The sequence below is a fragment of the Ruditapes philippinarum genome, unplaced genomic scaffold (genome assembly GCF_026571515.1).
Source record: "Ruditapes philippinarum isolate M1 unplaced genomic scaffold, ASM2657151v2 ctg4938_1_1_1_1, whole genome shotgun sequence".
Classification (NCBI taxonomy): Eukaryota; Metazoa; Mollusca; class Bivalvia; order Venerida; family Veneridae; genus Ruditapes; species Ruditapes philippinarum.
In genome coordinates, this window is record NW_026853881.1 from 1 (window position 1) to 108323 (window position 108323).

At 32.3% G+C, this 108323-nt stretch overlaps 4 protein-coding genes and 2 long non-coding RNA genes across 7 annotated transcripts; 2 read left to right on the forward strand and 4 right to left on the reverse strand.

Annotated features, from left to right (window-relative positions):
• The first annotated feature begins 10081 nt into the window (after nucleotides 1-10081).
• On the forward strand, nucleotides 10082-15322 carry LOC132738225 (uncharacterized). The gene is made up of 4 exons (XR_009626839.1): nucleotides 10082-10146; nucleotides 10934-11091; nucleotides 13228-13438; nucleotides 15258-15322. It is a non-coding gene; the product is annotated as an uncharacterized LOC132738225 (long non-coding RNA).
• Nucleotides 15323-19440: 4118 nt separating this feature from the next.
• Nucleotides 19441-53655, reverse strand: LOC132738228 (putative per-hexamer repeat protein 5). The gene is made up of 16 exons (XM_060725689.1): nucleotides 53500-53655; nucleotides 52186-52344; nucleotides 50691-50846; nucleotides 49456-49614; nucleotides 48011-48166; nucleotides 47072-47596; nucleotides 45021-45173; nucleotides 43756-43797; nucleotides 42555-42671; nucleotides 41613-41768; nucleotides 38241-38390; nucleotides 37574-37609; nucleotides 34509-34622; nucleotides 29352-31250; nucleotides 21693-21828; nucleotides 19441-19518 (listed from the first exon to the last, which is right to left on the reverse strand). Exons 6-16 carry the CDS (start codon nucleotides 47502-47504, stop codon nucleotides 19476-19478), a joined length of 3279 nt encoding a protein of 1092 aa, XP_060581672.1. The 5' UTR covers nucleotides 47505-47596; nucleotides 48011-48166; nucleotides 49456-49614; nucleotides 50691-50846; nucleotides 52186-52344; nucleotides 53500-53655; the 3' UTR covers nucleotides 19441-19475.
• A 1394-nt stretch (nucleotides 53656-55049) lies between these two features.
• On the reverse strand, nucleotides 55050-74017 carry LOC132738226 (A disintegrin and metalloproteinase with thrombospondin motifs adt-2-like). The gene is made up of 7 exons (XM_060725687.1): nucleotides 73754-74017; nucleotides 71638-71769; nucleotides 70462-70611; nucleotides 59163-59318; nucleotides 57857-58015; nucleotides 56360-56515; nucleotides 55050-55177 (listed from the first exon to the last, which is right to left on the reverse strand). Exons 1-7 carry the CDS (start codon nucleotides 73806-73808, stop codon nucleotides 55128-55130), a joined length of 858 nt encoding a protein of 285 aa, XP_060581670.1. The 5' UTR covers nucleotides 73809-74017; the 3' UTR covers nucleotides 55050-55127.
• Nucleotides 74018-77680: 3663 nt separating this feature from the next.
• Nucleotides 77681-80853, reverse strand: LOC132738229 (uncharacterized). Its single transcript, XR_009626840.1, has 2 exons — nucleotides 80621-80853; nucleotides 77681-80118 (listed from the first exon to the last, which is right to left on the reverse strand). It is a non-coding gene; the product is annotated as an uncharacterized LOC132738229 (long non-coding RNA).
• A 978-nt stretch (nucleotides 80854-81831) lies between these two features.
• On the reverse strand, nucleotides 81832-84803 carry LOC132738227 (cell death abnormality protein 1-like). The gene is made up of 3 exons (XM_060725688.1): nucleotides 84697-84803; nucleotides 84160-84231; nucleotides 81832-83337 (listed from the first exon to the last, which is right to left on the reverse strand). Exons 2-3 carry the CDS (start codon nucleotides 84209-84211, stop codon nucleotides 82124-82126), a joined length of 1266 nt encoding a protein of 421 aa, XP_060581671.1. The 5' UTR covers nucleotides 84212-84231; nucleotides 84697-84803; the 3' UTR covers nucleotides 81832-82123.
• A 2833-nt stretch (nucleotides 84804-87636) lies between these two features.
• Nucleotides 87637-105025, forward strand: LOC132738230 (multiple epidermal growth factor-like domains protein 10). Of its 2 annotated transcripts, none has more exons than XM_060725691.1 (6): nucleotides 87637-87811; nucleotides 98537-98596; nucleotides 98993-99949; nucleotides 101082-101214; nucleotides 101895-101962; nucleotides 102785-105025. In XM_060725691.1, exons 2-6 carry the CDS (start codon nucleotides 98545-98547, stop codon nucleotides 102910-102912), a joined length of 1338 nt encoding a protein of 445 aa, XP_060581674.1. In that variant the 5' UTR covers nucleotides 87637-87811; nucleotides 98537-98544; the 3' UTR covers nucleotides 102913-105025. The 2 variants fall into 2 exon arrangements, with proteins under 2 accessions (XP_060581674.1, XP_060581675.1); XM_060725692.1 differs by lacking the exon at nucleotides 87637-87811 and adding an exon at nucleotides 96829-97416.
• Nucleotides 105026-108323: the final 3298 nt, after the last annotated feature.

Consider the following 108323-nt stretch of genomic DNA (forward strand, 5'->3'; position numbering starts at 1 on the left):
ATTGGCAAAATTTCAATCCCTTTTCATTTTTTTAATATTTCCCCCCAAAACTGAATATTTTCATCAATTGGCTTGTAAATTTTTTAAATTTTTGGCAAATGGGGCTTGATCTGTTTGAAGTCGGAAGAAAATAAAACAGTGTACAGGGATTAAGCGCCCAGAAAATTTTTTTTTAAAAAAAAAAATTTGGGTTTACCGGTAGCTTTCCCTGTCAAACCACAAAAAAATTTTGGGCCTTTTTTAAAATTTATTGAATTTAAAACCCCAAAAAAAATTTTTAACCCAGTTATGGGGTCACTTACACAGATCAAAAATTTGGGATTTTAAAAACCGAAAAAATCTTAAAAATCGGATTTGCAAGCGACTTATTTTAAAACACTTATCTGATGACTTTAAACATCTGAAATCGTTCCTTTTCTTTTTAGATAAATGCATCATTTAAAAGTCTTCCTCAAGAAGTTAAAATGAATATTCTTATAAAACAGATGTTATATAGATGTTATATGTTTTATACAGATCCCCTTTCAAAATTCCATTTTGTGTTCTGCCCATTGTTTTCTCGTTCACGGCACACGCTTTCTATTACTTGGGGACCACACGCCGCTTTTCATGGAAGTGTCACATTGCAGGTTCCATAATAACCACCGTATAAACACACCTGCGGATGTTTCTTAATTCTAAATGTTGCCATGTCATGTTTAAATGTTGAATTCTGCTTAAGCCGTTGCTGGGGGTAATTTGCACTTGACAGTACCGTACATGAAAACAGGCTCAATCAGACCGAGTCCTGCAACATTTTTCAATTATGCCGGTTTTGGGGACTTTCCTTAGGGATTCTTTTTTCTCTATTCTATTGTGTTCGTTCGATGTAAAAGCAACCGAAAAGTACAACTTCATAAACAAGCATTATTACATTTTGTATTTCCAAATTCAAAAGAAATCGCCGTTCAGCCTGGCTAATGAATCTTGTTTTTCGTTGAAAAGACTCATTACTGAACAATATAGCTAATGTTTCTTCTTTTAAGATAAATATTCTGAATAGTGTTTACCCCACATAATTCAACACAATGGCTTGACGTGAGCTTCGTACATGAAGATATTTAATAAATTCTATATATAAAGGTAACTTGAGTTATTTTGTCGTTCATTTTGTTATTATGTGATCTTAAATTCTCCATTTTGATTGGCTATGGGCAGGCGGTGTACGGGTATAAAGTGTCATATTGTGTTGATTGTATTTATCGCTGTCTAGACGACAATTAAGGCCTGACAGCATAAATATACAGACTTTTTAACGAAAATATTTGTGGAATTTAAGAAAATAACATCTAATTACTTAAATTCGTTATAAAAGTGTTATCCGACATTGAAATTGTTTCATTCACACACACAAATAACCATACTTTAGTAATACATATAGTCCTTAACAAAAGCTCGTGTTGCACGTTTTTGCAAGATCAAAGTCACACTGACACGTACAGTATTGGTGCGAATGATAGGACCACCCAATCTAAGAACCAACAATCCTTGATTATGCATTTAGAAAAAAGGTTAAATTAAACAAGGAATATATGCCTTTACTATGTGTAAACATTTGTCACTTCAGCGAGAACAAAATGAATTTTTTATAAATTGTTACCATCTGCTGTATATGTACCGTCTTATATTTCTTGATATTTATTTAAAACTAGGAAGACAAATCTGCTATTATTTTGAGTGAAACGATTTTTTAAAAAGAACACGTGAATTATCTAACTGTATTTTTTTCTGTTATTTTGCATGCAACTGTGAATGAAAATAAAAAAAATCTACTTTCTACTCAAGTTCTATTGTAAAAATATCACGAAGAAGAATTGGCTAGTTATCTTTTAAATATTCTTTGTAGTGAGTTACCGTTTTAAGAAAGTCAATCGGAGAACCCAATGTCCTCAAAATGTTAGACAAAGTCAAAAAGCTACGTGGACATTTTAAACTTTTTTATCATTAACTATATTGTTATGTTGTTGTTTTTATGAATATTATTTTTACAAGCTGTTTGGTGACGGTAAATATTTCTCTCTTTTTTTACATATAATTCATATGAGAGTACAATTTTCGTACCTAATGGTGCGATTTTATCAATTTCAATAAAAAAATCCTATTACTACAATAAATCTTAGAACCGCTCCTGTATACATAAATATGCTAAGCATTAGCTTTTAACCACTGTAATTTAAACAGATCGTTGATGAAAATAAAACACGTCGATTTCTTTTTTAATAGCTCCCTTGAGTTTTAAAAAGGAATTTAAAGAACGTGTTTATAATTAACACTGTCTAAAAACGGCATTTTTTCAAACGATAATGTTAAAGTTGGTGAGAATACAATTGACGATAAAGAAATGTGGCATACATTTTTACAATTTTAGTTACATGTATTTATTTAGATTTTCTGATCGAAGAAAGATGTTTTTTTTGTATTTCATTTATTTGGGGAATTGTTCATTCAAGACACTAGCAAATTCATTCCATAGCCAAAAAAACAAACAGTTAAGTACAATAGAATTACTTTTTTAAGGGAATACAAGGTACCGATCTCTTAGCATTGGCTTGGCAACCCATCGGTCTCTGGTTTGACGCTAAGCTGAGGCGAACTTTTCGGTTACGTTTGATCTCGGACATTATATGTTATTGTTAATAGATATTTAATAATTTCTCAGCGTAACATTTGTGCTATCTCTATGTGTTATTCTTTTAAAAACCTAATATTGAGAAAGCATGATACGTGTGGTACACATTGATGCAAAAATTTTCTTTTAATAAAACCTTTTTATAGAATGAGCAGAAATTAACCAGTAATTGTCTATGGAATCAAACAAGGCAACAACCAATTATCTTAAAGTAAAAATACTAAAATAACTACATGCATTATCGCAGCTTCATTTCGTGAAATATTGGTATTCGTAAGTGCTTCAATACACGGTTGAAGTTACTTAAGAAAATTTTCTACTATCGTAAGGTTCTAATAGCAACCAGCAACCTTAAAATAGAGAGAAATAAGAATCCCTAAAGAAAGCCCAACACGGCAAAATTGAAAATGTTGCAGGCTCGGTTTGATTGAGCCTGTTCATTGACGGTAATCACGAATGTCACAAATCAGCCATCATAAAACATACGTTTTTCTAGTCCATTGTCCTGGTCATTTTTTATGAGTTTTCTTTATAGATATAGTCGCATGTTATAACTTATGTAAATCTACTATGTTCTAATGGAATGTCTGGGTTTGTATAGAGGTGGTCACGACAAATACACGTTTTTTTTGTTACGAATGTGGATGTCTAGCCGTGACAGATAAGTAGAACTGACATGTTTCGGTGATGTCGTAATGCAAATAAACAACATACAATAATTATTTATAATAATACAATGCCTTACATACTATTGCGTGTTACGTTGTAAGTGATTTTGTTTGTCAAAATGTTGCTCATGGTTAGACTATTACTTCTGAATAACCAATCATTTTCTGTTGGTATAACAAAGTCAAATCAATACTTTTTTAAAAGTAGTATGGCGAAACTCAAGCTTTTACTGGTGGCTGAAGCATTTTCGGTGCCCCTCTGTACATCCATAGGATATTTCAGACACAATAATTCACCTGAGGGTTAACCTTGGAACCTACGACGTTCCGTAAAAACTAGCTTGATCATTGATTGATAAAACCGTTTTTAGTTTTCTTTTTATTGTTTTTGTGTGTTTTTGTTTGTTTTGAAGAAAGCATCGTTTTCTCTTTACTGCTAACCTGGGTAAGGTATTTTTCGCACAAGTTAGCTATTGAAGAGGATAAACATAGAAATATTGAAATGAACCAATTTTTCAGCACAACATACAATATGAAACAAATTAAAACTGAGTATCATATTATAATGACTTAAGGAAAGCATGTGCACCTATATATTGTTGCCCATGGTCTTATTTAAATAAATTCATATCAATAATGGAATGTACAAACAAAACTGTTATTGTTAATCTAGCACAATTTGTTTATTTAACGAAGCAACGAAGAACTGAATCGACTTAATACATTTGTTTAATTTATTTACACTGAAACATATGTATATGTATAATCTACAATGTATGATTTATAATGTATCATACTTTTCCGTAGTTTGTATTGTATCGCCAAAATATTACTTGGAGATGAACATGTATATGTTTTTGCAAAACAATTATTTGACTTGACTTTTTATTTCATCATTGTTAGCAGTACTATAATGCATGCACACTGTTTTGTTATTATGAAGCAATTCAGATTAATACTTGTGGTCTTTAAAGAACGTTAATTTGCAAATTGCACATTATCTGCAAAACCGCATCGAAGTTGCATTTTTCCCGTCTTTCCAACTCATTATATTGAGTAAAAAGGCTTTAAAGAATTTAATATTTCCTCCCTTTTTCAATTAGAGAATAAAGACAGGAATCAAATTTGTATTAATGTAAAAATGCCCCTTTTTCTGATATGCACTTTATAGTGTTGTTATTGGAAACGAAAAAATTATAATATGTGATATATTTATGGCATACCGGCATTTATAATGTTTAAAACACGTCATCAAGTAATCAAGATTACATTGCATGTAAAACAGTTCTTCGAAAAAACAGTTAAACGTAATCTAAATATGTTTAAAAAAAGAATAAAAAAACAATACAAAAACCGAACAAACACGACAGAAAATTAATCACTTCAATTCTATAACATGGCAAAGGATGCAAAAGATAATTCTGCATCCTTTTTTGGAACAGTATGAGGACACAAAAGATAAAATCGTTTTAGAAATAAAAATCATTACAGTAATTTCTTGGCTGCGACCAAGTTTATGCTGTACTCTTATTTTTCGTAATTGTTCTATCTTTGAGAGTTGGTTGCAAAGATCGTAAACATTTCTTTTATTAAAACCTGAACTAAAAATTATAATAGCTGTCTTATTTTGCGGTTCGGATCAGAATCTATCCCGAGGAGACCCGCACATGTAAAAGGACTTGCCGAGTTACCGCCAACGGGGGTGGGGGTACCGAGGGACAGATATTCCGATATTTTAGATAATTTGTTACTTGTCTTGCTTATTCTACCTTTTTCCATAATATATAAAATTCGTAACCTTAATAAAACATTTTCTATGGATATTCTTGTCATTTAACCCGTTACTATTTTTTTACAACAACATATGAAATTGCTTCTTTCATAACGTCAAAAATTAGGCACACCCAATACCAGATGAAAATTTCGGGTAAAAACTATCGGAAACACCAGGCTGATATGCAAGAAAATATTGAAGCATGAAATTAATGAAATGCCGTTTCTGAACTAAATAAACATAAATTTATGATTTGTTTGTTTACTTCATTTCCTTTGTTCATTGTTATATCTTGTAATGTCTAATCCTTTGTAAACCTAAAGTTTTGCAATAATTTAAATTGTTCTGAACAAATATGAAGACCTCAATGTAACTGTCAATTTTAGGTGGCATTTATACTTTTAAATCAGCCAATGTGAAAAAAAAACTACGACTCATTATAAAAAAAGATTGGATAGCTTCATTAGAAAAAGATCGTATTTCAATAAATGATTTATTGTTATTATTTTAGTTTTTATGGAACAAGAAGTAACCTTTACCTTGTGTCTGAATAAAACCTTGGAAATCATGACTTTAAATTTGCGATTTTCAAGAAACGGTTGATAAATAACTTTGACATAAACCTAATGACCCTTACTGTATAGAAATGAATCAAGTTATAAAATAAAATATTTGCATCACATTTCAGTGATTTAATTCAGTGATACGGTTTTCTTATGTGTTGTTTTATCATTTTTTTCTTTATTTCTTATTATATATCAGACAGGATTACCTACCGTTTACACCGGTGCTAGAAAACTCTATCTTACACCCCCCATGTAAGACAAGTCGCGTGCTTTAAATGACGTCATTGACGCGCGCCTTTTATGAATGAATCGCGTTATTAGGATGACGTCATTTTTCCGTTATGAATGAAGTTGTAAGTTCATACGCTACTATAAGAAAAAAGTGCGTAATGAGAATATCAGTTTTCATAATTTCTGTTCCGAAAATAATTGACATGTAATATGCAAGAAAAAGAATCAAACACCGGCTGTTGGTACAGACGGGAATATCTAGCTCTCGGGTAACTGTTAAGCGGAAACTCGGCAGAGCCTCGTAACCGGCGTAAACAGTTACCCTCGAGCTAGATATTCCGGTCTGTACCGTCAGCCGGTGTAAGATTCTTATAATATTTCTCTCTATATTTTAAAATAAAAAAACTTAGATTTTGATTCTTCACGAAACATTTAACGAGCATGTCACGAGCGCTGATCGCATACTGTTTCCAAGTAATATGTAACGAATATTGCAAGTGAATTTTTATCACGTGACATGTATCGTGTGTAAATCGAAAACTGTTTTCAAGTAATATGTAACGAATATTGAACGCTATTTCTTATCACGACATGTAACGAGTGTAGATCTAAAATTATTTTCACGTTATATGTAACGAATATTGAACGCGAGTTCTTATCACGTGACATGTAACGAACGTAGATCGCAAACTGTTATCAAGTAATAGGTAACGAATATTGAACGCTATTTCTTGTCATGTTATATTTAACGAGTGTAGATCACAAACTGTTTTCACGTAATATGTAACGAATATTGAAAGCCAGTTTTTATCACGTGACCAATCACACCTTCTCGGCCTTTTCGGTCAAATGTCGATATTATTGATAATAAGCGAGATGATCCGATTGATCACTTGACATGTAGAACGCCCACTATGACCACGTGACATTGCACGAAATTGAAATCTATTGATATATTCCAAGTGTTATTTCAGTGATATTATTGATAGCACTCATAGGTACTAAAATTTGTCCCATTGATTTCATTTGTATTGTTATTTGCGCATGTAAATGGCCAATAAAACTTACATTAATACTAATGAACGTATGGTGATTCCACAATAAATTGAAAATTTTGCAGTTGACTGGCAAATTTTAGACTGTTTATAGATTGACATTAGGCCAGTAGGGCACAATGTTTTAAACGTATACTTACTTATTGTCGAAAGTAAGACATTACGCAAAACAGCCGCCATTATGAACACTTTTCGCAGATTGCAAAACAATTTCGTTTCTGTCAGATAATTTTCTCTTCCAGATAAGTTGAATCAAATGTATAATACTTACAATAATCGTTTGAATTCATAGCGAGAACAATATCTCACTTACACAATGTGATAACACTTGACTATATTATATCTGATGTGACGATCTTGGCGACACATTGAAGTGCAAAGCAATTTGCAAAAGGATGTGTTCTTAAGCTCATGAGCGGAGACGTTTATTGTTTATCTATTTACTTATTTATGTATTTATTTATCTTTTTATTTATTTATTTATTTATTTATTTATTTATTTATTTATTTATTTATTTATTTATTTATTCATTCATTCATTCGTTCATTCATCTATTTATTTATTAATTTATTTATTTTGTCAAAATCTATCATCTTCGTCAGATGTCAAAATTGGCAGGCAATGGACATAGAAGTTAAGATAGCGGCCTCTTGACCCTAAAGGTCGTGAGTCCGAACTTTACTTTGGCCACGCCATTACTCATAATTTTACTTTTAAACTTAATATTGAAAAAAAAAAATAGTTCTGATAAATTAAATATCTTGATTAAAAATATAATTCTTTCAAGCATCTCAAAAATGTTTGCAGAAAATTTAAAGGAGTATAGGCTGGGGGTGGGGAATGTTGCCTTTTATCATTGCCTTCAAACCTTTAACAAACACTGAATTAAACGTATTCATTGCTTAGATGCTGTAGCTTTTCGTTCTATATTGTAAACATGATAGCGAAAGCACTTATACCCTGTACTTCAATCAATATTGTTTCGTATTTAATAAAGTGGCTTTAAATTTTAATATCTTAGTTTTACATTTAACAGTTTTAGTTGGCTAATCAAGTAAACTATTCTCCTTTTCGTAAATCATTTCGTTAAAATGTCAATCCTTTTATAAAAACCTCACACTTCAATCAATGTTGTTTAATATTAAATAAAATGACCTTAAATTTTAATATATATACCAGTTTCAAATGGGTAATCAAGTAAACTATTTTCTTTTTCTTAAATCTTTTCGTTAAAATGCCAATCCTTTAGGTAATTTCCTTTTACTACAATGCAATATTGATGCTCCACGTGCCTCTGTCGTAAATATACCTTTAATAACTTTTCATTAAATGCAATATTCTCATATGAGAATCTCATAAGCAGCGTGTAACAATGTCATCAGCATCATAATTTACAATGTTGATGTTTTATTTGATTTATATACCATATAATTATACAGTATATGAAATCGGATGCTCTTGTTATTGACATTTGCAACTAAGCAACTATATTACAGTTAATTACCTCACAGAATAAGCTTTATTACATGAGTCATTTCTCTTAAAGGCTAACAGAAACGTTAAGATAAATATACATTTTTGTTTTTGTTTTACCACAGTGGCATTTCTATATAATATTAGAAAAAAGAAAGGAACCCTCAAAACATTGCTTAGTAACAATTTCCTTTGGTGACTGATATGTGCTATTTCGTATTTTCGCTCGGCAGTGAGCCAGGCAAAACAAATTTTGGTGTTGATTTTGGTACATGAAAACCACGTTTTTTAACGTCGTGATGTAAATAAAAGATACTGCTATGAAATTGTCATATACACTGTCATAAAACTTGCTCTGTAAATCTGTAACACAGTTATGCTTAATTAAAAATATGCTTAGTTAAAAGTGACTTCCTTCAAAGTCAATCTCACTATTCTCTAAACAACTTATCAAGGGGTCTTCTACGGAATTGCAAACTTAGAACTGATGGCTTTTTATCTAAGTTTAAACTGTACTGGAGAAATGTTAGTATCTATGAAGACATAAAATTCAAGTATATTGACATCAAGCACATATATAAGTTTTTTTAAAGAGAATTTTTAAAGGACCCTTAAACGGGCATTTGGAAATAGCTTTTAAAGTAGCTTTTCCGATACGTTGACCTACATTTGAAACATAAAATATTAAAAACAGAAGATGAACCTCCTGTGCATAGCGTTTCTTTTTTAATCATCTAAGAAGCAAATATACCTTTAATGTCCTTCAATAAATTTCTGTTTTTTTTTCAATATCTGAGACTTGCACTTTAAGACTTTTTATTGTCGTTAAAACGTGAAACCGGAGAAGTTCCATTCTCAAGAATTCCATTTAAATTGCGGAAACATTGTTCAAACCAAACGGTAACGTTTGATTTATTATTGAAACGTTATATACTTCTCGCGTATCATGAATAAGCATTTGTCGCAAAACATTGTATGAATGTAATATACCGGTATCATTGTGCGCTAGGCAACAAAAACTATATTAAAGCTCGCAAATCGGTAAACGTTTATTATGAAACGCAAACAATAACTTATATTTATAAGGATCTTTTTGCTGCATGCAATTGCTTTTCTCTCTTGCAAATAATTATTACATTGTATATGTTATGCAATAATTATCGTGAATGTAAAGGGAAACTAATATATTTGAATCGTTGTATAATTTGCACTGATTCACCATGGCGATATTGCAATACTTTGGAGAACATAAATTATCTCAGATTGGTTTCACTTTGACAGATTTTCTCACAAAATGGTTGTGTCACTTGCCCGATTTTTCTATTGTATAAGATATCAAAAACTTCATTTTTATGGGTGATTTATAGAAGCTGAATGCATGTAATTGCCATATAAAACGGGTCTTGCAAAATGTTATATGCCGATGCCATGGATTTGTCCTGTTGGGTTAATGCATAATACAAATTAGCTTGGTCCAAATTATACGATAACATATTGAATATGAAATTACGTCATAGATAATAATAATTGTAAGATCTTATAACATCTGGTTCTTTTCTAAATAAGCAAACACCACTTATCAAATCGTCATATATAGAACTACTATATACTAACCTTTGAAGTTTTTGTTTCTTCTATTTTTCCAGAACACGGATTTCAAGGATTTGAATGTATTGCGGCGGCAAACAAGATCCGCAGATGGAAATATAGGTACGCATACTAAACATGTTTTTCAGTCTTAGATCTGATGCAACGATTTTATCAAGTAAATTCATAGCCAGAGATATATTTGTGTATGTGTTTAAATAAAAGATAAATGTATATATATAAAAAGCTGTAACAAAGTATAGCAGTGGCAATCATTTTACTATTGCATAACTCTTCTGTTATATGTTTTTAATGTTTCAATTTTGTTGTTGTAGACATTTTGGCATAAAACACAATCCAACATATTATGCGACATATTAACCCATTTATTATTACACCATAACCTCTAAATAATTATGTACAACTTCCACTTTAAAAAAGTCTGCAAGCCTACCAATGGCAATTTGAAATACGGAAAGTGTCGAAAAATAAGCCGGAATATACCTAAATATATCTAAATGTATCGAAGAATGCCGAATGTTTAAGTGATTATTATTAGCCTATAAAGTTAATGGTAATAATGATTATATTATATGCAGTATGTATAGATATAATAAAAGTGTATAAAGGGAGTTATAATATTGCATGACCGAGTGTTCATCAGATGACAGTGATTATACGGACTTATGGCGAAATATACCAAAATTCCCTTAATATGCAATGAACCGTTTTATTAATCATTTTAGGATGTATACATATGGAAATGTAAAAGGAGGGTTAAGATACGCTCCCAACTGGTCAATAGAAGTATATGGCTTGTACCGAAATATGTCGAAATTTTGTCGAATTATTCCGAAATATGCCGAATGTTTACGAGATTATAATAACCCTTATTATTACTTTATTTCAGGATGTATACATATGGAAAGTGTTAAAGGGTAATTACAATATGTATCCGACGGTTCAACAGAAGTATGTGGCCTGTATCTTATAGGTCAACCAAACGAGGTTGTTGTTGTAGCATTTCTAGAATTCAACGTTAATTGTGAAACTGGAGGTGTTTTGGCGGTGAGTCGTCCTTTTTTATGTCATAATACTCATCAATTATTTCTCTTTTTGAGCTATAGTAACCTATTTATCTTATTTGATTATGTCAGTTTACTTTTATTCTGTCACCGCTCTCGTGGGACGTCCATTTGTTCTCAGCTTTGTTTAGTGCTGTATGGAAGCTGTCATTTTTGCCCTATTTTGGTAACTCAGTAAGATTTGAACTCAAAAGATTTACATAGTCATAACCTGCAACTTTAATATTCCCAACCCTTTCTTCTTAATACAAAAAAGTAACACACAGCTCATTGCAAAAGCTTATTTAAACTACGGTGGCATTTTAAAAATCAAGAGCAAGGGTGATCCCGCTTCCAATGCTTCTATGACCGGATAAATCCCGTGACAGTACGGTTTTTAAAACCATAAGCAAATTAAGGTTTTTGAGGCGTATTGCATCACAATCTTGGTTTAAGAGGATTAAAATTTGTCTGAAATACGGTCCGTGATTTTCAGCGAAATTGTTCAATTACTCAGTCAATACATCTCCGCAGACTAACAACACCCTGTCAAATAAAAGCTTTTGGTTTGGTTTTTAAATAGCAATCATGGCTTCATACTTGCTCGGGTTTTTATTTCTTGCTCGATTTAGGAGGCTGCAATACAAAATTATTCAGCATTTCAATTTGAGAACTATAGTTGTTAAATATAGCAATGTATGGAGTGTAATTAATAATTATTATTCTCGTTTATATATTTTATATATGTCTTTCGTATAAAGTGTCACAGTTGATTAAAATTAAATTTTTTATTTTTTTATTTTTATTGTTAGAGATTTATGGTTTAGGGTTTAAGATTTATGGTTCATGGTTTAAGGTTTAAAGTTCATGGTTAATTGTTCAATGCTTAAGAATTATTGTTCAAGGTCCAATGATTATGGTTAATGGTTTATTGTTTATGGTTTAAAGTTTAAGGTTTACGATTTCAGGTTTATGTTTAAGCGTTCATGGTTTAAGATTTCTTGTTTATGGTTTTAGGTTTATGGTTGAGGGTATATGGCTCAACGCAAAAGGTTTAAGGTTGAAGGTTTATGGTTAAAGGTTTTTTGCAAAAGGTTTTTGGTTTAAGGTTTTTAGTTTATTGTTTCAGGATCATGGTCTATTGGTTTAGGTTGATGGTTTAATGTTTAAGGTTCAAGTTTTATGGTTAATGTTTTTTTGTTTAAGGTATTTAGTTTATTATTTTAGGTTCAAGATCTTATGGTTAAGGTTTATGGTTTAATGTTGATGGTTTAAGGTTTTTGGTTTAAGGTCTTTGGTTTATTATTTAAGGTTTTTGGTTTATGGTTTAAGGTTTCTGGTTTATTTCTTAAGGTTTATGGTTTACTGTTTAAAGTTTAAGTTTAAGGTTCATATTTAATGTTTATGTTTTAAGGCGTTTTATGTCGAAGAGTTCCGATAAATTTAACTTTGTAAGTGAAGACGTATGTTTCATTTTTTTAGATTTTGTTTGTTAATTTGTAATAATTTGTATTTTGTCTATTTTGCACACTTTCTTAGTTTAAAAAAAACAACAGCATACATCAGCAGGCATGCTACTTTTAGAAACGGTGAAATGAATTTTCAAAGCAGGATTAAATTGAAATTTGACTTAATAACAGATTGAAGAGAGAAAATAATTTTCATTGTAGTTATGTTATTTATTTGAAATTTGTTTTACGGCAATCAATTTAGAAAAGAAACTCATTCTGTCGCTTGAAAGTTAAAAAAAGTTTTAATAAAGTTGTCAGCCGCAATAAGCTTTTATTTTATGTTAGAAAATCCATTCCGTTTTGTTTCAAACAAAGTATTTCAGTAATTTTATGTAAAGTTTCTTACTCAAGGTAACAATGGGTTATCCCTGACTGGATCCGAACCCACGTGTCCAGCAATGCATAGATTACTGTGTCAATGAATGAATGAATGAATGAAAGAATGAATGAATGAATAAATGAATGAATGAATTTATGAACGAATGAATGAACATAAAGCGTATAAAATCCCTCAATGCACCATTGATCAGACACCTTGACCGCGTGATGACACATCTTTTCTTTACTATTTTTCGTTCTTTATAATATTGTTGCTCAGTAATTATTATTAATATCATTTATTTTTCCAGACATTAGACGGCTGGGAGCTCCAGGGTGACTTGTTCCCCAGTGAAAATGACCACACCCTCAGTCTGGCAGAGAGGTATCACATGTACTGTGGAGAAACTAGGCCAAAGAAAATATTTATATCATCACAAAACGTTGCCTTGATACAGTTTAGACACCCCAATCCAGGCGAGGGATTTAAAGTGTTCGTGAATTTCAAAAAGAATCCCCAACGTAAGTATTCCTTCACTTATATATAATACTTCACGTTTGTAACGCCGTTTTTTATTAGTTAATCGTGTCGTTTACATAGTTTTATATATACGACTGCTGTCAATTTATGAAGAAATCTCAGTTTTTTTTCTCTCTCTAAAAAACTAAGTTTGCTGCATTATAAATTCGTTATAAAGATTCTTGAGTCTTGGCGGCTCGGGCTATATATGAAAACAACCGTTTATATCGGGCCAAATAACCTGCAAAAATCTTTATAAATAATGATATAAATATTCGATTAAATACACTGCCAAGAAAGAACAAACAAAAGATAATTAGATTAAAAAAGTAATACTAATAAGAAAAAAGTAATAATAAAAAACAGCACACAAAACACCGCCAACTGTTTAATGTCATAACAAAAATAATTTTATCTCACTTTTTCTCTTGGAAATTTTATTGTAAAAACTGTAACCCAGCCCTTCTTCTGAATATTGTATAAAATGCCTTCTTTGACAACAAATGAACAAAAGGGGCTTTCTTTTCACATTAAGAAAAAATAGTAATGTTGTCTTATTCTCTTCCAAAACAACATAATTAAAAACTGAATATTTGTAATCTTGTCATTTGTTTTCGAACAAGAAAAATACGCATTTGTGGAAAACATGAATTTTTGTTCATTTATTGACTGTACTAGTATAAGAAATGGTATTATACAATTACTAATTTTCACCATGCTATAATTGCAAACCTATGAAGCCCATCCTCGGTAACCCAGGCTCTTTACCGTATACAAGTAAATATTAAGTGCAGTATATACGGAATGTGTACCGTGAGTGCCGCTTTATATTAGCAATGTGTAACGTACTTTCTTAATTTCTTTTGGATAAGAATAAAAAAATTATCAATTATATTAATATTTTACATGTTATTATTGTGTAATAGATTTGACAGCATCGCAATAAGTACATTTAAAGGTTGAATATCAAACAAAAATATCAAAACGTCAACAGAGTATAACATGGTAAATGTAAGCTGCGGATTTGCAAGCTGGCCTGGTTCTATACTAGTACTGTTTGCAACGGCTAATCAAGTTCGGAATCAGTCCGTGAATGACATCATCATTTTAGTGATTATCCTTTTCTTGCTCTGCCTTTCGCACTGTCCTCTTTTTGTTCAAGGGTCCTCCTGGGTTCCTTGCCACTGGTTCTTAGTGTTGGGTCGTGTTGAGGCCGCCTTGTCTTGATAATCCTGTTTATCATATTTCATATATGACCATAATTCACAATCTGACATCAGAGAAATCTTTAATCCGCTTGTTTTACCTCAATAATTTGTGATTATTTATTTTTATGAGCATATAAGAATGGAAATAGACTTTTTTACTTTTTATTGCATTTTTATTTGATGTTGTAAAACTGCTTACCTGGTGGTGGTGTTCGTAGTTTTCACTCCGGATCACGCCAATAAGCCACATTGAATTTACACCACGCCGTTCCTGGGTAGGGTGTCGAGCAATTTACGAGTTCTAGCTGAATTCACTTTCGCAAGGAACAGAAACTTCTGTACCTACCAGAACAGATGTACAGTGCGAATGACCGTAGATAAGATTTCGTGATCAATCACAACGAAAGTGACCTACGCCGTCCGGGAATCGATCCCGAAGCGTCTGATTCGTGAAGTTGATATTATACATTCGCGGTGTAGAATTCGGGAAGTTGAAATCGTGAATACATGAAGTTGAAATCTTTAATTCGTGAAGTTGAAACAGTTTTGTATAAATGCATCGAATATTGTTTGGTTTAACTGTTATTATTGGATAAAAATATTATATTTCCAGCCTGTAACGCAGTGGCCATGTTTGACATGGGAACACTTACTATGAAGAATTACGGCTAACGTCGTCCATAATCTTTAATGTTAGATGTTTGTTGCCTGAGGAAAAGAGCGACAGATGTAAAATAAATTTGTCAAAACGTAGTAAAATGTAAGCAAAGTAGTATTTTGACTTCCATACAAAACACTTATTCACTATAACTTTACTTATTGCCGAAAAAAAAGCAACAGATGAAAAGATGGTCCAGTAAATTGGCCAATAAATATTTTATGGATACTATAAAGTACACCAACATTAAAAGCTTTTGAGAAATAAAAGTAAAAACATTTATGAGGGATAATGGGCCTTTAAGTTATAATCAAATTTGTTTTGTTGTTCAACAACTTTAATATTTGACTTTCAGACGCTCCAGAAAAGTTTGTATTAGGCTGCCAACATTATGTAGTAAGAATGGTGTCCAGTGGCATTTTCCACAACACTGTCACATTCCAGTACTCACCTCCGAAGAAGAGGAGATTAATTGCCGACCGATATGTGCTAAACGTAAGTGGTTAAAGTGACACACTTCCAGATATGACTGTGCATAAAATGCATTTTTAAACAGAAACAAAACAAAAAATAAATTTAAAAAAAAAAATATAACGCCAAAAAAATAATAAAAAATTCTCGAGTGATATGTTTTTAAAATTAAGATGAAACTTCGAATGCATTCCCTAAATAAGGCAAAATTTACCGTTCTTACATGCAATTAAATGAAATTCAGGACTTATAAAAACTTCCATATTTTCTGACAAATTATGGGTCGCTTCTGTAATAATAACAACAACAACATATTAACAATAATGGTAAAATCATACAACAAAGCTGGAGAAGCGCCGCTTTAAAGAAGCTGATATACATGTATAGTTTACAAGTCTAATTATATTCGGTAATGTCATGATAATTTGTGTTTTTGTTTGATCTGTAATATTTGCAAAACTGTGACCGGTGACATAAAGTAGCTTAAAATATAGAATAAATATAGAATGACCGAAAGTAATGGTCAATGTATTACAGAGATATGTATACTGAAACGGAAACCCAGACATATTGCGCTCGGCCGTTTCACTCCTATATTTAAGGTATTAGCACCCTAATGCATTACCTCCGCTTTGAAGAGTATTCAAATAGGCTAGAACTACTGTTAACTACATTGAAAATGAGGGCCATGGGTTCAATCCCCAGAAGGGTCAACTTTTTTTTTCTTCTTTTTTCTTTAACATTATTTATGTATCTCTCATGTCCCATTTGGAAAGAAAAAAGTGTTTAATTTTGATTTTTTAAATCTATATTGGTATTTATTTGCTAAATTATGCTAACTCTAGTAATAAATATGGTACTGATATTTTCCAAAGTGTAAATAAAATCAAAACTAGACGGTAAAAGTATTTCATATATTTTACAAGATCAATCAATATACTTTTTTAAAAATTTAGGAAAAAATTTGAAAACAGGCACTCATTTGGGTAAATTTTAAGAATTATTTAAATTAGGCTCACTAAGTTAGAAAAATGGTCTGAGACACGTTGGTAAAAATGGGTGGGGTAAAGCGGGTAACATTTTTATACAGATTTCATAAATTTTAAGTAGAAACCATAATTTTGCTTATTTGGATTGTTAGCTGAATGGTACTATTTGGAAAAAAAATTAATAGGAAAACATTTTCTATTTGAATGTTATTGCAGGAATTATTTAAAGGTTCCTACTTCTTAAAAAAGGGCCCTCATAAACATCCTAGCTGGAGTTCAGAAAAGTGGCCATAACTTGATTTTCTGTACGGTAAATTTGTTTAAATTTTGCATACAAGGTGTACTTTAAGGTATACATCTGACTTATGATGTCAATTTTTTAGTTCCTGATAGTGCCCATTAGGGTCCTAATACCTTAACAATCGAAATAGTAGAGGAAAAACAACAACAACAAAAAACAACAATAACAACAACAAATAAGTTTTCAATCTGTATGAACATAAATGATGTTTAAGTATGGGTTAAAGTTTATTAGTACGTATTTACAAAAATAAATTTTTTACCGGCTAAGTGTGTTAAAATATTTTTATAAACAGTCGATTTACTAGTCTGATTAACAGTTTGCCGATTTACCAAAGTAAATGTGTTACGATTCATTTGAAATACTGCGATCCTATTGGACAAAAATAATTTCAAACACTAAATAATTTAACAGTATTTCCCATTTCAAAAACGTTAAATATGATTGAAAATAAAAATGTAATATTTCACGTTCAAATATAGAATCGAGAGAAGGTTTTCATTTTTTGCATAAATTATTTTACAACAATACCTTATGCATTTTTTTTTTTTCGTTTTCAGAGCAGGGCGACACAAGATATCAAACAACAGCTACAAGTATGCCCTTGTTAGAGCACCAATTTCGTTACTTATATGTTTAATATCAAAGACAAATACTTACAGTGAAAGCTATTTTTTTGCAAAAATATGCCAACCCAAAAATTTTCCAAATAACAATTGCCCTTGAACCATTACTGTCACAATTTGATAATAATCAAATAAAAGAGGAAATATACTCTATAAAGTGGCGTGATTTTCGTAATTATTATTATTATTAATATTTTATCATCATAATTATTACTATTTATATTATTTTTAATTTGACAAAGTCAATTATAATGAAATAGTATGTAACCTAACACTCGACAGAAGAATTGGATGTTACCAATCAAAGATAAAAACGGACAGTCAAATACAATACAATGCAATACATATACAATACCACTTAAAAATGACCACGCCCCATGTTCATAAGAACATGAACAGCATTAAGATCTTTCTAATCTTTTCCAGATAAGTCCATTTTGAATTTTAATTCTTTTAATATTGCTTCACTTGATCCAAGTAAAAAAAATATGCTTAGGCTAAAATGAGCTCCTCTAACATGTGTCGTTTCAGCACCAATTTTAGATAAATATTGAACATCAAATCTGTGTCTTGATCTGATCATGATACTGATACCTTAATCTTAAGCTTAGTTCACACGGATCCATAAGATAAATTGGTTGTTTGTGAGAATAATTATTACAATGAACTGGATCGAGGTATCGAAGCGATTTTCAGAACTATGTCCAGATCGTTGAAGGCGCAATTGAAAACAACAACAACAACAAACAGAAAAAAAACACAAAAAAACCACTTACTTCGGACTAGTAGCGACACCTTTTTTTTTGAAAAGAGGACACATCTTAAGGTTTATTAGCAGAACTGTGAGCCCACAAGCGTTTACCGAACTAAAACCGGAAGTCAGAAGCTGAGGTGTTTGCCGAACTTAAACGGAAGCCAGAAGCTGAGACATTTACCGAACTAAAACCGGAAACCAGAAGTTGAGGCATTTACCGAACTAAAACCGGAAGCTAGAAGCTGAAATCCGTTTGCAATTCGTTTGTTGTTTAGGACTGACCAGGTGGAGGACAGATTTTTATGTTGTTAAGATAACATTTCATTATAAACATTTACGTAACTCTGTGCGACTTAATGATACCTTGTTGGTCTAAACGTCTTAAAAACAAGAGAAACAAATAAGAAACTTCTCGCAACAGGAGGCCGTTTAAAACTTCCGTTACTGATAAGACTTCCGTAGTGTTCAAAACATCTTATCAATAGATAAAATCAGTCGTCAACACCCATCGATCGCACTTAAATGGGCAGGGGCACTTTTAACGTTTCTGTAAACATCTACTAAAGTTCATCTCATACGTAGTAGCTTAGATTTTAATTTTTTGCAAAGGGTTGACCGTAACTAAAGTATTTTCGTGGTGCTTGTCCGAATTGGTTTACGTATCGAACTAAAATATAAGATTCAAACTTTTCGCCAGGGGCAAGCTGTCGTTCCGCTTGAGCAACAAATTCTTACACTCATTGTTTGGTACTTGTTGGTTCAAGAACGGATTCGAGAGTGTGTGAATAATCATTAAGCTTCCTGCACAATCGGCTAAAATAAATTCTGTATAAAATAGTCTGAAGTTTTAATATAACAACAAACAATGCAAATTTGTACATTTGTTATAAGTCCTTGTTACAGGTCTTTTGTCCAAGGGCTTAATCGGTTTATTGCAGTTGTCTGAAGTACAGCAATATGTACAATCAAAGTCCAAGGTGATAATGTTGTTTGTCCTCCTCAAAGTTACGGCATTGTCGCTGTCAGAGCTTCCTAAGAACCACTCACGGGGTAGCAGGTGTCAAAGTTGCCGCAACTGAAAATATATGTGTTTATTTCATTGATTATTCAATATTTGAGCGTTTGCATCACGTGATGTTCTATTGTAAAAAATGACATATTTTTATATTTTTATTGAGTGTTTTCAACGCGTCGTATATATAATTCAATAGTGCTACAGTTCTCGCGGAGTCTTTGGTCCTCTTGGACATTTAGTTAAAACATACTTATTTATAATATATGCATTTGCGCAATAAGGTTCATAAAATAAAATTTGCGGATGGAGTAAGAAGCTTGAACAGCTTTTTTGAACTCAGGATTTAACAAATTTTAAGTAAGTGTTAACAAAATATTCAATACATAAACTAAACTATACATATCATATCGACCTGTGCTTGTTTTTTTTTTACATATACATACTGTCTTTATAATAAGTATTCTTGATCTAAATACAAGATAAATTAATGTTGATTTGAGGTATAAGCATGAATAAGAGGTTTTTACGGTAAGCTCAGACTTCTAAGCGTATAAAGCAAAATGTTATGTGTACACTGCAATCTCAGCATACCATATATCTTTACCAATTTTACTCAAGTAAGACTTTGGACCAAATTAAACCTTTCCAGAATGACGCCTCAGGACAACAGCCAAAACAATCATCTCTCAACAATAAAACAAAAATAGAATCTAACGTCTCGATATCATTTCTTAAAATGAATCTCAGGGATATTTTGTCGAAAAACCATTCTGTCGTCTGCCTTTGATCGTGGTTGTCACCATTGTCACTACATTAGGATTTAATAACCAAAATATCATAAAGGGACTTGCAAACCTAAGAGTTTTGGACAAGTCTATTCATCAATTTTAGGGAAGTACTGGCTAAATAGCAAACAAGTACAGGCCGTGGTCAGAGAGTGATGATGTAATTGCGGTTTTTGGTCTGAACTGACACACTTAGTACATTACTATATAAACACAGTATTTTTTATGTTTGATAATAAAGTTATAACAACTTTAGTATGTTATCAAAACAGTTAAGAAGTAGGACGACAATGACTTGTAAAACGTTCATTATCGCCAACACACTTTGGAAATCTGGAGACATATTGCTGTACATACTCTTCTTATCGACTAAAGAGACCGCCACTTGGCTTACATTTAACATGATTGACTGTTATATCAGATTGTCTGTGCTATTTGACCTCAACGGCCTGTTGCAAATATAATTGTTCCCAAAGATAAGTAAGATACCACTCAATGAGAATACGATATAACTGATAGATTTAACGATAAGCATATACATGTATTAGTTAAATCTTTGTCGGAAATATGCCAACACATTTTCAAGTGTGTTTGATTGCTTTTGTCGATTTTTGCTCCGATTTTAACGCATGTTTTAGTGAAATCTCGGCTGTCAATTCACTTTACCGGCTTACTTGGATAAAGTAATTATCAATTTCTCTGCAGTCCTTTTCCCACGTGTTTTATGAATTGGAAATGATAGACAAGTAACCAACAGACTCGATTTCCGAGATAAACTGTCCGTAAATAGTACACCGCTCCCTAGAATAAAACCAGCGATCACTGGATGATCCGGTGCTCTCCCTAAAGAGCTTAGTGGACGGACTTTTCTGATATTTTTTCAGACCTTATAAAATGTGAAATAAAAAAGCCATTTCTCACTGTTGACAGCAATACTAAATATATTGGATTCGTAGAAAACTGCACAACATATATCGGACTAGGTTAGCACCTCGGCCAAATATAGATTTGGCCTCAGCCTCTTATTTATTTGAACGCTGTGTACTCAACAATTGAACTCAACAATTCATAATAAACCACTGTTATTCAAATATCATTAAATATAACCAATAAACTTTCAGCGCGTTTACGTCACGTAATCCAATACGTCTATGTATATCATATCAAATAAATATTGTACCCCATTTAGCCTTGTCTTTATGTTCAAGAGGCCAAAATCAATATCAATATGTACTGTCTTAATGTAAAAATTTAATGGTCTGAAATGAAGAGGTCGTTACACATTGTTGAGCACAATACGGTTTCTGTTGGACTTCACAGTTGCAAACCAGGTTACCTATATCAGACTCGGCTACCGCCTCGACCAATATAGTGTTGACAGCTGTGTACTGCTCCAATGTAATTAAGTATTGTACTCTTTAACAATCTATGTGTACATGCATAACTTACTGTCTTGTAACCATCCTTGTTCCATCTATATGGTTGGTAAGCTTGTTTATGCAGTAGTTATTTGGAGGACTGCATGTCTGCGGCGCAAACAATTTTTCACATAGGAACTCGGGACCAGCGCATACATTGCACGTAACTGAAATAAAAGGAAGTATGCGAAACTGTATTAGAGGTCTGACTAAACATCATAATTTGACCTTAAAAGAATTAAAAAAAAAACTTCAAATAACTGGTATATAAACAATAATTCAGACCTAATAGAAGGTTGTAACAAATTAATTCCGAGTATTTGTATATATGATCTTTATATATTAATTACAGGATACAATCTTATCAATTTAGTCTTGTTTTCACATTCTGAGTCTTAAATTCTATATAATAAAAGCTCTAGTGTACTCCGTCATGTCCTTGTAGCCTCTTTTTTTAAGTCTGCAAACTATCCATATCAAATCTTCATTATTGAACTCTAAGTAACAGATTATGTCAAAAGGTGAATGAATGGTGGTTTGAAAGAAGAAGTAAGTGCACATTGTTCAATAAATATATATTTTATTGGATATATGCGCAGCTGTAAACCTATATTGTACTGAGCTACAGCAAAGTCCAATGTGTCATTGTCTGATATAATTTAGTATTAAACTCATCATTACATCATTATATTACAAAACAAGAAAATATGAAAAGGACAATAAAAAGCAAATTAAATCAAAATCAAAATCTGCTCCTACGCATTAGGATCTGACGGGCACCAATAAAAAGGCACCATCTCGTTATCGTTCAAACAGCCAATCTTCGGCGAGCTTTCACAATTTTAAAACCAATGCGGTTTCATTTTTACCGATACTGGAAAACCAATACCAAGGGGCAGGACGTGAAGTGGTTGCACACTTGGTTCAAGCGAGCGAATTAGTTGCAAACTTGACAAAATGGCGAACACGGCGTGATTTTTTGAAACGGGTGAACGAATTTTTGCCAGGCAAGTGGGTTTCTTTGTTATTTTGAAGTTCATTAGTATGTCTATTCCATAATGCAATATATATGCCACACTCGGTTAAAGGTTTCAGCATTCTAGATTCTGTTTTGAGAAAGTTATTGAAGATATAAACTGATCATGTAGATATTTTGAAATTAGACATGTGACTGTTCTGGTAGGTTTTTCTCCTAATTTATTCGAATTTGTACTTTTTGACATGCTTTTAACAATAACAAAATATGTTTCTGTCAATGCTGTACAAATGGTTTAGTTCTCAAGTCCGAAGATAACGTTCAATACACAAAAATATCTTGTTCAAGCACATTTTGGTTGCAGACTTATACTTCAAGCATTTTTGGTTGCAAACTTTTGTGTCAATAATGTGGCATGCATATTTTTAGCGAGGAATAACTAATCTTTTTTTTTTTAATAATTAGCTATACCCGTTCATCTAGTAAGAAATATATGTACAAATTGTGCATGCGTGCAGATATATCCTAACACAGGGTTTTTTTCAAAAAGATATAAAACACAATATGCTAAATTGAAGTTCAGCTGTGTTTATCTTCATCATTTTTTTCTCCTCGATATACTTCTTTTCTTTTTTACAAAGTTTTTCGACTTTTTTTATATCTTGGCATGACTAACTGTAAAGGAAAAGAAGAAAAAATAGTAACAAACAGCTTTCATTATTGTTCTTCTTTGAAATTAGAAATAAATTTTGATTATATAGTAGATAAAAACTATATTAACATTGACACAATTGCGTTATTCACATGTTTCTTTAAATTGTTCCTTATTATTGACCAATCGAAACATCTTCCAAATTCCCTAACTCAAACAATGACTTTAAGTAGTTTTGTCACGTATTAGTCAATGTAAATAACCAATCGTATATCATTTATATTATGATCTAATAACCAAAATCATTTTTAGAATACCAATTGACATATGATGTACATAAAATCCGAAATATTGTAAACAAGCATGTCATTTTAACTTTTGGTTTGTAAAATATTTACATTTACATACTTTATGTCTAAAGCAACTCCTGATCTTTACATACGAAACAAACAAATTAGCATTTCTTGTGGTTTTGATAAATTTTGGAAATTTTGCCGAGTAACACCGTATGTGAGCACATGTCCTTATGTTTATGATGAAAATAATTCACTTACATACAACAGTACTCTCACATACGTTTGTTTTGTATGTAGTTTTCATTTGCATTTTACATCTGATTACATATTGTAGAATTGAAGTATCAATAAATATTTTTCTATATGCTTTTATTTTGTTTGCAGGCTTTTACTGGTGATTATAGTATTGAATTGAGAACCATGTAATTTGAAACATAAAGTGCATAATTGTTGTAAAAGAAGAATGTATAAATAACATTTATAACAAAAACAAGTAACAGAACATAAATGTTGAAAATAGGTTAATAAATACAACCTTCTTTTTTGCAAAGTTTTACTATGGATTTCAATAGAATAATAATAAGTTTGCAACCAAAAATGCTTGAAGTATAAGTCTGCAACCAAAATGTGCTTGAACAAGATATTTTTGTGTATTGAACGTTATCTTCGGACTTGCGAACTAAACCATTTGTACAGCATTGACAGAAACATATTTTGTTATTGTTATATGCAGTTCAAAACTTACAAATTCGAATAAATTAGGAGAAAAACCTACCAGAACAGTCACATGTCAAATTTCAAAATATCTACATGATCAGTTTATATCTTCAATAACTTTCTAAAACAGAATCTAGAATGCTGAAACCTTTAACTGAGTGTGTCATATATATTGCATTATGGAATAGACATACTAATGAACTTCAAAATATCAAAGAAACCCACTTGCCTGGCAAAAATTAGTTCACCCGTTTAAAAAAACCACGCCGTGTTCACCATTTTGTCAAGTTTGCAACCAATTCGCTCGCTTGAACCAAGTGTGCAACCACTTCACGTCCTGCCCCTTGAATACTACATAGTAACTTTTCACGGTTTTTAAACAAACATGGCGCTGTTCAAATAATAGTAGATGAACAGGCAAACAGATGTTACCATTATATCTTTAGTTTATAATATCCAGTTCATTTGAGTCAAGTAATTTGACATTCTTTATCTAGCTCAAAAGAGAGAAAATAAGAATCCTTAAAGAAAACCTAAGACGAAAAAATTGAAAATGTTGCAGGCTCGGTTTGATTGAGCCTGTTCAGGGACGGCATCGGCTTTCAACAGAATTCAACATTTAAACATAAAATGGTAATATTTTAAATTTAGAAACATTCGCAGATGTGTTCATATGGCGGTTATTATGGAACCCTTAATGTGACTACCGTGTCATTCGTGGAAAGCGACGTATGGTCCTCAAGTAAACAAAAATGCGAACAACTAAAACAAAGCAACAATTTGCTTTATTTCCACGTGTCACTTCGTCTTATGTCTATCTGTATGGCTAAACATTGTTTTCTCGGAAGGTGAAACAAATAAGGTTGCATTCAAACATGCATGCCAAACTTTTTAAAGTAAATCTAATCTTTAGTCAGATTCGCATAAAATATGATAAACAAGATCAACAAGGAAAGGCGGCGTTCAAAGAACGCAACCCCCATACGACCCAGCAACAAGAACCAGTGGCAAGGAGCCCAGACAGACCCCAAACAAAAACAGGACAGGGCACAAGACAGAGCTCGGACAGGTTATTCACTAAATGATAAATAAATTGAAACTGATTAGGAATTCGAAGAAACCAAATAAATGATTGAATAATAGGCCCATAAAGTCAAAGGGCACAGGGGAAGGGGACAGGAGACCGGGGGAAGGGGGGAGGTTAATCAAAGAAATAAAAACTAGGGGTAAAGGGGGAAGATACTTACCGTAGACGAGAAAAACAACAAGGGACACAAGCAAAGTTGTCACCAAATCAGTATGAAACAACATAGACATACATCTGAGGAACACAGAGGGGCGCCGGCTTGGAACGGTCAACAGCATAATAATGACTGCTGGGGAGTTTAAACCGCTTAATGGTGCATCAAACCTCGCTCTTAGCCCCACCATGTTCCTATAAACGAGACAGTGTAAATAAAAAGAATCCCCGTCAAGTGAAATTCTAACAGTTGTCATGGTTACAATAGATTGAATAAGTAAAACACCAAAATGATCATGTAGAAACATAGAAAAATAAACCCAATAACCATAACAAAAGTACCCAATGTCCTAAAGGAAGACAGAGCAACAAGAAAATCACCTACAAGGGCGCGACGAAGCAAGGCAGAAGACGAACAATAAGACAATTCAGTCCCAAAGGGCTTTTAGAACTGTCCATCATAGAATAGATAAATACGGGATCCCTAACGAAAGCCCAACACGGCAAAATTGAAAATGTTGCAGGCTCGGTTTGATTGTGCCTTTTTATGGACGGTACAGGAAAGTGCAAGTTACCGTCCACGCCCCCTAGCACCGGCTTAAGCAGAATTCAACATTTAAACACTAAAATGGTGAAATTTTGAATTTAAAAACATCCACATATGTGTTCATACGGCGGTTTTCATGGAACCTTCAATGTGACACAGTAGTGTCATTCCATGAAAATCGGCGTATGGTCCCCAAGTAATAAAAAGCGTGTGCCCTAAACGAGAAAACAATGGGCGGAACTAAATAAAATTGAATTTTGAAAGGGGATCAGAGGTTATGAAGCCTGCGTATCACAGATAAGACGTCAAAAGATAAATTTAAAAAGCAGGCAACATATCCTAAGGGTGATTCAACATTATTCAAGTAGGAATATTGGAACCACCCAACTAGAAAATGCCGAAAAGTTGAAACTAAAAATACCACAAGCACAACAATAATGTCGTGCTGAACGATCTTCAAGGATAGAAAATATAACATCATTGATTAAATGTACGGGGAGACTTTTTACAGCCACCACACGGCACAAATAACACGGATGTGATCAAAAAATAGATAAATATGGAATCCCTAAAGAAAACCTAACACGGCAAAATTGAAAAAGTTGCAAACTCGGTTTGATTGAGCCTGTTCATGGACGGCACAAGTTACCGTCCACGCCCCCTAGCACCGGCTTAAGCAGAATTTAACATTTAAACACTAAAATGGTGAAATTTTGATGTGTTCATACGGCGGTTTTCATGGAACCTTCAATGTGACACAGTAGTGTCATTCCGTGAAAAGCGGCGTATGGTCCCCAAGTAATAAAAAGCGTGTGCCCTAAACGAGAAAACAATGAGACTCCCACTTGGTCCGTCAGATGTAATCAAGAGGAAAGCGTAGTGTCCAACTGTAAAAGGGGTGAACACTTATTATGCAGTATGTCTTCAAATAGTAGGGTCATAACCTATTTTAATAAAACGTATAATGATTTTAGTAAAAACAGCAGAAAAGTTACCATGACCCAAAATCTTACGAAGTTTGTAAATCACATCGCCATAATAACCAGGCTAGCTAATCCCTTGTCGCAGAAGAGTTTTTAAATCACTATTGAATTAAGAAATTAAATCAAAGTTACGATTGTAAACTTTAGTAAAATATTTGTAAAACATTGAAATATGTACAGCTAATTATGCTGAAGATATTGTACGTTTGACTGTTCGACTGGATTTCACGTCACATCAACACATTATAGATCATATAACGACTTTTTAGCTTTATTGATGGAGAAAGACCTCACATGGAAAAAGTCACTGTCGGGCTTCGAACCCACATCGGTGAGAGGCATGTATTTTGAAGTCAACGATCTTCACCTCTCTCCAACGGACGCCCAATAGATATTGTAAGAATTTTTAAATATTTCATAAAGAAGATCGTTGAAAACAAAATGTATAAACAAGAGCTGTCACGAAAAAGTGACGAATGTCCCCGAAAAGATTTCTTAAGCATTGCAGAAAGGTATGATGAAAAGAAAAGAAAATGAAGGTAACCAATTGCCTAATATTGTTCCTGTGAAATGAAGTGCTATTTATAGCAAACTTACCATGGATATAGAATACAACACATTTTCTTGATGTGGTAGTCATTTGTGCCAAGTTATTTTGAAATCTTTCAATGCATGACAATGTTACAGTTTGGAAACTTATACCTTATGTACCTTCTACCATTTTTATGGACATAAGTACCTTCAAGCTATGAGAGTGACCTTGACATTGGAGGTAGGAACATGGGTCTTGCACACAGTTACAGTGCGGACACGAATGTGTATTTCAAACCTTTCTTGAAAATGAGTACCTTCTAACTGAAAGAGTGACCTTAGAGTGAGCCTGCAACATTTTCAATTTTGCCGTGTTGGGCTTTCTTTAGGGATTCTGTATTTATCTATCTTAGAGGTAGGGACATGGGATTTGAACGCTACATGTCGTCTTCATGTGGAAGACATTATATGCTACGTTATTTAAAGATCCTTTCGTGCATAAAAAGTAACAGTCCAGACACAAATGTGAATACCTTTAAACTCTACTTGTGAAAATGTGAAACCTTTAAAACTGTAAGCGCGACCTTTACCTTTGACTAACGGACATGGGTCTTTCACCATGACATGTTTGTGCCAAGTAATTCTAAAATCCTTCCATGCATGACAAAACTACAGTTTGGACATAAATGTGTAACTTCAACCTCAAAGTGTGACTTGGATGTTGCACGTATTCATTATCCCTCATGTACAGACTAAATCAAACCGAGTTTGCAGTTCCCTTGTTACTTTGCTGTGATTCATGCTTCCAAGGGATCACATTGTCTCCAGATTTTTGACCTATTAGGTAGTGATATGGGCCTTAAGACGACACATTGTCTGGATTGGTGGACAACTGTACCAAGATTTTTAAATTCCTTCAATGAACAACAATGTCACAGTCTGGACAGAAATATGTAAACCCTTCAAATTATAAGTGTGGCCTTGACCTTGGTGGTAGGGAAATGGGTCTTGGACTAGACAAGTCGTTTTGATGTAGTAAATGTTCTTGATACGTTATTTTAAATCCTTTCACGTATGACAAAGTTACAATCCGGACACCAATGTGTGTGTCTATAATCTCTTATTGCGATAGCGAGAACCTTCAACATGAAGGTGCGACCTTGACCTTTGAAGAAGGGACGTGGTTCTTAGACGCCACATAAGGTAGTGATGTAGTTGACATTTGTGCAAAATTATTTTAAAATACATGATGAAGTTACGGTCTGCACACGGTTTAAGTGGGGAAGCACGGACGGACGGGTGTGAAGACAAATGTGCCAAATTATTTTAAAATCCTTAAATGCATGACAAAGTTACAGTCCTGATATGAATATGTGTACCTATAATCACTAATTGTGATCAAGTGAAACATTAAAATGTTAGTGTGTCATTGAAGTAGGACCGTGAATTATAGAAGCGACACATTGTATTGACGTGGTTTACATTTATGCCAAGTTATTTTAAAAACATCGATACATTACAAAGTTACAGTCCGTACACGAACGTGTGTACATATAAACTCTAATTATGAAAAGGGGAAAAAGGGAAACTTCAAAATGTTAGTGCGACCTTAAACTTTTGGGTTTGACGTGATTCGTTTTTACCGCTTCTTACAGTTACGTTATAAGATGTGATATCATTTTTTATGACCCTACACTTTTATACTGGTCCTGCAGCACCTTTGAGAACTAAATAAAATTTGAACTAACCTGCTGCAGGTGTTGGTGTGTGAGGCTGTTTTTGTGTAGTTGTTGTTGTTTTGATCGTTGACGGAGACGTTATGATGGGTAGAGGAGTTGATGCCACTGAGGCATTGTTTGTTACATTTCCGCCGGGTCCAGATGGATTTTGTGTAGTCATGCCATTTGTTTTGTTTGTTGTAACTCCGGAGCCTAATCCATTTGAACCATTTGCGCCGGATCCAGATGGAGTTTGTGTAGTTATGCCGATTGTATTGTTTGTTGTAACCCCGGAGCCTGTTCCATTTGAACCATTTCCGCCGGATCCAGATGGATTTTGTGAAGTCACGCCATTTGTGTTGATTGTTGTAACTCCGGAACCTGTTCCATTTGAACCATTTACACCTGATCCAGACGGATTTTGTGTAGTTATGCCAATTGGGTTGTTTGATGTAACTCCGGAGCCTGTCCCATTCGAAACATTTCCGCCGGATCCAGATTGAATCTGTGTAGTCACGCTAGGAGGGTTATTTGTTGTAACTCCAGAGCCTGTTCCATTCGAACCATTTCCGCCGGATCCAGATGGATTTTGTGTAGTAATACCAATTGTGTTGTTTGTTGTAACCCCGGAGCCTGTTCCATTTGAACCATTTCCGCCGGATTCAGATGGATTCTGGGTAGTTACACCAGGAGGTGTATTTGTTGTTTCTCCAGGGCTTGTTCCATTCGAACCATTAACGCCGGTTCCAGATGGATTTTGTGTAGTTATGCCAATTTGGCTATTTGTTGTCACTCCAGAGCCAGTTCCATTCGAACCATTTTCGCCGGATCCAGATGGATTTCGTGTAGTAATGCCAATTGTGTTGTTTGTTGTTACTCCGGAGCCTGTTCCATTTGAACCATTTCCGCCGGATCCTGATGTATTCTGTGTAGTCGCACCAATTGGGCTATTTGTTGTCACTCCAGAGCCAGGTACATTCGAACCATTACCGCCGGATCCAGATGGATTTTGTGTAGTAATGCCAATTGTTTTGTTTGTTGTTACTCCGGAGCCTGTTCCATTTGAACCATTTCCGCCGGATCCTGATGTATTCTGTGTACTCGCACCAATTGGGCTATTTGTTGTAACTCCAGAGCCAGTTCCATTCGAACCATTTCCGCCGGATCCAGATGGATTTTGTGTAGTAATGCCAATTGTGATGTTTGTTGTAACTCCGGAGCCAGTTCCATTTGAACCATTTCCGCCGGATCCTGATGTATTTTGTGTAGTCGCACCATTTGGGCTATTTGTTGTGACTCCAGAGCAAGTTCCATTCGAACCATTTCCGCCGGATCCAGATGGATTTTGTGTAGTAATGCCAATTGTGTTGTTTGTTGTTACTACGGAGCCTGTTCCATTCGAACCATTTCCGCCGGATCCAGAAGGATTTTGTGTAGTAATGCCAATTGGGTTGTTTGTTGTTACTTCGGTGCCTGTCCCATTCGAACCATTTACAATTGATCCAGATGGGTTCTGTGTATTAACGCCAGTTTGGTTATTTGTTGTTACTCCGGAGCCTGTTCCATTCGAACTATTTCCGCTGGATACAGATTGATTTTGTGTAGAAACGCCGATTGGCTTGCTTGTTGTAACTCCGGAGCCTGTTCCATTCGAACCATTTCCATCGGATCCAGGTGGATTTTGTGTAGATATGCCAATTGTGTTGTTTGTTGTTGCTCCAGAGCCTGTTCCATTTGAACCATTTCCGCCGGGTCCAGTTGGGGTTAGTGTAGTAACGCCAGTTTGGTTATTTGTTGTAACTTCAGAGCCTGTTCCATTCGAACCATTTCCGCTTGATGCAGATGGATTCTGTGTAGTCACACCAATTGAGTTATTCGTTGTAACACCAATTGAGTTATTCGTTGTAACTCCAGGGGATGTGGAAGGTACTACAAATTATAAATAAAATTGACTGCCAACATCACTGTGAATGCATTTTCCAGTTGTATTGAGAATCATACTTTTAAAGAAATTTATTTAATCATTTCTATACGCCCGTTTCAAAATGGGCCATTAATCTGTATCTGCTACTAAAGTTAAAGTCAAATAGATAGGTCAAAGTTAAGATTAAAACAAAAGATGTAAGCAGGGACCATTAGTTATAATTTATCGTACCTATCACTACAAGTGTGACACATGTAATAAAGGTTAATATATGCAAGGTTAAGGTCACAAGATATGATAAAATGTTCAGAAGTTACATGGATATTGCCTAGAACATATCTCTTATATGCATAACATAACGGCGACATCTCAAGTCAAAAGTTTTTGTGACGTGAATGCTGCTCTTGTTATGTTCACGGGGGAGGGACTGTTACACGAAGAATGGAGTTCTTATGATAACTGCCGCGGAGATCCTGGAAAACGTTACGGACTTCTGTGGAAATTTTTTTATATATATATTTGGAGGACTCACAAGAAAAAAGATAATTTTTACCTTTAAATGGAGAGTTTGAAATGCTAAATTAAGCTTTAATAATCAAACTTGCACTACATGTTTTATTGTGTTTCAGAAAACCTTTAAGTCCATTTTCGTCGCCTTTTTGAAAATATCTGGTTGTTTTGAGAAGATTTCCAAATTACTTGCTCAATCGAACATATTGACCTTTTCATTTCTTTGTTGCTATACTTAATTTCTTAATTATAATGGAGAGTTGCAAACATAAAGCCCAGGCTAATACATGTGAATCTATACACGTTTTTTAATGTCTCGGAGTTCTTGTGATAACTCAAGAGATGTCCTTGAGTTTTTATGATAATTTTCGTTACTGTCAGTGTGTTTCTTGTGCTTAATTACGGCACTTTTAAGCGTATTTTATTATTTAATAAGTATTTAAATCATCATGAAACGTAATACGTTCATCTGTCATAAAATGTTGGTTTTAAGCGTGTTTTAGTTCAAACAATAGTTTTCTAATCCAATGAGTGCGAATTCTTTTTGACATTATAAAACCTAACGGGTGCATCATATATTTCTGTGGATACTGTTCGTCGATAATAGTTTTATGTCATAAGTTTCCGTTGAAATGAATTTACAGCAACGACATCGTTCTTGTGAAGAGAAATATATTTCTTCGCATAATAGACATGACAACGTTAAGTTACTATGGGATATATAGCTTGGTGTGTACAAAATTATTTTGTCACTTTAATTTTTAAGTTACTGTCATTTTTTCAAGATTCGGCTGTAAGAAAACCCCAAATCGCTTTAAGAATCGATTGAACATGAATCTGATTCGGTGAACAGTCTTAAAAGGATTAACAGGCGATAGGCCATCCTCTGGAAAACCCGACCCAGCAGTCACTTTCAGCAGAAACATGGCTTTAACCGCCAAGCAAAAGTTGTAAAAAACACTTTTTTCTCAGTTACAAGTTGTAAGCAACCGCCTTTCTTAAGCAGACAATATATAGTTGGGCTTCAAGAAGCGGCATAGTAATTTGTATAATTTAAAACCATAAACAACAAGCATATGAACGGGATACCCTTCACACCCATGCACCCGAAATATATGATCTTCTTACTTATAAAATGTCAACCGATCACTACCGATCTCTGACATTTGCACATGCACGTGCATGTGGGTTCGAGCGAAAAACGTTTGACCATATATTTTTGTTATCAATTACAGCAAAAGTTGTTGCAGAGTTTCCACAACTAGGATTATATAGTGGGAATGCCCGCAGGACTCCAAGTTTGATAAAAAATATTGTATGCAATAGTTTTCCGATATATGGAGATTTCTTTACGTCTCGTGATGCTACATAGGATTTAATAGAGCATGGAATAAGTTCGATAAACGGCATGAACCTTACTATTATCAAATACTTACTTTTTATTGTAATATCATTGTCATAGAACTTTATACGTTTCTATGACAAAAATTGATAGCTTTTAGAAATTAAGATATCCATTGAATACATAAAGATACCCACCTAAGGAAGTGCATATCACTTCCTTTTTAGTTTCAAACCATTTACATGTAGGCAGACCGATAGCATCATTACTTTAATGTTCTCTTAAACTGCCAGGAACAATGTATACATGAAGACACAATGCTTGAATGTTAAATTCAAAGCGTATTTTATCCTGTAAGTCAATGTTCTACATCAAGTATGTTTTCAGTCATTCCAATAAATGAAACATACACACACACGCACGCACGCACGCACACACACACACACGCACACACACACACACACACACACACACACGCACACACACACAAAAGAAACACAAAAAACACAAGAAACGGAATGTAGGAAAAATTTCTCTTGAACTGAAATATTCTCTTAACTAACGTTATGCAACCAAAGTTGTGTGCATATGATAAGCGTATTATGCTTCAAAATAATTTATACACTTATTGACTAATAAATACGCTTAAACATGCCGTAACATGAAACACACTGTCAGTAACAAAAGTTATCATACGAACTCCAGGACAATTTTAAGTTATAACAAGAACTCGGTAATATTTGAAATATCGGGTATAAATCTATCAGCCTGGGATTTATGTTTGTAACTCTCCATTATAATTAGGTAATTATATAAAGAAACGGAGAAGATCACAAATGAAAAGATCAATATCTACGAATGAGCAAGTGATTTGGAAATTTTACCAAAAACTACCAGATTTTTTTAAAGGCGATGAAAAATGGACTTAAAAGTTTTCTGAAACATAATTCAACATGTAGGGCAAGCTTGATTATTAAAGTTTAATTAAGCACCACAAACTCCCCATTTAAAGGTAAAAATTACAATATTTCACGTGAGTCCTCCAAGAAAATAGAAAAGTTTCCATAGAAAAAACTCCAAACAAATTATCCATCCCTCTTGTAACAGTTCTTCCCCCCATGATGTTTAAGTTTCAAATAACACTGTTGGCTGTGTTTGTCATATGGCGAGATCTCAGGTTTCATGGAGAAGATAACCATCAGTTGCTCTTCGGGGCTGGCACCTGATGTTGTCTTTTAAAAATCGTTTGAATACATTTATAAATATTTCGAATCAGTTTATTTTAGAATTGTCAGGTATGATAATGTTATAGACTATAATTCTGTATAGAATTGCCTTCGTAAACCATCATTTTGACATCCCTCGGAAAATGTAAAATTATTACGTAAACGATGGAAATATCTCAACTTACAACAACAGCCACACGTTACAGGACATGCCACTGCGTCATCAAGACATAAGCTTTTCGGGGTGTTTTTAAATAAGTGACAGCCGACTCCATCTACGCATTCGTCAGATTTAGTATCTAAATGAAAGAAATCTATAAAATACATTGCATTTTGAATATGATATTTTATAATCATTCATAATCATGTCTTTTTTCTTTCGTGAATTCCCGAAGTCGTAGTGATAAGAGAAAAATATTACCCCGAATTCAAAAATCTACTCAATATCATAAACTATTACATAGAGACTATATTAGAATTATAAGACATAAAAAAAGAAACTCTGACTTTTATACAAGAAATCATCATTATTAAAATAAGAAAACAAGTAATATACATATGTGATAAAATGTATGCAATATAAACCACTTTTCAAGAGTCCTTAAAACTAAAGCAGCTCACCTCCAGATCATGCTAATGCTAATGAAAGTGATGTCAACAAATAAAGAATTTTTCCCTAAGCAAACGGCACTTACAATCCACTTAAACTACCAAATAGAGGTTAAATATACAAAACAAAAACCGGTTGAACCTGATAATGCTCCCCGAGAAGGTTTGAGACACAGGAACGTATAAAAATGAACAAAGGGTAAAAACTCTAAAATTAGGCAAGTTATGATTTTTTGCACTGCACTTCTGTTTCGTGAAGGTATCTATTATTATAGTTTCAGAGTTATGTCCAGGGTAAAATTCAAAGTGTAAAAATGAACTTAGGGCAATAACTCTTAAATTAGACAAGGCTGTCTTAAGGTTCTTTAACATTTCAGTTCTATAAAATGAGATCTATATACCTACACAGTATATCATGTATATATATATATCTAATAGTTTCAGAGTTATGTCCCGAACAAAAGTCAAAAAGTAAAAATAAACAAAGGGCAATAACTTCAAAATAAGGCATGGCAGGGTTATGGTTCTTAAGCGATGCACTACTACCCCCCCCCCCCCCCCAATGAGACCTATCTACCTACAAATTTTCATGTTGACATCTATTATAATTTCAGAGTTTATGTCCCGGACAAAGTTCAAAGTGTCAAAAATGAACGAAGGGCAATTACTCAAAAATAAGGCATGATAAAGTTATGGTTCTCAAACAATGCATTTCTACCCGATGAGAATCTCTCTACCTACAAAGTTTCATGTTGATACAAAGTTCAAAGTGTGTAAAAATAAACAAAGGACAATGATTCAAGTATGAGGCAAGGCAAAGTTACGGTTCTTGTGCACTGCACACCTACTCAATGAGATTTATCTACCTACAAAGTTTAATGTTGATATCTCTTGTTAATTCCAAGTTGATGTCCCGGACAAGAAAAGCGGACAGACGGACGGAAAATCTAAACAGTAATAATGTGGCTACTCTATTGTTCTCTCTATTCTTTTTATATAGCCACCCAAAAGAAAATAACCACAAAAAGCATTACGGAATGAATGACATCAAAGAGAAAGAACAGTTACTTATTGTCCGTCTAGCCACATTATTACTGTCCCATGAGAGCGGATATACGGACGGACAGACGGACGGACGGACAAAGGGGCGACTATATGCTCACTCTTCGGAGAGCAAAAAAAAACCTTACTGCGTTAGTAACTCAGTTCTGAAAAATACTGCAAAATCTGTCATAAATCGCCATAATAGCATGACAATTATTATTTTGATCTTGAATCGTGTTTCTTTTCTTAAAATCTCATTTTTACACAAGTTCGATTTTTGTTGAATGTTAAGTCTCACCTTAAGGTATAGTAACAGCTTTAAAACTGCACCAAAGTACAACAGAATTAGCACAGTGTTTGGTTTGTATTTGATATCTCATCTCTAGACCCTGACCGTCTTAAATAAGCTGTTGATTTTTTTATAGACGACTTTCATTGCTGTTTTGTTTACAATTAATCTGAGTATTTCGTAATTTTGACTAATGGTAAAAATATAAATTCAGATATGACTAATGACATGTTTCTGTTTCATGTTAAAGCTGCATACCTCCAGATTAGCAAAAATATTTCAAGGAATCAAACTTGAAAAAAAAATGTAATATGACTTTAATAAAGGTAAAACTGATTCAAGCGTAAAGCAATAATTCATATGTTATATATGCGATCAATGACTGATTATACAGCATAAATCACCATATTTTTACTGCGTGACCGACGCAGTTATGGCTATTTTTGTATATTTTGACTTATTTTAGGGTAATTAACGTGGATTGTAAGTGTGTAAATTACTTGCTTTGCTGACTTATCAATAATTTACTCTTAAACGCATTTTCAAAAATTCATGAACATAAACAAAATGAAATTGTGAGACTTGCTACTTCAGGAAATTGTCATAATATATTCAGCGCCGATCTTAACATCCTCTCACGTAGTACAGTTAAATGCAATATTTCCACGTATATACAATTTCTATAATACGCCTTAATGACACCACAGGGCACAACTTGGAATCAGATGACTTTATATTGCATGACTCGGAATAACATATCACACAACATTACATAATTTTGAATAACTTGAAAATTCTTGACATGAAAAAATGTGACGACACATAACGTATAATACGAAATAACGAGACAGCGCATGGCACGACGTGTTGCATATGGCGTTTGTTTGTTTGTTTGATTGGGTTTTACGTCATGTCGACATAGTATAGGCCATTTGGCGACGTTCTAGCTTTACTGATTGAGGAAAACCCAAAGCGCCCTTCCCTGCATTATTTCAGTCACGAACGGGCACCTGAGTAAGACCACCGACCTCCCTTAAGCTAGCTGGATAGCCCCCTCAAATGAAATAATCCAAAGTCCCTGTCGGGACTCGAACCCACAGCGTTTAAGGGCAAGTGGTTTGATGTGAACGACCTTTACCACTCGGCCACGGACGCCCCGGTTCATGGCGTGTCACACAATATACCACATGACGTGATGTGTCATGTATGACGTCACATGATGTCACATGACTCAAACAATTTAATATGGTAAAAAACTCGTATTGTGTATACATCAGTTGAAAAACACTCTTCCAAAACGATACCTACTATGCAAGCTACAGTTCACTTGAAAATCCACGAAATCTGTTACGAAAGAATAAAAAGAAAACGATTGACATTTCCATTCATAATGTATTATTGACGCAACAATGTAGAATTCTAACGATATGTTTAAGATAAGGTATCAGCCATTATAAATGCTCTTTACAAAATTCTGATTTAGTTAATAATCAACTACATATAAGAAAACTTGACATTTATTTCACACTTTTTCAATAAATTATTGATATAAAAATGATATATTTTTGATTGTATATATAAAACCATTAATAATAGATGATAAATTTCGAATGAAAATGACACACCCAAAAAATAATTGAATGTCAGACTGCAAACAATTTAGGATAATTCGTTTTGATCTGTCTTTTGTCATGTCACAACCTGGTGACTTTAACGCTTTATTGTACTCCATCGTATTAGCCAACCCCTTCCCCAACCCTGCAACACATACGCTTGTTTTCAGCTCAAAAGTACCCACATTTAAAATTTTTGATTTCGCAAAGGTAGCTTTCCATTTTATCTTTTCGTGACCTGAATGATTTAACTACTTGGTGGTTGGAGGCAAAAAAATCAAAGACAGCTAGCTTGGAATTTAATAAAATTAGTGCCTACAGTACTTTGATTCTTGCAAAATTATGAAAAATATGTAACATACCTGGACACATCTCGCTTGAGCAAACATCTTCTTCATGATTCTCTCCATTACAAAAGTCTTCATCAGAGCATTTTCTATAACGACTCATTTTGCATGTATTATTTGGCCTTAACTGACACTCCCAGCCACTCCAGGACTGCCATGTTGGTTCTGTATTGCATGAATATAAAAAGAAAATATAATAATATTATTACACATGAATGACGATGCAGTTAATAACACGTGATAAACTATTGAAGCAAAACGACTAGTGATTAACGATTAAAGTTTTATGACACGTGATTTTTTTTGTTTATTGTATACTTAAGGACAATGAAAACGCACGCCCGCACTATATGCATTTTATTACATGAAAACAAAACACTAACGACTCCATTAGATATATATCATTACTTAAATACAAAACGCAAACTTAACAACTGAAAATAATTCAAAAGGTTATAAATTAAATGTACACCAGTATATTGAAGAACCTAAGGTGAAAATCCCAAAATCACACTTTTTCATGACAGTAATGCAAACCTCACAAAGGCAAAAACCGAAATGAAAATCAAAAACAAAGTCACTCATAAATGTTTATTCGTAATGTCACCGTCGGGATCTTTAGAAACGACAATATCCTCCATCAGCGTCTCTTACAGATGTACATCGTCGCATCATAGACCTTACGGTGCGTATAGCGCCTGTGGAATCTGACGCCATTCGGCGAAAACGCTGGTGAAACAGAGAAATTGTAGACCGATGGACACCAAAACGGTTTGCACTTTGTTTGTAAGATAGACAAGACTAAATATGTGCTAAATCTACCCAGCGGTTATTTCTTTGAAGATCCATTGCCAAGTCTTCAGTAGTGTTTGAAATTTAGCACCTTATACAGAGGAAAAGTGTGTATATGCAATTTCTATGTGAGCTTTTACAATTTCTAAAACTGACCATTGGCATAGTTTAATATTCATTTTCATAAAGATTTTAATTGCTCATTTGTTTCTAACATTTCTAGAAAGTTATGAAAAAAAGTTAATAATTAACAGCTTAAAAAAATAATAATTATTTAATTTCATAAAGTAACCATAAATTGGTCCAATTTGTTTTATCACAATTAGCCAAATGTGTTACTTTTGATTTTTCGGGTACTGTCTTTATTATGCAATAACTTCATTAAAATGCAATCATTTTTTATAACTTTGGTATCGAAATAACTGGAATGCATTCGTTTTTATGAAACTGTGAACAAATATTTAAAAGAAATTTATTTTCCTTGTTAAAATGCAATTATCCCGACCGTGCGTTTTCATTGTCCTTAAGTATATATGGACACATGATGACCGATTAATTTAAAAGTTTAATGACACGTTATTTTGTTAATGGTATAATTGAAACATAATAACCTATTAAAGTAGATGTATTTTCAACGATTACAACATATTACTTGGTTTTGTTTTCAAGTAATTTTGTAGATATGTCCTGTATGTTAGATTTTTTTTGTAAAGTAATGTATAGTCTCTTATAACTCATCTCTGGCATATACATGTATGTACAATGTTGTAGGTTTATATTTGTATTGTTTTAATATTGTACATGATGATGAGACTTTAATAAACTATCTTATCTTATTTTAATGATTTTCGTTTATCGTATATGGACACTTTAGTAAAGGTAACAAAATAATGACACATGATTTACGCTAATCCTAAATGGACACAATCATGACTAACGACCTGAATAACAAAAATGGCAAAGATAAAAAATGACACAATGTATTAAGTAATCGGTGCTGATTTGTACGTGATTTTTTTGTGATTTGTGTGTGGCAAAAAAATAAAGAAAACATACAACAACAACAAAAATAAACAATAGAAATTATCGTTCAGGCTATATTTCTGCCATTAAGTCTATTTGATAGCATCCGAGTATAAAACAGACAGCTATGTGTTTTGATGTTTACCCTTTTCGATATCGTAGGCAAAAAATCCGTTAAATCTTACTTTCCTTGTCGAGTCACATTATGAGGCCCAAGAATAAATTAACCAATGAACGAGCAAATGAATATGATTTTTTCTACCGTTATCCTTTTTCCTAATACAAAACACACCAGAAAAATGTAGCCAATCAACGAGCTCGCCAACAAACAGTAATTTATGTAATTTCCAAGACTGCTTTTAACAAAAGAGCTGTCAGGTGACAGAATAGTAATTTAACTCTTGACACATCGTTTTAAATAGAAAAGTCTCCAATCTATGATAGAACTTTTATTAACACTACCCATTTTTCTTCTTCAATTTGGTTTTAAGTCGCACCATTAGAGTATAGGTCATATGGTGACTTTCCAACTTCATTGGTAGAGGGAGGACCTCAAGTGCGCCTCCGTGCATTATTTCAGGCTCAAATGGATAGCTGAGTAGGACTTACGTTCCATAAGCTAGCTGGATAGCTTCCTCACATGAGAAGTGACGAGAATGGTACATTAATCTATAGTCAATATAATATTAAAAGCTGTATTCACATTTCGGTTGTCAGTGTCGCAAGGTTTTGATTTAAAGTCTTTTTCTGTTTAGATTTACGAAAATAATTCAATCTTTGTGGGCTTACTTACAGTTTAGTGTTATGAGACCCTAGGTGATGTGATATCTAAATCAATCAAACATAATGTAAAATCATAATTCTCCTGGTCTCATTGGTCACTTTAATTCTTAAAAGCCAATAAGAGATGTGTTTGTGTGTTTGGTTTATGATGCACCGATGGAATTTAAGAACATATTGCGCTGAAACAGGAAAAGTGACCGAGTGTTACAAACTTAAATCAAACTATTTCGAAGAGATGTATAGACTCCAATAATTAAAACTAATTTAGTGGCCTCTTCCGGTACGCAGGGATAAACGGTTGTTGCAATTCTGATACCTCAACATTTCAGGGCAAACCTTCAGCCACAAGGGGAAAAAAGAGATGTGAACAAGTCATGTCTATGAAGTTTACAATATGTTTGTTGTAGAAAGACGAGGCTATCGAATATGAACCCCCGAGTATTATTCAGGTTACCGAGTGTGTTGATGTCCTTTATCTTCTTCATAGGCTAGGAAAAAACAAATAAAAACTACACATACCGTGCTTTCACAATAAGTAACCCCCCAAAAAACTTTACACATTTACGATGATATGTATATGACTTTTTATTATTATCCCTTTCCCTGTCGTAACAATAGGTAAACCCCAGAAACAAATGAGCCAATCAACGAGCATTTCTGTGCGGATAACCAAAACCTGCACTCCAGTTAACGCACTGTGAATGTATGGGTATATAATATAATTCTGACGCATTTTCCAACAGAAAGGTTCTCAAACTATTAAAAAAAAATAACTAAAATATACATCACCTGGACAGAGATGTTCATCGCAAGCAGCCTGTCTTACTGATATGCCCTCACAATCTGTTGTATTTCCAGTCGAACATGTTCTGTCCTGTTTCATTCTACACATTGTCTTTGTTCTCTCACACCTCCAGTCACTCCAACTTGACCATTCAGGATCAACTGCAATATGATTAATGGAAAAGAGAAAACATTTTAAAAAAAAAAATAAGTTTTTTTCCAAGTGATATTTTTTACAATTTCATATCTATAACAGTGTTAATATTCCATTAACCATGTTTGTCTGTACGCATCGGAAACAGACATTGCACGTAACATTTTTTTCGCGCAGAAGTTAAAAATGCACATCTTAATCAACCCAAAGACCTTCCGTATGTCAGACAGATGTTTCTTATCCAAACTATCTAGTGGGACTCGTCACTTATTTTTTGGTTTCGAAGTGTTTTAATAAATTGGTTGATATAAAGTGTAAGACAAACATATCTGTAGCTTGTCACGGTTCACGATTAGGGGAGAAGATGTGTAAGCGGCCAGATAGCTCAGTCCGTAGAGCCGCCGAACGGTGTTCAGAGGGTCCCGGATTCGATTCCCGATGAGGCTGCACAGTTTCCTCACACTGTGTTAAGTTCGATACTGGTTATGATATAATTGTTCCAAAGTTATGTTTAGATTATACGGATATTACGGTAATACCGGGATTTAGCAAAGTAACCATGAAAATGTGTTACACAATCATTCCAAATATTAAATTATCTACAGTGTGTTCTGGAATGGGTCAACTGTTGATAGCTGCAAACAGTTATTATTAATAAACGTGTACCAACCTGGAGTAACATTGGTAACAATCAATTTGAAAAAGATTTGTCTTTAGACGTATTAATTTTAAATGCAAGACAGCCCTTCATTGTTTAAAAATGAGAAACAAATGATGTGTGAAGGCAAACTTACCATGGCAACAGCCACATGCTTTTGGGCAAATCTTTCTTGCTACATGGGAATCTGCTAAACACATTAGCCGTATGCTTGGATTTTTGCACGTGTCGGCGTCAAGACAACTAGATGAATCTGAAATAGTGAACTGCATTTAAACATGCCTTTAACAAAGCATGAACGTTCTTTATTGGCCGCAATTTTTCTGACCATTCCCAACACTTATGCTTAATAAAGACAAACAAATCTCTCACAATTTCATTACCTTCATTTTAACTGATAAAAATCTTAAAGTGTTGTGTTGTTACATTGTGTATCTTAATTCATAGACACGAATTTAATAATGCACCAAAATCAGCTGTCAATATTGCTTTTCCATATTATTGCATCATCTTCTATTGATTATTGACCCCGAAATGGACACCATTTTTGCAAGTGAGGTACATAGTGTCAAAGTCGGGAACTCACAAATCTTTTTCAGTTGTTGATAAGAAAATATGAATATTTGTGAAATAAATTCCATTTCAATGTTCAGTATGATTGCTGCATAAATTAAAATTCAGTAACTTTATTACGAAAGGAAAGTAAACTTGGCACCCGACAAATTAACCACGATGAGAAATGGTTGTAATGTAATGAAAAACATTTATATACAACGTTTTAAGATTCTATAAATAATTTAAACAAAGCACGATTTCATTGTCCTTAAACAAGAAACAAATCCACATAATATAGACATGTTCAACGTTTTATAAACATATAACATGAAGGATTACATATATAATATCATTATGCATCTACGGACACACATTGCTGAAATGACAATCATATGAATTATAAGCACTGAGAATTTCTCTGTTCGAAAAGCACAATCTCTATTGAATTTCTTTCAGTATGTTTTAACGAATAAAAATCTCTATCTCTCAGTTAAAATATAAACAAATATTAGCAATTGATTTAAATATATTTGTTTTTGTTTATTTTATTGTATGCAAAAAATGCTGCAGCTACTATAACCCAATTGATATCAAAATAAGGAATATTGTCACACATTTTCACAGTATTTGCATTTTCGTTGATATAACTTATAAATTTATTTATGTAAACTTCAATACATTTAATCCTTATGACCACAGTGTTTTAAAGTCTGTAAAAAATTATTATTCTTTAGAACAAATGAGCATTAGCATTTCTTACATTGAAATATTGTTTATCTTACCGAGCCCCTTACAATAACCAAGCTGTCCAAGTTCATTCAGTTCTGCAGAGGAAAGATTAAAATAAAGACTAAGACTAGATATTTATTACAAACCATATCAAAAATTGTACTACAAATGTTTAAAAAATTAAAACACAAACCACATTGGCACAAAATTCACAGTTTTTAGAGAAAACAAATATCAGACGGGAATTATCAAAACGTGTTGCATTGGCCCCAAAGAGCTTATCTGAGGAGGTACTTCTATTAAAAGCAGTGTAAGCATGTTTCCTGTTATAAACATTGTTCTAATTTCAAAATTGCGCATTAAAGACTAAATTGCCTACCACTAGATCAATAAATACGTTATCTTATATTAGATTTCAATTTCATACTTGCACATGGTTAAATACTATAGCTGAACGTTAAATAGGTCACTTGTGTAAAATTTAAGTCAGCTGATATCAAAGTTAATTGTGCAGCAGCATTAAAGACTAAAGTGCAGGTCACTTGATCAATAATTAGGTCATCTAAAATTAGGTTTCAATTTCATACTTGCACATGGTAAAAATGCTATAGCTGTACATTAAATAGGTCACTAGTTTAAAATCTAGGTCAGCTGATATCAAAGTTCAATTGTGCGCAAGGTCCAACGGCATCTATAGCTATACATCAAAGGACAAGAAAGTATGTCATCTTGTCAAAATGTAGTCCAGCTCATTTCAAGGCCTAATTCTACATCTCAAATCGTGCATATTCGCTTAATTCACAAGCTGTATATCAAATTACAAAAATATAGGTCACCGCGTCCGCTGCGACAGGGCCAATTGTGGCCCCAATACATTATATAAACAATCATGATACAAAATAACCAGATAATATTTTATGTCAAATATCTAAACACTAGCATTTTCGTTTCAAAAAAACAAATTGTTTTCCATTAATGTACATAAAGAGAAAGCATGACCCTATTGTTTTGAAACACTTGATAATTAAAGTAATAACAAATTTATCATTTTGACTGTCGCATTACAAATTATGTGCAAAATATCATTATCATCCTCGACTTTTTACAGAAACGCAAATTTAACAAAAAACAGTCATATTCAGAAAATCAGAAACTTTCAATAGATTTAAACTTTTGTCAATGCTTCCTAAAAATTTACCCAATGTTTGAAATTATTATTGTACTGTCGATTTACTAAGATTGGTCAAATTTAGCCGATTTACTAAAGTAATGGACAAGGAATAATTCCAAACACTAAAAAGACATAATTATTACGTACCGGGACACGTGACATTATCACATGATTTACGTTCAAGAGAGCCGAAGCCGCACTGAGTATCAGCACCAGTTGAGCATTTTCGAGACCTGGTTTTTGTGCATGCTCCATCTTTCTCAATTCTGCATGTCCAATCACTCCATTCTGACCAGTTAACTGCATGTTAAACAAAATGCTACGAAAACTAGATCTAATGTCACCATCGGCATCTTTTTAACAACATAATTATCACGGAACACAATCATTTCATCAAATACATTTTGGTAACAAAACATGTAAGTTAACTTGTTTTTAAAACTGCAGACGAAGACAAGGCAATTTTGAAATTATTTCCAACCTTTAATCATTATGTCATATATATAATTTTGCGTATTTCCAGCAAGTTGTTTGGATAAAAAATACCTTAATGCTCACAGTAACTATTATTGCTCTTTAATTTTCGTTTCACAACATGTATAATATTAAAACATTTTCTTTTTCAGTGGTCAGTGAAATTATATTACATAACAATCATCAAATATTATTTACACATTAGCCGGAATCTATATAGAAACACACCGTTGTAAGTAAAATGAAACCACATGGATATACTTTTATCATTTTATAATGAAACTTTATTCGTAAAAGCTACAAGAACAATATGACGTCACGATAAGATGGCGTCATAGATGAGAGTAATATCATTACACAACAAAAGTCAGAAAACATGACTTAAAACCCATACAAAAATGAAATAAATAGAAATAAATAAGTTTGCTTTCAACATGAGTGAAATATATGTCGATCTTAATGATACATTTGGTATGTAAGATCGACATATATTTAACTCGTGAACACCAATTTCTGTTATGTTTTATCTTTACAAAACAAACAACTATCATATATATATACCCAAATATATGTTTGCCTATCCAACACACAAATATCCTATCTAACCACTGAACTACATAACTATTTGAACTTATCCTTCAAATGATAAACCAATTTCAAAATTAAATAAAACCCCGTCTTGCCTCCGCTGAAATAATCAACTTAAAGCCTAAAGTAAAAAAAAAACAAATCGACTTAAACCCGGAAATAATAATCCCTATAATTCCGGCCATTTGTCCAAACCATGTACTGATTATCCGACATACGATTCAAATAATTTTCTTGAATTACCCGCGGAAAAGTAAATCATCATGTTGACCAAAATCACAGGCTACTACAAACAGATCTGACTTTAAAGATCAAGTCCACTTTAAGGTCAAGTGCATACTTGATGTTTGATTTATCCTAGATGGAGGGTATTCCAAATATCAATTAGAACAGTAAATTTATAATAACAAATTTATTGTTATTTTAGCTAAATTCAATTTTGTGCCCATAACTGTCAGGGTTTTTTTCAAGGTCATGGTCAAACGTGAAATCCTCTTGCATAGAACAAAGGTCAAACAAAAGTGAAAGTGCAAATGAATCTAATTATATATAAAGCTTTATGTAACGGGTTGTTTTGTCAAGTATAAATAAATTATCTCTACCAATAACATTTATTTTACAAGATATATCCAATTTTAGCCTAGGTTTACCTTGAAGTTCAAGTTTCAAGGTTGTATTCCTAATTTAACGAGACACGCATGACATTGCTATCATGACAATAATCGGTTGAAATGTTTATAACTGGAAACCCACTGAGGCAGCAAGACCCAAGATGGAAAAACAGTCGGAATGACGGACAGCTTCATACCCCCTTACAACTATACTTAAATTGTGCAGGAATTAAAAGGGAGCGAAAATAATAAAACTGATCTTTCTTTAACCTTACAAAGTAAAGTTTCTAAGATAAGTCACTGTATTGTTAGACCTCCTGGCCTTTAGATAATGAACAATAAAACTCTTAATTAAATCACCTCAACGCTTAAATCATTTTGCTATCAACCCGCTTAACCACATCATTATGTACTTGTATAAGAACTATGCAGTTACAAAGATATTACTTTTCCACACGAAGGAAATTAACGAAGGTAGCATAGGTCAAGATCATTAAACAAGCTAAACCAGAAACAGTTCAATACCTGGACATATTTCTTTCCTACAAGGTTCCACATGAAAGTGCTCCCCTCCAAGTTTCTTCTCACAATCATCGGTTTTATACGTGGAGCAATTTCGTGTGCGAGACATCAAACATATAGAGGAGGAGACATTTTTGCATTCCCACTCCGTCCATTCAAGCCAGTAAATATAAGCATTTGTCAACGCCCCCGTGGGTTTGCTTGTACTTAATGGTGTACTAGTTGCCGTGTTTGTTAAGATAGTTGTTTGACTTAAATTCATATTAAATGATGTAGCCGATGGAGTTGCTGTCTTAAGCTCGGATGTTGTAGGTGAGGGCTTCGAAGTGGATGCAGTCGCAGTAGATTCAGTATGGGGATTTTGACTTAAACTTATTGACATCATGGATACTTCTGTAGTTGGTGTGGCATGTAAACTTGGATTTCCTGACCCCATGACTGCAGTTTCTTTTAGTTCCTTTGTTGTTGTTGTAGAAATTGATGTTGTAGGTAAAACGGCAACTTGAGTTGCAAGTGTTGAACTTGTAACTATGGTTTTATAATGTAAAAAAACAAAACAATTTACTCACTATGTATGTTACTAAATGTATAATCCAAGGTAAGGAAAGGCAATTATTATATTTCAGAGAAAAAGAAAAAAGAGGGAAAAAACATTATTGCACAAATTTATTTTTTTACAAAATGAATTACCCAAAGTATCTGACTAACTAAGTATGTTACAAAAAAGTTAAAGTCAGGAAAGACATTCAGAGCTTTTCAGACAAAATTTGAAGTAAGAAACAACTAAACAATTGCTTCTTTCGGACAGAAATAACTCTTGCAATGATAATCATAGATAGTTTAAGAGAGAAGACAGTCTTTTGAGTATCGTTCGACCCAAAACAATGTCTTGATTGTTTTGAAAGTGATTTGCATAATATGATCGCATAAACAGCAACTTACCGTTGCAAGATTCGTCACAAAAAGTCTGTTCATAACCTTTCCCTTGCAGATTCAAGCAATCATTTCCTTTAAATCCACTTACACAAGTTCTTTTGCGTAATTTTAAACAGACATTTTGGTCAGTGTGACAGGTCCATCCGCTCCAAGGCGACCATTCTGCAGACGGAATTGTTATATTTGTACATGTACACGTTCTTCCTTACATTTCATCAAATGTCATAACAATGACATTTTATGTTGCAGATCAAATTGTTTATATCTTTCTACATGTTATTAATACTATCTGATCAATAAATTAATGCTGAATAAAGTCATTTCTTTTGATGTGATTTTATTTTGCACATGCGGCGGTAGTGACCGAGTGGTTAAGGTCTTTGTCTTCGAACTACTTGCCCATGAATGATGGCGGGTGTATAGTCCCGCAAGACACTTTACGTTCGTTCTTGTGATGTAACGATCCATCTAGCTTATGATACGTCAGTGATTCGTTCTGTACCAGTAAAGCTGGTAGTGGCCAAATGAACTTATCAGTGACGTGTCACCTGCAATCGTGTTTCATGTACATAAATGGGTTGTAAGTGTTATGCAGCATTTAAAGGATAAAGAAGTTTTTTTTCTTTCTATTAGAATTAACTAAAGCGATTAAATCATGTTCGTATTGAATCTACTGAAAACCCCAAAATGAGTGCCTACTAAAAATTTTAAGTATTCTTACTCTTTCTTTTCAAAAGGGTATAATAAAATAAACTTTTGAAAAGATATACGGTATACAACTATAAACTGTGAAACAAATTTTTAGAATATATATGTATCATTTAATTTTTGACGCTTAGTCAATAAATAAATGTGTGAAAACCACATGTTCAATTAACATAAAAATTTAATAATCTCATGTTAGCAGAGTGGGTGAGGAGGTGGAATGGGGTAAAGGGAATTGCATCCAGAAATACACCTGTTATCCTTCACTCACTCCTTTTAAAGGTTATGATAAATAACTTTAAAATATAACAGGAATATATAAACTGTGAAACAAACATGTATCATTTAATTATTGACGTTAAATTAATAATAAATTAAGCAAATACATTTCGAAAATGCACCTGTTCAAATGAAATAAAATTTAAATACAACTTAAAATCGCAGAGTGTGTGCAGATGTGGGAACGGGTGGGGTATTGCACCAAAACATGTTTTAGTATGCATTTCTTACAGCTTGAATTTTGTCACATAGGATACACTGAGATTATATATTGAACGTTTGCAATAGCCTATAGTCCAATGTCTTATATCCGTTGTGCATAAAAATGTCAAGATTTTCGAAATAGTAGTGCATGTGCGAGAACAGACCCGCCAGTTCACGATTACCAGAGATTATAATAACTCGCTTTCAAAAATGCACTCAACCTTTCTAAGAAACGAAATGATAGTTCAAAAACGAAGTTATACCTGCAGCACAAGGGCAGTTTGTTACAGTGACTTCACTTGTTTTTGAACAATTGAAATCAGCGGTTGAATTACATGTCCGACTTTTAAAGCAAAAATCTCCTTGTTTCTTACAACTCCAATCCGACCATCCGCCTTTATGTTCTCTAATTGTATCAGTATCTAGGGAAAATTGTAAAATAACAACAGATTAACAAAACATAACCGCAAAGGTTTACTCTTTGTGAAAAAAAAATGCAGTTTAAATGCAAATTATCTGTTTGTACATATAAAATGTTTCGTATAATGTAATGATGCCTTTTTTCATCTATATTTGTTTCTACAACGTCCTAAATAAACGTGATCCCCTCTTTATTCCTTCTCACAATCATCGGTTTTATACGAGGAGTAATTTCATGTGCGAGACATCAGTGAAATTGCATTCCCTTTTTGTCTATTCAAGCCAGTTAGTTAATTATATAAGCAGTCGACGACTGTCCTGTAGTATCACATTTACATAAAGTTTTCTGGTTGTCATGTCACTGACGTATGATATAATATCATATCAAATAAAGCAGTTTATGGAATTCATGACTTAAAGTTAGTTTGTAGTAGCAGCAAATGTAGAAGTGGGTTTCTGACGAAACTGTTTTGACGCCGTGGGTATTATTGTAGTTCTGTCTTAGTGGGTGGTGTATATAACCCTGAATATACTGACTTCGTGGTTCTAGTATATATTGATGCCTTAAGTGGCTCTTGTAGTAGTTGATGTTGTACATGAAAAAGCATTATGAGGTGCAGGTGTTGAATTTACAAATGATATAAAACTGACAAAACAATCTACTCACTTAGCATGTTACAAAATGTATATCCCAAGGGTAGGAAACGCATTCGTATTATTTCAGAAAAAAAATCATTCATTATTATACACACTTATATTATTATAACCCGAAGTAATAAAATGTAGATTGCACATCATGTACTTCAGACAAAAATAAATTAATTCAGACATTAAATAAATGTAAGACAAAATTAGTATGTTACAAAAATGATATTTCAAAGAAGAGACATTTAAACTTTTTAGATCAAAATTGCATTATAAATCATAAGGAAAAACTTTGTTTGGAAAGTAATAACGGTTGAATTCATAATCATGAAAATTTTATGAGAGAAGACAACCTTTAGAATAACAACCAAAACAATGTTTTTATTGTATTGATAGTGCTTTTCACAATATATTCACACAAGCAGTAACTTACCGTTGCAAGATTCGTCACAGAAAGTCTGTTCATAGTCTTTCCCTTGCAGATTCAAGCAATCATTTCCTTTAAATCCACTTATACAAGTTCTTTTGCGTAATTTTAAACAGACACTTTGGTCTGTGTGACAGGTCCATCCGCCCCAAGGCGACCATTCTGCAGATAAAAATAGTATAATAAATCGTTTGCACATGTTAACATTCTTGCTTAAGCTTCACTAATTTTCATAAAAGTGACTATGAAGGATTCTATGTTGCAGATCAAATTTGTATATCCTTCCACATTTAATTAATACTATCTGATCAATAAATGGTAAACGAAGTCATTCCTTTTTATTTGATTTCATGTTGCACATGCGGCTGAAGTGGTGACCGAGTAGTATGTTTATATACCTTGAACATCTTGACCCTGACTGATGGCGGGTGAAGTTAAATTTCCCGTTAGACACTTTTGATTCCTTTCATGTGATGTAATAATAATCCATCTAGCCTATGATACGTCGTTTATTTGTCCTGAACCATTAAGTTGCAAAGTGACCTAAACAGTGACAGTGTCAATTACACTTATGCTTCACATATATGAATGGGTGGTAAGTGTCGTACAGCATTTAAAGGGTAAACAAGTCTTGTTATTTTATTTGACTTTATTCAAGCTGTCAAACCTGCCCGTCAACATCTTATTGAACTCTAGGGAAAACTTAAATGTATAAATGACAGGCTAAGATTCGCCTTTCATCCTTCACTCACTATTTCTTAAGGGAGTGATAAATTACATAAAAAGACAAACGGAATACAATTATAAATCGTGAAACAAACATTTTGAATAAATTTGTATCATTGAATCATTGACGCTTAAAAAAGGTAAATTGAGTCAATATATTGTGAAAAAACAAATGTTTAAATTGCATAACATTTAAATACAACTTAAATTAGCTGAGTGTTTGAGAAGGTAGGATGAGGTGAGGGATTGCATTAAGACATGATGTAGTAAAAAATCATTTATATTCACTTTATCATTTTTGCTTTCCTTACAGCTTGAATTTTGTCACATATGATGAACTTGGATAATATAATTTGTGTTTGCAATAGCCTCTTGTCGTATATTTCACGTCTGTTGGTGTAGAAAATATTTCAAGATTTTGGAAAGTGTTGTGCAAGTGCTAGAACAGACTCGTCCTGTATCATTCTGATCTCGGGCGTAACATTAAACATTACGAAAGAAAAAAGCATTTACTGACTTAACCGTTTCTGAACAAGAATTTTAAACAACAAGAGACTATATTTAAAATCTGGCTTTCAAAAAGCAAATTTTAATTTGGTTACACAAAACACCGTAATACGTAACGGTTTACATTCTAGAGAATAACTTAACAATAAACATTTCGTTAACTATATAATTTAAAAAAAAACAGACACACAAAACTAAAAATAACAATGATCAGTCTACACTCAACCTTACTATGAATCGAAATGATAATTCAAAAACAAAGTTATACCTGCAGCACATGGACAGTTTGTTACAATAACCTCACTTGTTTTGGAGCAATTGAAAGCCGCGGTTGAATTACATGTCCGACTTTTAAAGCAAAAATCTCCTTGTTTCTTACAACCCCAATCCGACCATCCGTCTTTATGTTCGCTAATTGTATCAGAATCTAAAAAAAAATTGTAAAATATATATGTAAATTAACTTAACATAACCGCAAAGATTTTATCTTTGTGCGAAATAGGCAGTTTAGATGCATATTATCTGGTTCTTCATACAAAAATGTTTCGTATTATTTTATGATGCATTTTCCATTTGCTAATTCTTTTTCATATTGCTTTCTTACAATGTCAAAATAAACGTGTTAATTAACGAGTTCAAATCCAAATTTCTTCCCACAAGCATCTGTTTTGTACGTGGTGTAATTTCATATGCGAGACATCATTCATACAGTGAAAGTTTGCATTTCTATCTTGTCTTTTCAAGCCGGGTAATTATATAAGCAGTCGACAAGATTCCTGTGACTTCACATTTACTTAACAGTTTACTATTTGTCATGTTGCTAGCCCATGATATAATATCATATAAAAAGCAGTTTATGGAGTTGATGATTTAAGGTTAGGTTTTGTAGGTGCGGATTTTGACAGGGATGTGGTCACAGCAGATGTAGAAGTGGTTTTCTGATTAAACCGTATTGACGCCGCGGGTGTTATTGTAGTTCTGTCTGTAGTGGGTTGTGTATATAACCCTGAATTTACTGACTTCATGGTTGAAGTATATATTGATACCTTTAGCTGTTTTGTAGTACTTAATTTTGTACATGAACTGTACTGCATTATGAAGTACTAGTGTTGAGTTTATAACTATGATATAAAAAAAATTTTAATGACAAACTAATCTACTCACTTAGAATGATACAAAACGTACATCCCAAGGTTGGGAAAGGCATTGTATTATTTCAGAAAAACAAACATTCATTATTATAAACACATTTTATATTTATAAATATGAATAGCCTGAAGTTAGGAAATGAATATGTTCATCATGTTTTTCAGACAAAATATCATCAAATAAATTTTTGACAAACTTAGTGTGTTACAAAAATATGTCCCAAAAAAGAGACATTTGAACCTTTAAGACCAAATTGCATTAATGAAAATATAAAGAAAATCCTTCTTTGGAAAGAAATAAGGCTTGAATTTATAATCATAAATCATGCAAATAGTTAAAGAGGGAGGACAACCTTTAGAAAAACACCCAAAACAATGCTTTTATTGTATTGATAGTGCTTTTCACAATATTATCACAAAAAACAGAAACTTACCGTTGCAAGATTTGTCACAAAATGTCTGTTCATAATCTTTCCCTTGCAGATTCAAGCAATCATTTCCTTTGAATCCACTTATACAAGTTCTTTTGCGTAATTTTAAACAGACACTTTGGTCTGTGTGACAGGTCCATCCGCCCCAAGGCGACCATTCTGCAGATAAAAATAGTATAATAAATCGTTTGCACATGTTAACATTCTTGCTTAAACTTCACTAATTTTCATAAAAGTGACTATGAAGGATTTTATGTTGCAGATCAAATTTTGTATATCCTTCCACAATTTAATTAAATACTATCTGATCAATAAATGGTAAACGAAGTCATTCCTTTTTTATTTGATTTCATGTTGCACATGCGGCTGAAGTGGTGACCGAGTAGTATGTTTATATACTTTGGAACATCTTGACCCTGACTGATGGCGGGTGAAGTTAAATTTCCCGTTAGACACTTTTGTTCCTTTCATGTGATGTAATATAATAATCCATCTAGCCTATGATACGTCGTTTTTTGTCCTGAACCATTAAGTTGCAAAGTGACCTAAACAGTGACAGTGTCAATTACACTTATGCTTCACATATATGAATGGGTTGGTAAGTGTCGTGCAGCATTTTAAAGGGTAAACAAGTCTTGTTATTTTATTTGACTTTATTTCAAGCTGTCAAACCTGCCCGTCAACATCTTATTGAACTCTAGGGAAAACTTAAATGTATAAATGACAGGCTAAGATTCGCCTTTCATCCTTCACTCACTATTTCTTAAGGGAGTGATAAATTACATAAAAAGACAAACGGAATACCAATTATAAATCGTGAAACAAACATTTTGGAATAAATTTTGTATCATTGAATCATTGACGCTTAAAAAGGTAAATTGAGTCAATATATTGTGAAAAAACAAATGTTTAAATTGCATAACATTTAAATACAACTTAAATTAGCTGAGTGTTTTGAGAAGGTAGGATGAGGTGAGGGATTGCATTAAGACATTGATGTAGTAAAAAATCATTTATATTCACTTTATCATTTTTTGCTTTCCTTACAGCTTGAATTTGTCACATAGATGAACTTGGATAAATATAATTTTGTGTTTGCAATAGCCTCTTGTCGTATATTTCACGTCTGTTTGGTGTAGAAAATATTTCAAGATTTTTGGAAAGTGTTGTGCAAGTGCTAGAACAGACTCGTCCTGTATCATTTTGATCTCGGGGCGTAACATTAAACATTACGAAAGAAAAAAGCATTTTACTGACTTAACCGTTTCTGAACAAGAATTTTAAACAACAAGAGACTATATTTAAAAATCTGGCTTTCAAAAAGCAAATTTTAATTTGGTTACACAAAACACCGTAATACGTAACGGTTTACATTCTAGAGAATTAACTTAACAATAAACATTTTCGTTAACTAGTATAAATTTAAAAAAAAGACACACACACAAAACTAAAAATAACAATGATCAGTCTACACTCAACCTTTTACTATGAATCGAAATGATAATTCAAAAACAAAGTTATACCTGCAGCACATGACAGTTTGTTACAGTAACCTCACTTGTTTTTGGAGCAATTGAAAGCCGCGGTTGAATTACATGTCCGACTTTTAAAGCAAAAATCTCCTTGTTTCTTTACAACCCAATCCGACCATCGTCTTTATGTTCGCTAATTGTATCAGAATCTAAAAAAAAAATTGTAAAATATATATGTAAATTAACTTAACATAACCGCAAAGATTTTTATCTTGTGCGAAATAGGGGCAGTTTTAGGATGATATTATCTGGTTTCATTACATACAAAAATGTTTCGTATATTTACATATGATGCATTTTCCCATTTGCTAATTCTTTTTCATTATGTTCATTGCTTCTTACAATGTCTAAAAATAAACGTGATTTAAATTAACGAGTTTCAAATCCAAATTCTTCCCACAAGCATCTGTTTTTACGTGGTTATTATTTCATATGCGAGACATCATTCATACAGTGAAGTTTGCATTTCTATCTTGTCTTTTCAAAGCCGGGTAATTATATAAGCAGTCGACAAGATTCTTGTGACTTCACATTTACTTAAACAGTTTACTATTTTCATGTTGCTAGCCCATGATATAATATCATATAAAAAAGCAGTTTATGAGTTGATGAATTAAGGTTAGGTTTTGTAGGTGCGGATTTTGACAGGATGTGGCACAGCAGATGTAAGAAGTGGTTTTCTGATTAAACCGTATTGACGCCGCGGGTGTTATTTTTAGTTCTGTCTGTAGTGGGTTTGTGTATATAACCCTGAATTTACTGACTTTCATGGTTGAAGTATATATTGATACCGTTTAGTTGTTTTGTAGTACTTAATTTTGTACATGAAACTGTACTCTGCATTATGAAGTACTAGTGTTGAATTTAAACTATGATATAAAAAAAAATTTTAATGACAAACTAATCTACTCACTTAGAATGATACAAAACGTACATCCCAAGGTTGGGAAAGGCATTGTATTATTTCAGAAAAACAAACATTCATTATTATAAACACATTTTATATTTATAAATATGAATAGCCTGAAGTTAGGAAATAAATATGTTCATCATGTACTTCAGACAAAATATCATCAAATAAATTTTAGACAAACTTAGTGTGTTACAAAAATATGTCCCAAAAAAGAGACATTTGAACCTTTAAGACCAAATTGCATTAATGAAAATATAAAGAAAATCCTTCTTTGGAAAGAAATAAGGCTTGAATTTATAATCATAAATCATGCAAATAGTTAAAGAGGGAGGACAACCTTTAGAAAAACACCCAAAACAATGCTTTTATTGTATTGATAGTGCTTTTCACAATATTATCACAAAAAACAGCAACTTACCGTTGCAAGATTTGTCACAAAATGTCTGTTCATAATCTTTCCCTTGCAGATTCAAGCAATCATTTCCTTTGAATCCACTTATACAAGTTCTTTTGCGTAATTTTAAACAGACACTTTGGTCTGTGTGACAGGTCCATCCGCCCCAAGGCGACCATTCTGCAGATAAAAATAGTATAATAAATCGTTTGCACATGTTAACATTCTTGCTTAAACTTCACTAATTTTCATAAAAGTGACTATGAAGGATTTTATGTTGCAGATCAAATTTGTATATCCTTCCACATTTAATTAATACTATCTGATCAATAAATGGTAAACGAAGTCATTCCTTTTTATTTGATTTCATGTTGCACATGCGGCTGAAGTGGTGACCGAGTAGTATGTTTATATACCTTGAACATCTTGCCCCTGACTGATGGCGGGTGAAGTTAAATTTCCCGTTAGACACTTTTGATTCCTTTCATGTGATGTAATAATAATCCATCTAGCCTATGATACGTCGTATATTTGTCCTGAACCATTAAGTTGCAAAATGACCTAAACCGTGACAGTGTCAATTACACTTATGCTTCACATATATAAATGGGTGGCAAGTGTCGTGCAGCATTTAAAGGGTAAACAAGTCTTGTTATTTTATTTGACTTTATTCAAGCTGTCAAACCTGCCCGTCAACATCTTATTGAACTCTAGGGAAAACTCAAATGTATAAATGACAGGCTAAGATTCGCCTTTCATCCGTCTCTCACTATTTCTTAAGGGAGTGATAAATTACATAAAAAGACAAACGGAATACAATTATAAATCGTGAAACAAACAGTTTGAATAAATTTGTATCATTGAATCATTGACGCTTAAAAAAAGGTAAATTGAGTCAATGTATTGTGAAAAACCACATGTTTAAATTGCATAACATTTAAATACAACTTAAATTAGCTGAGTGTTTGAGAAGGTAGGATGAGGTGAGGGATTGCATTAAGACATGATGTAGAAAAAAATCATTCATATTCACTTTATCATTTTTGCTTTCCTTACAGCTTGAATTTTGTCACATACGATGAACTTGGATAATTTAATTTGTGTTTGCAATAGCCTCTTGTCGTATATTTCACGTCTGTTGATGTAGAAAATATTTCAAGATTTTGGAAAGTGTTGTGCAAGTGCTAGAACAGACTCGTCCTGTATCATTCTGATCTCGGGCGTAACATTAAACATTACGAAAGAAAAAAGCATTTACTGACTTAACCGTTTCTGAACAAGAATTTTAAAACAACAAGAGACTATATTTAAAATCTCGCTTTCAAAAAGCAAATCTTAATTTGGTTAAACAAAACACCGTAATACGTAACGGTTTACATTCTAGAGAATAACTTAACAATAAACATTTCGTTAACTATATAATTAAAAAAAACACACACACACAAAATTAAAAATAACAATGATCAGTCTACACTCAACCTTACTATGAATCGAAATGATGATTCAAAAACATAGTTATACCTGCAGCACATGGACAGTTTGTTACAGTAACCTCACTTGTTTTGGAGCAATTGAAAGCCGCGGTTGAATTACATGTCCGACTTTTAAAGCAAAAATCTCCTTGTTTCTTACAACCCCAATCCGACCATCCGCCTTTATGTTCGCTAATTGTATCAGAATCTAAGAAAAATTGTAAAATATATATATAAATTAACTTAACATAACCGCAAAGATTTTATCTTTGTGCGAAATAGGCAGTTTAGATGCATATTATCTGGTTCTCCATACAAACATGTTTCGTATTATTTTATGATGCTTTTTCCATTTGCTAATTCTTTTTCATATTGCTTTCTTACAATGTCAAAATAAACGTGTTAATTAACATGTTCAAATCCAAATTTCTTCCCACAAGCATCTGTTTTGTACGTGGTGTAATTTCATATGCGAGACATCATTCATACAGTGAAAGTTTGCATTTCTATCTTGTCTTTTCAAGCCGGGTAATTATATAAGCAGTCGACAAGATTCTTGTGACTTCACATTTACTTAACAGTTTACTATTTGTCATGTTGCTAGCCCATGATATATATCATATAAAAAAGCAGTTTATGGAGTTGATGAATTAAGGTTAGGTTTTGTAGGTGCGGATTTTGACAGGGATGTGGTCACAGCAGATGTAGAAGTGGTTTTCTGATTAAACCGTATTGACGCCGCGGGTGTTATTGTAGTTCTGTCTGTAGTGGGTTGTGTATATAACCCTGAATTTACTGACTTCATGGTTGAAGTATACATTGATACCTTTAGTTGTTTTGTAGTACTTGATTTTGTACATGAAACTGCATTATGAAGTACTAGTGTTGAATTTATTACTATGATATAATTTTTTTTAATGACAAACTAATCTACTCACTTAGAATGATACAAAACGTATATCCCAAGGTTGGGAAAGGCATTGTATTATTTCAGAAAAACAAACATTCATTATTATAAACACATTTTATATTTATAAATATGAATAGCCTGAAGTTAGGAAATAAAAATGTTCATCATGTACTTCAGACAAAATATCATCAAATAAATTTTTGACAAACTTAGTGTGTTACAAAAATATGTCCCAAAAAAGAGACATTTAAACCTTTAAGACCAAATTGCATTAATGAAAATATAAAGAAAATCCTTCTTTGGAAAGAAATAAGGCTTGAATTTATAATCATAAATCATGCAAATAGGTAATAAGGGAGGATAACCTTTAGAAAACACCCAAAACAATACTTTTATTGTATTGATAGTGCTTTTCACAATATTATCACAAAAAACAGAAACTTACCGTTGCAAGATTTGTCACAAAATGTCTGTTCATAATCTTTCCCTTGCAGATTCAAGCAATCATTTCCTTTAAATCCACTTATACAAGTTCTTTTGCGTAATTTTAAACAGACACTTTGGTCTGTGTGACAGGTCCATCCGCCCCAAGGCGACCATTCTGCGACAAAATTGTTATATTTAATCATTTGTACATGTACACGCTTAAACTTCACTAATTTTCATAGAAGTGACTATGAAGGATTCTATGTTGCAGATCAAATTTGTATATCCTTCCACATTTAATTAATACTATCTGATCAATAAATGGTAAATAAAGCCATTTCTTTTTATCTTATCTCATGTTGCACATGCGGCTGAAGTGACCGAGTAGTTTAGTTTATAGTTTTCGAACTTCTTAACCATGACTGATGGAGGGTGTCGTAAATTCCCCGCAAGGCACTTTTGATTCCTTTAATGTGATGTAATAATAATCCATTTAACCTAAGACACGTCGGTAATTTGTCCTGAACCATTAAGTTGCAAAATGACCTAAACAGTGACCGTGTTACCTACACTCATGCTCCACATACATAAATGGGTGGTAAGTGTCGTGCAGCATTTAAAGGATAAACAAGTTTTGTTATTTTATCTGACTTTAATCAAGCTGTGAAACCTGCCCGTCAAAGTCTTATTAAAGTCTACGGAAAACTCAAATGTATAAATGATATGCTAACATTCGCCTCCTTCTAAAGGGTGTGATATATACTTTTAATCATTTAAATATTGACGCTTCATTGTGTCGCCTCTACGGAGTAGTGGCGACATATTGGGATCACTTCTTCGTCGTCTGTCTGTCTGTCCGTCTGTCTGTCCGTCCGTCCGTCACAAAACTTGTCCGGACTACTCCTCATAAACTACTGGTGTAATTTCATCCAAACTTTACAGGAATGATCAGTATCATGTCTAGTTTTGCATATTTTCAGCACTTTCCGGTTCAATGATTTTTGTCAGAGTTATGGCCCTTTAATAATTTTTAATTTTAAAGTTTGTCCGGACTACTTCTTTTATACAACTAATGCAATTTCAATGATCTGTGGCTCAAGTCCTTTCGCATATTGCACGGGTTTTTTGGTTGAATGATTTTTGACTGAGTGATGGTCCTTTATTTAAAATGTGTTTTTTTCTGTGTGTTGCCAGATACGCAAAAACTTGTCCGGATTACTCCTCATAAACTACAGGTGCAATTTTATCCAAACTTTGCAGGAATGATCAGTACCAAGTCTAGTTGTGCACTGTCCGTCTCTCTGTCCGTCTGTCACAAAATTCGTCCCAACATGAAATTGGCCATCATGAGGCGACACATGTGATTACTGATCGCTCTTGTTAATAATATATTGAGTAAATAAATTTTGAAATACAAATATTCAAATGACATAACATTTGAATACAACTTAATTTAGCAGAGTGTGTGAGAAGGTGAAATGGGATGGGGGAATTGCATCAAGACATGTAGAAAAAAGTAATTCTTATGCTATTTATCATATTTGTTTTTCCTGCAGCTTGAATTTTGTATCATAGGATGACCTGGGATAATATATTTAGCGTATACAATAACCTCTTGTCCAATGTTTCACCTCTGCCTTGTAGAAATTATTTCGTGATCCTCGAAAGAGGTGTGCAAGTGCTAAGGCATAAACGCAAGGGTATTGTCAAACAATAATTGTTTCGAAACTGATAAACAATCTAATGTCTGAACCGTTTCCGAACGAGAAATGTTAATTAAAAGAGATTATTTTCACCATTTCGCTTTCAAAAAAATTATTTGGTTATTAACGGAACACCGAAATATATATCTGTATACATTCCAGCGCATTTTTTTAACAATACATGTTTTGTTAACACTATCACTATGATATTATTCCGTTTATTTTAATCAAATAAACCAATTTCTTTAAAATTTGTATTCATGATTAACATTAATAGAATGGTATGTTTACACAAGAAATGGATTTTACTTTGTATTTGTTTCACAAAATTGTGACAGAAAGTCCGTAAGAACAGTAGGCTCATCACTTTTGCTTGCAAAAAAAGAAAGCACAAGGAAGTATCATACAGTGCAGGAGATATTAATTATCTAAAAAGGATATAAACATGGCGTTTACGTTTCATACGCATGTGCTTGCAATGAGAAAAAACATACACACAACAAGAGGACCATGATGGCCCTGAAGTCCCTAACCTGTATATAGCCCCCCCCCCCCCAGAGTGGGGCCAGTTTAAACCCCAGGGCTTTTATTTGAACAAACTCTTTAAAAGAAGATTTCTAAGTTTTAACTATATTCATATAGGGATAATCAATGACCCCCTGGGGCGGGGCCATTTTTGACCCTAGGGCTCGTATTTGAACAAACTTGGTAGACACCCATTAAAAGATGTTTCATGCTAAATATCTTAGCTCTAGCTCATTGGGTACTTTAAATAAAGATTTTTTAAGGTTTTTACAATATACATGTAGGGAAAATCAATGACCCCCTTGGGCGGGGCCAATTTTGACCCCAGGGCTTTTATTTGAACAAACTTATTAGACACCCACTAGAAGATGTTTCTTGCCAAATATCTAAGCTCTAGCTCTTTGGGTTTCTCAGAAGAAGATATCTTTTTATTATTATTTTGGTTGCCATTGCAACCAGAGTTCTGCATGGAATTCAATTCTTTGAACAATTTTCAAAGGTGACCACGGAAGAAACATTTTTGTGCAGTTTGGATGAAATTGGCTTAGTGGTTTCTGAGGAGATGTCATTTAAAGTAAAAGTTTACGGACGGCGGACGGACGATGGACGGACGGACGGACGCCGGACGAAAAAAGATCACAAAATCTCACCCTGTTACAAAGTGACAGATGAGTTAATAAAAAGCAAAAAAAATATACCTTGCTTCATGAATCGAATGATAATGTAAAATTGAATTCATGAATTTATACCTGCGACACAAGGGCAGTTTGTTACAGTAACTTCACTTGTTTTTGAACAAGTGAAATCAGCGGTTGAATTACATGTCCGACTTTTAAAGCAAAACTCTCCTTGTTTCTTACAACCCCAATCCGACCATCCGTCTCTATGTTGGCTAATTGTATCAGTATCTATGGAAAATTGTAAAAATATACATGAAAATAAACAAAACATAACCGTAAATTATTATTCTTTGGAAAAAAATAGACAGTTAAAATGCATATTTATCTGTAAGTACATACAGAAATGTTTCGTATTATGTTATGATGCTTTTTTGTTACCTTTTCATTATTTGTTCTACTTTTTTCATATTGCCTTCCTTAAATGTCCCACATTAACGTGTTCCTTAGTTTGTTCTCAAAATCTTTGGTTTTGTTCGTGGATTAATTTCATGTAGATTGACGTTACTCATACGGTGAAATGTTTGCATTCCCCTCTTGTCTATTCCAGCCAATAAATCAAATAAGCAGTCGTCGACTCTCCTGTGGGTTTATTTTTACTTAACGGATTTTTGGTTGTAAAAGCGAAAAATATTTTTTCATATTAAATCAAGCAGTTGTTGTAGTTGCTGGTCTTAAAGAAACAGGTTTCAATGTATAATGGGGTTCTGACTTGATTTATTGGAGCTATGGCTATTACGGTAAATGCGCCTGTAGTAGGTGGTATATATAACTCTGTGTTCACTGACGCCATACATTGAAATTTTATTAGTACCTTGTTGTACTTGTAGTAGTAAATGTTGTTCATGAAAATGCATCTTGAGTTCCAAGTGTTGAACTTATTACGTTTATATCAATATGTAAAAAAATCTACTCACTTAGTATGTTGATAAATGTATAACCCTAGGTAATGAAAACAGCCGTATCATTTCAGAACAAAACATTGTTAAACAAACTATATGAATATCCCAAAGTAAGGAAATGTATCTGTATTTCATGAAAAAATATTTAAAAAAACTTAGTATGCTACAAAAAATTTTTCCCAAATCCAGGAGAGACAGACAAAATTTTCATTTGAAAAGAAATAAATTTTGCAATGATGACAATAAATAGTTTTAAAAAGATGACTGTCATTTCAATAACTCCCAAAAGAATGCCTGCATTTGATTGATAGCGGTTTGCATAATATTATCACTCATCAGTAACTTACCGTTGCAAGACCCATCACATGAAATCTCTTCATAGTTTTTCTCTTTGAGCGTAAAGCAATCATTTCCATTAAATCCGCTTATACATGTTCTTTTGCGTAGTTTTAAACATACACCTTGTTCTGTGGGGAAAGTCCTTTCCCCCCCAAGGCGACCATTCTAAAACCCAAAGAATGCAAATTTTTAATTATTCACACGTTCTTTTTTTAATTCCTTTTTTCCCTTTAAATTAATTACATTCTTTTTATAAAACACTTTTAAATCTCCCAAACTTTTTGATAACAAAAAAACTTTATTTATTAAAAACATGCTTATTTATACAAAACTTCCGTTTTGGAAACATTCTTTACCCGAGTTACCTTTCTTTATTAAATGTTAAAAATGCGGTTATAGCAAACAAGATTTAAATGAATTATTGCTTCAAAGTCCTAATGCTGTTTAAAAACAAGAAATGTGTGCAAAGGACACGGGTGCCCCCACACTCCACTGTTCTGTCAATCTAATGAATATAGGTCCAATATTTTTTGGCGCACATGTGCCACAAGTTGAAAACAAGTAAAGGGCAAGAACTTTACAAATACTGAATAAATCCACAAGCAAACAAGGTACATAAGTACACATGCTGACTAATAATCTTGAGGCCTACAAGTCAAATACTTTCTTTGCTATGCATGAACAAATTGAAAATTGTAAATTTATACTACTGTTAGTCAAGGGCAGTAACTCTAACACAACTGAAAAAATCCACATGCAAAGTCCCATGTGCAAAGCTTCACAGTGACGCTGATCATTATTCCTGTAAAGTTGGTTGATTCCAACTCAAGCACTCATGGAACAAAAAACACAACATAATAAAACGGTTTTAACTTAATCAAGGGCAATAACTTTACAAATACTGAATAAATCAACAAATGAAATCCAATTTGGAAAACAACATATTAATATATTTATAAGATAATTGTACGATATATACAAAAGTGTTATTCTACTATACCTGAGGGGTTAATTTTTTCTTTGAAATAGCATATGCAAATATGTTGAAAACCAAATGTAACAATCAAAATTATTTTCCTCAAGCAGAACTATTAAGAAAAGAAATTGTGGAATGAAATGGATAAATGTGTTGCCTTGGTGTGAAGAATTCATGCAAACAAATCAGAAATAGAAAGCTATAACGTATTGCTTTAATAATTCGGTCGAGTTTCTATCCGTGCCGATGAAATCAAAAGTAAAAAAGGAGGATCTACAAATAGCCTATATTTTGGAGTTTGTCATAAAAGAGTTATTTTCTTTTTTATGCACCAACTTTAGGGAGGCATTTAGATTTACCCTTGTCCGTCCGTCCTTCCGTCCGTCTTTTTCTCTTTGTGTCGCACGTAACTAAAAAATTAGTTGACCTAGAATCATGAACTTTAACAGGAATGTTGATCAGCATGTGCAGTGGTGTACTTTGGAATATTAAAATTTACAAACATATTACAGATATTTTAATTGCAAGAATAAAACATGGTTACATCAGGAAAAAAAAAACGTTTATAAAGAATAAAAAGATTTACACTGACTTCACAATATGCTAATAAAGATTGGAAAATGGAAAATTAATCTAGAGTATGATGTATGTTATTATTAATATTTATAGATATGTTTCCTTTTACAAAAAAGGAGCGTTTCATAGTAAGCGTGTAAATAATATTTTATAGACTTCAGTCAGTAGCGTGTGTTTCATGATGTGAATATGCTCCATTTGTTGTTATGGACATCGACCTTATTTTTCATTTCAGCAATGAGTCTTTCTAAACTAAGTTTATATCTAAGATAATTTTAAAAAAATCACTGAATTTGGTATGGTTTTCTGGTATTTATTTAAAAAAAAAAAGATATTTAGTTAAGATTCAATTAATACAGTTTGATTTCATTCTATTTTGAATATCCAACATTAACATTCTGCATTTTCGTTATGGATTACCAAAATTTTTGTCTGTGTTTTTGTTGTAAAAAAAATCTGATTCTGACACCAAATGCTTGGAATTTTTGAGTATTTCCAAAACAATGTATACGAGGGTGATAAATATTTAACCGGACTTTTGTTAGATCATTTCTTTGCCTGCTAAATGCATTTACATCAAAAAATACACGGAGCATAAATTGGATTCATATCCCTAAATGACACAAACAATACACAAGAATATTAACAAATAAAAAAGTTATGCTGTTATTGGCATGCCACATGTAAAGCAATGCGGCGACGGTTACTTTAAAAAATTGCGGTTACGACGTCACAAGGTATTGACCTTACGGAGCAGTTTTTTTACTCATTCACGAAGTTGGCCCATACGTGTTCCAACTGTTTTAATGGGCAGCAGATCGACTGCCATATATATATCTGTAACAGTCAATTGTTTGTAAGAATGTGAGATGTAAAGAGCTCCTTTAATGACGCAACTTCCGTGATTTTCTTCTGTAACTGATTGCTGGACAAATCCAAATATTATGTCTCTCATTGATACATGTTTCTGATATAAGTGATATCATACATACATTCGAGGAAAATAAAGAATAAATCAACTAAGAAGACAACTAAGAACAAAATTGCTATTATAATTTAAAATAAATTAACGATAATCCGATTTGAACACCTTGGCTTGTAATTGTTAGACACAAAGTTCAATCCAATTAGACTATTACGTAAAAGAATAATATCTATACAATTAGATTAAACCCAAATCATGATTAGTAATTAATACAATGGAAGCAAATTATCATTTCAAAATCCTCAGTGTATGATGAACCGTACACTATAGCTACTGAAATCGAATAGTGAGACAAATTTTCCGCAGTTCATCGAATCGACTGAATCATTTAAAAAATATTAGAAAAAAAACGATCTCGGCGATTGGACGTCACCACGAATCCTTAGAAATGTTCTTCTTATTAATGACCTCTCCCTTCTGATGATTTTCCATTTCTCTATTACCTTTCTTATCGGTCAATATGCATAATACAAAAAATATTGTGTGCGCTATTATTAGGATCTTTTCCGTTTGTAGGGCGATAAATTCCTCTTTTTTTTTTTTTTTTTCTACGTTTTTAAACAGTTTCTCGACCTATTTTACAAATTTTCTAATATTGCAATCGATTTATCGAGACGATATCGAGAGAATATACTTATAACGTGAGATTTCTTAACAGATGACACGTTTTGATGTGATTAAGCAAATAATAATATAAAGGTTTAAATGAAAGTCACATGTTTTTGAACAACGTTCAAGATATCAGGCTCATGAACGGTTTTGGCGTATTATTAAAATCTTAAAAAAACGCAAGGCTTATTCGTAAAATATACGCACCATTAAGCAGCCTGATGTACAGCGCAAATTTACGCACTGTACGCCGGTGATGCGTTACCCATGGTTTTTAATTTAGCTAGTTCGAGACAAAGACTAACTGGCAAAGAAATATATCAGAATATAGATATAAAAATACGCATCAAGTTAAAACAGAATCAATTAAAGTTTCCGATTAAGTAAGTTAGATATATATAAAAGATAAATGAAAAAATAATGAAAAATGAAAAATCATAGTTCAAATGACAAAGTTAACAAAGTAAACGAGTTTAATTATAAAAATTGATCATACCCTGTATATAAGATCTAGGATGTCAGAGTTGCAACATCGCACACAACATTGACTCCACAATTTTAATAATATAAATTAAAAAGAAATTAAAGAAAATTTTAAAACTTAAAGCACATACTGTTTAGGCAAAAATCATGCATATTAAGTAATTTATACTCAGTAAATTCGATGTTTAAGAATATATACAGATAAGTTTAATGAATTTATTGTATGTAATTTTTCCATTTAAGTTGCCTGAGAGTTCAGCTTCCCATTTTTATCTTGGTGATTGTTTGTTGTTGTTTTCTTTAGAAGAAGCTTTTCCATCCATTCACAGAAAACAAATGCTTTTATTTAGTTTTATATTTGTGTTGTTCCATAAAATTTCTTTACCAACATCAGTTATTTCTTTATTAAAGTTTGCATACGACCAAGCACTGGGCACGTCTTTTAAAAATCTAGATATGTTAAGATATCATTTATTAATAAATATAAGTTGTTTTCCATATATTTTAAACATATTTTCATATACTTTAAACCATTTCGAGTGTTGCTGCAATTTAATGCGTTTAGCCAGAGAGCATTTTAAAGAATATATAAAGCTTTCAATGTTTAACATTTTAAGCCCCATGCTGGTAATCTTGAATAATCCTATCACTTGATGCTTTGTCTATAAAACTAGGAATTGTCAGTAGCAGTAGAAGCGCAATAGCAGAACAAGTAGCCGAGCAGTAGCAGTTGCAAAACCATAAAACGTGAAATCTGCAGTAGCATTAGTACTGCAGTAGCAGTGTCAAAATTATAAAACGTGAAATTAGCAGTAGCTGTAGCATAGCAGTAGCAGTTGCAAAAATAGAATTCGTGAAATTGGCAATAGCAGTAGCACAGCAGTAGAAGTATCAAAATTATGAAAAGTGAAGTTGGCAACAGTAGCACAATAGTAGCAGTATCACATTTATAAAACGCAAAATTGACAGTAGCAATAGTCCGGCAATAGCAGTTGTAAAATAATAAAACAGTGACATTGGCAGTAGCCAAGTTATAAAACGTGCATTTGACAGTAACAGTAGCACAGCACTAGCAGTAGCAAAATTATAAAACGTGAAATAAGCAGTAGCACAGATGTAGCAGCAGCACAGTAGTAACAGTAGAAGTTATAGTGGCAGTAGCAGTGGTAGTTGCAGTAGCACAGCAGCAGCAATAGCACAGACATAGCTGAGCAGTGACATGAAAACATATTTTTAACATTCAATAAGCTTTTACATGTATTAAGACTTCAAAGATAGTTCGTGTTTTAGTGTACATTTTGGTATTCGAATTAGAATCACACACTGGATTAAAAAAGTATTCATTATGAATTAAAAAGACATGTTATAGAAAGAATGAAAAACAATGTAATATATTGTTTTCATCAGATATGTAGTTTTAATTTTACAACAGTTGATTGGTTGCTTCGTAATGCTGGCTGAATTCTTCTGAATACTCAAGATAACGGATTTCATGACCTACATAACGTTATAATTTATCATAATGTAACGTATATATTATGTTTTTTCCACTTTTCAAACTGGACGAGATTTCTTTTTTATCAAACCACAGATAAACAAACAGTTTCTATATTTAGCTCTATGATTAAACGAGTTCAACTTTGAATTCGGACATAGATTTTTAACTGAACAAATAATTTTTTTACATTTTCATGACTTTTTCTGTGGTTGTTAGTATTTGTCGGGTTTCATTTTTTCAGCAAATCAGCAAGTACTAACCTTTGGTATATGAAATTACAATGTGCGAACACCGAAAACAATTTTTAATATGCAAATATAAACACGGTGAAAATCAATTTCCTCCACGAAGTTTGTAAATCAACAAGACACATTCAAAACTGTTTTCGCTGCGAGTATAGATATCTGATAAATGATCGATCTTTATAACTGGCCTGTTTACTACTTCTTGACCGAGTGGCACCTGGTGTCTTACTCCATCAAGAAAAGTGAACGTCTAGTTTGTCATATGGGAAACATGTTCCGACGTAAAACAATAGTGACTGTGTTCTACTTACTTGAAGATCTTATCGCACTAAACATTAACGCAATGCGAATATTTCGCTGACATCACAAACGACTTCTTCCTATTTCCTATCTTTTGTACCTAGATTACTGCCTATGGCACAGTGCTTATTAATAATAGCTTATTGCAAACTGCCGCCTGCTTAAGGGTGACTATTTTCCAGTTTCAAATTATAAAATCTATAAAGAACTTTATAATCGCCGAAAAAGTTGCAGTCTCTGCGCTTTTATATATAGATCAGATAATCACTGTGTCTACTGCTACACTGTTACTGCAACTACTGTGCTTCTGCTTCTGCTACTGCTATTGCTGTGTATATGCTACTGTTGTACTACTGCCTCTGCTTTACTACTGCTACTAATACTGCTCCTGATGTGCTTCCTTTGCCACTGCTATTGCTGTGCCACTGCTTCTGCTTTACTACTACTCCTGCCATGCTTCTTTTACCACTGTCCCACTGGTGTTCGACTTCTTCTGCTTCTGATGTGCTACTGCTACTTCTACTGATATGCTACTGCCAAGAATGTGCTTCTGCTACTGCTACATTACTGTTGCTGCCAATTTTACGTTTAACAAATTTGCTACTGCTGTGTTACTGTTACCGCTACTGCTACTGTCAATTTCGCGTTGTATAATTTTGCTACTGTTGTTGATGTGCTACTACCACTGGTAATTTCACTTCTGATAATATTGCTACAGTTATTTTCAAACCATCCCATCCAGCTTATAAAACGTCGAGTATTCAATTTGCACCAGTAAAGATGGAAGTTTCAAAATGACCTTTACAGTACCTGTGTCACTTAACCTAGTGTTACACGTACATAATGGATGGTAAGTGTCTAATATCAATTGAGGGATAAACAGACTCGCCAGGGTATCATGCTGATTTTGCTTGGAAAGTTACACATTACCAAAACAATTAAGCATTTAATGTCCGAACCGTTTCCAAGTCGAAACATTTGATAAAAATAGAGAGATTTATGTAAAAATATAGCGTCCAAATATACCATAACTTGATTCGGTTGCACGAAACGCTGAAATACGGTACTGTGTATATATTCTTGCGCATATTTTAACAATAAATGTTTGTGTTAATTTTATAACCATGTAATTATTTTATTCATGAATGAAATAAAAAATTAATTTCTTTAAATTTGATTTCAGAGTACCCGTCTATAAACATTTATGTTTGAACAGTAAATATATTAAATGAAATATTTTCTTTGTGATAAAAATGCTCACATTTTTTTTACAGCAAGTCAGTCAGATCATTTCGTTCATCTGTTTTGCTTACAGTTAAAGGAATTACAAATACATATAATGCGGAGGAGGCAATATTTATCAGTTTTAAAATGATATAAACGTCACGTAACGTTTCATAGACATTAATTTGCAATGACGAAAAACAACAAAAAACAACACCCACTACACTCACTCACTTTACTAAGAATCAAAATTAAATGTGTAATACTAATTCATACCTGCAACACAAGGACAGTTTGTTACAGTTACTTCACTTGTTTTTGAGCAATTGAAACCAGCGGTTGAATTACATGTCCGGCTTTTAAAGCAAAATTCTCCTTGTTTCTTACAACTCCAATCCGACCATCCGCCTCTATGTTCGCTAGTATCTAGGAAATAAAGTAGAAGATACATGTAAATAAACAAAACACAAGCACAAAGTATCCTTCTTTATGCGAAAATTAGCAATTTAAATGCATTTTTTCAGTTCATACAAAAATGATTCGTATTTTGTTATTATGCTTTTATTATTATTTTTTTTTAATCAAGTTTCTTTCCTACAAATTCCTACAACTTCCACAATTATATGTTTTATACATGGAGTAATTTCGTATGCGAAACGTCACTCATACAGTGATATTCATGACTCATCCATTCAAGCAAGTTAATATATTAAGCAATCGTTGACAGATGTTGTATTGTTTGATCATCGAAATAAGAAGAGTTTAAAAGCTGCACTTAGCTTTTAATTTATGTTGGAAAAACAATTATATGTTAAGTATTTTAGTAACTTAATCTTAGAAGGTGAATCACATCATTTTGTAAGCCTTCTTCAAAACAGATTTTTTGAGAGCTATTTATCGTGATAACACGCCGGCGAAGCTCTTTTCTAAAAATTAAAAAATCGGGAAACGAATCACACACTTGACTTTTAACAAAATAGAGAACAAGCCATTCAGTAAGGGGTACCGATTTTTTATTTGACAGTAATATAAATCAATATATGTTAAACAAATTAACTGCAAAACCATTAAGAAAAGAAATAGAGATTTATTTAAAATATAGTTTATGCCGCATTTTAATTGGCTTAAACTATACACTGCAAAACAAGTATATTCTCACACGTTTTAAAAATAAACCTTTTAATACCCGTGTGATATTATAAGGTTGATGTATATTTTTTTTTCTATTCGAGTAACCAATACAGAGACATGTATGTTTGCACAATTAAACAACTTTGTTTTGTACAATCCGTCAATGGGGTAATCACTGCGTCTACAGGAATAGAAAATGTATGGGAATACCTTTTTTTTTATCAATTATTACTTTATTAATAAAATATAAACGTTACGTACTACACTCATGTTACTGTTAATATCCTTACTAAAAATTGAAATGAATATACTACTCCATACTTGAAACACAAGGGCAGTCTCTCACTGTTACTTCACTTGTCTTTGAGCAATTGAATTTAGCGGTTGGAGTACATGTGCGACTCATAAAGCAAACTCCTCCTTGTTCCTTACATCTCCAATCCGACCATTCTCCTAAAAATTTAAATGGCGCTTTAACACAACAGTCATTTTAATTTTCATAATTCTCGCCCTTCCTTAACGGCGATAATTATATACATACAAAATATTTGACTATATGTACTCGTTCACCACTTGCCCAATCAGAACAGATAATTCATTGCTTCATGAAAAAAAATGAATGGCAAAAAAAAAAAAATAAAAGGGGGCGCCTACAGGGCACATCATCCGACATGTTATTGTCGGTAAATTGAAATACCTAACTGGGAAGCTGTGAAAGCTCATACGGGGTAAACACTATTCAGCAGAAAAAGAAACATTTATTATTTTTTGTTCCAGAAAAAGCCTTTTCCAAGACAAAAAATCAAATACCCGGCAGAACAGTGATTGTGCTAACATTCTTTGGAAAAACTAATACTTTAATCATATATATTTGTGTTCTTTTTGTAAAATTTGATAGACATGATGCATGTTTATCCTTTTCATTCACGGATTTTTTTATTCGATATCTATTTCCTGTGAATATATAGAGGGAAGACCCGAGTAACGGTAGGGTTCTTACAAAGACAAATAAGTGTCTTTTTCCCATTACCTCGCTTTACATCGTATGAGTGTATTCTTTGCTTCGGATTGTCCCTTATAATGCAGTGTGAAAGTGTTTTTTTTTACTTTTGTATTATCAAATCTTAATGAAAATTAACTAAAATACTATGAATGGCATCTAACTATAAGTTGTTTATCCTAGAGATAAATCGTCAGAACTGTTATATTCGTTTATAAAATATATATTTATTAATACAATGCCAATTATTATGGTTTTTACAAAATTTCTCCTGCAATTCACGAAGCAAAAGTACGATAGTCAAAGTAAAATGATTTAAAGAATATTCCTATCTATAAACATGGTTAAGCTCTACAAAAATGACAAATATACAGTTTGTAAACATTTTTTTTTTTTTGCAATGCTGTTTTGACTCCTCACGTTTTGACACCCGAGAATCGATTGAAAAAAACACGTGTTTTTCCCTATTGCCTTTACTTATATTGTCCTATCATTTTTTTCACCCATCCGGTTAACCATTTCATGAACAGTGTCCAACCAATGTTCATTATTTTCTGCTTTGTGTATGACATGTCTGGGACTGAAAGTTGCTTCCACTGTCTTTTATCTCGTGTTTGGTATAGCGGCTAGGGTTAAAATATCATGACACTAAGTAGGTACACGGTAAAAGGGCGACCAGACGGTTCTTTACAATTGTTGCAACAGAAGTTATTTAACAGTAACAGGGCTTTATAAAATATTATTAAATAAAAAAAACAAGCTTCTTTCGCTTTTCATAAAAAAAATGTGTGATGTTTTATGCCCAGATATTATTTTCTTCACTAAACTTGCTTAACGATTTCAGTATTTGCAACCGAATAAAAGTGTTTTGACCCCTAACATTCTAGAGAGTAATATAAAGTTACAAAAAATGTTTTAGTGAACGTGCAATAAATTAGATATTCACGCGGTGTCACTTTACGAAAATGTGATGATTTGTAATAGGTAACATGTTTTATAAGGGTTTTTACAAAAATGAACTGGTTCAACAGGAAATAATGGACCATTTCAAAAAATAATTGCAGAAAATACAGACATTGTCATTGTTTTTTTTTTTCTTGTATTTTTTTTTTTTTTTTTTTTTGGGGGGGGGGGGGTGTCACGCAAATCACAAAAACATGTCACGCGGTATACGCACCAGGGAATTGTTTTGGGGGTGTTATTTAACGTGGTAGTCTTGATTATAGTACATGTTTATTGTGTTTGGTAATCCAAATATATTATATGTTCATTTTCTATGTCATTACACGCTATTAATAATTAGAGGATATTTAATGAGTGAAGGTTCACTACTGAATTTATTGAACGAGTTAGATAAAATTAGATGATGCGTGTAAACCCGATTTGAAGATACGTTTCTGTGATTATATCATAAAAGTTGAAGAAAAAAATATTTACCAGTTATCAAACAGCATATTCCTAACAATAGGAGGCACACCGAAATGGAATTCATCTGTCACAAATCCAAAGGTTTATGTTAACTCTAAAATCCCGCTTTTAATGTTCCAAATATTATAGTTGTGACAAAATTTCTCATGCATTCATAATATGATCCGTTTTCTAGTTTGAAAAATGCAAGAAGGTCTTTTAATGTTATTCTAACATTTATAACGAGCACTGTTAAGGACACTTATTTGTCCTATTTAGTCTGTAAGATAAGATGAAATTCAGATTAGAAATTAAAATTAGTGCAACAGTAAATGTCCGCTGCACACTTTGTACATATTCTGATAGCAGATATACATGTATGCAAGTTTAACGACTACAAATTTAGGCGGCCTTCAAAATTATCTTGGCTTGTATGGAAAATATGATATCATATCAACAAGCAGAAAGTTACATTATGCTTTCACAGTCGAGTTGTGATAAATTAGCCGTAAATATTTCGATCAATCAACAATAACTGAATATAACAAATGTTCAAATATAAAAAAACTGCACAGCCGTGTTTGTAGCCAATAATTCCCACATGTTTTTTTTTATTATTATTATTATTACTCAGGTGACGTTTATCATAAAATTGAATACAAATATGGCAAAATCCATGTTTTACTTACACACTGATCGCTTACTCTTGCATAACATAATGTTACTTTAGTAACCAACAACTGAGAATACCTGATAATACTTAGTAATGTGCTTAACTATTTCGAATAAACACAGAGAAAGAAATAAGAAGAAATGCATCATAGGAAGGCATTTTTTGTTTTGTTTTTATGATGTGTGCCTTGGTCAGGCCAAACAAGATATTTAAGCCGCGCCATGACAAAACCTATATAGTGCGTTTGCAACAAGCATGTATTCAGACTAGCCTACGAATCCGCGCAGCCTGATCAAGATCCATTTTCTTCGCTTTCAATGTTGTTCTTTACAAGTAGAGAAACTGATAGCAAATATCATGGATCCTGATCAGACTGTGCGGATGCTCAAGCTTGTCTGGATCCATGCTGGTCGCTATCGCACTATGTTGGTTTTGTCATGGCGTGGCTCATTTATTTTCATATAAATTCCAATGGTACGACAGTTAATCTATATTATATGGTCATCATGTGTTGGTATTAATAGTTATGAAAAAGACTGATACTATATATCAACAACTAACGTGGAGCACGTGGGTATAAACGTGATACGGACATTTGTAATCAAAGATAAGAATGATTTTGTTAAAGATATACTATGCTCATCGTTAAGTTAAATACAATTATGCTAATCACAGGATTTTTTTTTTTTGAAATCTATAAAATGCTTACTGAATATGTCACGTTTGAATGAAGGAATGAATAAACTATATTTGGGAAGCTGTGTTCCTATAGCATGTGAAGTAAATTTGGTCTTCTCTAAAGAAAACTGCCTGTTTATTTAATGGCACTTTTTATACATATTGTGACCACTGATAGGGTTAAAAAAATTAAGATATATATTGTGTATTTGAAGTAAAAAACAAACTTAATTTTATATCAACAAAGAGATATGAGCCAAAATATTTCAAGAAAATCACACTTACGCAAAATGTACTAAGATTGTAATAACGGTAAAACAATTAAAGATTAAAGTAATGACATATGTTAATGACTGATTTTTCTGCGGTATTTATCACCATATTTATACTGTGTGACTAACCAGTGATGGCAATCTTTTGCATATTCTGATCCCTTTTTTGGTAATTTACGTTGTTTATCTGTGTCGTTTTTAAATGTTTCAAGTATTTTCTTTGGTTACATCATACAATTTTACTTTAAGATACATTTCCATTTTTTTTCATGAAAACTATCATGAATCTGGCGGCTAGTTGCTTTAAAATAGTAGTTTAAACAAATTCAATAAATTTGTTGTGCAATACAACCGTAATGAATACGATGAAAAGGCATTGCTTTGACCATGTCAAAGTATAACATGACTTTTGTCCTACTTAATTAGTTTACACAAATTTTATCTATGTTTGATAAAATATAAAAGACAAACTCATGAATGTTGTCTTAAAACCAACCAGTACTGAGCAATGAGTGTAAATGTTCACTATGAGCTATCCAAAAGAAGTTAAATATAAACTAAAATATAACATTCTAGCATAATTTCATTTACATGTGATTCAAATTAACTCTTGATTGCTAAAGCCTTGACTATATATTTACCAATGAAAAGTAAATTTGACTGATTATTAGCCTTAAACAGATTTTTTTTTTATATTTTCAACGTATTTCGTCTTTATCGATTAATTATTTTGCGTAGTTCATTCTGATGCGGTTATTCGCTGTTTCACATATATACGCACTTGTTCGCCTTTAACATGTTCGTTTTAACCGAACGTGTATTAAAGGTCATCGTTATCTATAACAGAAATCTAATATTAGCTTAAAATTTCCTGTTTCTATCACGCAGTTATTCAACTATGCCTGTTCACAGACAATAAACTTGGGCAAAAAGTAGTCAAATACATAAAATATAAAATATTTGGTTTAAACATATTTATTCGATATATATACAAAATGAACAATATTTACACAGTACATTTTGGGATTGGGCAGAAAACTATGAAAGCTTGAGAGCGTCCTCTCTCAGACGTTTTGCCAATCTGTTGTCAAGTCATTTGATTGTCAAGTCATTTGATTGGTGACAAACACTCGAAGCACTGTTACACAGAAGAGGTTAAATATTGATGTTTTTTCCAGGTTTTATACGATATTTTATGATAAACAAGTTTTATTTTAAACAATTGATTATTAGTATTATATTTTTATTTGTACATTTGTACATGATATGTCAAAGTTTTAACAAATTTGAATGACTTGATTTATAATCAGAGATGTTTATAAACAAATAAACAGTTACATATCTGACATCATTGGGAGACATTTTGCGAATAACAGATATGAAAAATCAAAAACGTTTATCCTCTTATTATCATAGGCCGTTTATTTTGATTTATATTCATATATTTCCTCCTATCTGAATACCGTTGCAGGCTTTCGAAAACATTTCAATGTTCAATTGCGTGCTCATTTTATTCTACACCGGGCTTCACATGTAGAAAAAAATACGTAATAAACAGGTGCGCCTTATGTTTTCTAATATTGAAATAAAAAACGTTAATCGTTAATAGAAATTTTACAAATCTTAATATACGTACGTCACAAACAGTAGCGTGTTACGTTTATTATACGAGCTTACCCAACATCATCTAGCTTACAGAATGTCTGTGGTTCTTCTCAAGTGTCTGTTCGTACACAGGCAGATGGAAATCCAAGGTCTTCCTTTACCAGTTTAGCCGGTGCTAAGGAGTGCATAAAATTTGTTCATAAAGACGTACCTGAATCTTCTTCTTCTTTCAGCTTCCCATATCTTTGTCTTAACACTTTGCATATTAGAAAAAGAAAACAATAGAAGTGATTATATCATTTCAGCAAGTCTGATATAGATATTACTTGTGTTTTTATTCCCTTTCTGTTCTCGCCTCATTTTGCTTGTTTATTATAAACTATATAAATGTTATCTAAAAGCTAAAAATCCAAGAAAGTATAATATCTTTTAATGTAAGATTGGGGACTCAATAAAAACAAAAATAAAGAATTTAATGAAACAACATATAGATAGTTTACAATTACAATATATTAGTTTACAATTCAACAAAACATGATAAACAAGCTCATGAAGGAAAGGCGACGTTCAATGAACGCAACCCCACACGACCCAGCAACAAGAACCAGTGGCAAGAAATACAGACGACACCAAACAAAAATGGGACAGGGCACAAGCACGGACAGGTCAATTACTGAACTGATAAATAATTTGTAACTAATAAGGAATTCAAAGAAAACAAATGAATGATTGAATAATAGAAAATAATTTGTAACTGATAAGAAATTCAAAGAAAACAAATAAATGATTGAATAATAGGCCAACTAAGTCAAAGGGCACAGGGGAAAGGGACACAAGCAAAAGTGTCACCAAAACAGCATGAAACAACACAGACATACATCTGAGGAACAGAGAGAGGCGCTGCCTCGGAACGGTCAGCAGCACAAGTACTGCTGTTGACTTTAAACCGGTTAATGGTGCACCAAACCTCAATCTTAGCCCTATCATGTTCCTATAAACAAGAGTGTAAAAAAATTAATCCCCGCCAAGTGACATTCTGACACTTGTTATGGTCACAAACGGTTAAATAAGTAAAACACCAAAATGATCATGTAGAAACATATAAAAGTACACCCAATGACCATAACATAAGTACTCAATGTCCTAAAGAAAGACAGAACAACTAAGCCTTAACTCCTGAAACATATTAATCCTAAAAACAAATAAAACTTTCGAGAGATCGTGGAGTAGTATACATTGCAATAAGTAAAGTGCCTCTTTAAAATTACCTCAAGAGATCATACACACTTATACATCGCTGTTTTGATTTTCTCATCTAATTTTAATTGCAAACTTGACAAATATACTTCCCGAAAATTAAAAGAATATTGCATTAATGTCCTGTTCTGAATGGTAACAACAAGAGCGATACAGTCCAATAAAATAGCATAATACAGTCCAATAAAATAGCACAATAAAACTCAGTAAAATAGCACAATACAGTCCAATAAAATATCACAAAACATTCCAAAACTTAGCACAATACAGTCCAATAAAATAGCACAATACAGTCCAATAAATTACGTGTAGTATAATACAGTTCAATGGTTATTATAGTACAATACTGTCCAATAAAATAAATATAGTACATTATACTTTAGTAACATTTCACAATACAGTCCAATAAAGTAGCATAATACAGTCTATTGAAACAGCACAATAATGTAGTATCTGTTTATTGTATTGCTTCACTAAACATACGTAGTATTTATTTTAAAGAAACAAAATATTTGTTTTACTTTGAAAGACTACGCACGTAAGTAGTGTTGTGCTTTGAAACGAGTATGAAAATGTTTGACGTCATGGAGCGCGCGAATTTTACCGCCTTTTCCATGAGTAAAATGTCAGCAGTATCGATTTTGAAACATTTATATGATTCAGACAAAATTATGGAAAAATTTGGCATCTTATTATGACATGATATGCATTAAGTTAGGTCTTACTCACAAGTGTTAATAGTCAGCGAACAGGTAAAAATAAAAAATATAAAAAAAACTAGAGATGTTGCCATACTTGTGTTCAATTTAATATTCTTCTATGAAAAAAACAAAACAATCAATAATCCAGGTGACCAACAGATGTTTCTATCAATATCGTTCAGAATGTATCGGTAACATTCAATACTTAAAAAAGAGTTAGGGAATCTTTTTTACATTCAATCTTGTTTTTATATTGCATAATAATTTTTTTCATTATCAATTATTGGTTAATCTATGGAATTCAACTCAATTTGACAGAGAGAAAATGACCAAAAATGTCACTTTAATTATAATTTTAGTGCATTGCCATCAATGCTGTGGTATGTTTGAGAGACCGCATGGTAAATAAATTAAGGTTGTTCCCTTCGATATGCGGCAAGTTCTGGAAACACGGAAATGTACGAACACAAGCTAGGCGAGGAATACAAAGTATTGAATACGGATACGGATTTTGTATTTCTTCTGTCAAATATGAACGTATTTTGTAACTAAAAAAACAAAACCTTATAGGCATATAAGCTATGTTCGTTTATGCCGTCACAAGGTGCGTTTACTTGTGTGGGTGTATACGATACATTTTAATGTTCTGCACAATGATAATAAGAATCTAAGAATCGTGCATCTTTTTCTCTAACCTTACTATATTTGTTTACTATCTGTGCTAAAAACATCATAGTCATTGTTTATTGGAACATTTTTCTTATCTGTTCCATCACCTGTAGTATCATATACTGCAACTGCAGAGTCTGTTTTACTGTTTCCTCCTAGCTTACCGTCGTATGAAGCATAATCACTGAATGAATGAAGAATTGCTTTGTTTTGGTTTTCTTCTGTAGTGTCATAAACATCATCTCCGCAAAATGCCCCGCTTTGATTACCAACATCAGCAGGTTTGTTAGACCTAACACTGAGTACGGCATACTCATTGTTTACCTTTTAATGGTCGGTTGTCCTTCTTATCGTGCGTTGTGTCATAGACTTCTTCAGTGAATACCTTTGGTTCCTTAATAAACTTTTCATTATTAACAACAGCATATTCACTACTATTATCGGGAACATTCGGTTGGTCTTCATATGTTGTGTCATACACTGTTTTTGCACCACCATCAAGCTGTTTCTTCGGTTCTAAAGGCTCGGCATACGTTGAAGCTAAAAAATAAAACTAAAAGTATTCGAAAGGTAATGTCGCATTTACCAATGGCTATGGTCAAAAGTAGTAAAATGCAAGGAGGCGGGGCTTTATCCTAAAGTTACTGTTATAAAACCGCGCTAGTCTTATTTATAGATACGTGTAAACATGAGTTACCTTTTATTTCAGATGAGGTAATTTCATTTTTAGATGTTCATATGTCCTGCTTATGTGTCATTATTGGCCTATCACTGGAGAATTACAAAGGTGGTTAAACCCTTGGTCTGTGTTGCATTAAACAGCGTCCCAAAAACTATTTTTGATCCAAGACATATTATTTTATGAAATTATCACAACAATTGAGACTGACCTGAATTTTGACTGATAATTGCAAATATCTACTTTACTTTTGAAACTGAAGTACTTGAAAGAATATATTAATATAGTACTACATGTACTACATGTTTTATAAATTAATGAAAGATTTTAAGACCAATACAAAACTCCCACAAAGGTATTAACCTGATTCAATCTCTTCGTAGTTGATGGTACTCATTTGCATATTCTGTGTGTTTTCATTTCCTGTGCATGTTTTATCAGCTGGTGGTCTTTGTCTGAAATGTTTAAACGAAATTTTATCTCAGATCTTACATATTGCTTTTAGTGTAGCTGTCATTCATCAAAACAGGCGTATTTTTCAATTTTGCTACCTTTTTGACTATTTTACAATATATTATAAATTGAATAGCTTTTTATTTTAATATATTTACGCAGCAATCCAAAATAGCGTTATAAATAGACTTTTACCAATACAAAGTTTGATGCGTCCGTTACTCACTAGTCAGGGTCGTTAAATTCAAACAATTTGACTCATCGCTTTGGGCTCGAATCCTGTATTTTTCTTCAGATTCTTTAAACGTGAGGAAAAATATCAAAGCTAGTTACGTATTCAGTGCTATTTAAAATCCAAATGGTAACATCTAACATGATTTATATTCTAAAGCCATACAAAACAATACTATTACGAAAATGAAATATTAATTTTTGTGCCTTTCAATTATATGTACTGTACGCAACCTTCTCTTTCGTTTTTACCAGACAACATGCTAGAATAAATTAGCAGAATGATTACAACAAGACCTACGCCAGCAGCTGTAGAGATAGTTATTAGAAGCTTGTTGTCCTCTTGTATAGCTTTAAAAGAAAACAGATTGCTGAAAATGTATATCTTTTTCTTATATCTTATTATAGAACACACAAGTACGAGGAATATCATTCAAATTTGATATTTTAGTTATTTCGTATAAAGTACATTTGCGTTTATTGAACGCCGCCTTTCCTTGTTAATATTATTTATCATATATTAGGAATACATTAGAAACATTATTCACAATTGAATATGAATACAAAGATCAACCAAGGGAAATGCCGTTCGCAGAACGCAGCCTACAATAGCGACCAGTCAAGCAAGTCCATCGAACGTAAACTGGACACAGACTGGAAGGGCACAAGGGCGGTGAAGGGGAGAGTGGGCTTCTAAAAACTAAAGTTTTAGCACTTTATTGTTACACATTGATATTTCATACACAAATATTGATACAACTTTAATGTATGCCTATTTGGTGTATGCTGTCATTATCTAATATTAATGATAAAGATTGCTGGATACTTTTTATTTCTCAAAAAATCTAACTTTGTTTACATAGTCTTACCTTTAGAACATTTCACCCTTCATATCCTTCGATACAACCAAGCAGACATTCCAATGTAACCTGGTTACAAGTCGTATTTTTACATTGACTGCTGCATCTGTTCTCACATCTACTGCCATGAAAACCGTCTTTACATCCATAAAAACAATGCCCATTTACACCATCACATATGCGTTTACTTTCGTTTGACTTGCATGTATGAGGACATGAATCGTTGCAAAACAGCCCAAAATAATTCATTTTACACCCATCCGAGCACTGTCCCGTTTTCCAATCACACCCTCCATTGTTGCAAGTATCGTTACAATGTTTTTCACAGTGTTTTCCCGTATCTTGTAAACGACTTACATCCCTGTAAACACATCCCCGTATCACTTGTGCAAACTCGGCTATTGTCACTATCATTACAATGTGTGCTACATTTTCTTAAGCAATCGTCAGAGAACGTCTCACGCGTGCACTCTAAACATTTTCCGTCAGTTTGACTGCATTTTTCACAATTTTTAGCGCAATTTTCCGCGCATCTTTCACCCCATTTTCCAGGCACACATCCTCGTGTACAAACACCAGTATCATTGCATACATTGTCTTTACAGTTATATTTACAACGTGTACATATACTTTGATTACTTCCATAAGGAATGACCCGATAATATCCACTTTCACATTTTATACATTCTTTATAGCTCCCTGATTCATTTGTGCTACAGGCATGGCAATTTGCTTCTGTATTCCGACATGATTTGGAACAGTTGACCCCATATGTACCATTTTCACACGTTTTGTTGCAAAAGTTTCCAGTTAATCCCGGTTTACAAACAAAGCAACGGCCATCAGTAAGTGAGCATGATCCGTTACAGCCGGATGGACAAACATCTTTACATGTTTCCCCATAGAAGCCATTGTTACACTGTGTACAATTAGATTCCGAAGTACAGACTGAACAATTCCCTGGGCATTTTAAATCACAATACGTTCCATATAGTCCAGGTGAGCAGGTATCGCATTTATCCCCGGTAAATTTAAGTTCGCATCCCCTATAACAATGTCCATTTTTTTTACTGCATTTACCATCTTTGCAGCCGTGTGGACATATGTACTGACAATATGATCCGTAATAACCGTTGTTTTTACAGACTGTACAGTCTGTGTCTGATATACAAGATACACAGTTAATTCGACAAGTATTGTTACAATCATCGCCATACTTATTATTCTCGGAACAATAATCACATTTACCTGTTTTAAAATCCGTCGATTTACAAGTACAATTCCCTGTTATCGAGCATGTATTATTTATACATCCTTTTCCACACGGTATATTACATTTTGTAAAATAGTTACCAGGCTTACAGTCTGTACATCTATATTCATTTTCACAAGTATTGCAATTTTCTGGACACTTTTCTGTGCATTTTTCGCCAAAATATCCGGCTGTACATCCGTTGAGGCATTTTTTATCGGAATCACACGCGTGCTGTCCGTTTTGGCAACATATACATTCAGGACATGTATGTATCGATAATCCTAGGAAAAAAAACCCATACTTTTTGTAATTTGAATTAATTTCACAATATCAGGAATTAACACGCCTACTTAGGAATAGTATAATCACATTTTACTGCAAAATGGAAAATTAAGATATGAAATGAAATGCGAAAGGCTTCTTCTTGTAAGAAATATATGTTTTTCTTTTCTTTTGAAAAACAAAATATCATCAAAATAGAGAATTATAAAACGGAATCACCAAAGAAAAGCAAAAAACGACTGTTTATTGTACAGTACTGGAAGTGTTCAGTTACCATCCACGTCCCCACAATCTAGCAAAGCATAGCTAGTATTCAGCGTTTACTTTCCAGTCCGTCCATGAACAGACTAAGTCAAACCGAGACTGCATAGTTTTTAATTTTGCTGTGACAGTTTTGGACGTTCTTTAGGAATTCATTGTTTCTCTTTATTTTACTGTCCACTTTTTATAATTCCGTCATTATTTTATTATGTAAAATAGCATAAAATAGATATTATATTATTTTTTGAAATAGTCTTCACTCTAAGCTAATGTTGTAGATTCAAATTCAATTTTACCTATACATTTTAGATTTATGCATTCCATATTTGTTCAGTAGAACTACTTAATTACATATAAGATCGGTGCAGTGAATTCAAATGGTTCTTACAAAGGGAATAATCTTGATTTTGTTTGCAAAATTAGCGCTTTAACATTGCCTTTGGCACTTTTTTTTAACGATGCAAACTTACTTAAATCATAACAATCAATTCAAAAATAACACATTGTGTATACCAAAAAAATGAAATTCAAAGAATTCAATGCAAACAAAAAATACATACCAAATTGCAAGAATATTACCACAGATATAACAGACAGAGCAGTCGGTGTCATCTTTCCTTACGCAACAGAACCTACAGAAAATTTATAAAAAAAAAACAAATTGATTACGAATACCAATAAATGGTAAAAGTTATTTTTAGTTTCATTGTTATATAAAGAAATGCAATGCCGCAAGTGCCTTTATTAGATAAATTTCGTAACATTTATTTATGTACTTTTTGTCACGCAAGAGGGTGTTTTTTATGGTGACGTCATAATCTGAGAAAGTATCAATATGGCGGTCCGCAAACATGATTATTAGGGTATATCCATTTAGAAGTGTAATCTTATATGGGATCGATGATAAAATTATATGTATTTTATCCGAAATTTTTTGGCACACTTTCAATTGTCTAATCTTCGGACTATGTTTTTAAAAATTAAAAAATATTAAACTAAATATTATATGGAGACTAATCAACACTATACTATATATAATGAAATAAATACTTGTATCATAAGAAACGCAAATACATCATAATATATATCGTCCTTACTTGTAATAATAGAATATCCGTTATTTGAATTACTCACTATTCATTTTCTGACTAAAACAACTAATTGTGTTCCTTAAACACCGCCTTTCCTTGTTGATCTTGTCTATATATAATATCATATATTAAAGTATCCGGTAATTTATCTCAAATAATGAAACACATATTGATAGTTTAAGTTGTACAATGCTTATTGTTGATACATCTAACACTTGAAACGCAACAATACATAAGGAAATATATTGCCTTGAGATGAATGCGAACCGGAAAAAATGCAAAGTTATATCCTATTAACTTCTCACGTGCCTACATCATATTAAAACTCCTACAAAGTTATGATATAAATCTTTGAAAACTGTTTACTCGAAAACTTTAAAGCGGCACGTCTCCAGATTCATCCTAATTTTCATGAAAATTTTGAAAATGTATTTAAAGGTAAAATATTGTGAAATGAACAAAGAAAGTACATGACACATTATAATCGGCACTTGGAATCCACGTAAATTACTAAAAAGAGGTCAAAATATGCATAAATATCCCCCACTGCGTTAGTAACGCAGTAGAAATATGGTGATAAAAACTACAAAATACAGACATTAATTGCACATAAGGCCTTATACAGTTACAACCTAGCAAAATATTGTGGTCGGTATTGGCAGTTAGCACGATTTTTTGTAAAATTTTTTTTTTTGGGGGGGGGGGACACTAACAATTTCATGAGCACCTCAGTTTACAATTTTATCACTGTCGTTTATGCTAAAAATTCCGGTGCTTAGGGGTGTCGACGTTTGCATGCGTTGACCGCTTCCGTTCATTAACCGATTAATTCGAGCAGATCCTTTAAACACTTTTAATTTTGTCGCTTTGGGTGTTTTTTTTTTTTTTTTTTTTTTTTTTTTTTTTGTTTTTTTTTAAAAGAGATTACAATTTTTTGATATTCTATTTATCTACTGTTGTGTTATGATACAACTGTCTTTTCGTAATAATTGTTGTTTAAACTGGCATATAACATGTATAACAATGGGTATTTGTTTGTTAAGATCACAGCTTAATAGAATTATCAATATCTTCAAAAACATGCCGCCGCTGTGGCTGAAATATTACTTGATGATTTTACGTGCAAAACACACATTTCCTTAATTCAATTTCAATTAATATCCTGTCTATTTTTATTTTACGTGCAAATCACACATTCACATTCAATTTAAATCACTAGTCTAATGGCTGTTACGCAAGGCGCGCCTGGACGTGGCCTTACAACAATTGTATCTGTGTCTCTATTTAAATTTTTATTTTTTCAAATGCAGTTTTGGGTTCGTTATCCAAATAAGTGTAGTTAGGTTTTTAAAATACATCTACTTCAATTAATAATTAAAGATGACGTTTGTTGTATCTATATTCATATTCTATGTTCATTTTTCTCGGAATACGAACATGATCAAGAGTCCGTTGTAAATCGGTCAACTCTGTATTCAATTCCGGTTATCTAATATAACAAATAAAACACCGGCTGCGGCAAAGCCCTTTACCGGGCCCTAAAAAGCTAGATATTCCTGTTTTGTAAAGTCAAGCCGGTTTTATTTTTCCTTGCATATAAAAAATGAATCGTATTTTTTTTAAAAAATAAAAGAAACTAAAAAATTTTCCCTTTTTTTAGGGGTTCTTTCTAAAAGTTTGGGTAAAGAATTTTTCAAATTTTTCAAAAAACGGTAAAAAAAGACGTCATTCCTAGAACGCAATATTTCAATAAAGGCGCGTTGGAATGACGTCATTTAAAACATGCGACTTGTCATTCATTGGGGATGTAAGACAGTATTTTCTAGCACCTTGTGAAAACAGTAGATAATCTTGTGTGATATTCAAGAAAATCCTGACTAAACTTATACTTTTTGCAAAATTTTCAAACTTATATTCAAGTTAGCATTTGGCGTAGCACATAGAAGGATAAAAAGCTATATCTTTAAGAAATATTTTTATGAAATTTACCTACAGTGGATTCATAGCACTTCCATTCTCGACGAAAGTTGTAATATTATATGTCTACGTTATTTAAACCCACGTGCGTATTGTACGAAAACAGAATTAAATGTTCCGGAACAAAATATGATCATAATATTTAAGGTAGTGGTATATCCGTTTAGCCATGCCTTTTCCGTGAATGTGCCAAGCATTTTTTAAGGCAATTTACTTCCATATTTATTTCATTTTTAAGAATTATGAATGTATTTTTTCTTTTGAAATTCAAACACTAAACTTTGCAGAGAAAACATAAAGCTTTATTTTAAATTTAAGAAATAAGTTAATATGGAAGCAAAAAATTTCTCATTCATAGTATTTTACAGAATTTAAAGCATTTCTTTTCAAAGTGTAATTGCTTAGTCAGTGTGGACTGATCATTTATAGATTTAAAACATTACATGCAATAAACATAGATGTGTAAATCTTAATCCGAAACTGGGAAATTATTTGGATTCTCATACAGGCTACTCACCAAGTGTGGCTTTGAACTCCGTCGGGGACTTGGACGTCTTTTCATGTAAGGTAGCTTACAAAATTGCATGAGAACGTTTGGTGGTACTAAGGAATCTGAGGTAATTTTCTCCGCCTCTTAAGCGGTTGGAAAATTTGGTCATTTCAATATCGATAAAGACTTAACCCACAGGCAATCAGTAAATGATTTTAATAAATGCACTGTTTGAAGCATGTGCAATAAAAACTCCACTTATAACGATATTCAGGTGACTGTCATATTCATATCGTTTTAGCCGGATATCGGTATAACCAAGAAAAAACAAATGTCGATAACGAAACCACGTCATCGTTACAAGAGGTTAATCGTGATAAGTGAAATCGTTAAAAGTGGAGTTTATTGTATATTATACAAATTTCTCGTGTTGAATAATATGAATAGGAAATGTGTTACAATCTTCAACTGGTTTAACAGATCTTGAAGAGTAGTAAAGGATACGCTACAGTATCACTTAATTAGCTTGTTTCCTTTATATTGTCAAGTTATGATGAATTTTATAATAGGGAGTGTCATTGAAACGATTCGAGCAGCTTTCAATCATTTGGTGCAAACAAGACTGATTTGAATTTTGGATTTAAGTAGTTACAGGTATTTCATTAATTGTACTGTAATTTTTTGCTCTGATGCTTATATCGTTTTTAGAAAACCCTTGTTTTTAGGATTAATATTGTTATTTACTTTTTATTATCTGCTGGAAAAATAATCATCTATTGAAGACATCACCTTGTCAAATTCCAGTACTATAATGATGACTACGATGTGCAAATTGAACGTGGTCTTGTACTTATTTAAAAATGAATGTTTTTTTTTTCAAGATTTAATGTCACCAGCTGCAATTATTTTTAATGTTACATAAATAACAGTACGTCTGTATTTCAAGCTAAGCTTATCATTGTTTTACAATGTGAACTTAAGTAATCTAAGGTTAAGTTATTATTACCATGGGGTCCCGATTTATTTGGTTTGCTTCGGCGATTTTAACACATTTGTGGTAAACCCTCGGCTTTCTCAGACAGCTTACCAATTTAAAAGATTATTAATCTCACATGATTTCTGAACTAGAGGTGAGAGATAAATAACCAAAGAACATAAACGTCCCCAAATCATTTGAGCCGCGTCACGAACAAAACCAACAAAAATAGGTTTGCGAACCCAGCATGGATCCCAGATCAGCCTGCGCATCGCGCAAGGGCCTGATCAGGATCCATGCTGATCGCTAATCAGTTTCTCTGCTTGTTATATAATAGTATGTAAGCGAAACAGCCATGGATCCTGATTAGAACTGCATGGATGCGCAGGCTGGTCTGGATAATAGCTTTGGAACGCAAACGCATTATGTTGGTTTTGTCGTTACGCGGTTCATTTGTCAAGGAGACATTTTTTAACTTCGCCGCCCCGAGGAAGAAAGTTTACCAACAAAATCCGACCGCTCTCTCTTTTTTTAGCTATGCAAGCCGACAACTGTAATAGCAAAAACAAAAACTTATGTAAAATATGAAACATAAACATCACAGAATTGCAATACAAGAAACATTCAACCGTACCAAATCCACATTTCCTGTTTAATTTCGAATGCTTAAATATCTTGCGACACAATGATAATTAAAAAAGAAGAAATGTCTTAATTTTCAAATGCTCAAGAAATGATGTTTTCCCTATGTTTTTGTAAAAAGAACTCCACTGAGTTTTTACCTAAATTGACAAGATTTTGCTGATTCATGTTTAACTTGATGTAAATCTGGACCAGTAAATTGTGAAAATAATACAGGTGTATAAACGCTAATTTATTTGCAAGTGAAAGCACAAAAGGCTTGATAAAAATGTTTTTATAAAAGATTTTTGTTCTATTTTAGCCCAAGAAAAAATGTGTCAAAATATTCACGTTACTATTTTGCATGTAAATTTTTTTTAAATCACGTTATGGGTCTTCTGTTTTTAAACAAATTTAAAACATTTTATACACATATCATTTAAAAGTTTGTAAAATTGTTTATTTTTAAAGTTCCTGCGTTGCGCGGTTTTAAAAAAAAAACCAAATAAACCTTTTATTTTTTATTTTTATTGAAAATCAAAATTTTAAACCCTTGCAAATTTTTTTTTTGTCACCGAAAGGTTTCAATTCCGCACTTCAGGTTTTAAAACGGAACGACCAAAATTTTTGTCATTAATTACTTCAATATTTTTCACACTATTTGATAATAAAAACAAAAAAACAAAATTTTCATGTTAATTTAAAAAATTTACGGTATTATGCGACTTGCCTAGAATGGTATGTGCTGAAGGGCAAAACGCTGTGATTCAAAAAAAAACGAAAGGGCGGGTTTGGCGGTTATTTTTTCGCAATGCACAATTTTCCAAAAATTTCAATACTTTAAAATTATAAAAAAGATTAAAATTTTAGGTATATTTTAACAAATGTATACCCTTGTAAAGGGGTTTAAAATAAAAATGTCGATAACAGGGGTGTTTGTAACAAGGATTTTTCAGAGGGAAATGGTAGTGCGGGGCTAAATTTAAAATGTAAAAATTTTTCCCATTAATGTTGGGGTGGTAATAGCCAAAATGTTCATCTGTACAACAACGATATTTGGTTAATTTTCAAAAAATTTCATAAAAGGGGCAAAAATGCAATGTATAAAAAAAGGAATTGTATAGGGAGAAACTTAAATTTCCGGGATAAAAAGCAAAACCGCTATCGTATTGGAAGTTTTGGTTCAAAAGGGCCGAGAATTTCCTGTCTTCGGGTCAAATTTACCAGGTAAAGGTTTTTTTGGAAGAAATGTAAACACATCTGCCTTTCCGGTTTTTAACGGGTTTTCATTTATGATGGCCCTGCTTTGTTTGGGAACCCGATTAGCGGGTACTTTTGCAAAACCCTGTAAGAGGAACAAGGGTCAAAAGTTCCCAAAACGTGTCGTAAAAATAGAATAAAAATCCCAAAACTTTGCACAAATGATCAGGAGCTTAAAGAGTGTAAAAAGTGAATGGATATTATCTGGGCACCCCTCGGAAAAATCAAAAATAATGTACACGTAAAAAAATTAAAGAAAGTTCTTGGGGTGTTTTTACATTGATGTTGAGGAAAAAGGGGAAAAATGCGCGGAAAATTTCGTTAAAAAAGTAAAAAACAGTCAAATGAAGAAAAAAATTAGGTCACCGAAAACATTTCTGAGATTGTAAATGTAAACAAAATTTAATGAACACGATACCCAGTTTTACAAATGTACAGGGGTTTTAAGGGTAAGTGTTTACGGAATGGAGAAATTTTGAAAAACCTTAGCGATATTGAAAAATGGAAGGGGTATTGAAAACGGGCGGTGCTTGAAGGATTAAAAAAAAATTAAATTTGGGCGTTTTGCACAATTCTGTCCATACATGCAAGTGAACAAAATAACCCAAAGTGAGGTGAGATGGGATTGTTTTTTTGGAGTAAAGACGGTTTCTGGGAAAAGATTGGGGAAAGATCAGCAGCATGGTAAAAAAACTTGTAAAAAGGGTTTGCGGAATGTTCGTGTTAAAAAGGATATGAAAGGGAGGTTTTAAGGGAAACTAGTTTCCCTTTTTTTGCGTTCAAAAAGGGGTCCCCTTCAAACGCCCAAAAAGTTTTATTTCATATTTTTGCGAAAATCATAGTTTTAAATAAATTAAAATTATAAATTTATTTTTTTTGTCGATAACTATATGTTAAATAAATTTTTATTGTAACCTCGGGCTTGGTAAAATTGGCCCCGGGGGCAGCAATTCTTTAAATTACTTCCCATCGTTTTTCCCCCTCGATCACGCCCCCACTTGGTCATTAATTTGGGCAAAAAAGCTATTTCGTAAAAATTTTTGTTCTCAAAAAAAGATTTATCACGATTCGTTTTTTTACTTTTTTGAAAAGTCAATAAAAAATTTGAAACGGCTTTATAAAAAATTTTAGGAGCCAATTTGCGCAGGCCCGGTCGGTGTTTTTTTTGGATAACAATACGGCTTGTGTTGGACTTTATGGCTGGCGAAGGTATACTCATTCCTGTTAACTTAATGTTATTGAATCCAAATCGTCAGACCAAAAAATAAGTTATGAACATCGAGTTTTACTGCATGTAAGTGTTATCTATTTAAATGATGATGATTTTTTTCGACTCGAATAGTAAAAGAGAGTCTTTCAAAAAAATATTATTAATATTTTGTGATATCTTAAACTTGGCATTAAAGTGCAAAATGCAGTTTTTACAAGTTAATAATGAATACTGTTTATTAGATTCGAAAATGACACTATGTACACCAGGTGTAATTAATGACGTGAACAGGAAAAATGAAAATAACTTGCTATACGTTTTTGTTCAATTTTTATATTTTACAATCAAAAGGGAAACAATTATACTTGTGACTAACTGAAATGCACCATAAATATGGGGAAGTCTTTTTGTATAATTTCTGTAGTTTTCTATTCGGTAATCATTATCGGCAATTTTCATATTATAACAGTATTTCCTTTCAGCACCTTTTAGAAATGGCAGACAAAAGGTAGGGGAATGAAAAAATACCTGAATACTGATGCAAGGTTAAAAGATGGGATAAATTGAGGTTATATATTTTCATTAAAAAAAACTACTTTTTATTTGGTGTCTATTTAAAAAAAAGTTGTTTTTCAAAAAATGAACAAGCAAATTGACAAGTATAAAAGAATTTAAAAGAAAAATTTCCAGAAGGAAAAATTTTCTTTAAGTCAGCAATTTACAAGAAACAATTTATGAATTAAATGTAAAGAAAATTTAAAGAACATCAAAATTACAAAAAAACAAGCAAATTTAAACCTTTTAAAACAAATTTTCAAAAATTTTGCGAGAATGGAAAATTTTTCAAAAAAAGCATTTTACAAAACCATGCAAAAGACAAAAAATTTTAAAAAAGAAATTAAAATTTGAAAAAACAAGCAAATTTTCAAAAAAAGCAAAAATTTCATGCATTTTTACAAAAGCAATCAAAATTTAATTTTAATCAAGCAAATTTTCAATAAACAAGCAATATTATATCTAACCTGTATCAAATTTTAAGATGGGGAAAATCATTTTTAATAATTTTTCTCGAAGAAAACAAAATAATGAAATTTTTAAATTTGTGTAGGTTTAAACAACCAAAAAAACTCGTTTGTTTTTTTAAACTTTTTTCCAAAATATAGTCTTTCTGTAGATAGCTAGTAGGAAAATATTAACTCTTCTAATTTAAAATGTAATTAAAAAGTTTTAAAGAATTTCAAAAATTTTTTTTTAAACACCCCCTTGCAAAAGGGCTCTTTTTTTTTGGTTAGTACCTATTTATAAAAAAAAATAAATAAAAGAGCTGATTTGATATTTGAAATTTTTTTTTTCAAATGTGGAAAAGACAATTAAAGCGAAAATACTTTTATAAATCCTAATCCCTTTACCCCGCTTTGTAGCGTAAATTTTATACATTTTTAAAAATTTGAGAAAAACCAAAATTTTTGTTATGTTGTTTGTGCTGAATAGACTATGTGTTTCTTACCAAAAATTAATGGTAAACATTTATTAGAATTTTTTGAGTTTTTTTTTAAATTTACTTTTTTAAAAGGGCTTCATCCACCCTAGTTATTGATAAATTGGGCCATAACTCGATTTATAGGTAAATTTTTGTTTAAATTTTTTGCATACAATTTTTTTTAAGGACATTTTATTTAATGAATAAATTTTTTTTTTTTTTGGGCCCGTTAGAGTGGTTATACCTTCAACGATTTTTATCAGTTTTCTTGAAGATTGTAGAATTATGTGAATTTTATAACCTTATCTTAGGCATAATTTTTATGATATATATAAAATTACCCTCAAAATGGTGGCCAGGGGAGATAATGAATGATATTTGAAAAGCCAATCTCCTACACAGTGATATCCCGTTATCAGTAAAGAGATCTCTGTCACCACAAACATTTTTATCATATTTTAATATTTTTAGCTTTTACATTTATTTTTCATTATTTTTTATACTTTTGATATTTTTTTATAAACTAATACGAACATATGTACAAAAAGGTCAAAATAAAAAAGAACAAAGAACAAAAGAGAACAATGACGTTAGATTTTCTATGTACACATAACGGTCGATATGTACATTTGAAATTCTACGTTACATCATGTGTATTTCATCGTCATATGACGTATGTGAAGGCAGTAATTACAATCTCAAAAGGGGGGGGGGGGTAATCACTGTGTGGAGTTTAGTAAATAACATTTTTTTTCTTTATTTTTAATACAGAAAACGCTTATGAGAGTGCCTCTCCTGCTACATATGAGGAGTTTGAAGTCACGTGACGAGAGATTATACAGTCAGCTAACTACAAGTCAGCAGCAGATGTCACAACCGCATATGATTATGTTAACTGAAAGAGAGTTAAGGCACATATTTTCGTGCATTATTTTCTGCAGAAGCAAGAGGACGCACTTATAACGCGACTTCGCAGGACATGGGATTTTATATGTTCGAAGCAATTCTTGCATTAAATATACTTTTGATTCGTATGTCTTATATTCTTGTTGTACTAGAATTATGTTTCTATATTACAAATTTCGGTCTTCCTACAAAAAAAAGAAAGAAAGAAAAAATATTTCAAACAAATGTGTATGTCATTTCTCAGTTATGTTTTGAAGTTTTGTTTAACCATTTTTTAAGTAAGGTATTTTCACATTGCACCCTGAGTTACACATATTAAACAAAAAAGACATTATAAAAAATAGCAAAACTGTGCATTTAATCCGTTTAATGTATATTTTCTTAACGTTAATTGATAATTTTTTACGCACTTTTTATGCCATAAGGAGATATATCTGCAATAGGAAAAACGCACAGTTTCATTTTTAAATTAATGTTTTTGTTTATAATTTTATGTACTATTAATGGCGAAAAAAATCAAACAAACAAAATCATACGAAAATTGTCTCAAGTTTCGGAATGTGATACAGTCATATACTGTATTTAAAAACTGATAATTAGTTTCGGAAGCTTTTAATTTATTTCGGAAACTGACCCGAGTGGTTTATAATATAGATTATAATTACAAACAAGCGTTTAGGTTAACATGATAAAACGATTATGCTGCTTAATAATATGTACAAATATTGTATTTGAGATGAAGTTCATTTTTGAATGCTCACATTTTTCTAATGATAAAAAAAAATATATTCAAAGATACAATGTTAACCACCCAAGCTCTCTAAAAGAACTAAAGTCTTATAAAATTGTACAAATAGAAATAAACGTATTAAACTTGCCTTTATTTTTGTAAGCTTTTATTACAAAGTAAATTCAATAGCCTCTCATTTTCCAAAATTAAACTATACATTATAATAAAGATGGTGGTTTTTTTTTGGTGTTTTTGTGTTTTGTTTTTTTTGTTTTGTTTGTATTTTTTAGTTTTTTGCTGTTGTTTTTTTTTTTGTTATATGAAGGGAGTCTGTGTATTTGTTGTATGCCACTTGTGCTATGAACCCTTTATTATGTTTTTGTTTATATTTTATATATTCTTAGTAGTTTTAATCATCTCATGTATGTAATATGCCTTGATTGAATCATTCAACCAAACTAAGCTATCTCTGTGTAATAAAAGCATGTGAATTTTTGATTATTAATCAAATTTTATTTCTTGATCAAAATTGAGAAATAAAATTTTTCTAATAATTTAATTTAAATTTTTAAAACTAGGAAGTTTCAAATAAATTTTGGATTTTCCCATTTTAACAAAATCAAACTGGTAGGGGGTAGGGGAGGGATAGGGAGGAGGCCCGTATAGGTAGGTAGGGAGGGAGTAGGCAGGGAAAGGGGGGTAGGGGAGGTAGGTAGGGAGGAGTGGCCTATAAAAATCGATCAGGGAAAAAATATTTTTTTAAAAATTTTTATTTTTGTGTCCCGTTAATTTAGAATTCCCAAATTTTTATTCGAATTTGTAGTTGAAAGTGATTGTTTTTAAATTTTTCTTTCTTAACATCAAAATTTAAAAATTTATCTGATTTATCATTAAAAAACAATTTTTTTTTTCTACAAAAGAGGGAAAAACCTTTTTTGGGGCTGAAAAAATTTTTCTAAATGAAAACATAAATATATCTAATGAAGTCATTTTTATATACACATGCAGCGCACGTATTGATTATGCAAGGTTTATGTTGTTTATAAATTAAATCTGGAAGGAGTGCACCAACTAGGGGGGCAGGAGCGACTTTTCATTTTAAACCTCAGGGCATAATAATCAAACGAAAGAATTTTTATGTAATTTTTTTGATAAATCTTGGGTAAAATCTTTCTCCGGAATTATCATTAAATAAAACCGGCTGTTGACATAAGTCACAAGGAGAAGGTGTCTTCTATTGTTGTGCCAATGGAAAAAATACGATAAAAAGACTGGTACATCTACAAAGGAGATCAACGCAGGTTAAAATGTTACAAATGCATTCCATGTTTAATGTATTGGAATGCAAATGAAATTAATCTCGAGGATTTTATTTGTATCTTTTTATATATAAATGTACTGATTGTAGACTAAACTTGATTATTTTTCATTATATTTTGTTATCACGGTGAATTAATCCAGATACTTTCCTTTACGTAGTTTCTGGACAGAAAAGCTGCTTAATAACCAGATTGAAACACTAATACAAAAATACTGTTGATGGCCTTAATAATTTCACTACACGGTGCAAAATGCAAAAGTATTAATCAATTACAATTCAGCATTTAAAAAAAGAAAATATTAAACAATGTATCCATTTGAATTAGCATGAATTGTATTCGCTTTTTGGAGGATTTCAAATAAAGTCAATAAAGAAATAAAGTGAAGTTCTCTTTTAGTATATAAGTAGTACACTTCTTGTATTATATTCTCTATAAATACATTAAAATATCTTCTTATACTTAAATGATAAAATCGTGAATATCAAATAATCGACAACTTGAAACACGCCTATACAAATGGATGGATATTGCTCTACAATATTAAGATGAATGGGAAATGTTTACGACATAACACCCTGTTATCTATATTAATTTACTTTGAACGTTTCAAAATCATTATTACACAAAACAACCTTTAAAATATTCGAAAATGTATAACAGTACACAGCCACTTTTCATGCATTAATTCATTGAAAAAAAGTAAATAAAACAATATGATGGTATTAATACACAAATCATAATGAAATAAAGATAATACTTAAAAGAAAAAAAGGCTGTCATACTTGTATTATCACGCGATTATTTCTGATAAATTCAAAAAGATATATTTCCCCGATACATTTCCCCGATTTCAAGTGATTAATAGGTTGTTTATTTGGGGTACAGATATGTAGTTATAAAAACTGAAACAGTAATTGTTTGCCTGTACACTTATCAAGTATGTTAGGATGGGCTGAACGCCAATTTAAATTACAATATTGAATAAAAAGAAAACTGAACCACAATTATATCACTTGAATGCACTTGTTAACATATCCTCTGTCTTGATGAAATCACGAGCATTCTGGGGGGAGGGTTAAGTTTTAATTATGTGGAACAATGAAAACTTTCTTCCTTTTTTATTCCTTATTATTTTCTATAAACTGAACAATATAAATGTGCGCGTTAAAATATTGTATAGTTTTCGACTGACGAGATTTTAATGTACATGCATTTCAATTGCGTTACTTCCTTTTTCTTTCGAGTGCGGATCGTAATATTTCACTGTTAAATTACACATCTACAGTATCACTCTTAAGTGATAACAAAGGAGTGGTCACAGCAATATCAAACAGATCAATAAGGAAAGTGCAAGTGCAGAAATTAAAGGCAAGCCATAGCGGTTTAAATTACACTTATTTTATGCATTAAAGAGGGCTGGTCTACCAAGGACATATTTTCCATAATGAAACAATAGAAATGTTTATCACATAAACCGCGACAAAAGAATGTAATAAATCAATTCAATGAACGCGATAACAAAATTATAATAACACTTGAACTTGGCGCAATGTGCGTTACATGCACACAGGCTAACGTTTCAGGTCGGAAGATATTGAAGAGAAGAAAAGGATACGTTGTATTATCTTTGTTTCTTTTGTATTGTGAAGTTATGGTAAATTTTGTGATAGGAAGTAAATTTAAGACGATTCGAGCAGTTTCAATCATTTAGTGCAAAAATGGCTGATTTGAATTTTGGATTTAAATAGTAACAGGTATTTCCTTAATTGTACCGTTTGTACCGTATTGTTTTGACTTTTTTTTTTAGAAAATTCTTGTTTTCAGTATCATTATAACTATTGTTACTTATTTTTGTAATCTGCTGAAATAATAATCATCTATTGAAGACACCTTGTCAAACTCCAGTACAATATAGTATCATTATAATGAGTACGATGTGCAAATTGTGAACTATGTACTAAAAGTGATTTTTTTTTCGAGATTTTATTCCATAAGCTGCAATTATTTTTAATGTTACTACTTTATTACTATCTAAGCTTATCATTGTTTTACAATGTAAACTAAAGTGAACTATAGTTATGTGGTATCGATTTACTTGGTTTGCTTCGGTCAATTTTCGGCTTTCTTAGACAACTTACCAAAATAAAAAAGATCTGTAAATCTCACATGATTTCTGAACTAAACATGCTAGAGGTGAGAGATAAATAACCAAAGAACATAACGTCCCAAATCATTTGAGCCGCGTCACGACAAAACCACGCGCGGTCTGATCAGGATCCATGCTGTTCGCTATCAGTTTCTTTACTTGTTATAGAGTATGTTAGCGAACAGCATGGATCCTGATCAGACATGCTGGTCGCGAACGCATTATGTTGGTTTTGTCGTGACGCGGCTCATTTGTCAAGGAGACATGTTACTTCGCCCGAGGAGAAAGTAACCTACACATCCGACGCTTTAGTCTTTTTTATTTATGCGAGCTGACAATGTAATAACAAAACTAATGTAAAAAATGAAATATGAACATCACAGAATTGCAATACAAGAAACATTCAGCCGTATTTAATCCACATTTCCTGTTTAATTTCCAATGCTTGAATATCTTGCGATAATATGATAATTTAAAAATGTCTTAATTTTCAAATGCTTATCAGAAAAAAAAGTTGTCTTTTCTATGTTTTTGTTAAAGGAAAACCACGTATTTTATTGTACATAAATTAACAGAATTTTGGGGATTTATGTTCAACTTGGTGCAAATCTCGACCAATAAGTTGTGAAAATACTGCAGGCGTATCAGCGCTTATTTATATGCATAGTGAAATGCACAAATGACGTGATAATTATGTATTAATAATAGTATTACTGTTTTCTTTATAGACAACGAAATGATGTCTTCAACAATGCTTCAAGCGTTTCTAATTTTAGTATGTCAATTTGGTAAGTCACAGTTATAGATATATTCGCGTTACATAAATTAACAAATATCTAAAGCATTTTATACATATATTCATTTTGAAGTTTGTAAAAATTGTTTAATATTTTTTTTAAAACGTATACAGTGCCGTTGCGGGTTTCAAAACAACAGCAACAAAATAGCACCATTTCTATTTTGATTTTTATTGAAACTTACAATAATAAGATCATTAGCCTAGCGTTTTCTATCTGTCGACCGATTGACTTTAATTCTCATCTACTTCAGGGATAGTGAAAAACAAGGAACGAGGTCAAACCACGTGATCATTAAATAGCTTCCAATTATTTGCACAACTATTTCGATCAATACAAACCAAGCATTTCAAATGTTCACTGTAATATTTAAAACTGATTTCACAGGTATTTCAATGCAGACTTGCCCAGAGTGCGTATGCTGCAGAAATGGACGACAAGAGTGTAATTCCGATAAAACGTGTATCGGAGGATGTATAGCCGGCTATTTTGGTGCGAAATGCACAGAAAAGTGTCCGGAAAATTGCAAGACATGTGAAAATGAATACAAATGTACAGACTGTAAGCCTGGGTACTATTCAACAAAATGTAATATACCGTGTGGGAAAGGATGTCTAAATAATACATGCTCGATAACAGGGAAATGTCCGTGTAAATCAACTGATTTTTACACAGGTAAATGTGAATATTGTGCAGAGAATGATAGGTATGGCGATGAATGTAACAATACTTGTCCCATGAACTGTTTATCTTGTTCATCAGGCACATATTGTTCAATCTGTAAAAACGATGCATATTACGGACCATATTGTCAGAACAGATGTTCACACGGCTGCAGCTATGGTAAATGTATTAAAGAAAATGGATATTGTACAAGGTTATGCAAGCTAAGATTTACCGGGGTTAAATGCGATACCTGCTCACCTGGTTTTTATGGACCGTTGTGTGATTTAAATTGCCCGGGGAATTGTTCAGTCTGTACTTCGGAATCTAATTGTACACAGTGTAACAGTGGCTTCTATGGGGAAACATGTAAAGATGATTGTCCATCTGGCTGTAACGGACCATGCTCATTTACTGATGGTCGTTGCTATGCTTGTAAACCAAATTTCTTTGGCTCATTTTGTGACGATCAATGTTCTACTACATGTAAATCAAAGGAAAGCGAACGTCGATGTGATAATATAACAGGACAATGTTTTTTCGGATGCAAAGATGCTTACCATGGAGAAACGTGTGACAAGAAATGCAGCAGAAATTGTGTAAATACAACTTGCAATCAGGTGACAGCAGAATGTCTATATGGCTGTATAAACGGAGAAGTAGGACCTGCATGTTTTCAAGGTAATTTCAAACGAACTTTATTTTAAAAATCGTCGCGTGTTTCTTTTTGCTTATATCTTAAAGATATACCATGCTCATCCTTTAGTTAAATAATTAAACAACAGAAATGTATCGAGCTCTATGAAATTCTTACTAATTATGTCTTATTTGAAAAGAATAAAGCATAAATTAAGCACAAGAAAATGCGTGTCATATTACGGGCCAAGTAAAATTGATCTTTTCTAAACGAATAATTCAGTTTTGTTAATGACACTTTATGTTCATATTGTGATTAAATATGGTATGTTTTTACCGCCTCCGTGGTTGCGGGGTCAAAGTCGATGACTTCTAATCCAGTTACCTCTCTGGCGTGGGTTCAATTCCCGGGAAATGCTTGCTTTGGATGTTGAGCGCGGAGAAAGGTAGTCAAGTACTGGTGTAACTCTCCAGGTACGATGGTTAGGAAATTATCCGCCTATATGACTGAAATACTTTTGGAAAAATCCGTAAAATGAAACAAACTTAAGTAACTACTCTGTGTTAAGTCAAAACACATTCATTTTATATTTACAAGGAGACTGTGTAGCAATTACCAGTATTTTCTAATATCAATTTTGGGCATAGTATTTCTTTTATCATTTTAACAGAAAACGATAAAAGAAATAACTGTGTTAGATTAAATCAATAATAAGCTATACTGTATATGAATTGGTCCAGGAAATTAAAAAGGAAGTATAAGTATATAACACTGATTTAGATATAGCATTGCGATAAATACATGAAATATGTGTTTGATAATTTAAAGAGAATGAACGAAAAATCTACCCACATTCATATGATAATGAGGTATAGATCTATATATTATAAAGGTCCCTCAAAATAACTTAAAAATATAACTTAAACAAATATCTTGATTGATTGATTCGTTTCGAGTGACCCAGTGCAGCAACTCTTACGACTTCTACTACTTGCATAACAATAGTGAATACATTTTCATGGCCTCCATATAAATTATTACTTGAATTTTGAATTATTTTTACTATTTTTTAAAGTTTTCGTACAAGTTTATCATAATTGATTTTCTAAAATGTCTTGACTTATCTGGAGTATTTTAGTAGTACAGATTTTACACTTATTCGTATGATACTTTTAGCAAAACCAACAAAGGATGATGTCGAAGACAGACATTCTGTAAGTACACTGTTAGGTGCCACATTCGCAGCAGGCCTGGTCGGTGTTATTTGTGGAGTAACAATCACGCTTGTGTTGACTTTATGGCGGCGGAGGTATATTCATTCCCGTTTACTTATTAATACTATTGAATCTAAATCGACGGACCAAAAATGAAATCATTAAACATCGAGTTAAACTGATGTTAGTGTAATTTATTTAGATGATGATGATTTTAATTTCTACATGAATAGTAACAGAGAATCTTTCTAAAAAATATTAATATTTTGTGATATCCTACATTTCGATATATATATATGCTATATGGGCTTTTAAAGTTTAAGAATACTTGAATACAAGAATTAGATTTAAAGTGACACTATGTACATCCTAGTGTAATTAGTGAGTAAACAGGTCAAAATGAAAATAACTTGCCATAGTTTTGTTCAATTTTATATTTTCCAATAAAAGAAAAACCAATAATTCATGTGACTAACGGAAACTTCCATAGATATAGTTCCTAATGTATAGGTAACGCTCTTTTCTTTAAATAGAGTTGGGCAGTCCGTTTTTATAATTTCTATAGTTTCTTTTTGGTATCATAAACAATTTTCATTATTAATTATTGGTCATTTAGGAAAGTAATAGCCAATCTGTAGAAATATACCACTAATTCACCTCAATTTGACAGCGAACAAATGAGCCTAATGTCACTTAAAAAGAAAATAACACTTTTCTTTGCCATAATAAAAACAATCATATTACATTATATGTATTTTTCTTTCAAACCTTTCAGAAATGGCCGACAAATGAAAGGCGAAAGTGAAGACACACACGTGCATACTAATGGAAGGTTAAACGATGGTATTAAAATTCATGAATTATATATGTTGCATTGTAAATAATCTAGTTTTATTTGATCTTGCCGATGCTATATTTGAAGACATATATCTGCATTTTCACTAGAATTAAGCAAATTTATAAGAATCAAGCACATGTACAAGAAATTTTACAAGAATCAAGCAAATTTACTAAAATTAAGAACATTTACAAGAAATTTTACAAGAATCAGGCAAATTTACTAAAATTAAGCACATTTACAAGAAATTTTACAAGAATCAATTAAATATACGAGAGTCAAGCATATTTACTAGATTCTTACCTGCATCAAATTTCAAGAGGACGAAAAAGTCGCTTCTGAATCAGTTATCCTGAAGAAAATAATTATGTTGAAATTATTTCAAAAGGAACTGTATAGGATTAAAAAAGCAAAATACATTGCTATGTTCTTCAAACTTTTGCCATAGTAAATCATTTTATTCATGTAAATATGTTATGTATGAGAATATAAAAATCTGAATTCAAATTAAACTGTATACTTAGATTATTCAACGATTTTTCATAATATTTACCTCCTTTGTCAAAAGTGGCAGCCATTTTTATAATATAATACACAAAAAATGGAAAGAAGTCACAGCTGATTAAGTTGAATTGTCAATATTTTATGCAGATGAAGGAAAGTACTATTAAAGCACCAATTACATAAAGTTTTTTATCAGTTTTCTTGAAGATTGTAGAATTATGTTATCTTAAGTATAGGATATATTGGAAATGACCCTCAAAATGGCTGCAAGGGGAGGTAATAAATGACATGTAAAATGCATCAATACTCTTTATATTATACAGACAACGCTAACGGGATTGGCTCCCCTGCTACATATGAGGAGTTGAAGTCACGTGACGAGAGATTATACAGTCAGATAACTACAAGTCCGCAGCAGATGTCACAACCCGCATATGATTATGTTAACTAAAGCTCCTAATTGAAAGAGAGTTAATGTACATACTTTCGTGCATTAATTTCCGCAGAAACAAGAGGATACACTTAAAGCACGACTCCGTAGAGCATCGGATTTAATATGTTCGATGCAATGTGCTATTCTTGCATAAAAAATATGTCAGATTTAAAAAGTCTTCGTCAAAAATTTCGCTTTTTCTAAACAAAAGAAAATATTTCAAACAAATGGCGATGCCATTTCTAAATTATGTTTTGACTTTTTGTTTAACCATTATTGAAGTAAGCTATTTTCACATGCCACCCTGAGTTACGCATATTAAAAAAGAAAGATATATGTGCATTTAATCGTTTAATGTTTTTTTTAACCTTTAATTTCTTATATTTTTGCGCACTTTTTATGCCATATGGAGATATATCTGCAAAAAAGACACAATAACATTTCAATAGTTTTATTATGTACTATCAAATGCGAAAAAACAAAACAAAAAAGAACAAATAAACAAACAAGCAAAATCAGTGGCAAACTGTCTCATAATTTTCGGAATGTGATACAGTCATATATTTGAAGACTTATAATTAGTTTCGGAAGCTTTTGATTAATTTCGGAAACTGACCTGAGTGGTTGATATAGATACTAATTACCAACAAGTGTTTAGGTGAACATGATGAAACGATTATGCTACTTATGTACAAAAATTGTCTTGGAGATGAAGTTCATTATCTTTTTGAATGCACACATTTTTCTAATTATTAGAAGAAATATATTCAAAGATACAATGTTAACAACCCAAAATCTTATAAGTTAAAGGAACTAAAGTCTTATAAATTGTACAAATAAAATAAACTTATTTAACTTGCTTTATTTTGTAAGCTTTTATTACAAAGTATTTGATAACTCATTCTCCATTCTCATTCTTTTTTTTTATTTTTGTTTAATATAGGGAGTCTGTATATATGTCTTACATAGTTCGATAAGTGTTTGTATCCACTAGTGCTATGAACCGTTTATTTTTTGTTTTGTTTATATTTTATATATTCTTAGTAGTTTTAATCATTACATGCATGTAATATGCCATGATTGAATTATTAAATCAGCCATTTCTGTGTGATATAAAACATGTGAATGCATTAAAAATTGCTTTATTATTAATTCGATTTTATATTTCTATGCATCAAGAATTAAAAGAAATAATGTTTGTTATAGTATATTATTAAGTTTATCAAAGTTAATTTTGTAGGTGGGTAGGTAAGTAGGTAGGTAGGTAGGGTCGGTCGGTCGATCGGTCTACCTACGTAGGTAGGTAGGTAGGTGAATTATTATCATGTACAAACAACATGATGTATATAGATATTAAGACGTAATTTTCATTGACTAACTCTTACATGATTAAAGATCCATTATGCCTCAAAAAATGATATAACTTTATTGCTCAAAAGCTTTTTATCCTTTTGGCCTGTCATAACTTGCAAAAATTACTCATTGGGCAATTATCATTAACATCTTTTGGTTCTGTTGCTTTTTAGTTATCAGTATAGTTTTTTTTTTATCTATTTAGTATTTTGTATGTTAGATACTTCTTACCTTAAGAAGATATCGATGAATGTGAAATAATTTGTAAAAGAAGCAGCAAAATGTATACAAAGTAGTATTTTTACTTCCATGCAAAATACTCTTTCGCAAAAACTGTATAAAATTTATTGCCAAAAAGCAACTGATGAAAAATGAATGGTATTATAAGATAACACTAACATCTGAAAGCTTTTGAGAAATAGTAGCAAAAAACGTTACTAAAGCACATTGGGCCTTATAAAACAACTTATTCAAAATAATACTACCGAAGTGCAAGGAGCGCGCTGTTATTGTATATTAGGTCGGATCTGTCATTACAGTCCACACTATAATACTTATTATTATTGTTGCTATTATTCACCAAATTCCTAAAAACTTAAATGTAAGAATGAGACAGCTTTTCCAATAAGACAAATGACAATGCACCTGCTATTTTGGTTTCAAATCTATGATTACACGTTTCACAATTTTCAGGACATTCTTCTCTGTCATAATAATCGGATTAGCATCATTTCATTCATGAAATTGTTATTTTAATCAAACGTATGTTCTATTTTTTATTTTTGCTTTTTGAACCTCTTGGACATGCCTTCGTTGATAGAATATATAAATGTTAAAATGTCAATAAAAAGTGTTGTTTCTAAATTATACATTGTATTATGTAAATGTTGATGAATGCAAAATACTCGTAGTTTCATCTAATAACAAAATATGCGTTTATATAACAAAATAATGCTAATGCGTTTTAGTAATTGCGACCGCACTTAATCATAAAAAGATTGTATGATGACCTCAAAACGACCTCAAAAACCCAAAACAAACAAATGGCTATTGTATGCATGCAAATAATCTAAATCAAAATTAATATTGTATATAAGCTTACTGTAGTTTTGATTCTCACTGACCAACGACCAAGCATTGATTATGCAAACATTTTTTAAAGCTTTATATTTTGTAGTCCTGTTACAGTGTCCAAAATCTATGCAAACTTAACAACTTACTTTTACATGCAACATTAATCAAGATATTCACTTTGAACTTATCTTTAGGATCATATTAGAAGTCACCCTCCAAAGCCCATCAGACATTACTTTTGACTATAGCCCTTTGTTGGGACAATTTTGTGATCGAATTGGTCAGTTTGTACGTACAACGGCCTGTTTACCTTGTTTATACGATAACATGAGTAGAAATAAGTAGGGACATTGCCCATGGACAGTAGATAGCCTTTAAGGTAAAATCCTCGTCTAGAAGGGATAAGCCATTGTTTATATAACCCAGAAAGATCATTGCACCTAATAACTAGACGATATCTAATACTTTTGAGGTCATTGGGTTAAAAATCAGGGTCACAGTGACTCTAAATGTATAATTATTGACCAGTCAATAATTTGTATAAATTGCACTTTTACAGGCTGGATAATTAGGGGCATCCTTGTACTATAGCACATGTCTAGTTAATAAGGGAAATTAATATAAATGATGTAATCTGATTGGTTATTTATATCGTGGCCACGACTTAGTAACTCGTGGCCACGACATAGTAGTTCGTGGCCACGACATAGTATATCGTGGCACGACCTAGCTATTTTGTGGCCACGACTTAGTATCTCGTGGCCACGACATAGTATCTCGTGTCCACGACTTAGCTATTTCGTGGCCACGACTTAGTAACTCGTGGCCACGACATAGTATCTCGTGGCCACGAGATAGATAAAAACACACACATGTCACCTTTGTGCCACCGTAGGTTACTTACTGTCTGAGGTTAAATATTTTTCAAGGAAGTAATAACTATTGATTAGACTATATTCAACGACAAATAAATTTTACTGCGGGGATGCGAATTTGAAAAGAAATAAGTAACATTGACAGTTAAGAGGCCATATTTAGCCTGTCACATGTCCAAAATTGTCTTGGCGATGAGCGGCGGCGACGAAAAAGTGATTACTTTCTCAAATGAAAAACAGTGTTAGGTGCCTAAAATAGGGCATTTTCTCACTGTTTGAGTCCTCAAAGGGGGGAGGGCGGCAAAAAGCCGTCAGAACAGTAAAAGAACATGTATCAGAATTCGCATTAACATTATAAATTTATGTTACAAACCTCCTATAACATGTAAGCAATCAAAACAGCCCTTCCAGCAACACAACAACTGGCCAGAAGTGCTCCTAATGTAGATATTAGTATACTTGTAGAATGTCCTTGTTGATCCTTTATCACCGTTTCAAAACAACCTGATGGACATATATTTGTACATGTTTTTTTTCAGTAAAAAAACCTTAATTGCATGTTGTGCAGTTTGTGTTAGAAAGGCATGTTTCAAACTAGCAATTTAAGTCACAAAAATGCCCATGTAAACCATGAAAGCAAGTGTCACATTTGTCCCCGGTATAACCAGATTTGCATCTTCTGATACAATATCCATTTGCCTTATTGCATCTTTCATCAAGGCATCCAATAGAACATCTGAACTGACAATATGATCCGAAATAAATAGTATCACTATAACAATACCATGCTGTAGCTAATGTACACGAGCCAGAGTTACTTTGACAGATATTGTTACATTCATCACCATACTTATAACCTGTACAATAGTTACATAATTTGAGTAAAACCAGTCGATTTACAGGAACATTCTTCTGTTTATGGCGAGCATTTATTGCACACGTTTTTCCTCATAGAAATTTACATTTGATATTAAAATAGCCATATTGGCATTCTATACATTCATCAAGATTCTTGTATACAATCATATAAATTATGCATTTGTCCACATAAAATCCGACTTCACATCCAAAAAAATAGTTTTGATTTGAATTACAAAGTACATATCTACAGTACACCCTGGGCGGCTTACATCGATATTCCTACGAAATATTATTCTATATAACGGATGTATTAATTAAAAAAACAATTATTTGCTTTTATTTTAATTTCTTTATATACATAACATTTTACGAAAGATATATACCTGATTGTATTCAACAGATTTTATAGAATTTGATTTTGATATTTGAAATGTTCAGGTACATATTGAAATATATCAATATTGTACAAGTTGCATTGCTACTTTATTTCATTGTGTTCTTCCCAATACAAAACTAAAATTTCATTAATTGATCTTATCATTTTTTTATTAAGTTAAATGTTTAGCCTTTAAAAACAAGCAAAACAGTTACAAGAGGTTGGTTATATTGCAAACAGCCGTTTTAGACAATTCGTCCAAAGTCTTTGTAATCAATATTTAAACAGCAAAATGTTGTATTGTGAAGAACACTGAAAATAACTTTAATATATTTATTGTTGCTGTGTATATAATCATATAAAATTATGATACACATATATATACACAATCCAATATTTTAAGAATTTACTTTAACCGCTTTTATACAATGCATCACTGATTCCAAGATTGTATTTGTTATAGAAGTGTGTTGAATTCTAATAATCGGCCGTATAAATATCCTAAATCTTTTTTTAAAATTGTGTACATGTTTAATCAATATATATAGTATTAATTAGTAAAAGAAGGCAATGAAATTTACTTGACTGTTCAAACATTTTAACTATTTATTTCCTGTTGTCTATAATTCAAAATTTGTAGTATAAGAAAATACCAATAACTGTAAAACAAATATCCGGATAAAGTATTTTATTCACTAAAATGTTATAAACTTCAAAGCTTGTTACAGTTAAGAAAAAAAATATTCTTTTGCAGTTATGCATAGAACTTGACCTTTACTTGTAACAGTGAACAGCTACAATATATGTGTCAAATGTAGAATCCTGTTTACTACGGCGACCAAGATTAAAATACTGCCGTGTGTTCCATACGATTTTAAATATTCTTTGTC

Coding starts and splice junctions, on each gene's coding strand:
- LOC132738230 (XM_060725691.1), top strand. CDS start 98,545: ATGATGTCTTCAACAATGCTTCAAGCGTTTCTAATTTTAGTATGTCAA. Junction 98,597..98,992: donor AATTTTAGTATGTCAATTTG/GTAAGTCACAGT, acceptor CTGATTTCACAG/GTATTTCAATGCAGACTTGC. Junction 101,963..102,784: donor TAATGGAAGGTTAAACGATG/GTATTAAAATTC, acceptor TATATTATACAG/ACAACGCTAACGGGATTGGC.
- LOC132738227 (XM_060725688.1), bottom strand. CDS start 84,211: ATGACACCGACTGCTCTGTCTGTTATATCTGTGGTAATATTCTTGCAA. Junction 83,338..84,159: donor GGTAATATTCTTGCAATTTG/GTATGTATTTTT, acceptor TTTTTTTCCTAG/GATTATCGATACATACATGT.
- LOC132738226 (XM_060725687.1), bottom strand. CDS start 73,808: ATGAATTCCATTTCGGTGTGCCTCCTATTGTTAGGAATATGCTGTTTG. Junction 70,612..71,637: donor AGACTGCCCTTGTGTTTCAA/GTATGGAGTAGT, acceptor TTTATTTCCTAG/ATACTAGCGAACATAGAGGC. Junction 56,516..57,856: donor AAACTGTCCATGTGCTGCAG/GTATAACTATGT, acceptor TTTTATCTGCAG/AATGGTCGCCTTGGGGCGGA.
- LOC132738228 (XM_060725689.1), bottom strand. CDS start 47,504: ATGGGGTCAGGAAATCCAAGTTTACATGCCACACCAACTACAGAAGTA. Junction 42,672..43,755: donor TGGTTATTGTAAGGGGCTCG/GTAAGATAAACA, acceptor TCACTATTTCAG/ATTCATCTAGTTGTCTTGAC. Junction 37,610..38,240: donor CTCAAGCGAGATGTGTCCAG/GTATGTTACATA, acceptor CTTTCGTAACAG/ATTTCGTGGATTTTCAAGTG.